At 42.1% G+C, this 111,561-nt stretch overlaps 7 protein-coding genes and 1 pseudogene across 20 annotated transcripts; 3 read left to right on the plus strand and 5 right to left on the minus strand.

The window, feature by feature from the left end:
• Positions 1-264: 264 nt before the first annotated feature.
• LOC139564399 (D-ribitol-5-phosphate cytidylyltransferase-like) lies at positions 265-40,669 on the minus strand (annotated as a pseudogene).
• A 2,345-nt stretch (positions 40,670-43,014) lies between these two features.
• Positions 43,015-45,469, minus strand: LOC139564320 (sclerostin domain-containing protein 1-like). Its single transcript, XM_071383767.1, has 2 exons — positions 45,088-45,469; positions 43,015-44,035 (listed from the first exon to the last, which is right to left on the minus strand). The coding sequence occupies exons 1-2, from the start codon at positions 45,293-45,295 to the stop codon at positions 43,587-43,589; spliced, it is 657 nt and encodes a 218-aa protein (XP_071239868.1). The 5' UTR covers positions 45,296-45,469; the 3' UTR covers positions 43,015-43,586.
• Positions 45,470-49,975: 4,506 nt separating this feature from the next.
• LOC139564300 (ankyrin repeat and MYND domain-containing protein 2-like) lies at positions 49,976-54,794 on the minus strand. Its single transcript, XM_071383705.1, has 10 exons — positions 54,585-54,794; positions 54,044-54,108; positions 53,552-53,690; positions 53,326-53,424; positions 52,950-53,110; positions 52,358-52,572; positions 51,903-52,038; positions 51,374-51,502; positions 51,059-51,188; positions 49,976-50,812 (listed from the first exon to the last, which is right to left on the minus strand). The coding sequence occupies exons 1-10, from the start codon at positions 54,649-54,651 to the stop codon at positions 50,658-50,660; spliced, it is 1,296 nt and encodes a 431-aa protein (XP_071239806.1). The 5' UTR covers positions 54,652-54,794; the 3' UTR covers positions 49,976-50,657.
• Positions 54,795-56,003: 1,209 nt separating this feature from the next.
• LOC139564536 (tetraspanin-13-like) lies at positions 56,004-59,084 on the plus strand. The gene is made up of 6 exons (XM_071384133.1): positions 56,004-56,235; positions 56,915-57,082; positions 57,492-57,572; positions 57,825-57,938; positions 58,046-58,159; positions 58,976-59,084. The coding sequence occupies exons 1-6, from the start codon at positions 56,173-56,175 to the stop codon at positions 59,048-59,050; spliced, it is 615 nt and encodes a 204-aa protein (XP_071240234.1). The 5' UTR covers positions 56,004-56,172; the 3' UTR covers positions 59,051-59,084.
• A 2,403-nt stretch (positions 59,085-61,487) lies between these two features.
• Positions 61,488-79,056, minus strand: LOC139564532 (large proline-rich protein BAG6-like). Of its 5 annotated transcripts, none has more exons than XM_071384124.1 (25): positions 78,550-79,056; positions 75,698-75,791; positions 75,490-75,607; positions 74,756-74,973; positions 74,559-74,630; positions 71,170-71,292; positions 70,762-70,940; positions 69,192-69,321; positions 68,784-68,984; positions 67,987-68,086; positions 67,491-67,547; positions 66,993-67,348; positions 66,666-66,738; positions 66,177-66,505; positions 65,678-65,969; positions 65,307-65,476; positions 65,064-65,117; positions 64,811-64,913; positions 64,591-64,715; positions 64,259-64,396; positions 63,998-64,045; positions 63,707-63,886; positions 63,289-63,396; positions 62,763-62,924; positions 61,488-62,103 (listed from the first exon to the last, which is right to left on the minus strand). In XM_071384124.1, exons 1-25 carry the CDS (start codon positions 78,807-78,809, stop codon positions 62,011-62,013), a joined length of 3,783 nt encoding a protein of 1,260 aa, XP_071240225.1. In that variant the 5' UTR covers positions 78,810-79,056; the 3' UTR covers positions 61,488-62,010. The 5 variants fall into 5 exon arrangements, with proteins under 5 accessions (XP_071240225.1, XP_071240224.1, XP_071240222.1 ...); XM_071384123.1 differs by having other exon boundaries at positions 62,763-62,909; positions 67,855-68,086; XM_071384121.1 differs by having other exon boundaries at positions 67,855-68,086.
• Positions 79,057-79,118: 62 nt separating this feature from the next.
• On the plus strand, positions 79,119-83,054 carry LOC139564533 (putative nuclease HARBI1). Of its 6 annotated transcripts, XM_071384132.1 has the most exons (12): positions 79,119-79,718; positions 79,998-80,068; positions 80,156-80,332; positions 80,423-80,484; positions 80,567-80,653; positions 80,741-80,782; positions 80,851-81,024; positions 81,104-81,139; positions 81,238-81,792; positions 81,862-81,977; positions 82,074-82,185; positions 82,280-83,054. In XM_071384132.1, the coding sequence occupies exons 1-8, from the start codon at positions 79,561-79,563 to the stop codon at positions 81,137-81,139; spliced, it is 807 nt and encodes a 268-aa protein (XP_071240233.1). In that variant the 5' UTR covers positions 79,119-79,560; the 3' UTR covers positions 81,238-81,792; positions 81,862-81,977; positions 82,074-82,185; positions 82,280-83,054. The 6 variants fall into 6 exon arrangements, with proteins under 6 accessions (XP_071240233.1, XP_071240231.1, XP_071240230.1 ...); XM_071384130.1 differs by having other exon boundaries at positions 80,851-81,139; XM_071384129.1 differs by having other exon boundaries at positions 80,851-81,792.
• A 1,760-nt stretch (positions 83,055-84,814) lies between these two features.
• On the minus strand, positions 84,815-88,625 carry LOC139564461 (putative nuclease HARBI1). Of its 4 annotated transcripts, XM_071384002.1 has the most exons (11): positions 88,155-88,625; positions 87,799-87,869; positions 87,535-87,711; positions 87,383-87,444; positions 87,214-87,300; positions 87,085-87,126; positions 86,843-87,016; positions 86,728-86,763; positions 86,075-86,629; positions 85,682-85,793; positions 84,815-85,587 (listed from the first exon to the last, which is right to left on the minus strand). In XM_071384002.1, exons 1-8 carry the CDS (start codon positions 88,310-88,312, stop codon positions 86,728-86,730), a joined length of 807 nt encoding a protein of 268 aa, XP_071240103.1. In that variant the 5' UTR covers positions 88,313-88,625; the 3' UTR covers positions 84,815-85,587; positions 85,682-85,793; positions 86,075-86,629. The 4 variants fall into 4 exon arrangements, with proteins under 4 accessions (XP_071240103.1, XP_071240101.1, XP_071240100.1 ...); XM_071384000.1 differs by lacking the exon at positions 88,155-88,625 and adding an exon at positions 85,890-86,005 and having other exon boundaries at positions 86,728-87,126; positions 87,214-87,444; positions 87,535-88,126; XM_071383999.1 differs by lacking the exon at positions 88,155-88,625 and adding an exon at positions 85,890-86,005 and having other exon boundaries at positions 86,075-87,126; positions 87,214-87,444; positions 87,535-88,126.
• Positions 88,626-99,043: 10,418 nt separating this feature from the next.
• Positions 99,044-107,658, plus strand: apom (apolipoprotein M). Of its 2 annotated transcripts, none has more exons than XM_071384135.1 (7): positions 99,044-99,162; positions 103,640-103,779; positions 104,188-104,258; positions 105,390-105,524; positions 105,817-105,918; positions 107,310-107,345; positions 107,459-107,658. In XM_071384135.1, the coding sequence occupies exons 1-6, from the start codon at positions 99,157-99,159 to the stop codon at positions 107,336-107,338; spliced, it is 483 nt and encodes a 160-aa protein (XP_071240236.1). In that variant the 5' UTR covers positions 99,044-99,156; the 3' UTR covers positions 107,339-107,345; positions 107,459-107,658. The 2 variants fall into 2 exon arrangements, with proteins under 2 accessions (XP_071240236.1, XP_071240235.1); XM_071384134.1 differs by lacking the exon at positions 99,044-99,162 and adding an exon at positions 102,701-102,920.
• Positions 107,659-111,561: the final 3,903 nt, after the last annotated feature.

A 111,561-nucleotide genomic window follows, 5' to 3' on the forward strand; every position in this document is an offset into this window, starting at 1 on the left:
TACTGTGAAGAAGCTGGAGCTTCAATAGGACTAAGCTGCTTCATTATGGGCTCAACTGATGTGTGGGGTCTCAGACAAAGCAATTACACTTGTCCCCATCATGTTCTGTATATTTACCAGGAACACTGATGTAAGGTCTGTGCTACTGTATCTGTTTGAATGGAATATTCCACCTGTCGGGATTATGTCATTGTAATGCCATAGGGAGATTCTCTACAAAATGGTCAATACAGTACTGAAACCAACGGGAGATGTCCGAGGTGGTCTGCATAGTATAATCAAAACAAAGACAATTTTTGTGATGGCTAAAATGAAAAGAAAAGTCATTTTATTGAAAGCAATATTTTAATAACATTTTAATGTGCCACTCATTTTATACCTCCACTCAAACATGGCAGTACAAAATCACACATGTATACAGTAATGTCAACTCCTCTCCTCCATTCAGCAGCACCTTTATCCAGTGATCTAGAGACCATTCCACATAAAAAACTATAGTATACTATGGTATATATACTATAGTATTAAGTGTAGTGTTTTTGCAGACTTTGCTGTACTGTTTACGGTAGTATACTGTTGTAATCTGTAGTAGTTACAGTTAACTATAGTATAAATACTGTAGTAATAGAAAACTGTAGTATATACTATAGTAATTAATGTAGCGTTTTTGAAAATAGTTTTATACTGTAGTATTTACTGTTGTGTTATTGCAGACTGTAGTTTTTGCGGACATTACGTAGTATTTACTATAGTGTTTTTGCGGACATTACTGTAGTATTTACAATAGTGTTTTTGCTTTATTATCTTTGACATAGAAGTGGAGGCTTTCTCCTTCAGGAAGCCAATGGAGAAATACTAAGAGAGCTAATTTTCTATAACCTGTAGGTAGGTGGGACTGGGGTCTGATCGGATAGTTCAGTGCTTCTGCTCTTTCTATAACCTGTAGGTAGATGGGACTGGGGTCTGATCGGATAGTTCAGAGCTTCTGCTCTTTCTATAACCTGTAGGTAGATGGGACTGGGGTCTGATCGGATAGTTCAGAGCTTCTGTTCTTTCTATAACCTGTAGGTAGGTGGGACTGGGGTCTGATCGGATAGTTCAGTGCTTCTGCTCTTTCTATAACCTGTAGGTAGATGGGACTGGGGTCTGATCGGATAGTTCAGAGCTTCTGCTCTTTCTATAACCTGTAGGTAGATGGGACTGGGGTCTGATCGGATAGTTCAGAGCTTCTGTTCTTTCTATAACCTGTAGGTAGGTGGGACTGGGGTCTGAACGGATAGTTCAGAGCTTCTGCTCTTTCTATAACCTGTAGGTAGATGGGACTGGGGTCTGATCGGATAGTTCAGAGCTTCTGCTCTTTCTATAACCTGTAGGTAGGTGGGACTGGGGTCTGATCGGATAGTTCAGAGCTTCTGCTCTTTCTATAACCTGTAGGTAGATGGGACTGGGGTCTGATCGGATAGTTCAGAGCTTCTGCTCTTTCTATAACCTGTAGGTAGGTGGGACTGGGGTCTGATCGGATAGTTCAGAGCTTCTGCTCTTTCTATAACCTGTAGGTAGGTGGGACTGGGGTCTGAACGGATAGTTCAGAGCTTCTGCTCTTTCTATAACCTGTAGGTAGATGGGACTGGGGTCTGATCGGATAGTTCAGAGCTTCTGTTCTTTCTATAACCTGTAGGTAGATGGGACTGGGGTCTGAACGGATAGTTCAGAGCTTCTGCTCTTTCTATAACCTGTAGGTAGGTGGGACTGGGGTCTGATCGGATAGTTCAGAGCTTCTGCTCTTTCTATAACCTGTAGGTAGGTGGGACTGGGGTCTGGTCGGATAGTTCAGAGCTTCTGCTCTTTCTATAACCTGTAGGTAGGTGGGACTGGGGTCTGAACGGATAGTTCAGAGCTTCTGCTCTTTCTATAACCTGTAGGTAGGTGGGACTGGGGTCTGAACGGATAGTTCAGAGCTTCTGCTCTTTCTATAACCTGTAGGTAGGTGGGACTGGGGTCTGATCGGATAGTTCAGAGCTTCTGCTCTTTCTATAACCTGTAGGTAGGTGGGACTGGGGTCTGATCGGATAGTTCAGAGCTTCTGCTCTTTCTATAACCTGTAGGTAGGTGGGACTGGGGTCTGAACGGATAGTTCAGAGCTTCTGCTCTTTCTATAACCTGTAGGTAGGTGGGACTGGGGTCTGATCGGATAGTTCAGAGCTTCTGTTCTTTCTATAACCTGTAGGTAGATGGGACTGGGGTCTGAACGGATAGTTCAGAGCTTCTGCTCTTTCTATAACCTGTAGGTAGGTGGGACTGGGGTCTGATCGGATAGTTCAGAGCTTCTGCTCTTTCTATAACCTGTAGGTAGGTGGGACTGGGGTCTGAACGGATAGTTCAGAGCTTCTGCTCTTTCTATAACCTGTAGGTAGGTGGGACTGGGGTCTGATCGGATAGTTCAGAGCTTCTGCTCTTTCTATAACCTGTAGGTAGGTGGGACTGGGGTCTGATCGGATAGTTCAGAGCTTCTGCTCTTTCTATAACCTGTAGGTAGGTGGGACTGGGGTCTGAACGGATAGTTCAGAGCTTCTGCTCTTTCTATAACCTGTAGGTAGATGGGACTGGGGTCTGATCGGATAGTTCAGAGCTTCTGCTCTTTCTATAACCTGTAGGTAGATGGGACTGGGGTATGAACGGATAGTTCAGAGCTTCTGCTCTTTCTATAACCTGTAGGTAGGTGGGACTGGGGTCTGATCGGATAGTTCAGAGCTTCTGCTCTTTCTATAACCTGTAGGTAGGTGGGACTGGGGTCTGGTCGGATAGTTCAGAGCTTCTGCTCTTTCTATAACCTGTAGGTAGATGGGACTGGGGTCTGATCGGATAGTTCAGAGCTTCTGCTCTTTCTATAACCTGTATGTAGGTGGGACTGGGGTTTGAACGGATAGTTCAGAGCTTCTGCTCTTTCTATAACCTGTAGGTAGATGGGACTGGGGTCTGATCGGATAGTTCAGAGCTTCTGTTCTTTCTATAACCTGTAGGTAGGTGGGACTGGGGTCTGATCGGATAGTTCAGAGCTTCTGCTCTTTCTATAACCTGTCGGTAGATGGGACTGGGGTCTGGTCGGATAGTTCAGAGCTTCTGCTCTTTCTATAACCTGTAGGTAGATGGGACTGGGGTCTGAACGGATAGTTCAGAGCTTCTGCTCTTTCTATAACCTGTAGGTAAGTGGGACTGGGGTCTGAACGGATAGTTCAGAGCTTCTGCTCTTTCTATAACCTGTAGGTAGATGGGACTGGGGTCTGAACGGATAGTTCAGAGCTTCTGCTCTTTCTATATCCTGTAGGTAGGTGGGACTGGGGTCTGACCGATAGTTCAGAGCTTCTGCTCTTTCTATAACCTGTAGGCAGGTGGGACTGGGGTCTGAACGGATAGTTCAGAGCTTCTGCTCTTTCTATAACCTGTAGGTAGGTGGGACTGGGGTCTGAACGGATAGTTCAGAGCTTCTGCTCTTTCTATAACCTGTAGGTAGATGGGACTGGGGTCTGATCGGATAGTTCAGAGCTTCTGCTCTTTCTATAACCTGTAGGTAGGTGGGACTGGGGTCTGAACGGATAGTTCAGAGCTTCTGCTCTTTCTATAACTTGTAGGGAACACATTGATGATGGGTGGCACAAATTGGGATATGGGGGAGGGTAATGCTGTAGTATTTACTTTAGTTAAAAAAGTGTAGTGTTTTTGCGGACATTACTGTGGTATTTACTATAGTATTCTACAACATTCTATAGTAAGTACATCACATGATCGAGGGATACTACAGTGTGTTGTATATTATACTACAGTTTACTACAGAATTATTTAGTAAGTACTGTAGTATTTCTCCATGTGAATGAAACGCAGTACTGTTTGAAGTCTCAGACCATAGGACTATAGACAGTCTCACACACTTGCAAAGCGAACTGTCTCCATATACACCCGTCTCATGTTAAACTCTTCCCTATCACACGGTTCCTTTTTCTCGTGCAGTTCATGTCATACACAGAGTTTGAAGGCTCAGAGTGTTTCTCAAACACACACCTTGTGGCAAAGCCGTAGGTGGGTAGTGATAAGGGTGGTCCGAGGCGAGGCTGGACGAAGTGGTCTGCTCTTCTGGGTTAGCTCACGCCTGGAGCAGCTGTCCTGTAAGGGCGGGGCTTCTGTCCCGGATCAGAGCACATGACTTCTGGGCCACCCTCTCCACTGACCGCCCCCAAAGTGTAGCTTCCTGCAGCATGCACATACATACAGAGAGACACTGTTAGGATCCTCAGTGCAAAGACACACAGAGAGATGATGTTTGGATCGTCTGCATAATCTGATCCACAGACAGACATACTGTGCTGCTGCATATCCTGATCTATCAAACCAATCACAGTGGGGAGGATCTCCTTCGCACACGTTTGACTGTTCAAATACAATACACAGCTCTTTGAGCTCCTTTAGAACAGACAAAAACAGTACAATCCACCAAGTATACCCACCGATGTTCAGACACACACACACAACCTGCTGGGATCACACCAGAAGCCTTGTGATTGACAGATACCGTGTCTTACACAGAACCTCCCATGTCGAGTCCATTGTCTCTTAGGAGGATTCCTCCCTGGAAAAGCAGCCCTTCTCACGTTCTCCGGTGTTGTAATGCCTAGCGCATGTCCATAAAATCAGCCAAACAAACATCTGAATTCTCCTAAATCAAATTTTGTTAAGAATTCCCATTTGCAGGGTGGGTGGGGAAATGATTGTTGCCCACATGTGATTCGATAGCGAGTTCAATCAACAGACGGAAGCAATTTGAAATGGGAGAACTTCAAAATTAAACCTCTATGATTTTTTTCAAATGTGCGTTTCTGAATCACAGGTCCCGTTGCACTCGTAAGCCCGAGCGAGGGCATTCTTTACAGTTTACAGTGCATGATATTGGACAGATCTGCAGCAAACCACACGTTCAACAACAGACAGAATGTGTGTGTGTGTGTCTGATCTAACAGGCTAGGGTCCCACTGCTTTTAAAGGCAGACTCTCTACTGTTGTGGTCGTTTGCTTTCGTGATTCCTCTGTGCCTTGTGTGTTCTTTCCAGGCTGCGAATGCCTTTCGTAATTGTTTTTTCACGCCCTTCTCCATTCCTGACATCAGTGAGTGACTCCCGGTTTGGGTTAGTACTTGCTTGATGAGGCCTCAGCATTGGGATAGGGCTGGTTTCTGTCTTTCAGACGCAGCAGTGTTTAGAAAACTATGGTGCTGCCGTCCTGTTCCACCACTGATCTGAGATCTGAGGGGATCTCTCGACATGTGCTCTACTCTATACTGAGCCTGGTCAATTTCACATTGGACCTCATGGGTTTGAATATCAGCCTAGTCACGAAGCATTGGAAACTGTGATGAAATGAGATTTCATTAAAGATTTACATTCTCCGCGTTTGAATTTATTTGAATGATTGTTAGAGTGACTACTCATTTGTGAACCTATAGTGCTTATTCTATTGCTACGGTGTCCATATTAGGACAGCCTCAGAGTCACAAGGAGTTAGTGTCTGCACTTATCTCCCAGTGGAATGACGTGTAATTGGATTGCTGCTTGATTTCATTGTGTAAAATTATAATAGAAACATTTCTAATTCAGCCCCTCCTGGGTATTATTCAGATGAAACGTTATCAGTGACCAGACCTAAGGTGTGAGAGCGTTCAGAGCGGTGAGCGTGGAATCAGGCCTGACCGTGGTTAATGTGACTGAGCACTGGGATCCAGAACTCCTGGAGTAACTCCCTAATCAGAACCAGTGTTGGGGAGTCAGATGACAAGCATTTTCCACACCAAGAGGGGATCCGAGGCTACAACTGCTGCTAGATGGATCAGCAATAATCTATTGATTAAAGCAACACAAAGTCATAATGGAGGCAAAATATGGTAGCTTTGAGCAGGCTTCAGGAGTATTTCATTTCAGCTTTTCCTGTGTTTGCCTATTATGTTTTCTATTTACATTTGGCCCTGGTTTTAAGAAATCAGAAAAGCTCAGGGAATGGATTTGTTTTTGTCTCTCCTGTTTTTCTTTAAGATGTACCAACGTCATTGTTCTTTTACTTAAAGGGATACTTCGGGATTTTGACAATTAAGCACTTTATCTACTTCCCCAGAGTCAGATGAACTCATGGATACCATTTTTATGTCTCTGCTTCCAGTATGAAGGAAGTTGGAGGCAATTTTGCTCACCAATGCTAACTAGCGTTAGCACAATGACTGGAGGTCTATGGTATCTACTAGCATGCTAGAAGTTACCATAGACGACCAGTCATTGCGCTAACGCTGTTAGCAACTTCCATCAAAATGCATGCAGACATAGAAATAGTATCCATGAGTTGATCTGACTCTGGGGAAATAGATAAAGGGCTTCATTGCCCAAATCCTGAAGTACCCCTTTAATTACTAGTACTTGGCAATGCAGCCTGGTATCATAGACTAGATGTAACCTAGTAAATGTAATTCCGTGGGACTCAAATTCATAAGATATGTTATGTTTGGTATGGTTACATAAGACAGATGGTTACTTAAGTAGGGTGGTTGGTCAGGGAGGATGGGGGGATATAACGCGAACGCCTAGCAACCCAAAGGTTGGGAGTCCGAATCTCATCATTTTAGCTACTAAGTAGCATGTTAGCTAACCCTTCCCCTAACCATTTTAGCTAATTCTTTCCCTAACCGTAACCCTTTTAACCCTTCCCCTAACCCTAACCTTAACCCTTTAACCTAACTCCTAAACTTCATCCTAACCCCTAGCCTATCTATCCAAAGTTAGCCAGCTAGCTACAGTAGCCACCTAGTTAAAATTCGTAACCTATTGTACGTTTAGAAACATTTGTAATATATAATACGAATTGTAATTCGTAACATACCATACGAAATGGATGATGGACATCTACCAATTAATACATACCATACGAAACATAACATAACATACTAAATGGAGTGTCTCAGAATTACATACAGAATAATATGAAATGCTCTAAGACCAGGTTGGGCAATGAGGATGGGAGCCAATACATCTGTGAACCGTCAACAGAATATGGCAGCAAATGCACTCTTTTACCCTGACGTTTACTGGATATTCCTCCATTACAGAAATACACGTTGGTTTGTCAGAGGCTGGGAGGCAAAGCTTTGCGAGAAATCAAAGCATTCTAGGAAATCTGATTGCAACTCTTCCCCTTTATTTGCACCATAAGTAATGACCAATACATTCTTTCTTTCTTTTCTCTCTCAAACTGCCTTCAATCTAATTTAGAAAAATAACTTATTGACAAAGGCCATGGCAATCAGTTCATCACACGGAATCGATTCCAGAACGTTCCATGTGTTTGAGGCATTAGTGAACTATGAGGATGATAAATGTTATGAACATGTTCATTAGTCCATTATTTACCACCCAAGTGCATTGTCTAAGGGAAAGTCTGGGAAAGCTTTAAGAGTATAGGGCCATGTCGTGGGCTCATTTGAGACAGCTACAATCTCAGCCCTTCTAACCACCAAGCTAATGATTACTCCCCTTAACGAGGTCTGTTTGGTTATGAGCGCAGCATGACAAGCCTAACTGCTGGAAAATAAAAAAGAAAGGAATAAAAAAGAGAGGAATCGAGAGAAAGCAACTGGAGATCACCAAGGAGGATCAACGTTTTAAGCCCCGTTGAATTATTTCCACTTGGAAAATACATGTCTTTAAAATATGAATCATACTTCATAACATTGCATTATTAAATCAACTAGTTGCTCTCTGGTACATGAGCAAGAATTGAGTCCCTTTGAAGTCACTGCAGCTTTGAGTGGACACAACTGTCGCTGGCTGTTGCCAACTTGAGCAATCGGGGGAGAAGGGCCTGGTCAAGGAGGTGACCAAGAACCCAATGGTCAACCTGGCCCGAAGGTCACTCGGAGTTCCAGAGTTCCTCTGTGGAGATGGGAGTACCTTCCAGGAGGACAACCATCTCTGCAGCACTCCACCAATCAGGCCTTTATGGTAGAATGGCCAGACGAAAGCCACTCCTCAGTAAAAGGCACGACAGCCCGCTTGGAGTTTGCCAAAAGGCACCTAAAGGACTCTCAGACCATGAGAAACAAGATTCTCTGGTCTGATGAAACCAATATTTAACCCTTTGGCCTGAATGCCAAGCGTCACTTCTGGAGGAAACCTGGCACCATTCCTACGGTGAAGCATGGTGGGGGCAGCATCATGCTGTGGGGATGTATTTCAGCGACAGGGACTGGGAGACTAGACTAGACCGAGTGAAAGATGAATGGAGCAAAGTACAGAGAGATCCTTGATGAAAACCTGCTCCAGAGGGCTCAGGACCTCAGACTGGGGCGAAGGTTCACCTTCCAACAGCACAACAACCCTAAACACACAACCAAGACAACGCAGCAGTGGTTTCGGGACAAGTCTCTGAATTTCCTTGAATGGCAAAGCAAGAGCCCGGACTTGAACCCGATCTAACATCTCTGGAGAGACCTGAAAACAGCTGTGCAGCGATGCTCACCATCCGACCTGACAGGACTTGAGAGGATCTGCAGAGAAGAATGGGAGAAACTCCCCAAATACAGGTGTGCCAAGCTTGTAGCGTCATACCCAAGAAGACTCGAGACTGTAATCGCTGCCAAAGGTGCTTCAACAAAGTACTGAGTAAAGGGTCTGAATACTTAAGTAAATGTGATATTTCAGCTTTTATTTGTAATAAATTTGCAAAAATTCTAAAAACCTGTTTTTGCTTTGTCATTATGGGGTATTGTCTGTAGATTGATGAGAAAAAAACGATTTAATCCATTTTAGAATAAGGCTGTAACGTAACAACATGTGGAAAAAGTGAAGGGGTCTGAATACTTTCTGAATGCACTGTATAAATGGTTTCAAATTGAAATATAGGCCTATCCGATGACAGAAAGAGGAAACCGAGGAATAAATAATGTCAGTTCACTCAAGGAACCGCAGCTCACTCAAATTACTCTGGATGGGCTTGACAGACATGGCGGGTACCTCTCCTGACCCTAGCTCAACCACTAAACTTTTCTGTCATTGGCAGAGTCTCTGTCTGTTCAGTGCTCCCCTCTTCCCTTCTTTCCACTGCTGGCGCTCCAGGATCCATAAAGCCCTCTCACTAATGAGGCCCTATCTGGCCCATTGTTACGAACACATGCAATCAAGACACACACGCACACTCAACAGGTAGTCCCTGTATATAGCCATGTTATTTTCTACTCCCTGTATATAGCCATGTTATTTTTACTCGTAATTGCTATTCACTGTGTATTTATTCCTCGTGTCACTATTTCTATTCGGAAGGGTCCATAAGTAAGCATTTCACTGTTAGTCTACACCTGTTGTTTACAAAGCATGTGACGAATAACATTTGATTTGATTCACTTGCTGAGAGAGAGGGAATCTGAAAAGAGGAGGGATTTTCATTTCTCCATGTCTCTAGCACCAAGTCGTCTAGTCAGACCCAATAACATGTCCTCCAGGGCCGAGGTGGTTTTCCATTGGCTCTCAGTCTCACCATGTCTTCCAGAGGTTTAATATGGATGGGGAAAACAGTTGGTTGGGGTGCAACACCACACACAAAGAGGCCTCCAGTATCTGAGGCATAGAGGAGTGCTGAGACATGTGGAATAGAAAAACACCTGACTTGGAGTAGAAGTAAGTATTATAAAACAGGCCGTTTGGATTCTGGATGTTGATTGGCTGAAACGGCATAAATGTAATGATTGCATTGTAATCGATGCTTGTCAAATGCCTGCTCTAAACATGTGTGCCAATAAATACGTATACACACTAGGTATAGTGCCCACCTGTGTTGTGGGATACAATGAAAAAAGTCCCTACACATGTATCTGAGACCTGGTGCTCTCACAACAAGGGTAGGTCCATTTTTGGGACATTTCATATGAACTAGGAAATGAACCCAAATGAGCTTGACAAATGCAGCACTAGACTAACACCACAGAACACTTTGATAATGGAATATATTTCCCTAATATTAGACATGGGGTAGCCTCACTTTCCATTTATCATTCCATTTGATCATTTTATCACGGCCTTTCATCTAGAAAATCTCCCTGACAAAAGTCCATCATTTGTACATATTATTGGGAAAAGTGTCACAAGTCATACAGCATATGCCATATGTAATCCAAGAGCCGAACACACAGTTATACGCATATAAAAGTTACTCCTCTACATCAATCATCCAGATCTCCTATTTTAGTACCTGATACATGCCATTTCTACGTGGATGTGTTCACATAAAAGTTCATCGACAAATTAACTTAGAATAGGTATCAAAAGTTAGTGACATACGGGATAAACACAAATGCGCTCTCGCACGCACACACTAGCCTTGTTATTCCAAACTGAAACCACACGTTTACAGAATGGAACTACAAATCATTACGGAGTCTATTTTTGCATACTGTTTAAGAGGAGAATTTTGACAGGAGTAAAACTATATGTCTTTGAAAGAGGAGAAAACATCAGCAGACCACACAATAAGCAATCCTTTGCGTACTAGCTAACTTTACTTTTAAAATGCCACAGATGGGATCAACCTTTCCATCATGGAAGCAGAGCTGTGTATAGCAGTCCACCGCCACACATGAAGGGACTCTTTGAAGCTTTGGGTTTTTAGCAATTAGGAGTTTTAACAGTGACAATTTGCACGCCTCTGTCATTTTGAGATCTCAAGCCCTGAGGACTAGCTACCGAGGGCTCCCACTTCTGTTCCCTTCATGGATTGCCAGTGGAGCTGGAGTCCTTAGTAAAAACAGCTCATGGAAAAGCTTTCAGTAGCGCCGGGCCAAGTGCACTGCAAAGAGCTGTTAGAATCACACTACCCAGCGGAGAAATCGGCCAAACGGCCTATTGAGACATACCGTACAACAAATGTTTGGGACGTACTGTAATTTTTTTCCTATACTTGTACCGTTAGCCACGAGGGTAGTGTCAGTTCCTGTGGGCAGTGTCAAACTCTTCCATCTTTGCTAAAAAAAACGCTGAAATGTAGCTTCTTGTTTATTATCGTCTAAAATAGTAGGCTGAAATAAGAAAAAGTAGTATAAGAAGCTCACCCCAAATGACCTATGAGGTGAGTCCCATTGGTTTAAAAGGACTGTGTTTCAGCCTTCTGCCAGCATGTACTTTTCTGGGTATTGAGGACCTACGGCCCCCTCCACTCTCATTCTAGGGGGAGGCGGTCGCTAGGGGCTAAACAGACAGAGGGGGATAGCAGGTCTGGTTAATGTCCGGTTCAGACTTGATATGAGCCCAAACCTAACCTAACAAGATTTGGGGTAACTACATCCAAAGTACGACCTACAAGGCTACTGCTTGGGCCATGCTAAGTTAGGAGTACCCAACTCAACAGTTAAAGCATTGACTTTGGATTAGTGATTCAGGCCAAAGGGTCTGGAGGCGTTGAACTTGGCAAAGTGCCTGAATGTCTGTATTTGGGATGACCTTGTCCCTCCCATTCTGCCGCACTTCATTTGAAAAGGACACGTATTGTATGAGAATGCTTAAGTGTGCCGATGTTTATCCTCCTCCATTTGTGTGGAACTTTTGTGAGTCTCCTCAGACTTTCCAGCCAAGGAAAACCGCACTTGTATTGATACATAGCTGCTTCTTAGACCCCATTGACACAACAATTGCTGTTGCACAAACCGCTCACAGTACAGTGAGAAACCCCTTTCAAAGTGAGTTTCCAAAATATCCTGACAACTACAGCATGTATAGACTTCCCTTTGACTAACCAAACAACAAACCCAGTCAAAATGGGACACAGAGCATTTCAGCAAAGAAAATAAAGGAAGTTTGTGTTTCCATCGGGTCTTTTCAGAATGAATGCTGTGTTATTTCAACAAGCTCTATTGAGTGATGACTTGAATTTGGCCCACCGGCAGACATACCTCTAACGGTAACCAGGACAATGACTCTTCAGTCATAGAGGCATGAAGACATGGAGAGGATGTATGCACTGGGACATACCAAACTCCACTCACTCACACACACTCATCATAGTAGAAAGTCCCCACATTACAGATAAACATGACACGGTCTGTATCGTAGGACATCTCAGGTCAAAGACAGGTACTGGTATTTTGCTCACTGACACCCCCAGACATCCCAGACATGACACACCCTGGACTTAAACCCAGTACATCCTGGTCACGGCTTAGTGTCCTCACTTCCACTCCAAACACGGAGGTAGAATGTAATCGCAGACATATCTCCCATAAGCCAGGCATACAAACACCGGTGCAACAATGTGTTTCTACACTTCTGTCAAAACAACCACATCTCACAGACTAAACAACGAGGGGATATGCAGGCCGTGCGGCCTACCAGACGATGAGCGTGAGACTGAGTGGGCAAGCAATGGGCCGTGCAATTGATATCAAAACACTTCACAAAAAATACCAATAGGTGTTTGAGACAGACGCATTACTGATCTAAATCAAATCTAAACATTTGGAATTGGATTCTATTATCATCACCTTCAAAGATATCTGAAGGTAATGATGTTCTAACATTGTAATCACACTCAAGGTTTACTGTGAGGATTTTCCACAGCCCAAAACACACAATACCATATCACAGTGAGGCCTTCCCCCCCAATGTAGACACAGGCACACATCTGAAGGGTTAACACTACTCTTAAAAAGAGCCTGTAAAGCAAAAGCGTAATCCTTCCAGTGCTATGTCTCTTATAACATTATAAACTACAAATACCTAGGTGTTTGGCTAGGCTGTAAACTCTCCTTCCAGACTCACATTAAGCATCTCCAATCCAAAGTTAAATCTAGAATCGGCTTCCTATTTCGCAACAAAGCTTCCTTCACTCATGCTGCCAAACGTACCCTCATAAAACAGACTATCCTACCAATCCTTGACTTCGGCGATGTCATTTACAAATTAGCCTCCAACACTCTACTCAGCAAATTGGATGCAGTCTATCACAGTGCCATCCATTTTGTCACCAAAGCCCCATATACTACCCACCACTGCGACCTGTATGCTCTCGTTGGCTGGTCCTCGCTACATACTCGTCGCCAAACCCACTGGCTCCAGGTCATCTATAAGTCTTTGCTAGATATAGCTCCGCCTTATCTCAGCTCACTGGTCATCCCCAAAGCCAACACCTCCTTTGGCCGTCGTTCCTTAGAGGTTCTCTGCTGCCAATAACTGGAACGAATTGCAAAAATCACTGAAGTTGGAGACTTATATCTCCCTCACTAACTTTAAGCGTCAGCTGTCAGAGCAGCTTACCGATCGCTGCAGCTGTACACAGCCCATCTGTAAATAGCCCATCCAACCAACTACCTACCTACCTCATCCTCATATTTGTTTTTGTTTTTCTCCTCTTTTGCACACCAGTATTTCTACTGGCACATCATCATCTGCACATATATTACTCCAGTGTAAATTGCTAAATTGTAATTACTTCGCCACTATTGGCCTATTTTTTGCCTTAACTCCTTACTTTATTTGCACACACTGTATACAGATTTTTCTATGATGTTATTGACTGTACATTTGTTTGTCCCATGTGTAACTCTGTGTTGTTGTTTTTGTCACACTGCTTTGCTTTATCTTGGCAAGGTCGCAGTTGTAAATGAGAACTTGGCCTACCTGGTTAAATAAAGGTGAAATAAAAATAAAGACGTGTTAACTCTACCCGCCAATACTGTGAGTGGTCAATACTGTGAGTGGTCAATACTGTGGGTGGTCAATACTGTGGGTGGTCAATACTGTGGGTGGTCAATACTGTGGGTGGTCATAGTACACAAAGCGGTAAAATAAATTCACATATGAATACACTTTGGAGTTCTTTGCCTGAGTATATGTTTACAAACTAATTAAGAGAGACCTGGAATGTATTAATCCACTATAAGAACATATCCTTTTGTTTGTAATAGTTCCCGTAGTTGGAATGCGGTTTCCCCGATTGGGACGTGTAGAGTCTAAGTCAAGTCTTATCACAGAGTGAGAGAACCCATTGCTGGTCTTTTTAATCGACCAAATCAAAGCTGAGTAAACAGTGCTTTTGGTATGTCTAAGTCCTCCCTAGCCAAACTCCTGCGGTTGAGTTTCACACATACCGACACACATCTGGTGCACTCTGGGCACAAAAGATCAAGCTTGATATCCTGCAAGTCGCCTGGGTCCACATCTTCCCAAGGCCCTATGGGCCCTGGTTCAAAAGTAGTGCACTATATAGAGGAAAGGGTACTATTTGAGACTCAACCAGGGGGTTTCTTATCTCGGTTTCCACAGGGCTCCACCATAACAGTAACAGTCATCATTATCAGAAAACAAAGAGAACTAATTAGGCTTATGACAGGGGAAAATACGGTGTGAATGAGCGGCTGCATATTGGAACATAAATCTGATGCTAACCATTAGAAGATCTACAGAAGACTGGCCAAATCTGTCAGTGCTGTCGGATATGTTATTGGAGTGACGCAAAACAGCTTTCACATTGGGGTTGAGTTTTTGCAAGCACTTGATTCACTTTATCTATGGTTCGTTCAGCCGTGCACTTTTCCTATGCAGTGCCTCAAATTATACAGTACACTTTTCCAAACCCTGGTACATGACAGATTTCAAATCAACAGAGCAAACGAATCACATGTATTTGAATTACTGTTTTAATTACAGTTTTCCTTATTCCTTGCATTCTCACCGTGTCAGTGTGGGTCCTTTTCTAACAAAGGTAAAATAGTGCTTACATTTGTTCTGTTTCACTGCATGTACAAGTAGGTAACCAGTACAAGTGTGAGGTTTGAAATTGAAATGTGTTTTTTGCATATCCCAACTCCTCCTGAGACACCCTCCTAGAGTGGGGTCACGGCCAGGGTTCAGCCATTATTCACGGCGACCCTGGAGCAATTTGGGTATGAAGCAATTAAGTGCCTTGCTCAAGGGCAGATCAACAGATTTTTCACCTTATCAGATCAGCTACCTGCCACCCCATATGGAAGTACTCTTGAAGGGTGCGCTACTCAAGGTCTATAACCCATCTTAGTTAACACAAATACACGTAGCATCTTAGCCCAGGAGAACTGTTGAGCTGTGGTTGAGAGTGATTGGGAGCGTGCCCGAGACCGCAGTGGCGGTGGTCGTCCCTGCTCTCCCATGATCCCCTGTGACCTCGGCGAGGGTGCACGTCCAGGTAAGACTATGAGAAGGGTGTACAGTTTTGCCTGCCTGCCATGCGGAAGGTGGACCTAAACAGGGAAGAGAATAGAACTATAAAGCCTTCCCTTTTTCTTACTCTCGTTTTTCTTTCTTTTTTTCCAGAGGCTAATCTCTTCTCAGGTTTAAGGTATTCCTGGTCTGGGATCTTTGCGGAGAAGGAAACGCGGGGCGGGTAAACATCAGGGCTCTCACTGCAGGGATTAGAGCGCCCATATATCACTGTGACAACCCTCTTTTCATGCGGTGACAGGTTGCCAGGACCCTGGACTGGGGGGGATCCGGTGACACTTCCTATCGCCGCGGCAGCCATTGATAGGGGATACGATCATAGTTTTCACACCGTAAGATCGGTTTACTGCACTAGAGCGTCTCCCAACTCTCACCACCGACAACTTCAGCTTAAATGGTCTGAGTGTTCAGTTTTCACACATCATGGCACACATGTCAGGTGTGCATCTTTGGTCAGGTTGAATAACACCATCGCAACAGGTCTGTGGAGGGGCTTTGATCACAGATTTTTCCACAAAGGCGGCAGTTCATTGTCCATGACTCCATTTGTTCAGCTTGGGAGAAATCTTTACCTTAGGTAAACAGGAATGGTTCTGCCACGCTGCGTTCCAGCTGTGGGTGTTGCCTTGAATAACATGAAACCACAGTCATGGCTCCTTTCAGTAGATCAACTTTGGGTCCAAAAATACATTTTCTGAAGGCCAATGAGTTGGGGATGAAGAAATTCATAATTTTTAAAAACTTAAAATGGCATGCATTTATTCATCTTTAAAGCTAAAATACTACTAAAGTTGCCATTAATATGTGCAAAAGTGTACTTATGTGGCAATCCATTCTACTGTAGATAAATATAACTCAAACCGCAGACATTCAGTTCACCATTATCCTGTACAGACTTCAGGGTGTGTCTTGTATTCCCCCCGTATGATACATAACAGAAGCATTTCAATTATCTCCATTATTGTTCTTCTCTATCCCTACTTACTGTGGTTGACAACAACCATTCATTTAACACCAAAAGTTAAAACATTTAAGGAGGAACAAGAGCTGTATGTTGTTAAGCAGGTAATTTTGGGGTCACATTAACTCATGCACAGACTAGGGCTGGGCGATATGGCCAAAATATCATATCATGGTATTTTTCACATTTTTGACGGTATTTGACGTTTTTGATTAATAAAAGTTCTACATTTGCTTTAAGAGTAGTGCGTGATCCTAGGGTGGCAACACATATATTCTACATTATTTCAAAGGGTCTTTCTCCAGTCTGATTGTTTTATACTGTTCAATTCAACTTCAACCTAAAATAATTTCCTGCATTTCCATCAATGTCTGCCTATCCTGCACTCATTTGAGATCATTTCCACACTGCCACGATATGGGCAAAAATACTAGGCCTTATTTATAACCAAATGTTGCAATTGCGATTTAGATCAAAACACTTGGGTGAACTTTTGGAATCATGGAAATAGAATGTTTATTCTAATTCTATAGTTAGAATATAAATAATAGTGGGCACTTTGAATACAGTGTTGTTTGACATGACAACAAATGAAAATACCACGGAGGAGTTATTGTGACAGGGTAGGAACCAAAGTGATGTTCAGTGTTTCCTATGGGACCCTATAATCTTTGGCTACCTTAAATATTGTAATGACCCGGCTGGGTCATAAAGGGAAAAGAGACGGACTCTAGGTGTGCAGGTCAGAACACAGGTTTATTCATAAACTGGGCTATTGTTCCGGCCACAACCCACGCCGCTAAATGCCGAACGTACACAATATTACCCTGTCGGGTCAAGAGTCACTCTCATAGGAACAGATCAAGGCACGAACAGAAGAGAGAGAACAATGAGACAGTAATCCCTATTTATGCATTTCCAAATCCCGCGGTATTACCCATCATACCCCCCCAACCTTTCCATCTGTCCTGACATATTTAACCCCTGCTAGTAGCCATGGGAACCATAACACACCCACAACCACAGAACACAATACCGGGTCGTTACAATATTTATTAATGTAGCCAACATATTCATGCTTAGCCTATTCCTCTTTGATTTAGAAGATACTGTTGCACAAACAACATGCGGATTTAGGCCTCCACCAGCACTGGTATCAGACTGTATTAGCTAGCTACGTTTGCTCTGACTCAGTACTTTTATTAGCTAACTTAGTTAGCTAGCCACCTAACTAGCGATTAGCATTAGTGGCTAACACGATTTAGCTTAACTTGCTAAGAAAATACAAACTAGCTGTTTGCAGATGTAAGAAACACAAACTAATATTGTAATTATATTTATATTAAGATCAAAGTGGAAACAACATCGTTGTCATCAACATTGTTGCATGTGCTGCATTGACCATGCAGACTGAACGAAAGTGTCTCGTGGTCAAGCAACAACAAATGCGCTCGTTGAGTGACGGGCTAGGACTAGGTCTGTGTGGAAAGCGGCATGGAGAGAGAGCGGAGGGATGACTCAAGTAAAATATACAAATGGACGTTACACACGGCGTATCACATTTAAGAAACCAAACATTCAAATACCGTTATAGAAGGTAAAGTAAAAACCCAAACCAGTGTGCAAAAAATACGGTATACCACCCAGCCCTAACATATACTACATTATATTTCTCCTTCCCCTCTCTAAGGACCAAGTCGATACTGAGCAAAAACAGAGAATACAACCAACCAGTAATAATCCTGAAACAACAAGAACATTTAGTTTGGGGGGGAGACTATGGAGAAATGCAAGGGGTCAAGAATAGATCCCTGGGGGCCCCGCATGTAATATCAAAGACATAGTCTCCTAATACAACAAAACATTGTCTCCCAGTAAGATATTAGTTAAACCACTCCATTACTGGTCCTGATAAATATACTACATTGCATTCAGGTTGCAGAGTATACAATAGTGCAATACTGAAAATGTACTCCACTATCACCAGACACCAACAGGTAATTTTGCTTGCAATTTCCTCTTGCTGCATTAGGGGATCTACACTACCAGATTCATCCTTTACCTTGATGACAGCTTTGCACACTCTTGGCATTCTCTCAACCAGCTTCATGAGGTAGTCACCTGGAATGCATTTCAATTAACAGGTGTGCCTTCTTAAAAGTTAATTTGTGTAATTTCTTGATGCATTTGAGACCAAGTCCATATTTGCAAGAACAGCTCAAATAAGCAAAGAGAAACGGTAGTCCATCATTACTTTAAGACATGAAGGTCAGTCAATATGGAAAATTTCAAGAACTTAGAAAGTTTCTTCAAGTGCAGTCGCAAAAACCATCAAGCGCTATGATGAAACTGGCTCTCATGAGGACCGCCACAGGAAAGGAAGACCCAGAGTTACTTCTGCTGCAGAGAATAAATTCATTAGAGTTAACTGCACCTCAGAAATTGCAGCCCAAATAAATGCTTCACAGAGTTCAAGTAACATACACATTTCAACATCAACTGTTCAGAGCAGACTCTGTGAATCAGGCCTTCGTGGTCGAATTGCTGCAAAGAAACCACGACTAAAGGACATCAATAAGAAGAAGAGACTTGCTTGGCCCAAGAAACACGAGCAATGGACATTAGACTGGTGGAAATTTGTCCTTTGGTCTGGAGTCCAAATTTGAAAGTTTTGGTTCGATGTGGGTGAACGGATGATCTTCGCACGTGTATTTTCCACCGTAAAGCATGGAGAAGGTGGTGTTATGGTGCTTTGCTGGGGACACTGTCTGTGATTTATTTAGAATTCAAAGGCACACTTAACCAGCATGGCTACCACAGCATTCTGCAGTGATACGCCATCCCATCTGGTTTGGGCTTAGTGGGACTATCATTTGTTTTTCAACAGGACAATGACCCAACACACCTCCAGGCTGTGTAAGGGCTATTTTACCAAGAAGGAGAGTGACGGAGTGCTGCATCAGATGACCCGACCTCAACCAAATTGAGATGGTTTGGGATGAGTCGGACCGCAAAGTGAAGGAAAAGCAGCCAACAAGTGCTCAGCATGTGGGAACTCCTTCAAGACTGTTGGAAAAGCATTCCAGATGAAACTGGTTGAGAGAATGCCAAGAGTGTGCAAAGCTAAGGGTGGCTATTTGAAGAATCTCAAATATAAAAAATAATTTGATTTGTTTAACACTTTGTTTGGTTCCTACATGATTCCATATGTGTTATTTCATAGTTTTGATGTCTTCACTATTATTCTACAATGTAGAAAATAGTAAAAATAAAGAAAAACCCTTGAATGAGTAGGAGTTCTAAAACTTTTGACCGGTAGTGTATATCAATAGTAAAATAATGTGTTTCATTCCAGTCAGTGAAGGTTTAAAATAACAAATCTCCTCACATTCGATTAGATTCTTGGGTGACATTTCGCCCCAGGTTCTCCACAGTGGAATTATTGCAGCAATCCCATAGAATGGCCAATTGTCTTAGCATACGAGGAAATGAAACATGACAAAATCTATACTTACAGATGTCAAAGGGGAAATCAGGCGAGTCTCCAACAATAAGAACAACTGTTTTCAATATGATATTTGAGACTGTATTTACCAGAGTGGGTTTACTGATCCTTATCGAGTTCTTACAACAAGAATCCCTCTACATGACTAACTAAAGAATTCCATCTCTAAACAGGGGAATTCGAGAACACCAAAAACAATATTGCTATTTAACATTTCGTTTGGAGAGAAAAACACACAACAAAACAATCACTGACTTTCAATTTTTGTTATAATTACAGTGTCAATGTGTGTCAGTGAGTGCTTGGCTAACATAGTCATAGATCGATACATTTCAATTTGTTTTCACACAATGGTAACCTAAGGTTTGCTCTTTGCACTATGTACAGTATAGGAACTCTACATGCAATCTTGGTTAGGTTTCCCAGTCACGGAGTTACAATGACTGATTGAACAGGGCCTTAAGTACCTTTGGGATATTGTATTAAATTACAATTCATTAAATACTGTCCAGCCATTTGGGTGATATGAAAATGAAATAACACAGACGCAATGAGTTTAAGTTGTGGATGTGCATTAACATAGATATATTTGTACATATCTGGAGGCCAGGAGGACTGAAATAGGGAGTTTTGACAAGTATGAATGAGCCCATCTGGGAAGAATTATCCTCATTATAACAGAAAACCTATCACAGTGATTTATGCAAGGTCTTAGTCGGCTATTCCACTATCTGATAAGGATAAGCATTTTCTCATAAAACTGGAACAGGAATTACTAATTAAGAGCATCACTCTCCATAGGTCAGTGGAAGACTCTGGCATGCTGGGAATTGCGGACCAAAGACCCAACATCCGATAGCACAATCAAACTCACATGTGAAGTAGGTGCATCACACGCTTCCCCGTAAAGAATACAGAGCACCTTGTTTTAATTAGATGACACGTTGACATTAAAGACTGACGGCCGCATGTTGTTGACACTCCAAAAAATGGAAAGCCATCTTCACTCCACTACTCAGGTTGAATTCCTCCTAGCTAATGCTGACAAGGCTAAAATCAAAAGAGATGGTTGAAACCTCTCTCGATCTTCCCCGAACAGTGCGCTATTGCCATTGGTTTGTGATGTGTTATTGCTGCCAAGAAATTGAAGCTGTCATTTGTCCAAATAGCTCAATCTATCACAAACACAAAGCTCACTGGCATGTATATCAATTGTTGCACAAACAAGATTACAACCATTATATATATTTGGGGGGGGGGGGGGGGGGGCTTTTCTATTGTGAGAACATCTGGCTTTTCTATATCCTTTCCAGCTACTGCGACCTACTGTTGTGGGTGAGCGCAACATAGCCACTAGCCAGCAGTAATCCAATCGCTTCAGTAACACATATCCCGCCATCTCTAATCCAGTGTTAGGAGGGTTTCACATTCATATAATCATGTAAATGCCGACAGAAACACATTTCACATCAACCACATCAACCCTGACAACTGCAGTGAACTTTTGACAGGCCAATGGGGAACCTCAAACACCATCCAGATCAGAGCCTTCCCATGAGACACAGCTGAGGTATGTATGCGGTAGGGCAAACACTTGAACCAATGTGTGTGTAAGTGTAACATGGCTTTTTCACACTTGGAGGACATCTTTATCCTCTGCATGTTTCTTTTATTAAAACCAAAACGCAACATCCGTGTCTGGATGGAAAGGTTAAAAGGTTATATTCCACCCACCAATCACCCACACATGTAAGCACACGCATACGTCCAACATCTAACACAGACAGCACAATTAGCCTCAAGACCAAATGCATGAGGAAACAAGACTCTGGAACAAGGACTTACACAGTTCTCATTGTGTTTTGTTAGATTTTTTGAAAAGTGCATTCCAGGGGGACTCTAAATCCAGGAGAACGTAAGACCAGACATATATAAAAACAACACACAAAAAAACACGGGGGCATACCTTTGAGTGATAAAGCTGGATGCCATAGACTAAAATATTTCTGAGCTTGGCTCCTGTGGCGAGCTCCATCATGGCCGCCGGCTCTCCTCCCATCGGCTCGCTGGCGGACGAATCGTCCTCCGACACGTTCAAATACACCTATCAAAAGAAGCCCCGCCACACCCAGTCAGACATGCATCTCCTGCCAATAATGACAATCTCTTACAGAGACTTAGAGAATGATTAAACCTTGGATCAATTAAAGCACATTGTTCAAACACTCGGAAGAAAGACGTGCTGCGACTGAACAAGCATGTTTATTTAAAGGTCCTCGTTTGGGAGGGATGTAGGAGGAGTGTGTTGTAGTGTTTCGGGGTAAACACACGTTGGATAGGACTCTGGAGGTAGTAATCCCTCTGGTTCAGGTGGAAAGGCCTCATGGTGTTTATTTAGATAGATGGGCCCACATTAAGACAGCATAAACCAGCTCTGATGAGTCACTTAGTGTGTCATGCATGGGATGGGAAAGCATGCTGGTGCTAAACGTCTATTTCTAATTGGGCTGTTGACTGACGCTCGACAGGGTGAATTCACTCCAATTATGTCTTCTTATACAGGATTTGTGTTGTAAGCTCAGTGTCAAATGTGTTAATTAATCTGTTATAAACCTATTATACATCATTATATGACTATAAGTCAAGTATTTCTTGAATAAGTCAAGTAAGTCACTTGTCGTCTATCAACATCTGTTTCAATTCAAATAAGTGATATTATTGATTTGTTTTGCTGCAGTAGAAGGTGCCAGTTTGGCTTAAGTCTAGACGGGATCATTACCAGGCACATACTGAATCAATTGCCACGCACTCTGTCTGTGAAACTCTATTATCTCCCACTCTGATTGCTAGGTCATTGTTTAATGCTACAGACTAAGCCAGGGTTTCCCAAACTCGGTCCTCTGGATCCCAAGAGGTGCACGTTTTGTTTTATTGCCCTAGCACTACACAGCTGATTCAAATAATCAACTAATCATCCACTTTTGATCATTTGAATCAGCTGTTTAGTGTTAGGGTAAAAACCAAAATGTGCGCCCCTTGGGTTCTCGAGAACCGAGTTTGGGAAGCGCTGTCATCAAGAAAGAACAACGTGTGCCATCTAACGCCACCCAGATATCCCTCACTGTTGATTCTGCATCCTCGCTTAAGACGGGGAAATTCTGAGATCGCTCGGTGAGGCAACTCTTGTTTTGAATTCAGCCTCCCACCTCGCTAACTCTGTTTGGATTTAAGCCTTCCCATGATGCTGATGTTCAATGTCGGACATCCTTAAGCTGCCATGAAATCGACTTAGGCTGGGAGTAAATGTATTTTTAATAAGGTGCTGGATCTAGGGAGTCCTAGGGTTCTCTACTTGTGAAAAGGGCATCGGGTCCACAGTAAGAGCTGTGGGGAAAACTCAGACACAGATGCATTTACTCTGGTGTGGTGGAGAGCGTTGCTCCCACCCTAATGCAGCCTGGAACCTAGCTCCACACCGCTGGAGAGGAGCTGTTTTTTGTTTTGTTTTGTTTGTTTGTTTTATTTGTTTGTTTGTTTGTTTGTTTGTTTGTTTGTTTGTTTGTTTGTTTGTTTTGTTTGTTTGTTTGTGTTTGTTTGTTGCTTTGTTTTGGTGTGTGTGTGTGTGTGTGTGTGTGTGTGTGTGTGTGTGTGTGTGTGTGTGTGTGTGTGTGTGTGTGTGTGTGTGTGTGTGTGTGTGTGTGTGTGTGTGTGTGTACACTTGCGTGCACAGAGGTTCACTGAAGACCTGACAAGGCCTTACAACATAAATCAAGGCGGGCGGTTTAATCAAGTTATCCTGTATGGCATTTGCAATGATTAAAACCGAGTTGTTTTGAAGACGTAAAGACTTGCTTAGAGAAAAAACAGAATGCAACTTCCCCAAGCCCACTGCACCTTTTTCCCCTCACTTGGTTTGGCAGTTGTGCTGTTGCCGGGGTGAAAAGGTAATATCACAAAAAGTCAATAGGCCCTTCATACAGTAAATATTTATTTTGGGTTCCAATTAGATCAATTCGCGGGGGGGTTCTACTTGAGCTGTCATGAGTTAATGTTGCTCTGTGGTTGATATTGACATCTGAACCGAGCCAAACGGTAAGTGAAAGGAGTGAAGTGCTCTCGGGGAGGGGGTGGGGGGGGGGGGGTATAGGGTTTCTAAACAGCAACATCGTTTCGTCGGAGGGACCAGAGGTAGACTGCAAAGTGAACATTTTACAAGCGGAAAAAGGTTGTCTGGCCATGTAGTACATGTACCTTGAGGAAACTAGAGCCTGCCCGGGCCAGACGTGTGCTGTAGAAAACACCCAACACAAGTTCATTCACAGTGTGGGAAACCTGATTGAGCCATGATAAACGTCCACTAAGTCCACTAAGCACAGACAACACCCACATACACAACGTTCTCTGTTAACTCTGCTAACTCACCTTGTTCTGAATGTGTGTGATTGCTACTGGGATACCCAAACATCAGAGGGTTCCATGGCCTTCGCAAGCTTACAGTCCATCCTTAAAGCAACAGGGCCAACTCACGACAAGCAAAGTGAACAGTAAGGGGCAAAGAGCCCCAAGCACAGAGAAGTGAAGAGAGTCTAATTTCCAGTACCAGAACAAGAGTGTTGGTAAGGCAACTGGGAATTCATGAGGCTCTATTCACACATTTATCCCCATGTGAACTCAACTCACCCAAATAATGACCACTGGATGCAGGAGTGCTCGGTCTACCTCCTCCAACGCACTCAGTGGTTTTCCAACTTCAGACAAGCAAGAACTGTTCACCTATGGATCCAAATTAAAAGCAATTTTCAGAAAAGAGTGGAATATTGTTGAGTTGGACATCTGAACAGCAAAAAATGAACATATTGGCAATAACATAAACAATTGTCATAGTGTTTAAACAGGCTTACTTATATTCTGTTTTCCTAAACTCCTGAAGTGTGAACTTACAGAAACTTGAATGAAGTTTCACTCTTTTGACAGAGATTTGGCATCATCTCCTATCAAGTCTGAGATCACATCCACCTCCTTGAAGAAAGATACAAAGAAACATTTTACAGAAATACTTTATTAAAATGTGAAATAAACCAAATTATGATGTTAGTTAATGCTGTTAAATTATATTGGAATCCAGTCCAATATACTACAGTCCAAGAGGGTTTTCCATGCAGGAATGAATTTCTCCCTGGCACTTAATCAATTCATTTCAACCGGAGAGTCTCAGTCCACACACCTGGTTACCCAATAATAAATTAGTCCCTGATTAAAAAGCAAGGACAAAACCAGCATACATTACGTAACTCCAGGACTAGAGTTGAACACCATTGATCTTAAGCTAAATTCTCTCCATGGCTGGATTGCTCATTAGAACAAATGAAAGAGACAGGGAACCACTGCTGGACTCTCTTTGTCTCTCCGAGCTGGCAGAAAGATAAAGGGTACAAAGAAGCCTGGGGACAGAATTGTAGACGAGCCAAGTTAAATTACATTACACTGTAAATCGAATCAAAATTCAGTACAGTCCAAGATAGTAAAAGCATTTTTGTTCACTGTAATTGTAACCACATTTTAGCTGAGTATCTTTCAACGAATTTAGCCCTTGAATACAAATGGAATGAAGCTGTACAACATGCTACAGTCAGTGTGTCCATTTCATGTTCATCTCTTCTGTTTTCCCAGTAATTCTTCCCTGGTCCTGTCTAACATTTCATACACAAATAAACACAGAAACAAACATCCACGCTCTGTGTTTGTCACTGGCTGGGACTTGTACAATTTGAACCGTTTAGAATAACAACGACAATTAGAAATATGAAATGGTTACGGGAAACATGTGGAGGGTTATTTGATCCAGAAAGATAAGTTGCTTGTGGGTTCTGAGGGAAAAGCATCAGTCAGAAATGTAGATTTGCGAGATTATATTTTCTGACATGATTTAAACAAGGTTAGTTGGGCATGAAATTCTGGAATGGGATGTTTGTTCAAGAAGACTGTCTGGGAGAGCCAAGGAGACAGGAGGTCAAGGACCAACTACAGGACACACCAGAGAGTCCGTGACCGAGGCAAAAATCAAGTTCCAGTCTGCCAGAGGAAAAAAGAGAACTGCCCCAAACTATGAGTTTCAATTCAGAAAGTGGTAAGATGTTACCGCATTGTTTCCTAGCAAAGACCATAGAAATACCAAGTCCCAGCTTAAAACAGGCTATAAAATAAAGCGTTACCTATTACTTTTTCAAACTATGAGTTGCTTGTTTGAAATGCTGAGGAACTCAGACAAAGAGAAAGGATAGACATGATTTGAATATAGTGCTCAAAGTGTAGTTCAGTGAGCTTTGTCCCGGCCTTGCCCTAGCTGTTCCTCTATCTGGCTGTGTCCATGACTAAATATCTAGTAGGTCAAGGTTAATATTTTTGAAAAAGGAGGGATATAATTCATGTGTTCCAAGATTGTACTTAATCTTGAGTGAATATGAAATACTATCTTATACCAAGCTCAAGATGTTAAAGATAAGGAGGGGATGGAGGTGTTCTCCCTTCATCAGATCCTCCCTTCCTATCATGACACTAATGTCTATAAGATTGGGCTCCGACACAAATTGGCTCAGAGCCTAAATTTTTTTTAAAACATGCTGATTTTACAGTTGCAGCTCTACTGTAATGTCAGCATTATGTTTTTGTGGTAAAATTCCAATTCCTTTGTCTCAAGACACTGAAATAAATGTGGCACTAATAGGTTTACTTATTAAATAAAAAATGATGAATGGCTATGAAAGCTGTTTGTTTGAACAAGGTCTGGGAATGTCTGTTGAAGGACAAGTGATCTGGGGTTATTGTGGCAACTAAAAAATAAAAATAAAACTTAAAAAACAACAACTATTTGACCAACATTATGTACAGAACAAGAAATAAAAGTGCTAACAAGAACATTGTTTATAATATATTACATATTAATACAATTTAATGTTTATTTTGTATCTTCCACTATGATTATGGGATCACGTCCATATTAATCCTGCTATGAGAATCATATTCTCCCCACAATAACACAATAACACACACACACACACACACACACGCAGCCAAATCCTCCACCTGCACACACACACACTGTCTGCTTGCCTCCAAGCTCCAGCTCAGGCTCTACCTCCCTTATCCCCTGTATTAGATTCATTAATGGCACTGATCACAAAGCTAACTCCTCCGTTTCCTCTCCTTTCATCTCCCTCGAACCCCTGGGAAGGATGTATCTGGTCCCAGACGCGCGCACCGCAACACGACCCCACCGGGCACCCGAGTGCAAGGAACGATGGTTCCAATCAGAGCCAAAGCCTTAGGTTCCTAGGATCCCGTACGTCTCAGGGGTCTGCCTAGCACCACGACAGCTAGATCCGCTGCCTGTTTGACGCGTACTGCCTGATGAAGGGCTTGGCACTGCTTCACAGGAGGATGAGCTGTCGGTGTGTCTGTGCTCTCCCTGTATCACCAACACACTTCATCCGCCATGCATTTCCCCCCTCTGTTGTCAACTACCGAGGGAGGATGTATATACTTTTCGATATACGCAGGAAGGAAGACGCTCTCGACGGCAATGCGGGGACGGTATGGTAGGAGGCCGGGGTGTCTGTTATATAATTCATGAGAATGGAGAAGTGCAATGTGATTTGTGGGGACGATATGGCAACCTGTGACCCCTTCACCATGACTGAGAATGAACGGGAGATATGTCATATAGGGACGGTATGGTTGCCCTTCAACATGATGGGCGAAGGGCGGTAGTGAAGAGTCATCGCTGAACACTCAATTAATCAGATAATTCGCATGGCATGAACTATATGACTGGCATCTGCTTTCCGTCATGCTGGGGAGGTGGCGAGGCAGAGGGGGGATGGAGGGAGGAGGGTTTGGAAGCCTTCAGACAAGCTCCATTATAGGTCTAACAGCAGATGGCAAGTCTAACCGGGGCCCACCCAAGTGGAGCTCACATGGTCTGGGGGGGGAGGGGGGGGTGGCGGGGGGTTGTTGGAGGGGTGGAAGAAACATCAATGTGATGATCGAATGTAAAATCTCACAAACATTGTAATTGCAATCATAATCATCATCATCATAATCATCACCATACCATGTCCAAAGCGCTCATGCGCCTCTGCAGAGCGTTGGCTAGCTCTGTAGCCTGTGCAGACCCACCTGTGACAACACAGGCCGACTGGGAGAGAGTCTCTGAAAAAGAAAGTGTACTTTGACCACTTTTGCTGCAAATCTCCATTACTTAGCAATGATAATCTTCTTTCAAATTTAGCGAGAATTCATTGAAATCAGCAGTACTCGCAATTCAACTTGATTTACGTGGGGAAGTGATGTGCCAAAGACACACGCACACACATGAATGAAGATGTATTCTTGCATATGCTCCCAACACACACTAACAATGAATTCATTCACACACAAAGCTCTCTTGGTATAATTACTATGCTCAATATGTCATAATCCAGTTGGACGGCCCAGGTGCATACAGAGGTAAAGAGTAGGACTGATGACTTTATGGATGTTTCCCTGACTGTGCAGAGAACATGATGGCTCTACCCTGCCCTGACTTGTATAGATGGCATTCACATCACAGACTGCAAACACCCTCCCTTACTTTCTGACAAACTTAAAAACAAGACTTCGTAGAATATCTTCCTGGGAGAACAATAAAAGACTATTCTATTTCTCATCTACACTCTAAACTGGCATTGTCTCACACAGGACAAAACACCTTTACGTCTCTTATGTGGTATAGAAAATAGTGCTAACGTACATTAGGTCTATAAAGTACGCGGTTTTACTGTCGAGATAAACAACGATCATGGAAATATTGCACTTAAAAACAGTACAATGATAAAGTGATGATAAAGTACAAACAAAACAGTACAATGATAAAGTGATGATAAAGTACAAACAAAACAGTACAATGATAAAGTGATGATAAAGTACAAACAAAACAGTACAATGATAAAGTGATGATAAAGTACAAACAAAACAGTACAATGATAAAGTGATGATAAAGTACAAACAAAACAGTACAATGATAAAGTGATGATAAAGTACAAACAAAACAGTACAATGATAAAGTGATGATAAAGTACAAACAAAACAGTACAATGATAAAGTGATGATAAAGTACAAACAAAACAGTACAATGATAAAGTGATGATAAAGTACAAACAAAACAGTACAATGATAAAGTGATGATAAAGTACAAACAAAACAGTACAATGATAAAGTGATGATAAAGTACAAACAAAACAGTACAATGATAAAGTGATGATAAAGTACAAACAAAACAGTACAATGATAAAGTGATGATAAAGTACAAACAAAACAGTACAATGATAAAGTGATGATAAAGTACAAACAAAACAGTACAATGATAAAGTGATGATAAAGTACAAACAAAACAGTACAATGATAAAGTGATGATAAAGTACAAACAAAACAGTACAATGATAAAGTGATGATAAAGTACAAACAAAACAGTACAATGATAAAGTGATGATAAAGTACAAACAAAACAGTACAATGATAAAGTGATGATAAAGTACAAACAAAACAGTACAATGATAAAGTGATGATAAAGTATAAACAAAACAGTACAATGATAAAGTGATGATAAAGTACAAACAAAACAGTACAATGATAAAGTTGTGTATAAAAATGTATACAGATACACAGTCATACCTTTGACAATGGACTCTGCTGCAGCCAAATCTCCTTTGTAGGTCACCTACAGTAGAAATAAATTTAGTTTAACAACATGTTAGCATCAAACCTGTTCTAAAAAGCATTGTTAATTTTAGTGCAAATGTATTTCTGATGTATTCGCAATTGTAAATGAGAACGTGTTCTCAATTTGCCTACCTGGTTAAATAAAGGTGAAATTTAGATTCTTAGGCCTTACCTCAATACTGGCTTATTTCAATGCTATCAAAACCATTAAAAAAACTTTACTTTCAGTCATCATATCAAGTAGTATTAAATACAATACACAATGTATAAATTCAGATCTGTACTTGTCCCTGTATAACAAACTAGTAATAAGAATACAGCTAGAGCTACGACAATGGCCTAATTTAGGCTTAAAGGCATTGTCCCAAACTGAGTTCCAGTGTCCCAGGCTTGCTCACCTTCCACAGGGTTGGCGGGCCCTTGATGAGCTTGGCATTGGTGCCGCAGTACTGCAGAGCCAGATGAAGGCTCAAAGTCCGACTCGCTGCACTATGAGGACAGGACACAAGAGACGTGGGATTGTTGACGATGCATAACAAACTGAGTTAGTTCCTATTTCATAAACAGAGTTGAGAAAGTCTTCTGGGGACAAACAAAAGAGGATAGCTCACAAACTCACATCGACCATAGTTACATCTAAACAGATTTTTCACCTAGTCGGCTCGGGGATTCTAACCAGCGACCTTTCGGTTATTGGCCCAACACTCTTAACCACTAGGCTACCTGCCGCCCCAAATCAGAGGAGAGTTGAGTTCATAACAGCTTGGCCCAGTGCAGTGAGAACACATTGGAATCAGATTGCCGTTGCTGTAGCTCGCATTGCATTGAAAAAGTGATATAAGCAATGAGCTCATGGCTTTTAAGATACTGTGTGTGGACTACAAAGGCTAAATCAAAGGCTAACTCATGCTACCTGAGATAATATGCGGGCAATATTTTATCAGGGTTATAAAAGAGAGGGCCTTTTTCTCAGGACCCTGGAACTGAAGGAGAAATATGACTGCGTCCTGTGGTAATTGAACCTGTAGAATTTTCTCCCAGTACAAAGGCGTGCACTGAGAACAGGATAGCGTGTCTCCCCTTTGTCTTTTCAGCCCAGAGTTCTGCCAGGCTCAATGCATGTCAAACTACAAATGTGAGGCTCACGCAGAATATGTCCTACAGTGCTAACTTGACAGACACCTTACACTTCCCCAACTTCGATGGACACAAGTGGAGAGGGGGTGGGGCACTCCCCATCGCGCCAGAGTCTCTTGTTTTCACAAATACACTTACATCACAACAAATTTGTCTTAATTGTCAGTGAAATGCTACTTGACTGGCCTTTACACTCCACTTCACTTGCATAGTGAATGTGCTCTCATTTTCAGAGTCAAGGCCAAAACCAACAGGGCTCCCTGGTAATCTAAAATTCGTATGTGCCAGGAACCAAAATAACAGCAGACAAATGGGGCTCCAATTGGACCCATACTTTGGCTCTTAGTCAAGGCTTCCTACGTCCTTCAAAACACTGGTATCTGCATCACCATCTAAATCGACCCAAGGTTCAAATAGCAGAGCTCTCAAGTATCTGGGCTGGTTGAAAAATAAACATGGTGAATTTTTGCAGTGACGGATTTGTGATAGACAGAAAATCTTACAATGTAAAAGTTATAAGCCTACATTTTAAGATAAGAATCCACACATTTATGATTTTTGTCAAAGGGGTGATTCCTGACAAATCTAGGAAAAAAATTATTTGGGAGATTTTCACAACATTTAATCCATAGAAGGGTTCATTGGAGGAAGGATTATTGACATATTTGACATTTGTATCTTAAAGCACAATTGAGAAATAATTAATTGAAGTTGGAACATTTGTGACATTATGGCCTTACCCAGGCCTCCTTTAAGACTTTATAATGTTTCATCTGTAGGTGCTACAAAGAAAAATGTGTTTCATATGAGGCTTTGCCACTTGCTCTGTAATATAAGTAACATTTTGATTTCAATAATGATTTTCTTACATTAATGTATGAATATTTAGAAATAGAAACATGAATATTGAAAACATACCCTTTTTGATTTGGCAAATGTTTCAATATATTGTTGAATATAGTACACTCTACAGGCATATCAAAGTTCCAAAGTGGGATCTCTGCTAGTTTTGATGTTATGGACAATTTTATACAGAGAAATTGTCATAGTAGGCAATGTAACCAATCACAGCCCTCCTTTTACTTGTATCATTGCACATCCTGCAAATCACCAGCAACTGTTTTGAATCGATTTTCACATTCACTGTTTGTAATGCTGACAAATTGGATCATAACTCAAACAGTAGAAGAGATCCCACTCTGGAACTTTGAAATGCCCGTAGAGTACAGTGGGGAGAACAAGTATTTGATACACTGCCGATTTTGCAGGTTTTCCTACTTACAAAGCATGTAGAGGTCTGTAATTTTTATCATAGAAACACTTCAACTGTGAGAGACGGAATCTAAAACAAAAATCCAGAAAATCACATTGTATGATTTTTAAATAATTAATTTGCATTTTATTGCATGACATAAGTATTTGATCACCTACCAACCAGTAAGAATTCCGGCTCTCACAGACCTGTTAGTTTTTCTTTAAGAAGCCCTCCTGTTCTCCACTCATTACCTGTATTAACTGCACCTGTTTGAACTCGTTACCTGTATAAAAGACACCTGTCCACACACTCAATCAAACAGATTCCAACCTCTCCACAATGGCCAAGACCAGAGAGCTGTGTAAGGACATCAGGGATAAAATTGTAGACCTGCACAAGGCTGGGATGGGCTACAGGACAATAGGCAAGCAGCTTGGTGAGAAGGAAACAACTGTTGGCGCAATTATTAGAAAATGGAAGAAGTTCAAGATGACGGTCAATCACCCTCGGTCTGGGGCTCCATGCAAGATTTCACCTCGTGGGGCATCAATGATCATGAGGAAGGTGAGGGATCAGCCCAGAACTACACGGCAGGACCTGGTCAATGACCTGAAGAGAGCTGGGACCACAGTCTCAAAGAAAACCATTAGTAACACACTACGCCGTCATGGATTAAAATCCTGCAGCGCACGCAAGGTCCCCCTGCTTAAGCCAGTGCATGTCCAGGCCTGTCTGAAGTTTGCCAATGACCATCTGGATGATCCAGAGGAGGAATGGGAGAAGGTCATGTGGTCTGATGAGACAAAAATAGAGCTTTTTGGTCTAACTCCACTCGCCGTGTTTGGAGGAAGAAGAAGTATGAGTACAACCCCAAGAACACCATCCCAACCGTGAAGCATGGAGGTGGAAACATCATTCTTTGGGGATGCTTTTCTGCAAAGGGGACAGGACGACTGCACCGTATTGAGGGGAGGATGGATGGGGCCATGTATCGCGAGATCTTGGCCAACAACCTCCTTCCCTCAGTAAGAGCATTGAAGATGGGTCGTGGCTGGGTCTTCCAGCATGACAACGACACGAAGCACACAGCCATGGCAACTAAGGAGTGGCTCCGTAAGAAGCATCTCAAGGTCCTGGAGTGGCCTAGCCAGTCTCCAGACCTGAACCCAATAGAAAATCTTTGGAGGGAGCTGAAAGTCCGTATTGCCCAGCGACAGCCCCGAAACCTGAAGGATCTGGAGAAGATCTGTAGGGAGGAGTGGGCCAAAATCCCTGCTGCAGTGTGTGCAAACCTAGTCAAGAACTACAGGAAACGTATGATCTCTGTAATTGCAAACAAAGGTTTCTGTACCAAATATTAAGTTCTGCTTTTCTGATGTATCAAATACTTATGTCATGCAATAAAATGCAAATTAATTACTTAAAAATCATACAATGTGATTTTCTGGATTTTTGTTTTAGATTCCGTCTCTCATAGTTGAAGTGTACCTATGATAAAAATTACAGACCTCTACATGCTTTGTAAGTAGGAAAACCTGCAAAATCGGCAGTGTATCAAATACTTGTTCTCCCCACTGTATATTATGTTCAACAATATATTGACAAATGTAGCAAATCAAAACATTTTCAGTGTTGGGGGCAATGCATTACAAAAGTACCACATTACAGTAATGTACTACTTGTATCAGTGATGGAATAATATAACAAGTTACTGTGTTCAAATATTGTAATACTATTAGTTACTTTTTCAAGTAACGCATTCGATACTGGCAAATTGGGCCACCTTGATTGGCAAAGTGGGACACTTAATTATTTATTGTAAAGAAGGATAATTGAGAGGGTACATGAATAATATATACTCGTGATAAATTAAATGTATTAAAAACACTTTAGGTATTTTTGTGGAACATTAATAATTAATGATCTACACGAAATACTCTGCAATGTCAAAGTGGGGGAAAAAATTCTAACATTTGTAAAAGAAAATATGAAAAATAAAGCACTAATATATCTTGATTAGATAAGTACTCAACCCCATGAGTCAACACGTTAGAATCCCCTTTGGCATCGATTACAGCTGTGAGTCTTTCTGCCTAAGTCTCTAAGAGCTTTCAACACCGGGTTGTGCAACATTTGCCCATTATTCTTATCAAAATTCTTCAAGCTCTGTCAAATTGGTTGATGATCATTGCTAGACAACCATTTTCAAGTCTTGCCATTTATTTTCAAGCAGATTTAAATCAAAGCTGTAACTCGGCCACTCAAGAACATTTACTGTCTTCTCAGTAAGCAACTCCAGTGTAGATTTGGCCTTGTGTTTTAGGTTACTGTTCTGCTGAAAGGTGAATTTATCTCCCAGTGTCTGGTGGAAAGTATACTAAACAAGGTTTTCCTCCAGGATTTTGCCTGTGCTAAGCTCCATTACATTTCTTCTTTAACCTGAAAAACTCCCCAGTCCTTAAAGATTACAAGCATACCCATAACATGATGCAGCCACCACTATGCTTGGAAATATAGAAAGTGGTACTCAGTAATATGGTGTATTGGATTTTCCCCAAACATGACACTTTGTATTCAGGACAAAAAGTGATTTGCTTTGCCACATTTTTTACAGCATTAATTTAGTGCCTTGTTTCAAACAGGATGCATGTTTTGGAAAATGTTTTATTCTGTACAGGCTTCCTCATTTTCACTCTGTCAATTAGGTTAGTATTGTGGAGTAATTACAATTATTATTTTATATGTATTTTTTTACCTTTATTTAACTAGGAAAGTCAGTTAAAAACAAATTCTTATTTACAATGCCCACCTATCAAAAGGCGAAAGGCCTCCTGTGGGGATGGGATAAAAAATATATATATATATATATATATATATATAGAACAAAACACACATCACGACAAGAAAAGATACCACAACACTACATAAAGAGAGACCTAAGACAACAACATAGCATGGCAGCAACACATGACAACACAGCATGGTAGAAACACCACATGACAACAACATGTTAGCAGCACAAAACAGGGTACACACATTATTGGGCACAGACAACAGCACAAAGGCAAGAGGGTAGAGACAACAATACATCATGCAAAGCAGCCACAACTGTTAGTAAGAGTGTCCATGATTGATTCTTTGAATGAAGAGATGGAGAATGTTGTTGATCCAGCCTCAGTTGATCCATCTTCAGTTATCTCCTATCACAACCATTAAACTATGTAACTGTTTTAACGTCACCACTGGCCTGATGTTGAAATCCCCGAGCAGTTTCCTTCCTCTCCGGAAACTGAGCTAGGAAGGACGCCTGTATCTGTGTCGTGACTGGGTGTATTGATACACCCTCCAAAGTGTAAGTTAATAACTTCACCATGCTCAGAGGGATATTCAATGTCCGCTTTTTATAACAAAATTACCCATCTTCCAATAGGTTCCCTTCTTTGCAAGGCATTGGAAAACCTCTGTGGTCTTTGTGGTTGAATCTGTGTTTGAAATTCACTGCTCGACTGAGGAACCTTACAGAAAATTGTTAAACACTATTATTGCACACAATAATAGTGAGTCCATGTTTTATTTACATTTTTACTTATGAACTTATTTAGGCTTGCTATGACAAAGGGGTTGAATACTTATTGAAAAGACATTTCAGCTTTTAATTTTCTATTTATTTGTAAACAATTCAAAAAACATTATTCCACTTTGACAATATGAGGTATTGTCTTGGCCAGTGACACAACAAAATTTGAAAAGGGTCATGGGGTGGGAACACTTTCTGAAGCCACTGTTCTTGTATGGATATGAACATAGATAGCTAGGGTTTTTAATGTTGGTGAGGTCATATCTTTCCAAGTAAAATGAAGCTATGCTAGCCGATAGCAGATTTAAGGAAAATGAAATGGAACATTTGATCCTATTAAGAAAATGGATATCTGTTAAGGAAACATGTATTTCAAAATGGTATTTCTCCATTGAAATGACCTAGGGGAGTGTCAGTTTGAAAGTAACAGGGTCTCCCAGTTTGGCAGTAGGCAATTGGCAGCAGCATACCACCCTGAATCCCACTGCTGGCTTGCCTCTGATACGCAGAGTTGGTCCTCGTTGGTCCCTGGATGGGAGACCAGATAATGCTGGAAGCGCTGTTGGGGGGCCAGTACAAGGCACTCTTTACACTGGTCTAAAAAAAATATCCCAATGCCCCAGGGCAGTGATTGGGGACATTGCCCTGTGTAGGGTGCTGTCTTTTGGATGGGACGTTAAACAGGTGTCCTGACTCTCTGTGGTCACTAAAGAGCCCATGGCACTCATCGTAAGAGTAGGGGTGTTAACCCTCAGCATCCTGGCTAAATTCCCAATCTGGACCTCATCATGGCCACCTAATCATCCCCGGCTTCCAATTGGCTCATTCATACCCTGTAACTATTCCCCAGGTCGTTGCTGTAAATGACAATGTGTTCTCAGTCAACTTACCTGGTAAAATAATTGTTGTAAAAATAATGGAACACTGCCAAAATTGTAACATTTTAAAAAGGTGAGAGTACTGTAGTACAAAAGCCACTTCCAGTCATTTTGATTTTCAATTACATCCCATTACAAAATATGTTGTAATGAGACAGTAAATAGCCTTCCTTCATTTTTTATAACCTAAACATTATATACCTCAGAACATTGCAATTTTACTTACCATTATGCCTCTGTTATTACACGGGATGCCACACCCACTATGATGATGTCATACCCATTTAACCCATTGTTTATCATCACATACTTCCTCACTAACACATAGGTATTGATTGTTGATTATGTTATTGTACATATTTAAAGATACCTATTACAAAGCTTAAGAGTCTCACTTTTCTCTATGTCCCATTTAACCAATACTCACCCTATATGGAATTGTTCCACAAATATGTGTGAAAGAGACATTTATACTCATTACGATAAAACATAAATATTCAATATGTTCTAACACAATTTCCATATAAACAATCAAAATCTGATGAATGCAATTCAAAAAAGTGCCTTTTATCACAACGAAATGATGTCTTGATAAATGTAACACATCAAAGGAATAGTGTCCAAAAACATTCTGGCAGCTTTACGAAAAGATACATAGCCTACATATTAAAGCCATTAAATACCGGCTAACAAGTCACACCAAGGCCGACTTCAAATGCTGACCTCAAAATTAAAATAACCAGCGCATTGACCGCGGCGCAAATGCAAACTATGTCAGATAAATCCTACACATAATAATGCATTGAAATATAATGGCATATAATCAAAGGGATTACTTATCATCAAGGACCTACAGTATTTAAGTCAAACGAAATCGACCAAACAACGGCAAAAAGTACCAAAGGAAAATCTACACCTTCGCTCATCTGATAGGCCTATAGCGGAGCTTCGTACTGAATGGATAGCGTAAAAAAAAGAGCTAAATAAAGAGTAATATGCAATAGATTATATGTAAGAGTGTTTTTCCAAGTAACGAATCCAACCACTGTTCATGTTTATATTTTTAAATTTTCGTAAGAAAATTGTTATTGAAATCAAAATACTACTCATAGTACAGAGCAAGCGGTAAAGCTTCATATGAATTATACTTAAAAAAATTCAAATATATGTCAACAAACATTCCTCCAAAGGACCCCTCTATGATTAAATGCTGTGAAAATCCAAAATCATGTTTTTTTATTTTCTAGTTTTGTGAGATATCACCCAAAGGTGAAATTATTTCCATTATTATTTCGCAAGTATTCTTGGATGTTCAAATCGTCTCATGTAAATTTAAAAAAAATCACAGACGGTTAGACCTGTAGTAACCACTTTACTTCAATGTTATTTTTACGTTACCTTTACCAAGCCAAGAGGTCTTTTTCTGTTGTTGGACAGAGTGATACGCTGCACAGTGCCAGAGTATATTAATGTGTCATTTCTTTCCCAGAAATAACCATGCCATAGTGAAAATGATGGCACCCACACCACAAACTCTTCAGCTTGAAACCCTGCAGGTTCGAGCACATCTGGTGAACAATGGACGACTGTAAAGACTTGGTGTGATGTATGAGAATCATAAAGTCTTTTGTCATCTAGTCGCATTGCTGGGATTAATTATTTCTTAAGCATAAATCTCTCTCAGACTGTCATTTTATATGATTCAAGGGACCTTTTAAAGCAATTATTTGACATTGAGAGGGAACATTCAAAACCTGCAGGACATGACTAGTGCTCGATTTGGAAAAAGGTTTTGCAGACATCCAAGCTTCTCTATTTCCCTGACCAGAAGTGGAGACAACTTCACAAAATCATTATCTAAACGTGAGAACTAACTACTGTACAAGGCTTGGTTCGGACTTTGTTTCAAGGTGCATCCTTGTTGGCATATTTCCATTTAAGAAAATCATTCAATACTTTGTTGTTTTATCAGTCACATCCCTAATTCAAATGTGCACGGTAAACATAGTCATTTTTAGCCAGGTCAAACAGACTGACTGGTGCATTTACTTTCTGTTTAACTGAAACAGAATGTGAGTTATCGTGAGATCAGGCTGGGTTCACGGAGCTATGTATTTTTTATATAGCCCCAAAATCGGGCTACCAGTTTTTATTAACTGGACCTGGGGTAGACTACAAGTGATGTTTTGTGTACAAGAGCTGCCTAGTGCCTAGAAGTACCTACCCTCTGATAAGCCTAGACATCATAGATTAATCACTGGGGCATCTCACTGGCTCTGTACTTGGTTCTCTCCAGAGAATGGTCCAGGTAGCCCTCCAATGTGGTAGCAATCACTGTGGAAACCAGAGGTCGGATAGCCCCAGCAGCCTGCAAAATAATAAACGGAACAGAATATGTCATTCTTCCTTATTCTTTATGGCAAATACACACATCAATCCAAAATGTATCAAATGGTTCTGATGCTATTGTGTCTTGAGGCTTACCACAATTGTTCTAGCCATGGCTGGATAACAACAATAAATACTAGCTAAACAACAGCTTGTGCACACAATGCTTTTTAAACAACATTCCTGAGATCCTATTTTCTTGTGACCATGACATGATTGAGGATGAAAATCCCCATTGTGCCAAGAACAAGTATGGTCAATGAGATAAGGGGGGGGGGGGGGGCAAAATGACTAGTAAATAGAATGAAAGCAAACATGTGTTGTGTGTGTTACACATGTTGTTAAAATCAAAATTAATCTCATGCTCTTCGGAGGAGACTGACATTTAATCATGATCGGGGATACTGGCAAGTTAATGAAGACCAGACGGCTGGCTTTGAGAGCCAGTTACACACACACACACACACACACACAGTAAATGTCAGCCCCAATGTCAAAGAGCTCCTGCTCTCACTTCTCACTTTTGTGACCACCCTTCAACAATATCATGTCACAGCTAGTAAAATGTAAATATGAATCACCATCTAAACATATCGGTGTCTTCCTTAGCTACTAATATCAGCCAATGTGGTTTACATTTGTCATGGCTTACAGTAGGTATACATGGCTATAGTTGAGAGCAATGAATCGCTCCGTCTGAGCCTCACTGACTGTGTCGTGGTGGAAGAGGTAGAGGGCTTTGAATATGTACAAACCCCTTGCTCTTTGGCAGCCATTGTTATCTTCAGGAGGAAGTCCTCTTCCACAAAGGGACACACTGCATCATGAATGCTGACCACCTTTGGTTTGACGCGGGCCGTACCATCCTCTCCCTCACTGAGGGCGCGGACCCCATTGAATATAGATCTGTGGCGAGTAGATCCGCCATGTACCACTGGGACATTTCTGTGGTGGAAGCGGTGGATAATGTCCATCATCAAATCTAAGCTCTCCTTGGCAAACACCACAACGATGCTTTGGCTCCATGGCACTCTGTCAAAGAAACAGTGTGTCTAGTCATAAGTCAACAGCTTTCGCACTGTGGTTAGAACATATCATTCTTGTTGAGTATATTTGTTTCATTACTTGTGTCATGACTTGTTATATTACCATACATAACACTTTCGGGTGCAATTATTTGCATACATTATTTCAACAGAATTCCACTGAAATGGTCACGTTGAAACAAAAATACATGGTAGTTTATTTACAAGTAGGCTATTTTGGATGTTGTAGAAAGACTCAAAATTGTAATGTGTGACCCGATGGATTCAGTAAAGATCTGATGAATGGGATAATTTGAGACATTACAAAACATCACATTTATTCAACGATTACATAAAAGAGCTTGACACCCCAGTGAAATGGTTTGTTTACATGTGGCCACTGTCTTGTGCAGTGACAAGATTAAGGGGCAGGGCCATAAAACTACAGTATTCCTAACGGGACAGATATGTTTTTGCATGCAAACATTCGACACTTCAAGTGTTACCTCTCGAAAGTTTGAATTGTGTGGCTTATCAGAGGTCTGTTGAGAAACGTACAGAACTGTTTGGGTGTCAATAGCCCTGTTCTTTCTCCACTGCCACCAGCTGGAAGAACCACAGCTACCGGGAAATCGACACTGAAAAGTCCCGCAATGTGCTTGTCCAACCGGGCTTCGCATGTTGAGAAATGCCCTGGTTCAACAGGCCTGGCCATGTCGCCCGTTTCCTCTTGCATGCTTCAGGACAATTGATTAATTTGATGTTGAAACGGACTAACATTGATGTCACGAATATATCCTACCGGTATCCCCGTGTACAGTTTAATTCATTCCTTTATGGGCGGAGTCGCGTAGACTAGTGATTGATTCGATTTGTATCCTGCTACACTGTAGCCATAGCGCTACGCTTGCGCTCTGTCAAGGAAGCCCCATACACGGTACACGTCACTAATGTTATCTGTGGGGTCTTTGCTGATGTTCTCAAGATTTCGATATCACCTATCATCATATCTACTATGTATTTGTGGTTATTTATGACTTTCATGCCTTTTTAATTTTGACTGCTTGATGCAATTGAGCATACATTTACATTTTAGTCATTTAGTAGATGCTCTTATCCAGAGCGATTTACAGGAGCAATTAGGGTTAAGTGTCTTGCTCAAGGGCACATTGACAGATGTTTCACCTAGTCAGCTCAGGGTTTTGAACCAGCAACCTTTCAGTTACTGGCTCAAAACTCTTAACTTCCAGGCTACCTGCCGCATATTCATTTATTCAAGCTTGCTTGATCTGGTGCAACTGTACAACTAGTGGGATATGATAATTGTATGTATAGGCCTATACGATATGGGATTACTTCACCTACAGTTGAAGTCAGAAGTTTACATACACTTAGGTTGGAGTCATTAAAACTCGATTTCAACTACTCCACAAATTTCTTGTTAAGAAACTATAGTTTTGGAAAGTCGGTTAGGACATCTACTTTGTGCATGACACAAGTCATTTTTCCAACAATTGTTTACAAACAGATTATTTCACTTATAGTTCACTGTATCACAATTCCAGTAGTTGACTGTGCCTTTAAACAGCTTGGAAAATTCCAGAAAATTATGTCATGGCTTTAGAAGCTTCTGATAGGCTAATTGACATCATTTGAGTCAATTGGAGGTGTACCTGTGGATGTATTTCAAGGCCTACCTTCAAACTCAGTGCCTCTTTGCTTGACATCCTGGGAAAATGAAAAGAAATCAGAAAAGACCTCAGAAAAAAATTGTAGACGTCCACAAGTCTGGTTCATCCTTGGGAGCAATTTCCAAATGCCTGAAGGTACCACATTCACCTGTACAAACAATAGTACGCAAGTATAAACACCACGGGACCACGCAGCCGTCAAACCACTCAGGAAGGAGACGCGTTCTGTCTCCTAGAGATGAATGCACTTTGGTACGAAAAGTGCAAATCAATCCCAGAACAACAGCAAAGGACCTTGTGAAGATGCTGAAGGAAACAGGTACAAAAGTATCTATATCCACAGTAAAACGAGTCCTATATCGACATAACCTGAAAGGCTGCTCAGCAAGGAAGAAGCCACTGCTCCAAAACCGCCATAAAAAAGCCAGACTACGGATTGCAACTGCACATGGGGACAAAGATAGTACTTTTTGGAGAAATGTCCTCTGGTCTGATGAAACAAAAATAGAACTGTTTGGCCATAATGACCATCGTTATTTTTGGAGGAAAAAGAGGGAGGCTTGCAACCCGAAGAACACATTCCCAACCGTGAAGAACGGGAGTGGCAGCATCATGTTGTGGGGGTGCTTTGCTGCAGGAGGGACTAGTGCACTTCACAAAATAGATGGCATCATGAAGCAGAAAAATTATGTGGATATATTGAAGCAACATCAAGACATGTCAGGAAGTTAAAGCTTGGTTGCAAATGGGTCTTCCAAATGGACAATCACCCCAAGAATACTTCCAAAGTTGTGGCCAAACGGCTTAAGGACAACAAAGTAAACGTATTGGAGTGGCCATCACAATGCCCTGACCTCAATCCTATAGAAACTTTGTGGGCAGAACTGAAAAAGTGGGTGCGAGCAAAGAGGCCTACAAACCTGACCCAGTTACACCAGCTCTGTCAGGAGGAATGGGCCGAAATTCACCCAACTTATTGTGGGAAGCTTGTGGAAGGCTACCCGAAACGTTTGACCCAAGTGAAACAATTTAAAGGCAATGCTACCAAATACGAATTGAGTGTATGTAAACTTCTGACCCACTGGGAATGTGATGAAAGAAAAGCTGAAATAAATCACTATTATTCTGACATTTCACATTCTTAAAATAAAGTGGTAATAACTGATCTAAGACAGGGAATTTTTACTAGAATTAAATGTCAGGAATTGTGAAAAACTGAGTTTAAATGTATTTGGCTAAGGTGTATGTAAACTTCCGACTTCAACTGTACATGCTTCAACATTGAAATGCCATCTAGTGTTCCATAGAACAATTTGGGGTAGGCCTACATATTTGTAGGTGGTCGACATGCGCTGCCACCCAAGATATGTTTAAAACTAAATTACTATGTGTAAGTAGCCTGCCACAGGACATGGATTTACATCAATGAAACAAGAACTTAAAAATGGCCCTAGGACATAAAATAATTGCAGTGGGAACATCAATAAAGTATGCAAAAAAATAATACTGGGTAATAGTCTATTTTAAAAGTGGTAAATTAGGTCTCTAAAGTAAGAATCAACATACAATAAGGGGAAATTTGTGTTAACATTTTTTATTTAATCAAATGAAAGCAATGACAGATTTTTGCAAAATATGTGTGATGCATATTAAAAGGTTTATCAAATGAATAGCAATACAACATATATTACATCATATACATCTTATAGAAAACGTTTATACATATGTTATCATACTTCAGAGGACATGTGATATTATATATGTACACATATTTACATTGTTTTGTGTATTTGTGGTGCTTTTGTGTTGGGAATCCCTTTTCATGCAGAGCTTATTTTATTACATTATATTGGCTGTAAAACTGTTTCTATAATGGAGTTAAGAGCAGGTTTACATTGTCATACAAGAACTTAAATGATGCGAGTTATCTTAAAGTTCCAGACAGTTCTATTGGTCATGATGACCCCATTTAGGTTCATTTCATCTTATTAGCTAATGACTCAATGGTGCCCATTGGTCCTCAGATGTAGCAAGCAACCAATGCCATTCGCTTTTACAAAGTCACTTTCAGTGGTCCTCCTCACAACAAGCCAGTCCCAATAAAGAGATAATCCAAGACCACAGTCACTGAGGCATTCTGCAGTCCTGCCTTAGGGCTCTGCTTCATGCCAATTCTCATTTAGCTTAATCTTCCCTAGCCTCCTTTTGGCTTTGGCTTTGTGTTTGTGGAGAAGCTGGGGCCGAGACAAGGCAGGCTCCTCAAACTTCATATGGCTCGACTCGTTGTGTTGCCGGGAGTACCTCTTACACTTGCACGAGGTGACCACGGTGATTTTGTACGTTCTTGTACTGCCATCCTGGCACTGCAGCTGGATGCGTTGGGTGCGCGTCTTGTCGTTGACGCAGCGCCAGTCCTGACTGTTCCTCCGGCTCCAGAACTTTCTGCCGTAGCCGCCGCCGATCCAGTTGGGAAGCATCTGAGCGGGGAGGCACTCGCCAGCACATACTAGCTCCTTTATGGGGTTGATGCTTGTGCATTGGCCATCAGAGATGTACTTGGTGGACCTCAGCTCTCTACAGCCAACTTGGCTTCTCTGGTCTGTGAAAGAGAGAAACAGAAAAACGATGAGAATCAAACCATTTTGAAGATTAAAAATGTCCTTTTGTGGCCAAAAACTATTTGGTTTCACTTTGAATCCTACTGCAGGTGACATAAAGGGTTTTCGATCAGAAAACCTTACAAACACAGCCATCTATTTGGTTCATTTGGAGGTTTTTGGCACAGACTGTAAACCTATACCGGTTACTGGCTTGTAGAGAGGAAATGGTGCATTGCTCTTGCATGAGAGGAAGGGCTTTAGAGTTCTGAGCTATGTCAATGGAGCTGGCTTTCCTATAGGATTATCAGCGGGCAACTGGTAGGACTATCAGCACTGTTCTGCTCCAGGCTACAGTTCCTCACTCACCCTGTAATCCAAGCCAGGGCCCCATTCACAGACTGCCATACACCTCTGTGACAATGTGCCCCCTTCTCTATGACAGAGTTTGATGAATGAAGAGAGGAGAGGCTCCCTTTCTCTCCTTCATGCTCGGGGTCCTGAGAGAGCTCAAGTCAAACAGTGCCACAATCACAGACTTCCTGTGTATAGGAACACGCCTCCATTCAGTGGCGCTGACACACGGTCACTCCCCAAACACTAGCCTGGCTGCCCTGGGTGACTCATCTCTGCTGCCCTGCTTGGACACCTGCCAGGAGTGTGTGTGTATATATATATATATATATATATATATATATATATGTGTGTATTGAAGATCATTGTGCCAAGCTTTGCCTGGTCTCACTCAGTGGGGGCATCTGATACTGTCTCTGGAGTGTCACTACTTAGCTACTGACCAGAGCTGATCATATGTAATTTTAGCAGTTACATTTTTACATTAAGAATGTAGCATATTCATTTCAAATATAATTTAGAGAACACCATCTCAACAACCTAATTGTAGAAGCCTCTATAAACCTGCTTGCGCTGGAAAAAATATGTCTATGCCTTTGTCTTGAAATAAAACATTTAATAAAAAATAAAAAAAGGAAAATAGTTAAAAACAAAGTACAATTTCTCAATGTTTTGAGAAAGAATACTGAACAATACTCACCAACTCTATCGTTCCCAGCAGTATTTCCCGCGCCTCTCCCACCGTTTCTTGCCCGATTTAAAGAGACATTGCTCGGGGCATCCTGCACAGGAGTACCCACGTGCGAGTATAGGATCTCGGTAGCATCATTATTGAACGCCTGGCAACTCCTCACAAGAATACAAAACAAGATTACAAGGTGGCACGACTTGCATGCGCTCAAGTGCATATTTGCTTCTGGGGATTTAGGGAATAAGCAAATCCCGTGTCAGGTAAATTGATTCTGTGCCTCTGATGTCTGCGGCAGAGATACTACGTTCTGAGCTTGTTTTATATAGGCCTGCCCGAGTCTTGTTTTGGCAACCGCTCAGGTGCACATCATGGGATCTCTTGACTGAAGGCTGGGCGTAACTGGATAACCACGCCCATTTGTCTGTGCGCTAGAGAGCCAGCGCGTGTACAACATCTGGAGTGATCCTGTTCCTGTCTCTCCAATTGATGGGATTTGGTGCTATCGAGTCATTTTTGCTTCTTCAAATCGCAATCTATTCATCACATTTAATCTATTCAAAATAATAGAAGAACCTCCACTTTTGGTCTCTGCAATAATGTGTTCTTCTTCTGTTAAATGTTTTTTTTTTTTATTCCCTCATTTAATCATCTTCCATGTTCTGACATGCAGTCTCACCTATTCTCTTAATTCAAAAATGAAAGCTGATACGGTCTGTGTAATTTGCTTTTGGTCTCTGTCATTCTCTTCCTCTCGACCTCTCAATCCCTTGTCATTTTTATACCTAATGATTGGAGTGCCTAGACTAACTGGAGTCTTTGTGTGTGCGCAACCCATGGCAAGGAGAGATATAATTACTTCTGTGGGAGCATTCACTTCAGCCTTGTCTTCCAGATTTGAAAAGAAGTGTCACACATAGACACTAATTGTTGCTCATGTGAATGAAATCTGATACACTTTTGTTCAGTGTCATTATCATATGAACCTTAAATGTAGGGCCCTCCTTCCTCCTGTGTAGAATACCACAAAGCATTGAAAACAAAGCAGATGACTATCTTGTGATATAATATCTGCCTGAATACATGTAAAGGTGAAGGAATAATATATTGTTTGTACTATTGTTGGTTTTGTAACCAACGACCTTCTCTCTTGTTACTTTAATGCAAGGCATATTTCACTAAAAAGCTCTGTCACCGACCTCACTTCCGCCACAAAATGAAGACAATCAAACCATTTTATCCCAGGAGACTAGTAATACATGGATGGCTTTCCCGTCTACAGTCCTTTAGGTGATGGGGTGAATGATGCAGAAGTTCCTACGATATACCACTGTCATGTTTCTCCCATCTAAAGGAGCAGAAAGCTGAGATAGCCCCTCTGTATGTGTCCAGACCATGGAGACGGTGACATATAGGAGTAGATCAGGTGACAGAATCCTGTGGGAAGTAAAGGGACAGGTACACAATCCCACACACATTCCTGCACGCACAAATATGCGCACACACACACAGTGAGTTATTAACATATCGACAAGCAACATGACAGGAGTGTGTGTATTAGCAGGAAGGACCCTCATGTGGTAATAGGAGGGGGGCAGTGGGACTAGAGAGGGACAAAAGGAATGCATAACATGGGAACAAAGCCAAGAGATAAAGTTCATGGGTGTGTAGAATTCCCTATGAATCCCCAAGGAAGCCCACTGTGTAAATGCAGACAATGGATTTGTGTCTTATTCTAGAGAGAGCTGTTCCCGGTTTGCCTTTAGCCACCAGATTCAAGGTACTGATTTCATTTTCACAATTGTATATTATAATTGAAATGAATTATTATGTAAAAATTGTTAAATATCCCAGTTTACTGTGAAGAATAGAATTGTGAACTTGGGCTACAATTCAGTAATAGGCCCACGATAATGTAATGAAATAAATGCATGCAATACAGGGAAACCTTTGTCACCCTTCAGTCAATACACTAGGTAGAGATAGTATGCCATCTACTGACCAGTCGTTGCCATTGTCGAAGGAACTGAATTGCAGCATGAGTAATAATGTCATATCATGAATGTTAAAATAATAATAATAAATAATAAAATATCATGAATGTTATCATTTAGCCTCACATTATAACAAAATCTATCAATTATTGCCTCCTGGGGGGCCCCCCCCCCAAAAAATACATTTCAGAAACCTGTGCAATCTGAGGATGAGGCAAGAGAACAGATTTCTTTGTTTGTTATGACAAAAAATGAAAACAAGGGTTTCCTGGCTCCAGGTAGATCTAGTAGGGTGGTTGGTTTGGTTTGTCCTTCATATGTGATAGACCTGTCTGAATTACTATACTTCATTTATCTTACCTATAAAAGATTGCTCAAGTATTTTGAAGATGTAATGATATTTAGAATTTCACTGCATATTCCTACAGGGCCTTCATGATGCTCTCCAGAAATATGGAATCATGAGGGACATTGATGTCTGTCAACTTTACCTTGCCAAAAAGTAGTCTTATCATAACTTATAACTATGGAATCAATAACTTAAGTATTTCAAATGAGGCCCTATTCATTGCAAGGCTGTGGACGTGATGTGACCTGTAAATTATAATTTGTTGGAAAATACCAATCATGTCAGTATAGGCCAGTATTATGTTATAGAAAATGCACAGAATGCAAATTAACAACATTTTATTGTAGAGGACTCGTCAATATTCCAGACTTTTCAAGATTCTCCATGCTGAGATATTTAACAAGGTATTGTAGCCAACATCACAAACAGATAATGATACTGCATACAGTTATATTAAATGTGGGAATGTGTGACAATCAAACACTAGGCATATCATATCAGAATAGCCAAGAAAGTACAAAAATATTTTCACATTTCCAATTCATAATGTCCTGTAAATGTTTCAAATTACCGAACTCTCCTACCATTCCCTCAACTGTTGCATAACAGAACTTTAGCTCCAAAATAATAAAATAACATATATTTCAGGCAAATAGTACCATCTTTATTTTCCTAAGCATATGCTATAACATTGCATTGCATGTTCTCTGTCTGAGTTTGTCTTGTTGTGGATCTGTGTTTTCCATCCTCAAGTGCACACATGCCTGTCCTGTTTATAGACTGTTCCCAGATCTGTTTGTGCTCTTGCCAAGTCCATTGCTGTCATTGTCAAGCCAAGTTTGGCATGACAATTTCACATGGAGTTGTTAAGAGAGCAGAAACAGGCTGGCACCCAGGCTACTGTCTTTACTGTATGTTTTCCATTCCTAGACGCCCTGGGACACCTAACCTGCCATTGGGTTCTTCTTCTGCACAAACACCAGATGAAGAGGCTGGAGGACTGCGTGGCTGAGTTGAGGAACTTGCAGCATCTCCACACTGCCAGTGAGTGAATAGGGATTCCACTGATACTGTACAGTCTAAGGCCCTCACATTTGACATGGTTATGTGAGGAACAACAGATATGACCAGTGGAGGCTGGTGGGGGGAGGTATAAGAAGACGGGCTCAATTTAATGGTTGGAATGGAACAGAGTCAAACGTGGTTTCCATGTTTGATACCATTCCATTCATTACAATGAACCCATCCTCCTATAGGTCCCCCCACCAGCCTCCTTTAGATTTGACACAGTATTGTAGATGAAAACTTGTTTGACAATTGCTTTTGCATCTTTTTTCCCTGAATCGCTACTCACAACAGACCGGACATCGTCAATATGTGGTCCATAACTTGCTATCAGTAAAGTTATTGGATAGAAGAGGTATGTCAACAAATATTGAAATCATATTGCAAAAATTGGAAAATAAGCAACTAACTAGTGAAACTGTTACAATACATTGCTGTGTCATGTCTGGGATCCTTGTTGAACCTAAAGTGATTCCCGGTTGACAGAGATGAAGCAGGAGGAGAGGAACAGTTCATTACAGCCGTTTAGTATAGAACACCATTGTGTCCCCCAGTTGGCAGCCGGGCAGAGACTCCTGCCAGTAGAGACTGGCATCTATGAGGAGGGATGACACCTTGCTCAAGGTAAAATACTGTACCAAAGAAGAAGAGCATTTGCCTTATATTGCAATTCACCAGCTTTTTTAATCTATTGACTTGAAAATTGAGAAAATATGCAATCAATTTGATCATTTTCATCTGACTTGCAGTTCACTATGGATCAAGACAACATTTAAAGTAAGTCACAAATAAGGGATATGGGTGATTATCTCGATACAAATTCTGCAATGTTACAATTGAATGTATGACTCCTAAAGTATTAAACGTTCTCAATGTCTATTTATATGCGCTTCTCTGTGACGCTTATCTCTGCCCAGGAGCCCATTCGGTGAGATAGCAGATCCCAGTGTGCACAGACCCATACAGAGATCCATCATGCAGTTCTCCACTGTGGACTGGAAGGCAATTTCCACCGCTGGGGGAATGGAACCAGCCAGGGGCCAACATCCTCACTGTCATGTTCGGATAACTGCACCAAAAACAAGAGCGGTGAATCTCAATTGTATTTAACCGATTCTTCATGTCCTCTCTCCTTGGCTTCTTCTCAAAATGCATTGGAGGAGAAGATCCCAGGGGAGGAACCTCAGATCAGAATCAGTTTTCTCATTACTACCACACAACAAACAGACACCCCAGGTCAATGTTACACAGTACATGATGACCTGGAGGAAGAACTCTGGGAGTCTGAATCCTCACTGGTCTACGTTAAGCACATTTCCCATGTGAGTGGAGTCTAGTCTTAGCCTGATGCCAGATCTGTTTGTGCCATCATGTCAATGCGGTGTCATACGAAACATTGTTTGGCATGACAAGGAGTGGCAAGGTTTGGCATGACTGATACAAACAGACTGACACCCAGATGAGTAATCTGTCATACAATCAAAAGCACAGAGACAGTACTGTGGTGTTTATTCTGGTGTATTGCAATCACAGTCATTTGACATCTTCGAAACATCAGTGTTCAACAAAAAAAAGCCACATTGTTAGAGGGATTTGCCAAATTGCCTTTTCAGGTTACAGTAACTTAAAAATAATTTTGTTCTTGGCCAATTCAAGCCACTTCACTGTATGTTTGGAAACAATGTCCTTTATCTATTAACTAGGGAAATTAAGGACATGAACAAACAGAATACCAATTAAATCTACTACTACTTCTTCTTTACATCACACTCCCTGAAGCACTTTCCATTATTCTTGAACAAAAACCACCGACATAATTATATTAGTGTACAATTTAACATTGGACATGAATGATGAAAAAAAAACATGGAATAAAAATTCAAAAAGCATAGACACTCGTGACCCTAACCCTTCTTCCATCGTGTGCAATAGTGTTGCATTGCTTTGGTGGAAAACAATGTCAGATCATCAATAAATAAGGGATCCTTTCCCATGGGTTCAGGCCTTAAGCTTGTGTGAAGCTCCTGCGTACTTCATCCCCAGGTTAACTGTTGGGCCTTACACGGCAGGCCTCCCTTAGACCTTCTAGGACAACAGTGTAGACCTGTAGTAGGGGAGACAGCAGGGTGTATAGGCATTGTGCACCTGTGTCGGACGTCCCTTACAGACCTCCTTCAGTTCTCTGTGGCTAGAGTGGTGGAGACGGGGCTGGGGGGAGGGGGGTCTGCTTGGTTGTCAGAGGTTGACGGGGAAGACGGAGAGTCTTCATTGGGTCCTACTGAGAGGTCCTGCATGGAGCCTGTCGCCGACTCTAGCGCCTGGCTCTGCTCTGAGAAACACATAAGGAGCCCACTGTTAACATGATGCCTTGTAACCCGACGCAATGGAAAGACGATTTAACCGAACAACCACTTTTGAAGCTGAAGCATCCTATTCAAAACCAAGAATCGTTTCGTAACCAATGTACAGTAGGTGTTTCATGTCATCCTTGGTCACTTAAAATGACAATGAGACATATACAAATTAAACAAGAGGGGACATGAAAATGTACGGCTCAAGAATATTTCTCCAATACCTTTCCTCTGTCGCTCCATCAGCTTGGCTGACTCTGCCTCGTGCTTTTCTCTCTGCTCCTGAAGCTGTTTGCAGACCTTCTTATGGGTGAACCAGTGCATTTTCTGGCAGGCTGGGGCACAGTAAATCACCTATAGGAACACAAAAAACGTTGCATGTGTTGGGTAAGAAGAGAGGCCCATGCATCGGATGCAAGGATACATAATGACAGATTGATCATTGCTATTGCAGGTCTATGAACGATGACAGTGGACATATGAATATAGCATTTGACTGTATTGATATGAGTTACCGTAGAAACGCGCATTGTGCCTACCATTTTACAGATGGAGCATCTCTTCTCTGCTCCCTTCTCCCCACAGGTGGTACAGAACTCCGCGTCCATGAAGCCCACCTGTCCTGTTATAGCCTGGGTCAAAACTGAGATGGCTGTAGGATCGTTACCCTGACCAGGACAGAAAGGGGAAATGGGAGAGAAAATTCTAAATATACACAAGATATACAGTACAAAATGACACTAATGGTCAAAGATTAAGCCTAGTCTTGACCTAAAAAGGTATTTTAAAGGGATTTCCTCATTGAGCATGCTTTTTAGTCCATGACTAAGCTTAATCATTGTCTGGGAAACCGGGCCTAACAGTATAAACGTTGAAAAGGTTATTAAGCCCATAACATGAAACTATTACGAGTGGTGCTTCACTCAAACTGACGTTGCAAAATGAGTCTATATTAAATACACAGACAGACATCACGAGAGAGAGCATGACTGTAAAAGCACTTTGTGACAAATATTGATGGGAAAAGAGGCGTCATAAATCAATTTGATTGATGACTGATTGACTCACGATCTCCACGGGAGCGATACTTCGGACCAGCTGCTGCAGCAGTGTGGCGTCGCAGTAGGGGAACTTGCGGATGCACTCTCTGATGAACTTCTCCTGGAACAGCGGGAAGCCGTCACTGTCCCGGCCCTTCAACAAGCTGTATGGGGACAGCAATGACATCTGGGGTTGTATGCATTGCAATACAGTACATATAACAATCAAAAACAGATTTAGTGTGTCAGAGTATTTCTACACATCATCAGTGCAGCCAGATATATGCATTTCATAGCAATTTCTTCCTTATCTTACCGACTTTTTGCATTGACATCCTCTGTCCGTCCAGTTTAATAAAAAATATCTATAAATAGTAATAATAATGTCCGGGAAACCAGCCCCATATGTATTTACATGTTCAAATGTGTTTACTCTACGCATGTCTGGGAAACCAGCCCATACAGTCCAACCCCCTCGCTCACCTCTTGATGAGTCCTTCCAGCTTGTCGTCGCGCTCCTTGAGGAAGGAGGCACACTTCTGCAGCACACAGCTGATGTAGTGCATCTTCAAGGCCAGCACCTCGTTCATGTCCTGCTGCTTCACACACTTCTCACAGATCAGCTCCATCACCCGCCGGCACTTCTCCAGGGCCTCCACCTCAGCCAGCACCGGGTTCTCCTTCACCAGAAGCACCATCTGAGAGAGACAGACAGAGAAGGGGGGGGTTCTCATTCACTATAAAAGGGTGACATAACAGCTCCATATGTAGGATGGATTGCCAAAGGTCACATAACCCACTATTCCCCAAAAAGCTATGCTTTATAAAAAGGTGACATAACGCACAGATAGGGTTATATTGGTGGTGGTCTGTCTTTGTGTTTTGCCTTTTACAGTTCTCCAACCGACTTGTCTTTAGTCGGAAAAGGTCTGCTTACTTTTGTTTTGCCTGATATCCTTGCTGGTCTGAGTGGTCTGGTGTACACATTACTTTGATCAAATATGCATCACTTAATATCTCACTCCAAACCCACTATTCCATATTGTGGCCCAGAGACAGCGGTGGTGGTATTTACCTTGACGGGGTTGAGGTTGGTGCTCATGATGATCTTGTGGAGGGGCCCTGCCAGTTTGGGGGGCAGCTTGGGCTCCTTCTCCAGCCCCTGGCGTTTGGTGTAATACTCCAGCTTGGCCCGCGAGAAGAAGTTGTTGATCACCGTCACACAGTCATGCTGCCCTGGGGAGAGGAGAGGAGATACACCTGGGTGAGAAACAAGTTCCCATGTCTCACTGTGACAGAGGTTGCATTCATAAGGCTCCAAACAGAATGTGCCCTAATGAACACGATCAGAATAAAGGGTGGCAATGCCAATATGGAGTCATTCAAGTTTATTCTACGTCACAGACATCACATACACTTCCTGTTATGTGTGATATCCTTACTGTACTTACCGACAAACGCAGCCATCTGAGATGCTGTTCGCCCGACGGAGTTGACCACATCTGTCTCCGCTCCTGCATCTAACATCATCCAGGTGATATCAGTCTTACCTAGATGGCAAGGCGGGGAGAAAAGAGTTACCGCACACAGTCAAATTAATGAATTCAACATGGGGCACCCTGATCCACACAGGGATATCCTTTCTCAGCAATATGAACAGTGAGAAAATATGCCTACCTGATAGCCCGGCGAACATTAGTGCCGTGTATCCATGCTCGTGTTCATTACAGTTCACATCTGCCCCATGTTGCAGTAGCAGCTTGCACATGTCCGCCTTGCCCTTGTATGCAGCGTGCATGAGGGGAGTCATCCCATTCTGAGGAGGAGAAACAGAACTGTCAGTAGTGTATGTTGTAGATATGCATCCTTTAAGTAGCCTATTATAGACAAATGATGCTGAATTAAATCTACATATACATATTCCTCATTGTACAGCATTGTAGAGTGCACAATACAGGACAATGAGGTTGCGGAAAATAGCCTTTGCTAAACTGTGGAGTGCCTGGACTGGACTGCCTGCCTCTTGAGGAGAAGACATAGGCAATGTTATGAAACAAAAAGAGACATGCTGCCTGTGGTTTCCTTACTGTCCAGTTTGCAGACAAATTATAAGGAGCATAAATCAATCAAAAACGAATGTTACAATAGAACATCGTTGAAAAACCGAACCTCATCCAAACAGTTGACTCTGACATCCTTGCAGCCCAATAATCTTGAGGCTTCTTGAACATTTCCTGAGAAAAAGCATCAAAGGTCAATCATTACTTGTACATGCATGCTGTACCTTCAAGGGATTGTATTGCATTGAAAGTTATGAACACTGCCACAAGTTAACCAAGGCTTGAAACAACCAACAGTTGTCTTGTCTAGAAAACTGTTTCAGCTATTTCATGAACTGGCAGCTAGCTAACATAACGTCTAGTAGTACTGTACAATACTAACGCTAGCAGATAAGAGATTGTTATAACTATCTGTACTAGCTTGGCTAGCTAGCTACAGTAGTTAGCAAGTTTCCTTCCAATGCAACTTGCTGGATTGAGCTATCAAGTTAGCCATATAGTCACCATCATTAGAAACATAATTTAACCCATTACATAACGTACTAGTTAAATGTGAAATCGTACAGCAATCTCAGATATCTTATCTAGACTACAGTAACAAGCGTACTGTCTAGCTAACTAGCATTAGCATTAAAGTAAAGAGGATTTACCTGCAGCAATAACTACGAATAATTCCCTCTCGGTGGAAGATAGATCTCCCTTCTTCGGGGCTGACATATTGGCTATAATTGTGTGTAAAAAAAAAAAACAGTCAACGACATAAGACAAATATGGATAATTATGAGTGAAACTAAATTATAGACTATCACGTTGTTTGGTTTTCATTCTGAAGATTTCTGGCTGGCTGTTGGGGTTAAACTGGTGTTTTCAGACTGTACCACGTGTTTAGTACAGGGGTGGGCATTGAAATTCATATTAATTCATTCAACTTTTTCTCTTCCATTGAAGACATTAACACAGAAAGTAAATAATATGTATAGATATTATTGCAGTATACAAAATGTCAACACCTTAATTATTTATCATAATACGAACTGCTTTCAAAGCCCATTCTCCCCCCCTTTCAACATTTGTTAGCAGTTCCACGGAAATCTAGAAAGTTCATTCTTGATATGTTGAAGGGCTTAGACAGTACGTATTTTATACATTGTTCCTCTAGCCGTCAGTGTTCTTCAAAATGTTTTAGTGAGGTATAATTCATCACATTTATCCTTAAGCACGAGTACATTTTCATAACTTGAATAACAAATGTTAAGGTGTTTTATTGAAAAGCAATAGTGTTGTTTATTAATGTCCAAATTAGAGGATAAAGGTTAAAGATTCATTAGTGTCATAACCAGTCATTATATGCTCCCATTGTTTCAAAAGTATTTTTCCTCATCAAAAAAAAAAATATTTCTTTACGGCGAACAGTTTAAAAACTGCAATGTTTTTGTAGGGGTTTACCCTACACAAATAGATTTCAGTTTTGAAACGACAGTAAAAGTGCAGTAACTGCAGTCCACTGTGGTATTTTGGAGCAGTAATTACAGAATAACTGTAGTGTACTGCAGTTATACTGCACTCTAACTGCAGTTACACTGCAAAATTACTGCAGTAAAAAAATTCATCTATTTTTGGACATAGTATTTGCAGCATACTGCACTCTGATGTCAATCTTTTTTCGTAAGGGAATATTTTATGTGAAATGTCTTACAGTGCAGCCTAGTCCTAGTAAACCTCCAGAGTGGCGCAGCGGTCTAAAAGGCACTGCGTCTCAGTGCTAGAGGTGTCACTGCAGACCCTGGTTCGATTCCAGGCTGTACCACAACCTGGCCGTGATTGTGAGTCCCATAGGGCAGCGCACAATTGGCCCAGCGTCGTTCGGGTTTGACCAGGTTAGGACTGTCATTGTAAATAAGAATTTGTTCTTAACTGACTTTCCTAGTTAAATAAATGATAATAAATAAACATACACAGTATCTGGTGATTAAAATAACACTTAGGTTATCACTTGGCTCAGCCATCACACATTTCTTTAGCTGCATTTGCATATGTGAAGTCATCATTTCAAGACGACCAATCAGGTAAATTGAAAACCTATTTCCCTGGACTTGTCCCTCCTTGGAATCCTACACACCTGTAAAACGCCACAGTCAGTGTTTTTCATTCAATGATAAGACTTCTTACTTTTCCAACTCGGATACATTTGAGTCTGATAATTGCTTTGTTCGAGAGGATAAAAAACGAATATCGACAATGGTTTGCGGAGGATTTGTTTGCACGAAGAATTCCCTATGCGCTCTGAACATACTTTATGTTGTAAGTACCACGCATAGATGTTTCCATAGGGGTACGAATTGTTTTTGATGATCGGCTATTAATGAAAGTACTAAAGCCAACATGATTCTAGTCAAGAATGATATAGCCAGGGCAAGAAGGCTGTCATGCAAATTAAGTCGTTGTGACACCTATCAAAATGATAGTAGGCTACATTCCAAACAGTTGCCACAATGTCTCTCAGTTAATGCAAAGTCTAAACTATTGGTTCCCAACCAGGGGTACTAGGACCTCTGGGGGTATTTAAGAAGCCTCATGATACCATAAGCCTACTTGTAAAATGTACTTATGGGATTACTTCAGGGTTACTCGGGCAGAGCAAATTTATGTTGGTGGTACAGTAACCGAGAGGTTGGGAACTACTTGTCTAAACCATATCTGTATAGTGTGATAAATTATCGTCATGCAATTAATGTATAATATAATCAAAATACTCAATGTGTTACTTTCTAAATGTCTTAATACATATTGTATTAAATGTATCTATTTATTTCATCTTAACATCTGTCTAAAGACTTTAATCAACCTGAAGGTTGTAGCCTAAATATGAGATGGTGTTGACTTTGCCCACATCAAAGAAATCAGCATGAAGTGTCCTTTTAAGTGCTTTTCCGTTCCTAGTGGACTTCTGTCGTCACTTTGTATTGTGCTTGGTCTTCAGATGGTGAGCTTGCTGCTGATTGGCGTAGCTGCTTGGGGTAAATGGTTTGGCCTGGTCTCCAGTATTCGGGTGGTGGCTGGAGTCATTGGCGTGGGCATCTTCCTGTTATTTGTGGCCTTCGTGGGCCTCTGTGGAGCCCTGATGCACCACCAGGTCCTGCTGTTCTTTGTATCCTTCAATCAGGAGTACAGTGAAGTTGCCCCTAGACACTGAACTTCGGTCATGTTTTTTTGCATTTTCCCAACTAATGGTTAAGATTAGGATTGGGGAAGGGAAGCTGATCCTAGATCCACTCACTTTTTATCACCTTCATGTGATATGATTGGTTTTTTGTGGTTGTAATGTTTTTATTCATGTCCCCTATCATTACATAGTTAAGTGAATACAAACTACAACACAAGACCTACTGAAACAGAGGAGTTGTATACTAGAGGATCTTAGTCTCAATGTGTACCCAGACTATTCTTAACTGCTATTGTCTCACTTTATGAACAATTCTCTTTCAAATACACAGCCTAGCATTGCCTAGTTTGTTTCCAGAGGGTTGTCACATGTGAGCTTCCTTAATTGGCCTCAGTACATGATTATCCTGTTCCTGGTGTTCATGGTGCAGCTGTCAGTGTCTGCCGCATGTCTGGCTATCAATAAAGAGCAGCAGGTACGTGACAAAATATTATGTGTATAATGTGATTCATGACCACTTAATCTGTAGAACACCTTAAATAAATACTGGAGATCATTCATACGTTCCTTCTGTGTCCTGTATTAGATATATAGCAAATGGATAAGGCACAACATAAATGGAAAGTGTGAATAATTTCCAGTTGATCTCAAAGAAGCACTCTGAATGAGGCTCTGGTCACAGAATTCAAATCTCCCTGCACTGCTTCATCCATTTCCCCCACTTTAGAAAGAACTCCTAGAGGTGGGCTGGAACAAGTCCGAGGCGACTCAGAAGGATGTGGAGAAAACTCTAAACTGCTGTGGCTTCTTCCATCCAAACTATAATGGCACCTGTGACGCGGTAAAGACTCTGGCTTGTTATCAGTAAAAACGAGCAACATGTTTGTCAGATAGTGATGGACATATACCTTCAATTATGTCCTGTCTACTTGCTTCCTCACACTACAGGACTGTTTCTCCAACCCATTATCCTGCGATCCTTGTGCTCCAATCATCCAAAGTCATGCTGAGGAGGTTTTACGCTTTGTGGGTGGGATTGGATGCTTCTTCAGCTTCACAGAGGTTAGCAACCTGCTGTAGCCTCATATCAATGCACTGGCAATGGGTAGAATTTGCTGTGTAACATAGGAATCCCACAGCCTTTTACTATGTAAATTGGAACTGAAAACAGAACACTTTGTAGTGGGGACTTTTAATGTCTGCAGTTTTTTTATTATGTCTTCGACACACTCTACATTTTAGACTTTTGATTTGGACTTTTTGGCTTCAGAAATGATTTCAACAATTCCAAATCTATTGATATCTACACTGAGTGTACAAAACATTATTAACACCTGCTCTTTCCATGACAGACTGACCAGGTGAAAGCTATGATCCCTTATTGATGTCACTTGTTATATCCACTTCAATCAGTGTAGATGACAGGGAGGAGACAGGTTAAAGAAGGATTTTCAAGCCTTGACACATGGATTGTGTGCCATTCAGGGAGTGAATGGTCAAGACAAAATATTTCAGTGCCTTTCAATGGGGTATGGTGGTAGGTGCCAGGCTCACCAGTTTGAGTGTCAAGAACTTTGACGCTGCTGGGGTTTTCATGCTCAACACTTTCCCATGTGTATCAAGAATGGTCCACCAGGACATCCAGCCAACTTGACACAACGTTTGGACACATTGGAGTCCAACATGGGCCAGCATCCTTATGGAACACGTCACACCTTGTAAAGTCCATTACCCAATGAATTGAGGCTTTTGAGGGCAAAAGGGGGTGCAACTCAATATTAGGAAGGTGTTCTAATGTGTTGTACACTCAGTGTATATTGTGCTTTAGTATTAATTTACTCACATATTCAGCCATATTTTTTTCCCATCTAATTTCAGATCTTGGGAGTGTGGCTAACGCACAGATACAGAAATCAGAAGGATTCCCGTCCAAACTCTGGTGCATTTCTATAACTAGCCTGTTCATAAACTCAACTTTGCACTGTCATGCATTTGTATTTAGATTTTTGTATTTAGATCCTGTGATTTATCTACGACTAATGTTTCCAATTCAGATATTTCCATTGCTATGATAATATAACTATGCGTTGATATATCTAATACTATTGACTGTTTTTTTGACAGTTAGTGAAAACAAACAATTTGAATCTTGAGTGATGGACACTGAAATTGAGAGCAGTTACTTTAAGGTTAAATTTGACTGAGGTCACTGATTGGAGTCGTGATCAAATGTCATACGCACACCTTATGCAAACAGAGCACAGGCAGAGCGTAATGTTTCCTGGTAAGCTGTCTGTGGATTCCCAGTTTCAAACCCGGCTTTCTTTGGGTACCTACACAGTGCCGTCTTTGTTGCGTGTATGGGGGGTGGTATTAGATGTCACACGGGATGCCAACAGATTCAGCTTTTTCAGATTCAACTCTACTGAAGTTTAGATAGAGTTGATCACTTCACAGGACATGCACCAATACAAACATTATGCTTTTTTGTCTGTGTTTCTAAACGGTTAGGCCATATCATCCTATTCATTTGAGATCTGAAAGCGTCAAGCATTACACAAACTGATTTCGTATCAGTTCATATTACAACCCATTTCTAAACATCTAGTTTAGGCTATTATCACTCACACTGACAATGTCACAACCAAAAAATACAATTCTCAAAATGAGATTCAGGAAGAAAATAATTTACTGAGGTGATTTCTTCACTGGAAATGGGGTAGTGTGACTTCAATGCTTCATCAACTCACACTAGTTCAACTGTTCTCCAGCGAACATTGGGGTTTGCATAGAAACTTGCCTTGCCCCATTTGGCCAACCCCCTCTGAGATCTACTTTAGATAGAGCACAGTGAGTTGCAATGCAGTCTTATGACCCAGTAAGAATATGTAACTCAGTGCCATATTAGTCACGCCTAGGGTACATTCCTGCCTTTCAAACAGGATAGGAACCAGGAACCGACTGTGTATTCCCTTTCATTCTTCTATAGGCTGCCCAACCTGTTCCTGAAGGCATCACAATACGTAAATCAATCTTAAAGCTAAACAATGTTAAAGCTAAACAAACGGGCTCTTGTATTTGTATGATCAACTTAGCACATGTGGAACAAATGTGAGCTGTTCTGTGATAGTAATGTGTTGCTAGTGTATAGTGCCACCAGCTGTCAGTGGTAACATGTTTCACCATGCGAATGACCGTTGTCAAGCCCATAGGCCAGTGGTCACCAACCGGTCGATCATCAAGCATTTCTGTAGAAAAGCTAACGATAAAGGCTTTCGTTCCGTTTGTTTGTGTTGCGCTGTTGGCGGTATGTGCACTTGATTCAGAAGCCCTGCGCACCGGGAGGCAACGTGTTCCAATTTCGAACCATTTCATTTGTCTAAAAAGACAAACTCCACCTGACGGGGAGATCTGGGGCTAAATCGAGTGCGCCTACTGTGCTGGCCAATCGGATAGCTCAAATCGCCGTGCTTTGCAGGCTTCCACGATCCCAGCCGCAACAGTTGAATACTATCCGACGTAAGATTTCATAACGTTCAAAACCATGACTACATAAACTGTCAAAGAATACAGCAAAGAGCTGCTGTTTTATGACTGAATTAATGTAACATTTTTGATTCAGCACTGTCAATCTTTATTCAACACTTGCAAAACAAAACGCGCTTCTCCATGCTTTCACTCCCGCTGTATTTATTATTAGGTCTCCTATTTTTAATATTTAACTTTCTCCGGTCATAGGAACAACACGAATTTGTGCACGAGTTAGATGTGTTGCGAATGCGTTTCGCCATCAGGTGGAAGACTAGATCCGACTGGGAAAGATCGTTTAGAACGGTCATCCATCTCGAAATATCTCAAACTGGCATATTTCTAAACCTCCGACTTGAAAGCACCATTACCATCAGCCCAGTAAAATAAGTTTTCGCTTTATGCTCAGCTGTGCCTTCCAATTGCTTCACCAATCTATTGGTGATCTATTTTATATTCAAAGCTCGAAAATGAAATGTAATCTGGTCTAAGAACAATATTGGCAGGCGATGCATATAGGGGAGGGTCGTCCGGGTTTGGCTGGGGTAGGGCAGTCATTGTAAAATAAGAATTTGTTCTTAACTGACTTGCCTAGTTAAATATAGCCAATATGCTGTGATAATGTATTAGGCCTAGTGCATAAACCTCATTCTTACAGAATTGTTTTTAATTAGGGTAATGTAATAAAGTCAGTGGTGGCTCTGCTTGCTGTTTGATTGCAAAAGTGATCTTGACTCAAAGGTTGGTGACCACTGCCCTAGACAACTGAAAGGCTGGTACTTGTTGTCTCTCCACAAGCACCTTTAAACAACATTGTACCAAGTTATTTATTCAGCGCATTTATTTTCATCCCATGCAAGCATAGTCTTGAAATAAGCCATTTTTATTTTCAGGGAAGCTAATGGAAAAACACAAAACAGGTAACATGTATAGGCAGGATAATATTAACATGGTAACACTAAACAAAACGGAGCATTGCAGATGTTTTATGGATGACTTTTACATTACAAGGACAAACTTAAATCAGGTGTGTTCCATTGCCAGGAGGGTGGGAAAAAATAGGCACTAAAAATAAATCTCAGTAATTTAGTCAAAAGGAGATGCTATGGTGCAACACAAAATTGGTAGGCACCTGATCTTCCTAGGTTCTGGCCTTTCTAGGGAGTTTTTCCTAGCCACCGTGCTTCTACACCTGCATTGTTTGGGGTTTCTGTACAGCACTTTGAGATATCAGCTGATGTAAGGGCTTTATAAATACATTTGATTTAGGCTTAACTGCATTCAGTTGTGATACTGAGCAATCCAAAAGTAAAAGGGAAGGATGGTGAGGATGTGTACAGGTTGGTTATGTGTAAAATTTCATCAGGTTGCAAAACAAGTTGTGGTTAGGAGTCTGAAAAAGCTCTGTGTGTGTTGGGGAACTGCTGAGAGCTGAAGTCCGGGTCCTCTCTCACTCGCTTCTTTATGTCTTTCTTCACCTGATACAGAGGACAAAGGTGGCAATTACAAAAAGGGTCGTTCAACATAACATGCATCAGCTATTGTCGTTCAATATTGAAAATCACAACCAGTGGTGCAAAATACTTTAGTTTGCTTTACTATTTATATTTAACAACTTTTACTTCACTACATTCCTAAAAATGTACTTTTTACACCATACATTTTCCCTGATACCCAAAAGTACTCATTAGATTTTGAATGCTTAGCAGGACAGAAATTGTCCAATTAGCACACTTATCAAGAGAACATCCCTGGTCATCTCTATTGCCTCTGATCTGGTGGACTCACTAAACACATGCTTTGTTTAAATTATGTCTGGGTGTTGGAGTGCCCCTGGCTATCCGCAAATGAAAAACATCTGGTTTGCCAAATATAAGGAACTTACTTTTGATACTTAAGTATATTTAAAACAAAACAGAATTTTACTGGGTGACATTCACTTTTACTTGAGTCATTTTTTTATTAAGGTATCTTGACTAGAAAATGGGTACTTTTCCCACCACTGCATATAACCGTCAGTGGCAGCTCCCTAATGACCATTTACAATTGTGTCAATGTGTAACATCTGTAATATTAGGAGAAGCCATGGAATGATGGAACAGCTTGTTTTTCTGTGAGTGTTAGTGGAGGACTGTACCTGCTCTGCATAGGCCTCCTGGAGCTCAGGGCTGTCAAGCTCCTCCTGCAGGTTGTCTGGGGAAGTGACTGGCCTGACTTCGGCCGTCCTTGCTGCCCTGTTCACTGCGTCGGAGAGGGAGAGAAGAGCGCCGTCCCCCTGTCCTGTCTGAAAACACACACCCTGGTCATATGCCAATCCAACTTTTAGTACAAGAATAAGCCCTCGCACTCAGATGTTGAACATAGCATGCTGATACTACAATGTGATCAGAGTTTACGTTAGCCCTGATACAGCAAGGCTCCCATGTTTTAGCCATGGAGGGTCAACTACAGCCTGGAATCAGTCTGCCAACAAAGCTTGCAGGATGCCTCCTATAACGGAAGACTAGTGAGATCAGGGCTTGTCTTTTGTACATAAGTTAGTTTCATTCACATGATGGAACAAGCTGTTCCATCATTCCATGGCTTCTCCTAATATTACAGATGTCACACTTTGACACAATGGTAAATGGTCATTAGGAAGCTGCCACAGGCAATCTATTTACCTTCCTCCGTTTGGCAGGCATCCCATGTAAATAGGCGTCAGACATGGGAGGCTGGGCCTTCATTTTCCTCTGGGTGATCAGGTCATGTCTGATGATGGGTACCCACTCCTATCACACAGAGACAGACATGATCAGAATGACAGACAGTTAAACTATCGAGAGCCATATAACTGCACATTGGATTTTAAGATTTGAATGGGTTTGGAATCAGATCTGATTAGGTGATTACACTTCCATTGTTGGATCATTTTCTTTCTCAAGAATCCAAACTACAAGTCAACGAAAGGTTTGCAAAAAATTCACTATAAATTCAACTAGAAGCTTGTATGTAAAACTGAGAAAGAGAATGGCAAAGCAACTAAAGTGGACGAGAGAAGGATTGGACTAGTAGTGGGAGAGAGCAGAACAGTGTTCTTACAGCAGGGACGGCAGCAGCCCAGGCCTCGGTCTCTCTACCAGGCTCCTCCCTCCCGCTGGCTTCAGCTGCTGCCATGGCGCCACCCAATGGCGCAGCCCCTCCGGTTGCTCCAGTTTCCTTAGGCTCTGCCCTAGTCTCCTGTGATGACGCTGTGGTGCCTGGGGAGTGGGTGTCCTCAATCTAAGGTGGGATGGAGAAAAGAGTTTATGGTGAGGAACTAAAAGAGACAACACACCAAGGTATATTGAGGACAACAAAATGAATCTTACAAATACATTTTGAAACACTCACCTCTATGATCTGGGCACGTTGAGGCTCCTGTGCATTAGAAGCCTCCCCCTTGGAAAGAAACCATTTAACACATATTGTTTGAGTGGAATCTGGTAATGGAATCTATGACAATCATCGTAACGGACACTTGACTAGAAAATTATGGTATCCATGTGCATTGTTAGATGTAGTCCAGTAAATAAGTCTTCTAGAACACTAACAGTGTGCTTAAAAAAACAACACTATGACCTGTTTGGGAGATGGTGTGTGTGTGTTAATTACCTGCTGTGTGTGGACGGCATAATGCAGTATCTGGTCCTCTGTGACGGGGATGTGCTCCAGGATGACCTGCAGCCTCATGGTCATCATACTGGTCAGCCAGTTCACCAGGCTGGGGTTCATGTCAGTCGACAACGTCCTCTAATGGGAGAGGGGGTCAATCACAACGTACTGACCAGATTTCAGTCTAGTCATATCCATTTAGCTATTTGTTTCTAATCTATAGAAAGAGTATTGTAAATCATCTGAGAGAAAAATGGGAGGGAAGGAGGAGAGACAATGAGTTGCAGGTTGTATATCATGTCATAAGGAACATTGAGTGTGTGTGTACTGACTATGCGGTGGTTGATGACAGAAGTGAGGGCACTCTGCTCTCCTCTCAGACAGTACAGGTTGAGGGCCAGACACTCAAACAGCCCCTGGTTGCACATCTGCAGCAGCTGCGGCCCAAACGTGTTGTCTGCAGGAGGTGAAAACACAGCAATAAGTGACAAAAGCATTCATAGGCCAGGTCTGATGAATTGCGTCAATTTGGCACAATAAAGACAATGTTACCTGTGCAGCGGAGTATGTGTGTGGCGATACGCGTTAACTGCCGTCTGAAGAAGGACAGGTTGGTCTGAGTGACGTTGACACCCTCCAACACTGCCACTGAAGACTGAAGGAACAAGACAAAGAGAGAAATGTGAGGGATTGATTCACCACTGGCCAACTGGCCACGGGGAGAATTTAAAAAATGACTGATATTGAGCAATTTGAAGAGCACTGACTATAAAAGGGGGCAGCCTAAGTGAACTACGGTACTTACAAAGCTCTCGGTAATGTACTCCTCAAGTTCATTGATGAGACCATCAGCAGCAGCCTATGATCACAGTGAAAGAACCAAGAAAAAGAACCAAAGAGGGAGAGATAATGAGACTCATCATGTAGCTTGTCTAGCCCCATGTGCAGTGACACTAATGACAGGTGACAGTAATTGACGCGTGGCAGTAATGACAGGGGACAGTAACATCCCAGATAGAGGCGGTTATATAGACGGTGGCCCACTCACAGCGACATTGTGGTCGGTGGGCTCGCTCCCGTTGAGGTAATGCTGGGTGAAGAACTGAGACAGCTGGGTCTGGATCCGGCCCAGGGGCTGGTTCTGGCCGTGGAGCAGCAAGACCAGGTCCACCATGGAGAAGTTCTGACATACTAGGGTCAGTAGATCTCCAAAGAAACCTGAGGGAGAGAGACAACTGTGTGGCAATGGAACAAAAACATTGAGGAAGAGAGAGCACGGGAGAAAGAGGGAACGCTGGAGAAAGAGATTACACTTCCTAGACAGAAACAGAAAGAGAGAGCAAGGTACAAGAAAAAGGGAAAGAGAGAAACGAGAAAAAAGGGAAGAAAAAAGAAAGCAAACAAGACAGGAACTCTTACCCATGGCGTCCCCTGTGCCGGGTGTGAAGATGTTGCTGGTCTCAGAGAGCCTCTGGATGAACTGGGCGATGCTCTCAGTGTTGCTCTGAGGAGAGCCCAGGGAGCCCATCATGGTAGACAGGACCCCCTGTACAATCCCAGTGAACAACTCCGGATTCAGGGCCTCTCCCTGGGCCCCGGCACCGTCCCCCGTGGGAGGGTTAGGGGTGGTCCCGGGTGGAGGGGTGGGGGTGCCAGAGGCAGGGGGCTGTTGGGCACTGTTGGGGGGTGGTGGGAAGACTGGTCCGGAGGCCTGAGATAGAGAGTGAGATGATGGACAGGGAGAAAATAAGATGCATCATATGAAAGATAAGTAGTTAAGAAACCATTATGGTATTATGGTCAGTTAACTGGAGGATGATGTAATCTTGGTTTCAACCATTCGGTTCTAACAGGCACTACGGCTATATGTCCTAATCCACAAAATACACTTGGAACAAACTCCGATCCAAACACTGACCTGCATGAAGTCAGACACTCCCTGGACGAAGGCAGGCACTCCAGGCATGGTCACAGTGATGGAGGGTCCCATGGCCCCAGGAACTGTCCCTGCTGTCCCCAGGAGAGAGCCCAGGAGCTGGGCCAGGTCAGGGGGAGCTCCCTGGGGCAGGGTGGGGATGGCTCCAGACTGGCCTGGGCGAACAGTGGTGCTAGGAGCAGGGGTGGGGATAGGAGCAGGGGTGGGGATAGGGCCAGAGGAGGAAGAAGAAGAGTTGGAGGAGGATGAGGAGAAGGTATGAGAAGCTGAGGAGAAGGTATGAGAGGCAGAGGAGGTGGCTGTTTGACCAGCTGGGGGGGAAAGGAAGAGAGGAAAGAAATTACAATGGGCTTATAGTACACTTAACACAGAGGATTCACTTTTAGTGTGATGGTTAACTAAGCAAAACCACCAACAAAAAAAAGGAGTCTAGAGAAGTGGGGTGTATATGGTATTTCTAAGACAGCATACCCATCTGTCCAGGCATTAGGAGTTGTCCCACCAGTCCACTGATCATCTGATTGAGGGCAGCAGGAGGGAAGGGCTGTGTGGGAGAGGTCATAGGTCAACAGTTTCTATAAGCATATAATACAAACGTGGCTATGCCATTAAGACTTTCAGAGCACTACAGCTTAAGACAATTGGTACTGTCGATGGAAAATGCCCACAATGACTAGCAAACCATGAAAGCCTCCGACTGAAATTCCAAGTCTGACAACTTCTTGTCAAAACTTGACTGAACTCTACAAGCCATTAACCTCAGTCCTGCACCAAACCCCCTATCACAAACATGCTCACCTGTCCTGGTTGCTGACCCATCATGGGGGGCACGCTAGCTCTAAGGTTGATGGTGGCCCCCCGCATGCCAAATGTGGGTGGGGGGACCCTGGGGGCAAAGGTGGGCCGGGTAAAAACCACCCTGGCCTGGGGTGCCCCAGGAGAAGGCAGGGGGGGAGCCGTGGGGGTGGTGGTGGGGGTGTTAGGGCCAGTGGTGGAAGAGGTAGCGGTGGAGCCTGGGGTGGTAGGCTGGAGGGGTTGGCCAGGGATGGTGCCCCCGGTGGCAGCAGCCACAGCCTCTGTGTACTGGGCGATCTGCTGCACGATGGACTGCATGAAGTCAGGGTTCATCTGAACACCGGGGGGCATCTGGAAGCCTGGGGAGAGAGGATAAGAAAAGGTTTCTTTGTGCCTTGGATTCAGGATCTCTGGTATATTGGGCTTTCCTCTAGTCCCCAGTTATTTGGAGATACAACCAGAGGTACTAAACCATTATCATGAAGTGTTACCAACACTCACCTGGCTGACCCATTCCTGAAGCGTTTGGCTGTCCAGCTGCCTGAGGAACACCAGAGTCTGTACACACGAACACAATGTTTGAACTGTGAACAGTGTGTAGAAACAAATGGACTTTGGTTTAACAAGCACGTAAAAGAAAAACACCCTTCCAAAATTGAACGAGACCTATCGATTTGAGCAGTACAGGGACCTGTACGGTACTTTGACTATCGGTCAAAGAAGGAAAACTTTCTCTCAGAAAATACCATTTGGCAATAAATGCAACGGTAGAGCTATTCACTTTCAACGGGCCATTTGTGGACGAGAAACAGATGGACACGTTGTGGTAAAGCATTCAATCAGTGGCGGGTACGGGACAACACACCGTCCGTGTTCATCTGCATCATGACCACCGGCATTGTCTGGTGGCTGATCCTGATGACCCGGGGGCCGGGCTGTCCCTGTCCAGCCTGCTGATTGGACGGAGGAGGCTGTGAGGGGGAGGTCTGTCCCTGACCTGGCTGGTCCGATTGGCCGGCGGCCTGACTGGGCTGGGCCTGTTCCTCTGTAGCTGGTCTGCCATTGGACGCCATTGTGACCGTGGCTCCCAGGTTCATCTGCAGATGAGTTTCAAAATGTAATTGACGTACTGTGTTCCATTGGCAAACGATATCAAATTAAGTTTACACTAACCAATAACTAAATACATTACCGGTCAAAAGTTTTAGAACACCTACTCATTAAAGGCTTTTTCTTTTTACTATTTTCTACACTGTAGAATAATCGTGAAGACATCAAAATGATGAAATAACATATGGAATCATGTAATAACCAAATAAAGTGTTAAACAGATCAAAATAGATTTTATATTTGAGATTCTTCAAACAGCCACCCTTTGCCTTGATGACCGCTTCATGAGGTAGTCACCTGGAATGCATTTCAATTAACAGGTGTTCCACAAATGAACTTTTAAGAAGGCACACCTGTTAATTGAGAGAATGCCAAGAGTGTACAAAGCTGTCATCAAAGCAAAGGGTGGCTATTTGAAGAATCTCAAATACAAAATATTTTTTGATTCGTTTAACACTTTTTTGGTTACTACATGATTCCATATGTGTTATTTCATAGTTTTGATGTCTTCACTATTATTCTACAATGTAGAAAATAGTAAAAATAAAGAAAAACCCTTGAATGAGTAGGTGTTCTAAAACTTTTGACCGGTAGTGTACCTAAGACAGAAATAATGTAATAGGTCTAAGTGTCTGCTAGGTGACAACAAAATAAGTTGGACAATGGGATACAACATCGACTAACATGTAGCGGGATGTGATGGTGCACGGCTCCAGGCATGGAGACTGGGGAGGTGTAGTGAGACATTGGCCGGATCACGTGTAGGTGGCGTGGGGTGGGGCTCAGCAGATTGCAGCGCAGGTCACTAAGGGCAACCAGGGCATTGCCCAGGAGACGGAGGGCCTCCCCCACCAGGTTGAGAATCCGCTGGTCCTCCTCTCGATCCTGTGTGTGACAAGAAGAGGGCTTAAGACATTTTCTGAGAATGTGTGTTTTGATATTTTATTCAGGTAGTCTTGTGGGGAAAGTGACACGTATTGTAAGAGTCCGACTGCAATTCAAGGCAATACAGCAAACGCTCATGACGTTTGTGTGAATTGTACCTAACCACAAAGCAGTAAGTTATGAGGAATGCAGCGGTGAAAAGCTTACAGCGTTGGCGTATTCTGCGGTGGTAGCAGACTCTAGGATAGAGTGTGTTCTCTGGACGAATGGCTGAAGTCTCTCCTCCACCCTCCTCAGCTCTGACAGCATCTCTACCAGCTCTGCTGGGCTGGGGTGACTGTCAAGGGGAGAAGTTGTCCTTATTTACATGCATCACAGGTACATTTATTTTACCTTTATTTAACCAGGTAGGCCAGTTGAGAACAAGTTCTCATTTTCAACTGCGACCTGGCCAAGATAAAGAAAAACAGTGCGACAAAAACAACAGAGTTACATGGGATAAACAAACGTACAGTCAATAACACAATAGAAAAAATCTATATACAGTGTGTGCAAATGTAGTAGGATTAGGGAGGTAGGGCAATAAATAGGCCATAGTGGCGAAATAATTACAATTGAGCAATTATACACTGGAGTGATAGATGTGCAGAGGATGATGTGCAAGTAGAGATACTGTGGTGCAAAAGAGCAAAAATAAATAACAGATTGGTTGTGTAGAGGTGCAGTGATCTGTGAGCTTCTCTGACAGCTGATGCTTAAAGTTAGTGAGGGAGATAAGTCTCCAGCTTCAGTGATTTTTGCAATTCGTTCCAGTCATTGGCAGCAGAGAACTGGAAGGAAGGAAAGGCGGCCAAAGGAGGAGTTGGCTTTGGGGATGACCATTGAAATATACCTGCTGGAGTGCATGCTACGGGTGGGTGTTGCTATGGTGACCAGTGAGCTGAGATAAGGCTTGGCTTCACCGAGCAAAGACTTATAGATGACCTGGAGCCAGTGGGTTTGGCGACGAATATGAAGCGAGGGCCAGCCAACGAGAGCATACAAGTCACAGTGGTGGGTAGTATATGGCGCTTTGGTGACAAAACGGATGGCATGGTGATAGACTACAACCAGTTTGCTGAGTAGAGTGTTGGAGGCTATTTTGTAAATGGCATCGCCGAAGTCGAGGATCGGTAGGATGGTCAGTTTTACTAGGGTATGTTTGGCAGCATGAGTGAAGGAGGCTGTTGCAAAATAGGAAGCCGATTCTAGATTTAATTTTGGATTGGAGACGCTTAATGTGAGTCTGGAAGGAGAGTTTACAGTCTAACCAGACACCTAGGTATTTGTAGTTGTCCACATACCCTAAGTCAGAACCATCCAGAGTAGTGATGCTAGTCGGGCGGGCGCAGCAATCGGTTGAAGAACATGCATTTAATTTTACTAGCATTTAAGAGCAGTTGGAGGCCACGGAAGGAGTGTTGTATGGCATTGAAGCTCATCTGGAGGTTTGTTAACACAGTGTCCAAAGAAGGGCCAGAAGTATACAGAATGGTGTTGTCTGCAACCACAATGTCTAAAGTCAACTTTCAATTGTGTTGATGTCAATGGCAGATTCTGTGTGAAACATTTTGCATGCATGTCTCAAGTTCCAGATTAAGCCATATTCTTCTTATTTCACATGAAAGGCCTAAAACAAGTTTGATACATTTTTAATTCATCCAGCATCCTTTTTATTCAGTATAGAGCAAAAAACAAAACACATGCAGGACAGCAATAGTAAGCAATAATGTCTTACTTTGGTCCAGCTTGGGCGGCTCCCTCTGTTTGAGTGGAGGAAGAGAAGGATGGAGGGGGAGTAGATGCAGGTGGAGACGTGTCCATGGGCTGGGTGGAGGGAGAGGGAGTGGAGGAGGAAGAGGGAGGAGGTGCAGCAGCAGCAGAATCCGGTTGGGCTGAGGTGCCGCTTGGTTGACCCTGAGATTGAGCGACAAGGTAGCAGGTAAGGGGAGTACGTTGCTCAGTCATCTTAATTGAATTACTTCGAACTCAAATAGACCTGCTTCCTGAGACTGCCTAGAATATTTTCAAATAACATTTTGTCCAAATACTTATGTTTCACGTTTGAGCCAGTTTATTCATTAAAAACTAGGTCTATACTGTGGGTATTCCTAGTTGTTATAATCTTTATAACTTAAAACCTCACCTCCATCCTCTCGATGAGAGCATTGGTGTCCCTCAGCAAGTTCTCAGCCAATAGCAGTCTCAGCCTGGGCTCACTCTGAACCGATTGGTCCATATCAATGTGCACATTCATGGAACCATTGCTCTGTGACAGCAAGAGTATTAGTTGACAGCTACTCAACATGATTATTCACAGCATTTTGTACATACAGTTGAAGTCGGAAGTTTACATACACTTAGGTTGGAGTCATTAAAACTCATTTTTCAACCACTCCACAAATTTCTTGTTAACAAACTATAGTTTTGGCAAGTCAGTTAGGACATGACAAGTAATTTTCCCAACAATTTTTTACAGACAGATTATTTCACTTATCATTCACTGTATCACAATTCCAGTGGGTCAGAAGTTTATATACACTAAGTTGCTCTGGCTTCAGAGCGAAACACTCCACAGAAACGGCCAACTGCTTTCTTCTGGAAAATGTGAAGTCCAAGATGGACAAAGGGGGCGTTGTTGGGGCTGTGTTTCTGGACCTAAGGAAGGCTTTTGATACTGTTAACCATGAGATTCTCATCACAAAATTGTCCAAGTTTAACTTTTCCCCTGATGCCTTGAGATGGATGAAATCATACCTTGAAGGCAGAACTCAGTGTGTCAGAGTGAGCAATGAGCTGTCGCCCACTCTTAGCTATGATGTGGGCGTGCCCCAAGGGTCAATACTGGGGCCCCTCCTGTTCAGCCTGTACATTAATGATCTGCCTTCTGTCTGTACTGGGTCTGAAGTTCAAATGTATGCAGATGATACAGTGATATATGTGCATGCAAAGAGCAAACAACAAGCTGCACAAGAACTCACTACTGTAATGGTCCAGGTTACAAAGTGGCTCAGTGACTCGTGTTTGCATCTCAATGTGAAAAAAACTGTTTGCATGTTCTTCACAAAGAGGGCAACAGATGCTACTGAGCCAGATGTCTATGTGTCAGGGGAGAAGCTCCAGGTGGTATCTGATTTTAAGTATCTTGGCATCATACTTGATTCCAACCTCTCTTTTAAAAAGCACGTGAAAAAGGTAATTCAAATAACCAAATTCAACCTAGCTAATTTCCGATATATTCGAAATTGTTTGACTACAGAGGTAGCAAAACTGTACTTCAAATCTATGATACTCCCCCACTTAACATACTGCTTGACTAGTTGGGCCCAAGCTTGCTGTACAACAGTAAGACCTATTCAGTCTGTCTACAAACAGGCTCTCAAAGTGCTTGATAGGAAGCCCAATAGCCATCATCACTGTCACATCCTCAGAAAGCATGAGCTCCTGAGTTGGGAAAATCTTGTGCAATACACTGATGCATGTCTTGTATTCAAGATCCTAAATGGCTTGGCTCCCCCTCCACTCAGTATTTTTGTTAAACAGAAAACCCAAACATATGGCAGCAGATCCACAAGGTCTGCCATGAGAGGTGACTGTGTAGTTCCCCTAAGGAAAAGCACCTTTAGTAAATCCGCTTTTTCTGTGAGAGCTTCCCATGTCTGGAATACACTGCCATCAGGCACACATAACTGCACCACATATCACACTTTCACAAAATGCTTGAAGACATGGCTTAAGGTCAATCAGATTTGTGAACATGGTCCCTAGCTGTGTGTTGCCGCTTTCCATGTCTGTTGTCTAACTTGTGAGGTGTGGAAACACTTTGTTGCTTTTATGAATTTTGTCTTGCTGCTTTTTGTTCTATGTTGCTCTGTCTGTATGCTACGTCTTGCTTGTCCTATGTTGCTATGTCTGTATGCTATGTCTTGTTCTATGTTGCTATTGTCCATGTTGTAATTGTTTTTAATAACCTGCCCAGGGACTGCGGTTGAAAATTAGCCGGCTGGCTAAAACCGGCACTTTTACTGAAACGTTGATTAATGTGCACTGTCCCTGTAAAAAATAAAATAAACTCAAACTGTGCCTTTAAACAGCTTGGAAAATTTCAGAAATCATATCATGGCTTTAGAAGCTTCTGATAGGCTAATTGACATCATTTGAATCAATTGGAGATGTACCTGTCAGGGTATTTCAAGGCCTACCTTCAAACTCAGTGCCTCTTTGCTTGACATCATGGGAAAATCAAAAGAAATCAGCCAAGACCTCAGAAGAAAAAAAATGTGTAGACCTCCACAAGTCTAGTTCATCATTGGGAGAAATTTCAAAACGCCTGAAGGTACCACATTCATCTGTACAAACAATAATATGCAAGTATAAACACGATGGGAGCACGCAGCCGTCATACCGCTCAGGAAGGAGACGCGTTCAGTCTCCTAGAGATGAACGTCCTTTGGTGCAAAAAGTGCAAATCAATCCCAGAACAACAGCAAAGGACCTTGTGAAGATGCTGGAGGAAACAGGTACAAAAGTATCTATATCCACAGTAAAACGAGTCCTATATCGATATAACCTGAAAGGTTGCTCAGCAAGGAAGAAGCCACTTCTCCAAAACTGCCATAAAGCCAGACTATGGTTTGCAACTGCACATGGGGACAAAGATCATACTTTTTGGAGAAATGTCCTCTGGTCTGATGAAACAAAAATAGAACTGTTTGGCCATAATGACCATCGTTATGTTTGGAGGAAAAAGGGGAGGCTTGCAAGCCGAAGAACACCATCCCAACCGGGAAGCACGGGGGTGGCAGCATCATGATGTGGGGGTGCTTTGCTGCAGGAGGAACTAGTGCACTTCACAAAATAGATGGCATCATGAGGAAGGAACAATATGTGGATATATTGAAGCAACATCAAGACATCGGTCAGGAAGTTAAAGCTTGGTCGCAAATGGGTCTTCCAAATGGACAACGACCCAAAGCATACTTCCAAAGTTGTGGGAAAATCACTGAAGGACAACAAAGTCAAGGTATTGGAGTGGCCATCACAAAGCCCTGACCTCAATCCCATAGAAAATTTGTGGGCAGAACTGAAAAAGCGTGTGCGAGCAAGGAGGCCTACAAACCTGACTCAGTTACACCAGCTCTGTCAGGAGGAATGGGCCAAAATTCACCCAACTTATTGTGGGAAGTTTGTGGAAGGCTACCTGAAATGTTTGACGTTAAACAATTTAAAGGCAATGCTACCAAATACTAATTGAGTGTATGTAAACTTTTGACCCACTGGGAATGTGATGAAAGAAATAAAAGCTGAAATAAATCATTCTCTACTATTATTCTGACATTGCACTTTCTTAAAATAAAGTGGTGATCCTAACTGACCTAAAACAGGTCATTTCTACTATGATTAAATATAATGAATTATGAAAAACTGAGTTTAAATGCATTTGGCTAAGGTGTATGTAAACTTCCAACTTCAACTGTATAGAAATTGATAGATAAAAATCCATAAATGTTATAAATCATATATTTGATTTCTTACCCCGGTGCTGGTGCTGACTCTGGCATTCCTTGCATTCTCTCCCAAGCCTGACATCATTTGCTGGACAGACATCTAATAAGAGTGTAGTAGACAGTACAGGCTAGATATCAGTGCTGATCCACACCAGGCACTCAGGATATCATTATAAACCATGGAACAAAGACAAATTTGATCCAAAACACACACAAACGCTGTACCTGGATCTGCTGAGGGTCCATGACGTTAACCGGGAGGTTGAAGGTCCCCAGCATGACATAGCTGTTGGCGTTGCGGTCCTGTGGGGGCACTTGGGACGTTCCCTGGGAGGTGGTAGAGGAGGGCGTCGCTCCGGCCTCCGCTACCCCTGACTCCGAGCCAGGCTGGGAGGGCTGAGGGGGGGCCCGCTCCACCAGGTGGATGACTTTTCCATCGACGTCTGAGACACAGAGGAAATAGAGAACAAGAAATATCATCTCTATTCATGTTAGAGGACACTGGTGCTCCATCAATCTATCAGGTGATGTGCATAGCAGCCAAACAGCATACAGCAATTACATGATGGGTACGCAAGAGTTCTGTTGGTGTGCAGTTGTATAATAGGCTTACATCTGTGCATTACTGGCCTTGTAAGTCATGGAATAAGTGAATAAGAGAGTTGTTCTATACATCACATTTAGACAATGTGCTTCCACATTGCATTGCTTGCGGTTTGGGGTTTTAGGCTGGGTTTCTGTACAGCACTTTGTGACATCGGCTGATGTAAAAAAGGGCATTATAAATCAATTTGATTGAGACAAAGATGTCTGTTTGCTGCATTTCTGTTCTGTGTTGACAGATGCTTTGCTGCAGCTGTGAGCTGCTCCAGATCAAACTGTCTGGACTAATTTCATGTTTATTGGCATGTGGCTGTTTTGTATTGATTCCAGGCCGCTCCACAGACAGCATTACTCACTGTACTCTGTCAGTGTCCTCTCATCCTGCAGGACTCGGCCCTGGTAGATCAGCCTCTGTTTGTCCACAGGAATCCCAACTGAAGTGGCAATGTGCTCCTTGAATTCTTTCACTGTCAACTGAGAAAAAGACACTGGTGTGAAGATTAGGCCTATATCCAGTACATGTAAGGCTACTGTGAAAGCGCTCCATTGGAAATGAGAACGTACCTGTCCGCCTACAGTGTAACTTCGGCTCTGAGAGTCCAAAGTTTTGACAGTCACCTCTATATCAGCACCCGGTTCCTCCATGGTTACGTTCACCCTGTGTGTTAGAGTATCATATCAATGCTGTCATAAATAGCATTATGTAAGGGATAATCAATGAGGGGCTACACGCTAGCGGAGTGGAAATAATCTTCCACAGAGTTGCAATATTTTCCTGAGAACGCATAGAGCCCTGAGTTGATCACCTCTTTTATACCATGGTTATAACAAAGCTGCGACCTAACCAAATTCACATAGAAATGTGAGTTATAGCTCTGTCGTTCTCATTGAAAGCAAGTATATGCAGTAAATATGTTCTATGTGCGCTAGTTCTATGCTTCTATTCTTAAGTAATTTTTTTGCATCTTTTACTTTCGGTTTAGTACACCAGCTTCAAACAGCTGAAAATACAATATGTTTGGTTATGAAAAATATATTTCACAGCAGTTTAGATGATACAATGATTCTCAACTGTTTGTCAAAACTTAAATTAGGCAAACTATTCGAATTTTTGCAAACAGGAAATGGCACAGTGATTTCTGCATAGTGCACCTTTAACACGTTAGCCGCTAAAAATGTGTTCATTTGCAGGTAGAAATGTGTTCAACATCCACTGAAGTAGCAAGCCAGTTAACTATATTGCTGTAGTAGTTGCCTTGGTAACGAAACAAACAGAGTTACTAGTTAAGCTAACCAAGCCATCAGTCCTAGCTTGCTATTAGGAAAATCGATTTCAATAATGTTTTCAATTCGACTTTGCTATCAAAAAGCAGCTCAAACGTAGAAAATAGACATTGAATTCTACCATGCTGATGTACCGTGCATTATATGAAAATAATGTACAGTCTAAAATGCTCTTGAAGCCAATCAGAAACGAGTATTCAACAATATCCATGGTATAATGTGGCTAATATAATTTAAATTGGCTCGTTATCTAGCTAACTTTAACGTTAGCTAGCTACTGCCTAAACAAAGATAATATGTGGTCTAACGTTAACGCTCATGGAAGCTGCCATAGCTATCTAGCTAAACTAGCTAGCTGACTGGCTAACATCCACGCCTTGAAGCAAACATGGTCAAACAAAACCTTTTCATGTCAGCGTTCTCTTGATGGAAATCCATATTAATTGTGAATGGAACTTCTACAAAAGTGATGATCCAATCAATTTCACATGAATATTGACAAAAAAACGACAGTGAAACTTGTAAGTTAGCTAGGTAGCTCACAGCTACGTTAGCTTTTAGCAAGCAATTCGCGAGCTAGCCTTGTACTAACGTTCCCATTAGCTGTATGAAGTTAGCTAGCTAGTTACTTACTAACTTACTTGATAGCTCCTACCTGTGAAGTTAAATCTTCCGATTTCACCAGAATATTTGCCAATTCTTCACCGATTATTCAGTGTTGAATGTAAAGCTAGCTATTTCCTCATATGATGATAGCAACTGCGGTTAAAGTAACGTGACATATGATTAGCTACAAGAACAGCTGTGACGTTTCAAACATACAGTAACAAATGGGATGTGCTCATGAAGCCAGTTCAACATGTTTTGCTTATATCTGTTAAATGGATCTGCTAGACAGCTAGATAATATCCCCAGTGCAGTTATAGTAGCAGATGATGGAAGGTGAGGATGTTTTTGTTAAAACCAGGCCTGTAGGAAATTAGGGGAGCCAAGAGGTTCAAGACCTCATTAACAAAGTGAGACATGATTTCCTTTCTTTAAAAGGCATCCCACCAAAGTGAACAGGGCTTCCAGTTCCAACAAAGGCCTGAGACCGCTGGGATGATCAATTCACAGTTATGTAGTGATTGAGAGAGGAAGAAGAACCTGAGTGGGGCTTGAACCAGCAACCCCATGTTCATATTACTGGAAGGTGACAGTATAATAAACGGGAAACAAAAGTGCTCCTTTTTTCCTTTCTTGAAACTTATTTGATGTTTGATAACTGCAAGAGAAGTAGGGGTTGAAAAGCAGAAATATACTATGCAAACAAAAATATAATCTGCTGATAAATAAATGCTGTCAGAGTTTGCATGTTTTGGCTGAAGCCAAAATAGGCATGGTACACTTGTGGGAGAAAAGTCTATTGCTGTGTGCATGTCAATAATCCTGGTTTCTTAATCTCCTTTCCTACATTTTTATTTTACTAATTGAACAGAAACTCTAATCAAGAGACTAACCACTAGAGTATTTTCTAGTATGTAATATGATGGATGACTACCAGGAACTAGTTTAGAGGGAGAGCTGAAATTAGGACTTGAACAGTGGCTCCTACAGCACAGGTGAGCATCTAATAGACACTGCCACACAAGCCAGCTCTGTGCAGAACCATACATTTAAAAACATCCTTGTGCATCCAGAGATCAGAGCTGCAACAGGGCGTGCCACAAAAAGCCTGGGCGTCTGGGCAGCGGCAGGGTAAAATACACCGAGGGTCAAGACCTGGGGTGTATTCATTAAACATATTCTGTTTCAAAACGTTTTGAAACGAAAACTAGAGTTTCTATTGGACAAATTATGGTGTGTCCCATTCGTTTGCTTCTGTTGGGTTCTTAAACTGTAAACGGTTTCCGTTACAGGACGTAATGAATACACCCCTGCTGCTCAGGGCAATCGGAAAAGAGATGAATGAAGTCCCTTTGGGAGTTGGACTGAAATGCACCCTTTCTTTTTCCTCTGGATTTGGCGAGTAGCCTAGCCAGGAACCCAACCTGATGTAACGGTTCATGGAATCCAGTCTACTTGGAGAGCGAATTGATCAGTACATAGATATAGCCTAAACATAACAAGATGGATAGACTATGGTAAACTACCTTGGTGGGTCTGTGACTGGTACCCGCTCCTCGTGTTCTTCTTCCTCGGACTCGTCGGTGTCGTAATCTCTTCTCCTCGGTGGCGATGTATCGCCGACCAATGGTTCGAACAAGTATGGCTGGATTGGCCCACTACGCACGTAATCTGCAAATTCTTCCCAGGATGACGAATCTCCATCATCTGTGTAGCTGCCAGTGTCTGTTAAATCTTCATCCGCCGAGACATCAACATTTACTAAATTGCGGTCATTGTCTGCCATGTTTCCACGTGCGAATTCAGCAAGCCAGCTAACTTTATGATGATTTGAATTTAAGTGGAAAATGCTAGATATCTAGCTTTACATAGTTATGAAGAAAGCCACCTCTTCAGTCTCATAAACTAGTTTACATTTACAAATAATTTGACATTATTCAGAAAGGCAGGCGGAAACCACACACCTGAAAAGGAGTACAGTGCATCTCTACTCAAAAGTTTCAGGTCTTCCTCGGGTTGTATCCTTTCACCTGCACCACAGTGGCTGGTTGACAACAACACCAAAAAGTTGTCAGGGGAGGGCACACTTCCGCGCTGTCTGGGAGGCGGAAACTGTAGCAGATGCTAACAGCCAATGAAATCAAACAACCCACCCGAATTAGACAACAATGAACAACCGGACGGGAGCCAGGAATCTGCGCAGGTGCTGGTTTGAGGAGGTTCGATTAATCTCGCGCGTTCGCCCGTATAGGCATGTTTTACATCGGCGTAATGTTGAGGCATTCGATTTGGGGGCGTGAGCCAGGTGCCCTGGGGCCTGTTGCACAAAAGTAGAATTAAGACATCCGGGATAAATGACTCAGCTGAGCTCAATGAAGCCAAAACATGTGCGTCCAGGCTTAATTGGTTGCACAAAAACCAAGCCAGGATGAGCAGACACGGATTCATTAAGCCAGGTGAAACCAATCCTGGATAGGTGCGCGCTCACGGCTCACTCAAATAGACCCCGCCACAGATCACAGATTAACTGATTTACCATGGCAACTAGAGCCGCGTACTTTTCCCCGTCGGAAGCACAAATCCTCATGGAGGCATACGAGGAGGTAAAAGATATAATTAAGAAGAAAGGCAACACCGCCACAGTGATAAAGCAAAGAGAAAAAGCGTGGCAAAGTATTGCAGACCGCCTGAATGCGTAAGTAGTGCACAATTACACACTCACCGCTCCGCTGAAACATCACAATTACAATTCAAATATTTAATTCACATCTCCAAAAATGCAGTTGTACTGTAATTATGAAACGGTTAAATTTTTAATTGAAATGCACTGCAGATATGAGTGAAATTGTGTAAAGTAACTCCATCACACTGTATAAAGCTATGATAAATTTTTTGATATTTTTACTGAAAACAAGACAAAAATACCAAGTAATTTTTTGCAGTGTGACTCCATTAAATGTGTGTGTGTGTGTAGATTAAACATGAACGGGCCAAAACGGACATGGCAGCAGGTCAAAATCAAATACAAGAACATTCTGCAGAATGGTATGGTCCCTGACTAATATTTAACAAAGCACAAGCATATATTGTACCCAGAAGGTGCCTGCTCACACATTGTCTGTACTGTTTTAGCAGTGAAAAAGAATACCCACAGACAAGGCACGGGTGGTGGGTCACCAAAGGCTGACCTTACCCCAGCAGAGGACATGGCCTTGGAGCTAAATAAAGGCAGGCCCGTCTTAGAGGGGATCCCTGGGGGGAAAGAGACGAGCATAGGTTCCTCCCAAGATGCCACCCGCTTCATTCAAGGTATGTCCTTCCATCTCTACATGGGATACAACCACATTCATATTGAATCAATTTGGACTGTCTGACTTTGGTTTACCTATTGCCTTGCAGTGTCTGGCAGCACTGTGTTCCTGTTAGAGCCACCAGCACAAGCACCAGACGATGCTGATCCAGTGAGTACTCCATCAAAGGCATACTGTAGGCCTGGCATGTCTTGTCTACTAGCTTCAATATGAATCCGATTAAATGTGATAGGGTGAAGGCCCCAGTGCAGCAGCAACAGCACATGATGGAGACGATGATGAGGAGGAGACCATCTCTCTGGATTCCAGAAGGCATGAGGTATCATGTTAAGACTGTGAAAGTACTATTTACTCTACAATGGTGAGGAGTCCTCATCAAAATCAAAAAATCTAATTTCTTTTACAGGACCCAGATGCTATACAGTGGGAAAACCAGCCTGGCAACATAGTGCGTATTAATAAAAGGACACCACATCCTGCCAAATTCCAGCTGCGCTAATTGTATTGTGTTCACAGAGCTCACAAGCTATCAGAAAGTTGTATGGCAACCACCTCCGGCGCCAAATAGAACTGGCAGACATAGACATTCAGTACAAGAAGAAAAAGATGGAAAATCTTGCACTGGAGTCCGAAATAAAAAAGAGGACAATTAGGAAACTGGACCTTGAAATAAAAAAACTTGAGAGGGAGGTGAGATATGCCTTCAATGTACACTGTATGCTAACTGTAACACAAATGTATTAATCATTATTTTTCTTTCCTCCCCCAGCTCCAAGAAGATGACACAGCTCAAAATAAAAATTAGGTATATTCTCGTAAAGTCAAGTGAGCCATGACATATGAGCTCTTATTGTGAGCACACAGGACGGTGGCATCTTTCTAAGGTTTTTTTTATTTTCCCAGCAATCAGTACAACCAAGTCATCGTTATAAGGCATCGCCCTCTTTTGCCCACCCCCCCAGCACCAGGTGTGGCCACTAGCCTATATGAAGGCCCAAAATTGCGTGTTCCTTTCTGCTCTGACAATGGCATGCCCATTCGTGCGAGATGTGGTGGATGAAGAAGCACTTGTGCTGAGGAGAGCCTTCAGGCGAGAAAGGGTCTTCAGGGACCGGTTGGACCCACTGGCCTTCCCTGATGACCATCTATATGAAAGATACAGGTTTTCTGCAGATGGCATCAGGTATCTATGCAGACTACTGGGTCCCAGGATTAAGCACCGCACTGCACGGAGCCATGCACTGAGTGTGGAGCAAATGGTTTGTGTGGCCTTGCGCTTTTTTGCTAGTGGAGCCTTCCTGTACTCAGTGGGGGATGCAGAACAGCTGAACAAGGCCACAATTTGCCGCACAATAAGGAGTGTGTGTCTGGCTATCAAAGCATTAGCAGATGTCTTCATCTCCTTCCCTGGCCACAGAAGACTCTGTGACATCAAAGAGGAGTTCTATAGGATTGCAGGTAAGAGGATCTACAAATTACAGGACAACTGTTAACACATAGTAGGATACTCATTACTTTGTGTGACAGGTTTCCCCAATGTCATTGGTGCAGTGGACTGCACACACATAAGGATAAAAGCCCCCTCAGGTGCCCATGAGGCCGATTTTGTGAATAGGAAATCCTTTCACAGCATTAATGTTCAGGTGAACATAACTTTTTGATATTGTCCATTGACGAACACTCTGCATTGCCAGTGATGTGCATTGATTGGTGTAATATTCCTCATCTTATGATTTCAGATGGTCTGCAATGCTGACTGTGTGATCAGCAATGTTGTTGCAAAATGGCCTGGCTCAGTCCATGACTCCAGAATCTTTCGGGCCTCTGAAATCTATCAGTGCCTATCACAAGGTAAGCCACACAACCCCTATTTATAACCATCATGGCTGTGTCAAGAATATCACTGTGTTTATGAGGTAGTAATGATGAGATTTTGTGTTGACAGGGGAATTCTCTGGTGTGTTGCTGGGAGACAGGGGGTATGGCTGCCAGCCTTTTCTCCTGACACCTTTCACAGACCCCCAGGAAGCACAGCAGGCCTACAACCATGCCCATGCCAGGACCAGGGCCAGAGTTGAAATGACCTTTGGCCTCCTGAAGGCACGCTTTCACTGCCTTCACAAATTAAGGGTCAGCCCTGTTAGGGCATGTGATATTACTGTGGCTTGTGCTGTCCTCCACAATGTGGCCTGCCTGAGGAAGGAGAGGGCCCCCAGAGTGCCACCAGCCATGGACTGGGACAATCCGGCAATCTTCCCTGATGACGACAGTGGTCGGCTGCTGAGGGACCAATATGTGTTGAATTATTTTAGTTAGTATGTGTGCTTTCAATTTTGGTTAAATATGTCCTGCGGTGGCAGAGGAATTTGGTTTTTTTTGGGTTCGTTTTTTGACGAATTTGGCCTCTTATGATGTTTGTGCGGTATACTGTGTGTAATACAAGGCTGCAGGGAGGCTACTGCATCCATTCATTTGTCTGTTCAGTTGATGTGTATGGATTTGTCCTGCATTTATTTTAGTGTGCAGACATGCAGGGTGTGTTATATACAGACCTTTGAATGTGTATGTATCATTTTGTATAATATGCTTGGATTCTGTGCTTTCCATCTTGTAGAGTCACTGTGACTTCAGTTTCGAAAGGAGCTGATGGTTTACCTGCTTTGTTTTGTCCTTATTCAATAAAGGAACATAATGTTACACATTGTGTTTTTATATTCATATGGAATGTGTATTTGTTTATATGACAGAGTACTAGGGCCACACTGAAGAAAAAGGATAAAGTCATACATTTATGAGGCTGGTTCTTTCTGCAGAAAAGCTACATATTGTTTTTACAGTTTTGATACTTATGACAATGTGATACTTAATATTCTGGCACATCAGCATGTCTTTGTTTATGAAACCATACTGAAGTACAATTTCACGAAATGCCCCACATCTGTCATTTTAACAACTGTCCTCCTTTAAAACAACTGGTTACAATATTATGACTTGTGTTTTTTTCCCCTCTGTGGCCCTAATATTCTATCATTTTATATATAGCCTTATAGTCTATGGGAAACTGTAAATTATCTAATGATAGCAACATCATCTAAAAATCATTTTTTATCCAAAATCATTGAAATTAATGATCACAAACGTTTAAATAATAACAGTGGGTCTAGTTATATGTGATAACAATGTATAGTGAGCAGTGAAATAACTATTGGTTTCCATTTGTGGTGACTGCTGACTGACATTAGGGATGAGATTAAATAGATCCTGGAATTTAGCCTGGTCTGGAGCAGGCTAGCTCCACAGAATAAATCTCCATGGTAATTTATACCATAACATATCCTCCTGCCCCCTATCCATCTTTAGTGCAACCGGATTACGGATCAATTGAGCCAGGATCACCAAGATATCCTGGCTTAATCCCTTATCCTAGTTTTGTGCAACAGGCCCCTGCTCTGTCTGATTGAGAAGTCGGCTCAAAACAAAAGTGACGTAATAAGCACGTGTAGTAATTATTAGGATCTGTTTTCCCATGCAAAAGTGATTGCTTCTGATACAAACGCTTTATCTGCATTCTTAATGAAAACTTATTTTATGTAAAATATATGTTGTATTTTTCTGGATGATGCACCATATCTTGCAATATATACTGTTTACTCTAAACTGAAACAGTTTTGATTGGACAAATTCGGGTAGGTCCCTCTTCCATTTGGTTCTTAAACAGTAAACCGTTTCCGTTGATGTAATGAATACAGCCCAGGGGCCTGTTGCACAAAACTAGGATAAGGGATTAAGCCAGGATATCTTGGTGATCCTGGCTCAATTGATCCGTAATCCGGTTGCACTAAAGATGGATAGGGGGCAGGAGGATATGTTATGGTATAAATTACCATGGAGATTTATTCTGTGGAGCTAGCCTGCTCCAGACCAGGCTAAATTCCAGGATCTATTTAATCTCATCCCTAATGTCAGTCAGCAGTCACCACAAATGGAAACCAATAGTTATTTCACTGCTCACTATACATTGTTATCACATATAACTAGACCCACTGTTATTATTTAAACGTTTGTGATCATTAATTTCAATGATTTTGGATAAAAAATGATTTTTAGATGATGTTGCTATCATTAGATAATTTACAGTTTCCCATAGACTATAAGGCTATATATAAAATGATAGAATATTAGGGCCACAGAGGGGAAAAAAACACAAGTCATAATATTGTAACCAGTTGTTTTAAAGGAGGACAGTTGTTAAAATGACAGATGTGGGGCATTTCGTGAAATTGTACTTCAGTATGGTTTCATAAACAAAGACATGCTGATGTGCCAGAATATTAAGTATCACATTGTCATAAGTATCAAAACTGTAAAAACAATATGTAGCTTTTCTGCAGAAAGAACCAGCCTCATAAATTTATGACTTTATCCTTTTTCTTCAGTGTGGCCCTAGTACTCTGTCATATAAACAAATACACATTCCATATGAATATAAAAACACAATGTGTAACATTATGTTCCTTTATTGAATAAGGACAAAACAAAGCAGGTAAACCATCAGCTCCTTTCGAAACTGAAGTCACAGTGACTCTACAAGATGGAAAGCACAGAATCCAAGCATATTATACAAAATGATACATACACATTCAAAGGTCTGTATATAACACACCCTGCATGTCTGCACACTAAAATAAATGCAGGACAAATCCATACACATCAACTGAACAGACAAATGAATGGATGCAGTAGCCTCCCTGCAGCCTTGTATTACACACAGTATACCGCACAAACATCATAAGAGGCCAAATTCGTCAAAAAACGAACCCAAAAAAACCCAAATTCCTCTGCCACCGCAGGACATATTTAACCAAAATTGAAAGCACACATACTAACTAAAATAATTCAACACATATTGGTCCCTCAGCAGCCGACCACTGTCGTCATCAGGGAAGATTGCCGGATTGTCCCAGTCCATGGCTGGTGGCACTCTGGGGGCCCTCTCCTTCCTCAGGCAGGCCACATTGTGGAGGACAGCACAAGCCACAGTAATATCACATGCCCTAACAGGGCTGACCCTTAATTTGTGAAGGCAGTGAAAGCGTGCCTTCAGGAGGCCAAAGGTCATTTCAACTCTGGCCCTGGTCCTGGCATGGGCATGGTTGTAGGCCTGCTGTGCTTCCTGGGGGTCTGTGAAAGGTGTCAGGAGAAAAGGCTGGCAGCCATACCCCCTGTCTCCCAGCAACACACCAGAGAATTCCCCTGTCAACACAAAATCTCATCATTACTACCTCATAAACACAGTGATATTCTTGACACAGCCATGATGGTTATAAATAGGGGTTGTGTGGCTTACCTTGTGATAGGCACTGATAGATTTCAGAGGCCCGAAAGATTCTGGAGTCATGGACTGAGCCAGGCCATTTTGCAACAACATTGCTGATCACACAGTCAGCATTGCAGACCATCTGAAATCATAATATGAGGAATATTACACCAATCAATGCACATCACTGGCAATGCAGAGTGTTCGTCAATGGACAATATCAAAAAGTTATGTTCACCTGAACATTAATGCTGTGAAAGGATTTCCTATTCACAAAATCGGCCTCATGGGCACCTGAGGGGGCTTTTATCCTTATGTGTGTGCAGTCCACTGCACCAATGACATTGGGGAAACCTGTCACACAAAGTAATGAGTATCCTACTATGTGTTAACAGTTGTCCTGTAATTTGTAGATCCTCTTACCTGCAATCCTATAGAACTCCTCTTTGATGTCACAGAGTCTTCTGTGGCCAGGGAAGGAGATGAAGACATCTGCTAATGCTTTGATAGCCAGACACACACTCCTTATTGTGCGGCAAATTGTGGCCTTGTTCAGCTGTTCTGCATCCCCCACTGAGTACAGGAAGGCTCCACTAGCAAAAAAGCGCAATGCCACACAAACCATTTGCTCCACACTCAGTGCATGGCTCCGTGCAGTGCGGTGCTTAATCCTGGGACCCAGTAGTCTGCATAGATACCTGATGCCATCTGCAGAAAACCTGTATCTTTCATATAGATGGTCATCAGGGAAGGCCAGTGGGTCCAACCGGTCCCTGAAGACCCTTTCTCGCCTGAAGGCTCTCCTCAGCACAAGTGCTTCTTCATCCACCACATCTCGCACGAATGGGCATGCCATTGTCAGAGCAGAAAGGAACACGCAATTTTGGGCCTTCATATAGGCTAGTGGCCACACCTGGTGCTGGGGGGGTGGGCAAAAGAGGGCGATGCCTTATAACGATGACTTGGTTGTACTGATTGCTGGGAAAATAAAAAAAACCTTAGAAAGATGCCACCGTCCTGTGTGCTCACAATAAGAGCTCATATGTCATGGCTCACTTGACTTTACGAGAATATACCTAATTTTTATTTTGAGCTGTGTCATCTTCTTGGAGCTGGGGGAGGAAAGAAAAATAATGATTAATACATTTGTGTTACAGTTAGCATACAGTGTACATTGAAGGCATATCTCACCTCCCTCTCAAGTTTTTTTATTTCAAGGTCCAGTTTCCTAATTGTCCTCTTTTTTATTTCGGACTCCAGTGCAAGATTTTCCATCTTTTTCTTCTTGTACTGAATGTCTATGTCTGCCAGTTCTATTTGGCGCCGGAGGTGGTTGCCATACAACTTTCTGATAGCTTGTGAGCTCTGTGAACACAATACAATTAGCGCAGCTGGAATTTGGCAGGATGTGGTGTCCTTTTATTAATACGCACTATGTTGCCAGGCTGGTTTTCCCACTGTATAGCATCTGGGTCCTGTAAAAGAAATTAGATTTTTTGATTTTGATGAGGACTCCTCACCATTGTAGAGTAAATAGTACTTTCACAGTCTTAACATGATACCTCATGCCTTCTGGAATCCAGAGAGATGGTCTCCTCCTCATCATCGTCTCCATCATGTGCTGTTGCTGCTGCACTGGGGCCTTCACCCTATCACATTTAATCGGATTCATATTGAAGCTAGTAGACAAGACATGCCAGGCCTACAGTATGCCTTTGATGGAGTACTCACTGGATCAGCATCGTCTGGTGCTTGTGCTGGTGGCTCTAACAGGAACACAGTGCTGCCAGACACTGCAAGGCAATAGGTAAACCAAAGTCAGACAGTCCAAATTGATTCAATATGAATGTGGTTGTATCCCATGTAGAGATGGAAGGACATACCTTGAATGAAGCGGGTGGCATCTTGGGAGGAACCTATGCTCGTCTCTTTCCCCCCAGGGATCCCCTCTAAGACGGGCCTGCCTTTATTTAGCTCCAAGGCCATGTCCTCTGCTGGGGTAAGGTCAGCCTTTGGTGACCCACCACCCGTGCCTTGTCTGTGGGTATTCTTTTTCACTGCTAAAACAGTACAGACAATGTGTGAGCAGGCACCTTCTGGGTACAATATATGCTTGTGCTTTGTTAAATATTAGTCAGGGACCATACCATTCTGCAGAATGTTCTTGTATTTGATTTTGACCTGCTGCCATGTCCGTTTTGGCCCGTTCATGTTTAATCTACACACACACACACACACACATTTAATGGAGTCACACTGCAAAAAATTACTTGGTATTTTTGTCTTGTTTTCAGTAAAAATATCAAAAAATTTATCATAGCTTTATACAGTGTGATGGAGTTACTTTACACAATTTCACTCATATCTGCAGTGCATTTCAATTAAAAATTTAACCGTTTCATAATTACAGTACAACTGCATTTTTGGAGATGTGAATTAAATATTTGAATTGTAATTGTGATGTTTCAGCGGAGCGGTGAGTGTGTAATTGTGCACTACTTACGCATTCAGGCGGTCTGCAATACTTTGCCACGCTTTTTCTCTTTGCTTTATCACTGTGGCGGTGTTGCCTTTCTTCTTAATTATATCTTTTACCTCCTCGTATGCCTCCATGAGGATTTGTGCTTCCGACGGGGAAAAGTACGCGGCTCTAGTTGCCATGGTAAATCAGTTAATCTGTGATCTGTGGCGGGGTCTATTTGAGTGAGCCGTGAGCGCGCACCTATCCAGGATTGGTTTCACCTGGCTTAATGAATCCGTGTCTGCTCATCCTGGCTTGGTCTTTGTGCAACCAATTAAGCCTGGACGCACATGTTTTGGCTTCATTGAGCTCAGCTGAGTCATTTATCCCGGATGTCTTAATTCTACTTTTGTGCAACAGGCCCCAGGTGTAATCTAGTTGGTGTTGGTATGTTTGTTTGCACTGCTTTGGTTCAGTGGAGGCTCCTCAGAGGAGGAAGGGGAGGACCACCAAGCGCAACATGGTTTCAGTGTGTAAATCAGAAAGATGTGTCAGCATCGAGTAATTGTATTTGGCCCCCTCCCAGTTAGGGGGGTGATGAAAATCCACAAAATGGCGCCGGAAGAAATGGCAGCAGTTTTACGGGCACCCAACCAATTGTGCTATTATGTGGTTTAGTAGGAAAGCTGCCGTTACCGTCAATATTACTCGCCAACGTGCAATCATTGGACAATAAATTAGACGAGGTACGATCACGAATACCTACCAACGGGACATCAAAAACTGTAATATCCTATGTTTCACGGAATCGTGGCTGAATGACGACATGGATATTCAGCTATCGGGATATATGCTGCACGGGCAGGATAGAACAGCACACTCGAGGGGGGGGGGGGGGGGCGGTCTGTGCATATTTGTAAACAACAGCTGGTGCACGAAATCTAAGGAAGTCTCTAGATTTTGCTCGCCTGAAGTAGAGTATATTGTGATAAATTGCAGGCCACACTACTTGCCTAGAGAGTTCTTAGCTATACTTTTCGTGACTGTTTATATACCACCACAAACAGATGCCGGCACTAAGACCGCACTCAGTCAGCTGAATAAGGAAATAAACAAACAGGAAACCACTCACCCAGAGGCGGCGCTCCTAGTGGCCAGAGACTTTAATGCAGGGAAACTTAAATCAGTTCTACCAAATTTCTATCAACATGTTAAATGTGCAACCAGAGGGAAAAAAATTCTAGATCACCTGTACTCCACACACAGAGACGCGTACAAAGCTCTCAATCGCCCTCCATTTGGTAAATCCGACCACAACTCTATCCTCCTGATTCCTGCCTACAAGCAAAAATTAAAGCAGGAAGCACCAGTGACTCGGTCTATAAAAAAGTGGTCGAATGAAGCAGATGCTAAACTACAGGACTGTTTTGCTATCACAGACTGGAATATGTTCAGGGATTCTTCCGATGACATTGAGGAATACACCACATCAGTCACTGGCTTTATCAATAAGTGCATCGAGGACGTCGTCCCCACAGTGACTGTACGTACATACCCCAACCAGAAGCCATGGATTACAGGCAACATTCGCACTGAGCTAAAGGGTAGAACTGCCGCTTTCAAGGTGCGGGACTCTAACCCGGAAGCTTACAAGAAATAGCGGTATGCCCTGCGAGGAACCATCAAACAGGCAAAGCGTCAATACAGGGCTAAGATTGAATCATACTACACCGGCTCTGACGCTCGTCGGATGTGGCAGGGCTTGCAAACTATTACAGACTACAAAGGGAAGCACAGCCGCGAGCTGCCCAGTGACACGAGCCTACCAGATGAGCTAAATCACTTCTATGCTCGCTTCGAGGCATGCAACACTGAGACATGCATGAGAGCATCAGCTGTTCCGGATGACTGTGTGATCACGCTCTCCGTAGCCGATGTGAGTAAGACCTTTAAACAGGTCAACATACACAAGGCTGTGGGAACAGACGGATTACCAGGACGTGTGCTCCGGGCATGTGCTGACCAACTGGCAGGTGTCTTCACTGACATTTTAAACATGTCCCTGATTGAGTCTGTAATACCAACATGTTTCAAGCAGACCACCATAGTCCCTGTGCCCAAGAACACAAAGGCAACCTGCCTAAATGACTACAGACCCGTAGCACTCACGTCCGTAGCCATGAAGTGCTTTGAAAGGCTGGTAATGGCTCACATCAACACCATTATCCCAGAAACCCTAGACCCACTCCAATTTGCATACCGCCCAAACAGATCCACAGATGATGCAATCTCTATTGCACTCCACACTGCCCTTTCCCACCTGGACAAAAGGAACACTTATGTGAGAACGCTATTCATTGACTACAGCTCAGCGTTCAACATCATAGTACCCTCAAAGCTCATCACTAAGCTAAGGACCCTGGGACTAAACACCTCCCTCTGCAACTGGATCCTGGACTTCCTGACGGGTTGCCCCCAGGTGGTGAGGGTAGGTAGCAACACATCTGCCACGCTGATGCTCAACACTGGAGCTCCCCAGGGGTGCGTACTCAGTCCCCTCCTGTATTCCCTGTTCACCCACGACTGCATGGCCAGGCACGACTCCAACACCATCATTCAGTTTGCAGACGACACAACAGTGGTAGGCCTGATCAACGACAAGACAGCCTATAGGGAGGTCAGAGACCTGGCCGGGTGCCAGAATAACAACCTCTCCCTCAACGTGATCAAGACTAAGGAGATGATTGTGGACTACAGGAAAAAGAGGACCGAGCACGCCCCCATTCTCATCGACGGGGCTGCAGTGGAGCAGGTTGAGAGCTTCAAGTTCCTTGGTGTCCACATCAACAACAAACTAGAATGGTCCAAACACACCAAGACAGTCGCGAAGAGGGCACGACAAAGCCTATTCCCCCTCAGGAAACTAAAGATTTGGCATGGATCCTGAGATCCTCTAAAGGTTCTACAGCTGCAACATCGAGAGCATCCTGACCGGTTGCATCACTGCCTGGTACGGCAACTGCTCGGCCTCCGACCGCAAGGCACTTCAGAGGGTAGTGCGTACGGCCCAGTACATCACTGGGGCAAAGCTGCCTGCCATCCAGGACCTCTACACCAGGCGGTGTCAGAGGAAGGCCCTAAAAATTGTCAAAGACTCCAGCCACCCCAGTCATAGACTGTTCTCTCTACTACCGCATGGCAAGTGGTACCGGAGTGCCAAGTCTAGGACAAAAAGGCTTCTCAACAGTATTTACCCCCAAGCCATAAGACTCCTGAACAGGTAACCAAATGGTTACCCGGTCTATTTGTATTGTGTAACCTCTTTTTTACGCTGCTGCTACTCTCTGTTTATCATATATGCATAGTCACTTTAACCATACCTACATGTACATACTACCTCAATAAGCCTGACTAACCGATGTCTGTATATAGCCCTGCTACAGTTATTTTCAAATGTATTTTTACTGTTGTTTTATTTCTTTACTTACCTACACACACACACACACATATACCTTTTTTTCCACACTATTGGTGTAAGTAAGCATTTCACTGTAAGGTCTACACCTGTTTAATTTGCGCACGTAACAAATAAACTTTGATTTGATGAGCTCTACAGCAGAGTCTCTCAACTCAATCGCTGGTTGAAAACTGTTTTCTGCCCCTCCCAAAATATAGAATTTGTTGATAATTGGCCCTCTTTCTGGGACTAACCCACAAACAGGACCAAGCCTGGCCTGCTGAGGAGTGACTGACTCCATCCTAGCTGGAGGGGTGCTCTCATCTTATCTATGAACATAGACAGGGCTCTAACTCCTCTAGCTCCACAATGAGATAGCCAGCCAGCCTGCCAGCTTAATTGAGTCTGCCACTAGCACAGTCAGTGTTGTCAGCTCAGCTATCCCCATTGAGACCGTGTCTGTGCCTCGATCTAGGTTGGGAAAAACTAAACATGGCAGTGTTCGCTCTAGCAATCTCACTGGAATAAAGACCTCCATTCCTGTCATTATTAAAAGAGATTGTGATATCTCACATCTCAAAATAGGGCTACTTAATGTTAGATCTCTCACTTCCAAGGCAGTTATAAATAATGAACTAATTAATCACTGATCAAAATCTTGATGTGATTGGCTTGACTGAATCATGGCTTAAGCCTGATGAATTTACTGTGTTAAATGAGGCCTCTCCTCCTGGTTACACTAGTGACCATGTCCCCCGCGCATCCCGCAAAGGCGAAGGTATTGCTAACATTTACAATAGCAAATTTCAATTTACAAAAAAAGAAGACTGCATTTTTGTCTTTTGAGCTTCTAGTCATGAAATCTATGCAGCCTACCCAATCACTTTTTATAGCTACTGTTTACAGGCCTCCTGGGCCGTATACAGCGTTCCTCACTGAGTTCCCTGAATTCCTATCGGACCTTGTAGTCATGGCAGATAATATTCTAATTTCTGGACTTTAATATTCACATGGAAAAGTCCACAGACCCACTCTAAAAGGCTTTCGGAGCCATCATCGACTCAGTGGGTTTTGTCCAACATGTCTCCGGACCTACTCACTGCCACAGTCATACTATGGACCTAGTTTTGTCCCGTGGAATAAATATTGTGGATCTTAAAGTTTTTCCTCGTAATCCTGGACCATCAGACCACCATTTTATTACGTTTGCAATCGCAACAAATAATCTGCTCAGACCCCAACCAAGGATCATCAAAAGCCGTGTTTTAAATTCTCGGACAACCCAAAGATTCCTAGATGCCCTTCCAGACTCCCTCCACCTACCCAAGGACGTCAGAGTACAAAAATCAATTAACCACCTAACTGAGGAACTAAATTTAACCTTGTGTAATACCCTAGATGCAGTCCCACCCCTAAAAACAAAAAACATGTGTCATAAGAAACTAGCTCCCTGGTATACAGAAAATACCCGAGCCCTGAAGCAAGCTTCCAGAAAATTGGAACGGAAATGGCTCTACACCAAACTGGAAGTCTTCCGATTAGCATGGAAAGACAGTACCGTGCAGTATCAAAGAGCCCTCACTGCTGCTCGATCATCCTATTTCTCCAACTTAATTGAGGAGAATAAGAACAATCCAAAATGTATTTTTGATACTGTCGCAAAGCTAACTAAAAAGCAGCATTCCCCAAGAGCGGATGGCTTTCACTTCAGCAGTGATATATTCATGAACTTCTTTAATGAAAAGATCATGATCATTAGAAAGCAAAGTACTGACTGACTCCTCTTTAAATCTGCGTATTCCTCCAAAGCTCAGTTGTCCTGAGTCTGCACAACACTGCCAGGACCTAGGATCAAGGGAGACATTCAAGTTTTTTAATACTATATCTCTTGACACATTGATGAAAATAGTCATGGCTTCTAAACCTTCAAGCTGCATACTGGACCCTATTCCAACTAAACTACTGAAAGAGCTGCTTCCTGTGCTTGGCCCTCCTATGTTGAACATAATAAATTCCTCCCTATCCACCGGATGTGTATCAAACTCACTAAAAGTGGCAGTAATAAAGCCTCTCTTGAAAAAGCCAAACCGTGACCCAGAGAATATAAAAAACTATCGGCCTATATCGAATCTCTCATTCCTCTCTCTCAAAAAAAAAAGCTGTTGCACATCAACTCACTGCATTCCTGAAGACAAACAATGTATACGAAACACTCCAGTCTGGTTTTAGACCCCATCATAGCATTGAGACTGCACTTGTGAAGGTGGTAAATTACCTTTTAATGGCGTCAGACCAAGGCTCTGCATCTGTCCTTGTGCTCCTAGACCTTAGTGCTGCTTTTGATACCATCGATCACCACATTCTTTTGGAGAGATTGGAAACCCAAATTGGTCTACACGGACAAGTTCTGGCCTGGTTTAGATCTTAACTGTCGCAAAGATATCAGTTTGTCTCTGTGGATGGTTTGTCCTCTGACAAATCAACTGTACATTTCGGTGTTCCTCAAGGTTCCGTTTTAGAATCACTATTGTCTTCACTATATATTTTACCTCTTGGTGATGTCATTCGGAAACATAATGTTAACTTTCAATGCTATGCGGATGATACACAGCTGTACATTTTGTGAAACATGGTGAAGCCCCAAAATTGCCCTCCCTGGAAGCCTGTGTTTCAAACATAAGGAAGTGGATGGCGGCAAATGTTTTACTTTTAAACTCGGACAAAACAAAGATGCTTGTTCTAGGTCCCAAGAAACAAAGAGATCTGCTGTTGAATCTCACAATTAATCTTGATAGTTGTACAGTTGTCTCAAGTAAAACTGTGAAGGACCTCGGCGTTACTCTGTACCCTGATCTCTCTTTTGACGAACATATCAAGACTGTTTCAAGCACAGCTTTTTTCCATCTATGCAACAATCAGAAACTTTCTGTCCAAAAATTATGCAGAAAAATGTATCCATGCTTTTGTCACTTCTAGATTAGACTACTGCAATGTTCTACTTTCCAGCTATCCAGATAATGTACTAAATAAACTTCAGTTTAGAATCTTTACTAGAACCAAAAAAATCTGATCATATTACTCCAGTGCTAGCCTCTCTACACTGGCTTCCTGTAAAGGCTAGGGCTGATTTCAAGGTTTTACTGCTAACCTACAAAGCATTACGTGGTCTTGCTCCTACCTACCTTTACGATTTTGTCCTGCCGTACATACCTACACATACGTTACGGTCACAAGACGCAGGCCTCCTTATTGTCCCTATAATTTCTAAGCACACAGCTGGATGCAGGGCTTTCTCCTATAGAGCTCTATTTTTATGGAATGGTCTGCCTATCCATGTGAGAGATGCAGACTCAGTCTCGACCTTTAAGTCTTTATTGAAGACTCATCTCTTCAGTAGGTCCTATGATTGAGTGTAGTCTGGCCCAGGGGTGTGAAGGTGAACGGAAAGTCACTGGAGCGATGAACCACCCTTGCTGTCTCTGCCTGGCCGGTTCCCCTCTCTCCACTGGGATTCTCTGCCTCTAACCCTATTACGGGGGCTGAGTCACTGGCTTACTGGTGCTCTTCCATGCCGTCCCTTGGAGGGGTGCGTCACTGAGTGGGTTGAGTCACTGACGTGATCTTCCTGTCCGGGTTGGCGCCCCCCTCGGGTTCGTGCCGTGGGTGAGATCTTCGTGGGTTATACTCGGCCTTGTCTCAGGGTAGTAAGTTGGTGGTTGAAGATATCCCTGTAGTGGTGTATGGGCTGTGCTTCAGCAAAGTGGGTGGGGTTATATCCTGCCTGGTTGGCCCTGTCCGGGGGTATCGTCGGACGGGGCCACAGTGTCTCCCGACCCCTCCTGTCTCAGCCTCCAGTATTTATGCTGCAATAGTTTATATGTCAGGGGCTAGGATCAGCCTGTTATATCTGGACTATTTCTCCTGTCTTATCCGGTGTCCTGTGTGAATTGAAGTATGCTCCCTCTAACGCTCTCTCTTTCTCTCTTTTCTCTCTTCTCTCAGAGGACCTGAGCCCTAGGACCATGCCTCAGGACTACCTGGCCTGATGACTCCTTGCTGTCCTCAGTCCACCTGGTCGTGCTGCTGCTCGAGTTTCAACTGTTCTGCCTGCGGCTATGGAACCCTGACCTGTTCACCGGACGTGCTACCTTGTCCCGGACCTGCTGTTTCGATTCTCTCTCTCTACCGCACTTGCTGTCTCTAACTCTGAATGATCGGCGATGAAAACCCAACTGACATTTACTCCTGAGGTGCTGACCTGTTGCACCCTCTACAACCACTGTGATTATTATTATTTGACCCTGCTGGTCATCTATGAACGTTTGAACATCTTGGCCATGTACTGTTTTAATCTCCACCCGGCACAGCCAGAAGAGGACTGGCCACCCCTCAGAGCCTGGTTCCTCTCTAGGTTTCTTCCTAGGTTCCTGCCTTTCTAGGGAGTTTTTCCTAGCCACCGTGCTTCTACATCTGCATTGCTTGCTGTTTGGGGTTTTAGGCTGGGTTTCTGTATAGCACTTTGTAACATTGGCTGATTTAAAAAGGTCTTTATAAATACATTTGATTGATTAACCATCCTCCTCAGTGAATTTCACAAAAATAAAAATAGTTATCCTTTTTAGAGAACTATACTAAATATATTCACGTCACCAGATAATTGATTAAAACATACTGTTTTGCAATGAAGGTCTACAGTAGCCTCAACAGTTCTCTGTAGGGTAGCACCATGGTGTAGCTGGAGGACAGCTAGCTTCCGTCCTCCTCTGGGTACATTGACTTCAATACAAAATATAAGAGGCTCATGGTTCTCACCTCCTTCCATAGACTTACAAAGTAATCATGACAGGTTGGAGGACGTCTCCAGAAGCTATCAGAGCTCTTGCAGCATGAACTGACATGTTGTCCACCCAATCAAAGGGTCAGAGAATGAATCTAGTACTGAAAGCATTAGCTACAGCTAGCTAGCAATGCAGTGCATAAAACGTGGTGAGTAGTTGACTCAAAGAGAAAGACAATAGTTGAACAGCTTTGAACAAATTCATTTCTTCACAAATGAAGGAGAAGCAAGAGAGAGAGAGAGAGAAATGCAGCTAGCTAGTTTAGCCTACTCAAACACCCAGCTCAAACAGAGAGGGATGCTATGTTAGCTAGCTGGCTATGACTATCCAACACTGAAACTCTTCCAAGTCAAGGTAAGATTTTGGTTTTACAAATTTATTGCCACCGGGGCCCGCCGGTGTAACTGCTTGCTGACTGTACACTGTACTGCATGATTGTAGTGAGTTTACTAACGCGTTAGTTCTTTTAGCTATGTTGAGTATGACATTACTTTAGGCCAATACAAGGGATCACCACCACACAAACTCAACCAGATCTGCAAACATTCTAGCCCTAGATTGTCCAGCAGGGGGCGTTAGATACATATTCCCTTTTACACTCTGATTCCCACACGCAAATACACCATAATCAAAGAGCAACAGAATATAATATATTTTTCACAGGCGGCCCGTGGCACCTTCATTGGGGAGGACGTGCTCATAGTAATGGCTGGAATGGAATCAATGGAATGGTATCAAACACATCAAACACATATTTTCCATGTGTTTGATACCATTCCATTTGCTACATTCCAGTCATTATTATGAGCCGTCCTCCCCTCAGCAGCCTCCAGTGATATTGTTGTATAATTTTACAAGATGTGTCATTTTCCTCTTCTAACAAGGAAAAAGATGAGCTCCCAGCTTTTAGTGAATACTTTTGGATGATTCAATCATCATATTTTAATGTTTTTATTTAACCTTTATTTAACTAGGCAAGTAAGTTAAGAACAAATTCTTATTTACAATGACGGCCTACCAAAAGGCAAAAGGCCTCCTGCGGGGACAGGGGCCTGGGATTAAAAAAATAAATAATAATAAATACAATTTAAATATAGGAAAAAACACACATCACAACAAGAGAGACACAACACTACATAAAGAGAGACCTAAGACTACAGCATAACAAGGCAGCAAAACATGACAACACAGCATGGTAGCAACACAACATGAAAACAACATGGTAGCAACACAACATGGTAGCAGCACACAAACATGGAACAAACATTATTGGGCACAGACAACAGCACAAAGGTCGAGAAGGTAGAGACAACAATACATCATACAAAGAAGCCACAACTGTCAGTAAGAGTGTCCATGATTGAGTCTTTGAATGAAGAGATTGAGATAAAACTGTCCAGTTTGAGTGTTTGTTGCAGCTTGTTCCAGTCGCTATCTGCAGCGAACTGAAAAGAGGAGCGATACAGGGATGTGTGTGCTTTGGGTACCTTTAACAGAATGTGACTGGCAGAACGGGTGTTGTATGTGGAGAATGATATGGACATCATTATTTAAGCATTTAGCCTACCCACTGGGCACACCACGTCATTTCAACGTGGATACTTGGGTAATATTTGGTTGAGATGTTGATCAATGAGATTACAACCTATATTCACCCACTCAAAAAGACAGCCAAAAGTTAGTTGAATTTCCAATGTGTTATCACTATGCTTTCAACCATCGAAGAGCACAACCAAATTCCAATGGGAAAACAATGTCAGATTTTTGGTTTAGTTGTCACCCACATGTCTATCACTGTGCTTTCAAAAATGTAATCTACTTAATCCCCAAAAGTAATTATTTATCATGAGTGGGCCATAAACAATAACTAGTAATGCTGCATAATCAAAAAAAGGATCAAATCTCACCTTTCTGGTATTTTTTAAAATAAATTGCTGAGGTGTAGTCACTTTTGAGGACACAAGCTCAAGTACACAGTACAAATATGATCAAAATAAAAATATTTTATGATGCATTTCCTACTCAACATGAATAAGGCTTGAAATGACTTATATGCTAAATATAGCATAATCAAATTATAAAATGACTAAGATTTCACCTTCCTTATAACTGTAAAATACATATTTGTATGTTTAGTGTTAGATAAAATGTGCAAAGTTTCTAAAGGTCTCTCTTGATCAAAACGTCTGCCCCCACCACTGTGAACGTCTCACAGAGCTTTTGCTTGACTTCCTGAACTCGTTAGGAACTAGCCTTACATAACACATTATTTATGACAGAAAAGTGTTGTTTTTTTGTTCAAAATATATGAATTATTTTACATTAATGGCTATAAATCGATCTCTCAATGTGCTACCATGATGAAATCGCTGTCTCCTGCTGCGCTAGGATGTTGGTTGCATGTAACTGTTGCAGGCAACTCTGTTGCAGGCAACTCTGTTGCAGGCAACTTGTTGCAGGCAACTTGTTGCAGGCAACTCGCAACTCTGTTGCAGGCAACTCGCAACTCTGTTGCAGGCAACTCTGTTGCAGGCAACTGTGCTTTGTCTGTGGCTCGGTTGCTGTGATGTGGTGTTCAGCTAGGAGTTGATGGACAGTCCGAAAAGCGAATGAAATGGTAGGTGGTTTCAGATATCACATCCTACGTCACACAGGCTCAGAAATACCACTGTGTCCGTGGGAACCAGGGCTGTCACTCAATGCAAGCCATTTATATCTACGGTATCCACAGAACGATTTATAAGCGAAAATGTCGGTAGGTACCAGAACCATGCAGGACCCCTAACCATCTAACAGGTTTTAAAAGCACAGCAAAGTTCAAATGGGAAGACAATGTCAGAAATGTTGTTTATTTATACAACAGATTGTGTTATCACTGTGCTTCGTCTAATAGCAGAACCAAATGACCTGGATTGCAGTTTAGATTACATTATAAAGACATGGGGCAAGTGATCAATTCCGTTTGAGATGTTACGCTGATTAGTACAGCAATTGTGAATGCTATTTTATGCATGCTATCTTGAACATGAACGCCTTATATGATTAACCTACATAAGAAGACATGTATAGTTACAGTAACCTAAATGTGGCCATGGATGTTACTCATTTTAAGGTTGAATGTTACATTAGTTTGTAAGATTTACTGTAGATTTACCATATTACAAAAGCAATATTGAATTGTGTTTGGTTGACAACGCAACCAAATATCAACATATAAAGGAGATGTATCTACTGGTTGGATAGTTCCATTTGAGCCACTGGCTTAATTCCGTTCTTTAACCTATATGGAGACGTGAATCTAACATACAGTGCATTCGGAAAGTATTCAAACCCCTTGACTTTTCCACATTTTGTTACCTTACAGCCTTATTCTAAAAGTGATTAAATCGATGACGAAAAAGCCAATCTACACACAATACCCCACAATGACAAAGCAAAAACTGATTTTTTGACATTTTTGCTAATTTATATTTAAAAAAAAAACTGAAATATCACATTTAAGTATTCAGACCCTTTACTCAGTACTTTGTTGAAGCACTTTAGTAGTGATTACAGCCTTGAGTCTTTTAGGGTATGACGCTACAAGCTTGTCACACCTGTATTTGGGCAGTTTCTCCCATTCTCTGCAGATCCTCTCAAGCTCTGTCAGGTTAGATAGGGAGCGTCGCTACACAGCTATTTTCATCTCTCTCCAGAGATGTTCAATCGGGTTCAAGTCCGGGCTCTGGCTGGGCCACTCAAGGACATTCAGAGACTTGTCCCTAAGCCACTCCTGCATTGTCTTTGCTGTGTGCTTAGGGTCATTGTCCTGTTGGAAGGTGAACCTTTGCCCCACTCTGAGGTCCTGAGCACTCTGGAGCAGGTTTTCATCAAGAATCTCTCTGTACTTTGCTCCGTTCATCTTTCCCACGATCCTGACTATGATATGACAAAGCCTACGATAGTCAGTAGTTATGGGTTAGGCGGGTCCTACTACAGAAACAAGGTGGACAGTTAAAACCAGTAGCTTATTGCTCCAGGACTCTCACAGATGCAGAGAAGCGCCGTGCACAGATAGAAAAGGAGTGTCTCGCAGCAGTCTGGGCATGTGAGAAGTTTACCAGATATCTGTATGGCCTAGATACATTCACACTGCAGAGTGATCACAAACCTCTTAATAAACTGTAAAGACCTTGACTTAGTGCCTTTGAGGTGTCAGAGACTGTTGATGCGCATGATGCGTTATAACCCTACAGCCAAGTATGTGCCGGGGAAACTGCTTGTTATAACATACATCCTTTCCAGACATCCCCAGGCAGTTGTTACAGGAGATATTGCAGAGCAGACCAGTGAAATCGAGGCCTATGAGGATGCAGTTCATACACCACGGCTTATCTCACCCACCAAGCTTGATGTCGTCAAGAAGCAGACACAACAAGATGCAGAGCTGCAGATGGTGAAACACTATGTGACAACAGGATGGCCAAAGTATAACAGGTATAAAATCAGAACCCCTTCTAGAACTCCAGCACGGAGTGAACGTCGACTTGAAGCTGGGCGACGAACAAGGCTGGACAAAGACGGCTTCAGTGCTTCAACGATGTGACACACCCAGGTCATACTTGGTCCAGACAGATACGGGAGTGCTGCACAGGTATCCACACCACCTGAAACCCTTCCACAGTGCTTCAGAGACTTGTCAAAAGGGTGGAGAGGAACACCCAGAGTTTGACACGGAGTTGCACTTACCTATTCCAGATGCCGACCCACCTCCTGTCACAGAACCACAGACTCCGGTACGCATGACTTCTCGTGGTACAGTTGTCAAACCACCAGACAGATACGGAGAGTATGTGCAGTAATTAACACACAGCCTGCATTATGCGACAGAAGAACCCCACTGCAGCTATGAAGGTGACTGGCAGTCCACCCAACTCACCTTAGAGTAGAATATAGTTAGTGTTGAAGAAGCAACGACTGTTTTAACGAATGTTAAAGACAGAAAATGAGTTGATGTTTCACGAGTTGTTGAACTTTAAAGACAGAACAGTTTGTTTATGAATTCATATGTTGAGACAAGTGTATTACAGAGTGATGAACTATAAATAGTATGTGATGTTTTGACATTTTAGAAACACATGTCTTAAAAGAAGAAGAAAGGGTGATGTGTTGTATTGGAACTATTTTATTATAACGCATGGCACAGGTATATTCATGACGTCATATAAAAGGTGATTGGGCAAGTAAGGTCCGCGTGCGTCCGTCGTAACAAGTCCAGTGAAGACCGTCTCCTGTGTTATGTTACTTATTGTTTCGTTAAAGTCAACCAAAGTGACATTCACCTCCAGATTCTTCACATAAAGCATAACACTACAGTGACCATGATAACATCATCCGGTGGTTGAAATTTCACCCTCAAAACAACCGTTGACGTTGATGACTTTTTTCAAATCCAATGTATTTTCCACACAGATTCCACGGCACGATGCATTGACAAATTACGTTGAAACAACGTTGATTCAACCAGTTTGTGCCCAGTGGGTAGTTACATTATAAAAATCATCTAATGATCAGATGTGCTTTTCAGCATTACATTTGGAACTTTATCAGTGTGACATTGTTAGTATTGTTAGTATGTTCCATTAAGAGACAAAGAACCCCTGAAAAGTTGATCCGACTGCAGCAAATGGAAGCAATGTTCTCTTTGTTCTCCTCATCAAAACGTTATTTTCCAGACACGAGTCAAATTAATATGCTGTTCACAAATCAGAATATAAGGACATCCTATTGAGGTCTACCTACTGTATGAAACACTCAAAAAGTTGAGTATGTGTATGGTAGTGTGCCAGGGGTTTTTCCTATTCAGGCTCACATATTCAGGAACACTCCTGGCCCTAATGCATACCACAGGGATAATTAATTACGTTGACACCGCTTGGTAGATACTCTAGCACTGTGATACTGTCTTACAAAACATGATAACCTCAATAACCTGTGGGATGTGCATTACCAGTGTAGTCTGCAGAAATGACAGTCATATTGAAACCCATCCACCAACATGGGGGCTGATGGATGGTGAGGACAATAGGGGGTGTAGAAGCAGGCCTATTTCCTAAAATTGGGTAAATGCTCAAACACTTCTTACTTTAAAGGCCACCCACACAAAAAGACTTATAGGCAATAATGTTGACATATTTCGGTCCCTCTTCATGGACCATGGAACAACACCTTTTGGTATGTGGGCCTTTGGACTATGTGGGATGGTGGAAAGTTGTGCTAACAAACAAGTGGTTAATGATTACCATAATCCTAAAATGTTTGAAGCTCAATCCGGACACAGAAATATCAAGCCCAGAAAGAGAGATCAATTGCCAGGTTTCTTTTAGGCCACAAGTTGATTGAGGTGGTTCAGGTATGTTAGAGGCCAAGGAAGTGTATTTGTTCTTGCTCTTTGTGAATGGGTGGTTGGGTCAGCTCTTCTCCCCCTGCTCCCAACCAGTCCTCCTATCTACAAGCAGTCTCAATACCCAACAGGTAAGAGAGATATGCAGATGTAATATCTGTGTTTTTACCACTATTATGACCTGTCAATTAGGTTATTATGCACAAGCGATGATATATCAAACATCATGAGCCCTTCATGATGATTCTCAAATTATTATTGCGTTTTGGTCTTTTAATATATTTACAAAAAATATGTGTGACCCATAATGAACCTTTTTATTTATTTTATTTCAACTGTATTTATACAGGGAGTCAACATTGAGTTAAAACATACAGGGAGTCACTTTTACAAGTGAGCCCCACAAACAACATACACAATGCAGTTTGCTGTACAGACTTCCCACCATATGTGATTTGGTTTGACAGAATGGTGTAATTAGAGTCCTACAGCATACAGTATATGGTTGTACCTTACAGAAAATCGACATTCATGTGGTTTTTCCGTAATGGCTGGATATGGACAGCATCTCAACAAATGGTTTCACAGTTTCAGTTTCAGATTATTTCACATTGGCCTTTCACTTGTCATCTTACGCTTTCCCCACCCACTGTTTTCTAACAGTGGTGGTCGTTTTTTTTGTCAGTAATGTCTTAAAATAGATGTTTTCTTTCATTTAATTCTCCCCCTCTCTTTTCCTCCTTTCACAAATCTTCCTTTTTCACGCTCTCTCTCTCTCTCTCTCTCTCTCTCTCTCTCTCTCTCTCTCTCTCTCTCTCTCTCTCTCTCTCTCTCTCTCTCTCTCTCTCAGTATCTTGGCAAATGGTACTTTATTGCAGCGGCTGGTGTGAAGGAGTCGGATGTGCAGATGTTCAGACAGATGGACAGCACTGTGTTTCACCTGAATGAGACCTCTAAAAAGACACTACTGTTGACCGGAGCCATGCGCGTGTAAGAGACCAGGGATAGCTGACACAATCATACTGGCAGAGAAGCCCACTTGGGGTATGTCCCAATAATCTTTCCTTCTTCCTGAAGTGTGCACTTGTTCACTTCTCCCCAGAAATGTAAAAGCATTGGATTTGGATATGCATGGGCTAGAGGGAGTTTCTTATAACAGTATTGAGAAATGGAAGAAGAGAGAGATTATTTTGAACATATCCTTGGTCTGTTTCTGACCCAAATCTGACCCAGTCGTACACAGTTCAACAGGCTTAATTACACCCTATATGGCATTGCAATGTTTGTGGCCTATTCTACCCTGACTAACATTTTGAAAGTATAGCAGAATGTCAATGTTGTTTACAAAACTACAGTAGAAGCTGTCTGTGTGAATGCACATATTTTTTTCAATTTTAGGGGTGTTCATTGCATTATGAAAAACTGGACCTATACTATTCATTCTGGCAAAGATGATTTGACATCAGAAGGTAACTTACATCTACTCCCACTAACGTAGGAGCAACTTTTAATTTGAGTTTTGTTCTCTTAACTCAGACTTTCAATGGGCCAATGAGTATATTGACCCATTGAAAAAGTATTGGGACAGTGACACATTTTTTGTTGTTTTGGCTCTGTACTCCAGCCCTTTGGATTTGAAATGATACAATGACTATGAAGTTAAAGTGCAGACTGTCAGCTTAAATTTGAGGGTATTTTGATCCATATCGGGTGAACCGTTTAGAAATTACAGCACTTTTTGTACATAGTACCCCCATTTTAGGGGACCAAGGCTATTGGGACAAATTCACTTATGTGTAATTAAAGTAGTCCAAAAGTTTAGAATTTGGTCCCAAAGTTATAGACACACAAATATCATAACCCCAAGACATGCTTGGGGACATGCTCCAGGGTTGTGGGTTCATTCCCCACGGGGGGACCAGGATGAATATGTATGAACTTTCCAATTTGTAAGTCGCTCTGGATAAGAGCGTCTGCTAAATGACTTAAATGTTAAATGTAAACATGCTAACTGCTCACCATTACAGTATCAGGGGAGGTTAGCATTTTTGGGGGGGTATGATAGTTAAGCCTCTAACTTTCTCACTCATTATCCGTAATCATGGTAGCATTCACATTAATGCAGAAATGTTTGGCAACATATTCTATTCTTATTTACAATAAAAGTGACTCCAAAATGACACTACATTATTTACCATTCATTTAAATTTGGCATAAAATTATCTGAAACACATCCAACACAAACAGCAAATGCATAAAACAAATGTGTAGCGTCACAGGCTTGATATAGTCGTTGCGTGCTATGAATGTGGGACCAAATATTTAACTTTTTACAGATAAGTGAATATGTCCCAATACTTTTGGTCACCCAAAATGGGTGGACTATGTACAAAATGTGTTGTAATTTCTAAACGGTTCACCCGATATGGATCAAAATACCCTCAAATTAAAGCTGACAGTCTGCACTTTATACAGAGCCAAAACAACAACAAATAGTGTCACTGTCCCAATACTTTTGGAGCTCACTGTATGTGTGAACAAAACTTGAGCAAAACTATGTTAGCCCATTGAATAATGAATTCCCTGTTGGTTTGACACAGGCAGGCCTGAGCTGCAAACTCTAGTGTGGAGTGGAGAGTGGCTGAACTGCACCCAGTGTATCCTGCTGCAGGAGATAGAGCGTCACTTGGATCCACTAGAGACACACGACACCCTCAACAGATTCATGCTTTACGGTCAGCCCAGGAGTCATCAATGATTCCATACTGTGATGGAATACCAGGAATTGAAGCAAAGCTGAGAAAATCTAAGAATTGAGATACATACTATTATTAATACATCACATTGCTGTTTAATTAATTATTACATGCATACAATGTACATATTACATTTTATGTGTTTTAAATTGTATAACAAGGACATCGTATAGCTGCCCAAAGGGTTAATGTGCTTAGAGATGCAAACGATATTTGCATGTTTGCACTGTAAGTGGTGCTCAATGAAAATCGTGTATTTTCTTTTTACCAGCTCGTGACAGTGCCTTATTGGATAATAAAGTGGTGAAGGTGTTTCAGACCCAAACAGCTTGTAAAAATATGGACAGATTTGTCCATCTCCCTCAAGAGAAAGGTTTGTGGTTTTGGTACATCATCTAACCTCACTATAGAACAAGTGGACTTGGACCACCAGTGAAAATATTTTGTTTCTCTGGTGGTCCAAGTTCATTTGTTCTATAGTTCTACTTAGAAATGTCCTTGTTTTTGTATAATTTTTTTGTCCATTAAAATAACATCAAATTGATCAGAAATACAGTGTAGACATTGTTAATGTTGTAAATGACTATTGTAGCTGGAAACAGCAGATTTTTTAATGGAATATCTACATAGGCGTACTGAAGCCCATTATCAGCAAACCATCACTCCTGTGTTCCAATGGCACGTTGTGTTACCTAATCCAAGTTTATCATTTTAAAAGGCTAATTGATCATGAGAAAACCCTTTTGCAATTATGTTAGCACAGCTGAAAACTGTTGTGCTGATTTAAAGAAGAAATAAAACTGGCCTTTAGACTAGTTGAGTATGTGGAGGATCAGCATTTGTGTTTTCGATTACAGACTCCGGGATGCTGGCCGTCGAGGCAGAGTTCCTCTGTCCAGTGTCTGTGTTCTTTTGCCCATCTTAATCTTTTCTTGTTATTGACCAATCTGAGATATGGCTTTTTCTTTGCAACTCTGACTAGAAGGGCAGCATCCCGGAGTCGCCTCTTCACTGTTGACGTTGAGACTGGTGTTTTGCGGGGTACTATTTAATGATGCTGCCAGTTGAGGACTTGTGAGGCGTCTGTTTCTCAAACTAGACACTCTAATGTACTTGTCCTCTAGCTCAGTGGTTCACCGTGGCCTCGCACTCCTCTTTCTATTCTGGTTAGAGCCAGTTTGTGCTGTTCTGTGAAGGGAGTAGTGCACAGCGTTGTACGAGATCTTCAGTTTTTTGGCAATTTCTCACATGGAATAGCCTTCATTTCTCAGAACAAGAATATACTGACGAGTTTCAGAAGAATGTTCTTTGTTTCTGGCCATTTTGAGCCTGTAATCGAACCCACAAATGCTGATGCTCCAGATACTCAACTTGTCTAAAGAAGGCCAGTTTTATTGCTTCATTAATCAGAACAACAGTTTTCAGCTGTGCTAACATAATTACTAAAGGTTTTTCTAATGATCAATTAGCCTTTTAAAATAATAAACTTGGATTAGCTAACACAACGTGTCATTGGAACACAGGAGTGATGGTTGCTGATAATGGGCCTCTGTATGCCTATGTAGATATTCCATTAAAAATCAGCCGTTTCCAGCTATAATAGTCATTTACAACATTAACGATGTCTACACCGTATTTCTGATTTTAATGGAAACAGAAGTTGCTTTTCTTTCAAAAACAAGGACATTTCTAAGTGACCCCAAACTTTTGAACGGTAGTGTGTATATATATATATATGTATATGTGTGTATGTGTTTCTTTCAGAGCTTTGTAAATTGGAGAGTAAGGCGTAGCACTGAGGTAAGAATCTAAATGATTCATTCACTTGTATTTTTATGCACTTCTTATCACTACTTCCGTTTTGTGGTTATTAAATTACATTTGCTCATATCCATCTCCACAATCTGTTACAGGCTGCCTGCAATTTGTTAGAATCTTCAATCAAGATCATGCTATGCATCAAAATAGGTTTCCTTTTGATAGTTTAATATTAGCGTATTGCCCACTCTAACTTTGATCTAACTCAGAAACGTGGAACTAATTCAAATGAAGAACTCTCCTCTCATTTCCCATGTGTAATAGTAAAACAAATAAACAGAAAAAATAACAGCTATTCAAAGTCTCAGAATGTTTAGAATAGCACTAGTGACCCATGCTTAGACTTCTAAGCATTTTCCATCGCTCATTTAAACTTGCAGTGACAAGGCACACAGTTATCAAGCTTTCTAAAAGGGCCTATTTCCAGGCAAATATTTCACTTTCACACATTTCTCTTTTTGTGAGGGATGACTTAACTGTCATGGTTCAGTCATGGTTCACTGAACTGCCTTGTTCCACTGTTTGCCTACCTCCATCAATGGAGGCTGCTGAGTGGAGGATGGCTCATAATAATGTCTGGAATGGAGTCAATGGAATGGTATCAAACACGTGGTTTCCATGTGGTTGATACCATTCCATTGACTCCATTCCAGCCATTATTATGAGCAGTCCTCCCCTCAGAAGCCTCCGCTGACCTACATCTAAATACCATTCATATATTTCGAAAATAAACCAGGGCTAGTTTATGGGGGAGGAGCCACCCACGTAGTTACACTGACAGTGCAGGGGAAATTCCCATGATGCTGCTGACAGAGCAGAAGCTCAGAGCACCAAAGTTGTTCACAGCTAGATTGGTCATCAACAGTTCTCTTGTTCATTTGCTCTAATGTAATAATACACAGGGTGACTGAAAGCAGAAACGGGGAAATGTGCTTTCACCTGTCCTGTTATTTCTTGTAAGGTTATTTCTTTGAACTGCAGGTCAAAATCAAGAAAATAGGGATATATAATGGGGTAGACTAGGGATTTGGGGTGCATTGTACTTGTAATTTCTATGGCTTAAATACAATAACAGACTCCCATGTCTGGTCCTATAAAAACACCTACAGTATACACTACACTGACAATACACATTTTCCTATACAGGCGGCAGGTAGCCTAGTGGTAGAGCGTTGGGCCAGTAACCAAAAGGTTGCTAGATTGACTCCTTGAGCTGACAAGGTAACAATCTGTCGTTCTGCTCCTGAACAAGGCAGTTAACCCACTGTTCCTAGGCCGTCATTGTAAATAAGAATTTGTTCTTAACTGACTTGCCTAGTTAAATAAAGGTAAAATAAAAATAAAACATTTAATAAAAAATACAATACATAAAAATTATGTCAAAGCCATTGATTGATGTAAAATAGCACGACTTTCATCTGCACTGGCATCAGTGACAAAGCACAATGTCCAGTACTTGACATTATCAGGTTATGTGGGTTTTTACCTGTAGCCTCAAGGAAAGGCCAAACAACAGTGTCCTTATGCTTATGTAACATTTTAAATCCTATACTGTAGCTCTGGACCCGTATTCAGAAAGCAGAGCAGGAGTGCTGATCTAGGATCAGTTTCGCCTTTCAGATAATGAATAAGATTACATAGATAGAGAACCTGATCCTGTCAGCACTTCTACTCTGATAAGCTTTATGAATAAGTGCCCTGGTTAGAAATGATTGACATACCAGTGGTTGCTACCAGTGACAGGAGACACTCAATGGCTGAGTTAGAAAAAGTCAACATGTAGCTAACAATGTCACCCTTCAAGTAGCTCTTTGTTTCAGCTATGTCCGGTGCTAATATGTATGCCAGAAAATATCCCGAAACCATGATGAAATCCTTGTCTCTCTCCCTCCCCCTCTCCATTTATCTCTCTGATTTACGCACTTTCAAAGACTTGTGACGCACCAACATGAAGACACTTGACTTCCCAGATACACTTTGGCGTGAAACAACTTGTTGACCGGCAGAAAGTACAGAGGTCAGGGTGAGAATTTACTTCCCGTCTCCGTCAGAATGACTTTAGATTCTTACCTTTCTCTCTCACCTGTACGATGTCCATAATAGGACAGCCTCAATCTCAGCAGGACTTGTTTCAATCTCAGCAGGACTTGTTTCAATCTCAGCAGGACTTGTTTCAATCTCAGCAGGACTTGTTTCAATAAGTTAATATAGTCACCGTACAGCTGAGGTTCTATTCCCAGTGTGTTCCTCTTTTCATTTCTGGTTCGTTTCTCAAATATCAATGCGATTTACAGTATATGAAAGCATATCTTATTAAGCCCAAAAATAGGCAGTCAAACTCTTCCCTGCATAATAATTACTGTCAAACGATCGTTCTTCCAGCCCACCTCTAACACACCTGATTGTTGATGAGCAGTTCACTAGTAAAACACTAATCAGGTGTGTTAGTGCTGGGCAGAAACAAAAACATGCACACCCTTGAGCTCTCCCTGACCAGGAATGTGACCGCTGGTATATACCAATATTGAGCCAAACACATCTTCGATGCTATACAGATTGAAATAAATTATCTAAAACTGAACAGAAACTGATAAGTCATCTAAAACTGAACAGAAACTGATAAGTCATCTAAAACTGAACAGAAACTGATAAGTCATCTAAAACTGAACAGAAACTGATAAGTCATCTAAAACTGAACAGAAACTGATAAGTCATCTAAAACTGAACAGAAACTGATAAGTTATCTAAAACTGAACAGAAACTGATAAGTCATCTAAAACTGAACAGAAACTGAACAGAACATAATTAGATGGATGCCAGAAGGTTTCTGCTTTCAACAACAGCAGTGCCTGCACTTCTGCAGACTAAGAGGCAAACATGATTGAAGGCCTTGTCTGAGAATTGTGAGAATTGTGCCTGCATTGGTTAAGCACCTAAACCATCTGTGTGTGTGTCAAGGAAAGCACAGGCAGGTTGATTGAGGATGTGCCATGGAGCATGAAACCAAGAACAGGACATAGAAATCTACCAGCAAACACTCTCTCTCCCTCTCTCTCTCTCTCTCTCTCTCTCTCTCTCTCTCTCTCTCTCTCTCTCTCTCTCTCTCTTTCTCTCTTTCACTCTCTCTCTCTCTCTCTTTCACTCTCTCTCTCTCTCTTTCACTCTATCTCTTTCTCTCTTTCACTCTCTCTCTCTCTCTCTTTCACTCTCTCTCTCTCTCTTTCTCTCTTTCACTCTCTCTCCCTCTCTCTTTCACTCTCTCTTTCTCTCTTTCACTCTCTCTCTCTCTCTTTCTCTCTCTCTCTCTTTCTCTCTTTCACTCTCTCTCTCTCTTTCACTCTCTCTTTCTCTCTCTCTCTCTTTCTCTCTTTCACTCTCTCTCTCTCTCTCTTTCACTCTCTCTCTCTCTCTCTCTCTCTTTCACTCTCTCTCTCTCTCTCTCTCTCTCTCTTTCACTCTCTCTTTCTCTCTTTCACTCTCTCTCTCTCTCTCTTTCTCTCTTTCACTCTCTCTCCCTCTCTCTTTCTCTCTTTCACTCTCTCTCTCTCTCTTTCTCTCTCTCTCTTTCTCTCTTTCACTCTCTCTCTCTCTTTCACTCTCTCTCTCTCTCTTTCTCTCTTTCACTCTCTCTCCCTCTCTCTTTCTCTCTTTCACTCTCTCTCCCTCTCTCTTTCTCTCTTTCTCTCTTTCACTCTCTCTCTCTCTCTCTTTCTCTCTTTCACTCTCTCTCTCTTTCACTCTCTCTCTCTTTCGCTTTCTCTCCACTTTCTAAAAGTTACTTTCAGTCCTGTTTATGAAATCAACAGTGTTCAACTTCACGCATCTGCATTTCCATACCCTATGGCTATTCCCATACCTTATGGCTATTCCCATACCCTATGTATGTAAAGTCAGATTGAGTCACAGTGGCTGCCAGCTGGTGTATGAAACCATGAGAAAACTCCCTGTCATGTTTTTGTGCCCTTCGAACCCGCTGACACTGACCTATAAATATGTATGGGAAAACACATGCCGCCCACATCTGTCAATGTTGTGCCTTACTCATCTTTAGCCTTACTAGCCTATAGTTCCTCGCTACAGAGATGATAGTGGTTTTGTCACCTTCTCTTTGCCCGTACTGTCATACTTGAGTAAAAGTAAAGATACCTTAATAGAAAATGACTCAAGTATATGTGAAAGTGAACTGAATTTGAAAACT

Source organism: Salvelinus alpinus, chromosome 35, assembly GCF_045679555.1.
Source record: "Salvelinus alpinus chromosome 35, SLU_Salpinus.1, whole genome shotgun sequence".
In the NCBI taxonomy this organism is placed as follows: Eukaryota; Metazoa; Chordata; class Actinopteri; order Salmoniformes; family Salmonidae; genus Salvelinus; species Salvelinus alpinus.

Bases quoted from the DNA above. Each gene is read 5' to 3' on its own strand.
- LOC139564320 (XM_071383767.1), bottom strand. From the start codon at position 45,295: ATGCACTTGAGCGCATGCAAGTCGTGCCACCTTGTAATCTTGTTTTGT. The intron at 44,036-45,087 runs GTGAGTATTGTT...TCTCTTTCACAG, and splicing joins TGCTGGGAACGATAGAGTTG to ACCAGAGAAGCCAAGTTGGC.
- LOC139564300 (XM_071383705.1), bottom strand. From the start codon at position 54,651: ATGTCAGCCCCGAAGAAGGGAGATCTATCTTCCACCGAGAGGGAATTA. The intron at 52,039-52,357 runs GTGAGCGAGGGG...GTCCCCATACAG, and splicing joins CTGGAAGGACTCATCAAGAG to CTTGTTGAAGGGCCGGGACA. The intron at 51,503-51,902 runs GTGAGTCAATCA...TGTCCTGGTCAG, and splicing joins GTATCGCTCCCGTGGAGATC to GGTAACGATCCTACAGCCAT.
- apom (XM_071384134.1), top strand. From the start codon at position 102,801: ATGTTAGAGGCCAAGGAAGTGTATTTGTTCTTGCTCTTTGTGAATGGG. The intron at 103,780-104,187 runs GTAAGAGACCAG...TTTCAATTTTAG, and splicing joins TTGACCGGAGCCATGCGCGT to GGGTGTTCATTGCATTATGA. The intron at 104,259-105,389 runs GTAACTTACATC...GGTTTGACACAG, and splicing joins AGATGATTTGACATCAGAAG to GCAGGCCTGAGCTGCAAACT.
- LOC139564532 (XM_071384121.1), bottom strand. From the start codon at position 78,809: ATGGCAGACAATGACCGCAATTTAGTAAATGTTGATGTCTCGGCGGAT. The intron at 74,631-74,755 runs GTACAGCGTTTG...CACTCTTATTAG, and splicing joins TGGACCCTCAGCAGATCCAG to ATGTCTGTCCAGCAAATGAT. The intron at 67,548-67,854 runs GTGTGTTGTCCC...TCGTGTGTACAG, and splicing joins GATGCAGATGAACACGGACG to ACTCTGGTGTTCCTCAGGCA.
- LOC139564536 (XM_071384133.1), top strand. From the start codon at position 56,173: ATGGTTTGCGGAGGATTTGTTTGCACGAAGAATTCCCTATGCGCTCTG. The intron at 57,083-57,491 runs GTATCCTTCAAT...AATTGGCCTCAG, and splicing joins ACCAGGTCCTGCTGTTCTTT to TACATGATTATCCTGTTCCT. The intron at 57,939-58,045 runs GTAAAGACTCTG...CTCACACTACAG, and splicing joins ATAATGGCACCTGTGACGCG to GACTGTTTCTCCAACCCATT.
- LOC139564533 (XM_071384127.1), top strand. From the start codon at position 81,321: ATGAAGGCCCAAAATTGCGTGTTCCTTTCTGCTCTGACAATGGCATGC. The intron at 81,978-82,073 runs GTGAACATAACT...TTATGATTTCAG, and splicing joins TTCACAGCATTAATGTTCAG to ATGGTCTGCAATGCTGACTG. The intron at 82,186-82,279 runs GTAAGCCACACA...TTGTGTTGACAG, and splicing joins CTATCAGTGCCTATCACAAG to GGGAATTCTCTGGTGTGTTG.
- LOC139564461 (XM_071384000.1), bottom strand. From the start codon at position 86,546: ATGAAGGCCCAAAATTGCGTGTTCCTTTCTGCTCTGACAATGGCATGC. The intron at 86,006-86,074 runs GTAAGAGGATCT...TTTGTGTGACAG, and splicing joins GGAGTTCTATAGGATTGCAG to GTTTCCCCAATGTCATTGGT. The intron at 85,588-85,681 runs GTAAGCCACACA...TTGTGTTGACAG, and splicing joins CTATCAGTGCCTATCACAAG to GGGAATTCTCTGGTGTGTTG.